Raw genomic sequence first — 125,419 nt, 5'->3', positions numbered from 1 at the left:
TAGGGAGCAAGGAAAGATGGAGAACTGAAGAATGATTACACTTTTGTCAAAAAAATAATCGGAAAGATTAAGAAGAAAAGGGATTTAAGAGGTTTTGCTCCAAGATAATTGAGATGAATGATTTAGGGTTGGATTATTGACAAAAAATTATGCTGGAGTTGTGATTAAAGTTTTGATCCTTGAAATTTCAAGTATAGTGACTGCAAATGAGGGATTTGTGGAGAGATTGGTGTTTTGGAAGCTAGGTCTTTTTTAGATATGTTTTCAGCAAGAGATTTGAGGTTTTATTTGTTAATCCGAAGTCCAAATGAGTAGTTAAGGCATGTAAGTATTGATTTGAAAGGTATTTTGGTTGTGCATATCATTGGATTCAAAGAAAAAAACGGAAAGAGAAGGTATCTGATTGCTAGTTTGATCTTAACGATTTCGGCAATGCAGTATGTGATTTCAAATCCGAGCTTTATTTTTTATAATTATACTATGGTTTGATGGGGTTTGAGATTAGTTTTGATGTCCTGAGATTGCAAAGATGGAATCCCAATTTTGGATGCATGTATGAGTGTAAATCTGAGTTTTTATGTTGTAGGCAAAAATTATCCACCTATGGTAAAACGTATATAGCTTATAGTAGAGAAGGAATTCATGTCTCAAAATTTAGGTGGACAAGTATAACATGTATACTGATAACCATGCCAAATTGAGCTGCAACCGAGCTTATATATTTGATATGTTTGATATTTCCAAACTCGGTTTTGATGTGTTGTCAAGGAAAGAATCTGAATCCGGGAAAGAAGAATATGAAATCTGACCTAGGGTTTAAATTTCAAGCTAAGTTTTCTTGGGTAATTAATGCCATTATTATGTCTTTTGATCCTCGAAAATATGGGCTTAATGTGAGATTGATATGTTAAAAAAAAATAGCAAACTCTGATCTAATCTGACACACGGCAAAATTAATAGTAATGTAAAGATAGGCCTAATAATCCAACCTATTCTGTGTGACGAAACATGAATTTGATATGGATGAAAATTTTTTTAGTTTGGTGTGCATAATTAACCGAATTTGGACACTGAAAATGGGTTTAAGGAATTTTGGGGGTTGTGTGTGGGTCATGTTATTTCTTAATAACTCCATTTAAATAGACTATTTTACCCTTGTGTAGTCTTTTTAATTGGATTAAAGCAACTCAATTAAGGACTTTTGATTTCAGAAGGACTTGAAGGTGAGTGAGATTACTCAACTATTGCCATGTATGTTAAGATTGAAGGTTGGAGTTGGATGAGTTATGTAATAAATTGAATGGAATATTAGGTTGTACTTGAATATTTTTTATACATATATTTACGGGTTGATGTTGTTATGTATCTATGTTTTATGCTACTCCATTTACGCAAGAGTGGGTCGGGGGTTGCAAAGAAAAGGGCACGTGTGGAGGGTGGCTCTCGGTAAAGGGGAAGGCTGGGATGAGAGGTGGTGGCAGTGGAGTGTGGAGGTGATGCTGGAGAGAGGATTCAGAAATGGAGTGCCACAACAGGGGGCTATGGGAGGGGGGACGGAAATAAGGATAATCTAAGGATTTATTTAATGTTCTTATAAGGGTGGAGTAATAATCTCAGTTCATCTCACACCAGTAATTCACTTATGGAGCAATAATCTCAGTCCATTTGTAGAGGTCAAAATTTTCAATAGGTGGAACCCAACAGTCCATTTGTAAAGGTCAATCGATGTACACCATTTGCAGCAATAATCTTATAATAGACAAAATCAAACTGCCATACTATCTTCAGCCTGTGATACCAGATACTTCAAGCTCAAATAATTTCTCTTATGCTGTTGAATGGGGAACTAATCTAGAAGCATCCCAATTGAATGATAATGAGCTAATATTCTTCAAAATCAGAACCATGAGGGCGACGAAAATACTTTATCAGAAATCAAGTTTTTACCTCTATGAATAGAGGAGCAGGCAGCGGGATCTCAAATTAAAAAAAAAAATTTGGTACTTGAATCGGCCATGAAAGAGATTTATTAGGGTTTAAATCTGAAATCGATTAAGAGTTTTGGGTTATTTTGATTTGAAATTTGTTTAAGAAAAGAGATTTTTTTTGTAAATCAATTAGAGTTTGAATCGATTAAGAGTTTTGGGTTGTAGGAAGAAGGAGGAAGAGGGTAAAAGGGTCACTTCACCACCCTTTAAGGGTAGTTTAGGCATTACAAAAAATTTAACCGATTACATCATCACTAAACTAACGGGCAGGACTTACTTGAAAGAAATGGTAAAATGTAGGGGGTGTTCAAGTAATTGTCTCAAACATTGGGGAGATTAAGAAATTAGGCCATAGTACAGGGGGTGTCCAAGTAATTTTTCGTAATTTTTTCTATAAAAAAAAAGGGATAAAAATACAGATGAGGTGCCCAATCTTTGTTAAAAGGACTTTTGAGGTACCCAATCTTTCAAAGAGAACAATTGGGGTGCCTCATTGGTTTAGTCATACTCCAAATTAAATATATCTTCAAATTTACCCCTCTCAGTCCCATTCCCAACCATCATCTGCCTTTCTTTTTCCAATCCTAACCCCAATAATCACCAACGCCACGGGCATCGCTTCATCCCCTGTAACCCCACCCTACCTATTCTTCTTCTTCTTTTTTTGGGGGTAAGAACCCTACCTATTCATCAATTGGGACTACCAGTGTTTGGTCTGTTCCCATTGTCATTACATTTGTAAACAATTACAACGCTGCAGTCACTCCACTCTCCATTGATCCCTTGTTGCGACGGGGCCAATGCAAACAATCCTCTCTCTCTCCCACCAACATATAATGAAGTTAAATTTTCATCAGGAGGTTAGACACTGTTGGTGAGAAATCCAACACCTACACACAGGGGCACAGCGCACGTGGTGGAAATAGTGCGGGCGTGCAAGGGCCCTTGACGCAGGCCCAAACGAAACTGGAAACGGCCTGTCTTAGCTTCCGACTAGGACGAAACGGTCCGTTCTGACTTCAGACTAAGACGAAACGGCCTGTTTTGATTGACGAAATGACCTGTTCTACCTTCAGACCGAGACAAAACGGCCTATCCTGATTGGTGAAACGGCCTGTTCTAAGAGGTCGGAAACGACCCGTTCTGACTTCGAACCAGGACGAGAAGGGGATCATTCCATGCCTGAGTAGCTTTAAGGTCTTTTGGGTGAAAGCAAATCACGATAGACAAAGCAAGGAAGAAGATTGAAGATCAAATTGCTTACTTGCAGTCTGTATCCGTTGGAGTCATTACAACTTATGAAATCCGACATTAATGAGACATACAACTTGACATTTACAGTACAACTACTTTAACGGCTTGCTCTAAGACGAAACGGCCCGTTTATAATAGAACTACTCTACGACCAAATCACATAATCTCAAAGAAACGGATTTGATGAAGCTTCACAACTCTGCCAGCCATGGATTGATGGAGCTTGCAACACCATGTTAATGGTGGTTGTCTTCTGAAACATGAGCCAAAAGACAAGACTGTAGGAGTTGTTCTCCAAGCATCTCCCAAAAACGATCTTGATGAAGCTTCCACAACCCTACCAGCCTCGGACTGATGAAGTTCGCAACTCGATGATGATGGTTGTCTTCTGAAACATGGACCAAAAGACATGGTTATTGGAATTATTCTCCAAGCAAGACCTACATGAATGCCCCTTAAAACACAAGCCAATGAGGCATTGGTGGCTGGAACCCAACTCCAGCAAAAATTACAGAAGGGATGAAAGATTACATCTTGAAAGATAAAAACTGAAAATGATAAAATAAAGATAAAGTGCAGATGGGTTTTGTTGATCCGTTGAGTGATGATCCTTCAATGGAGACTTCTCCCTTTTATAGATGGATCCCATAAATGCTCCTACTTGGTAGTTATCACAACTACTGCACCCATGTACCTACAATCCCTTGTTTCAATGCCACATGTCCTTGACTTTTGCCCATGACCCCTTTGTGAAGTAATTCCCACTATTGCATCTTCTACTTTTCAGATTGCTTCCTAGTGTGGTGGGCCCCTTTCATTCCAAAGTAATAACCTCCTGTGCCATGTGGGGTTTGTAACCTCCCACCATCTATAGTCATGGCGGGTCCCACCTTTCCACTTGGTTATTCAAATTTAAAAGGATAACTCCTTGATGGCAGCATACAATGCACGGCTTTGTGACACGTATAAACAAATCCCAATTTGTGAAATTGGGGTGCAAACAGACACTGGTGCAAATTTCTGGGACAAGTATAAGTTAGCTCATGATCTATGTGCTGCCCCATAACTCAAAGGGCTCAAATACCAAGTTTCAGCCCGAACTTTCATCTCTAGCAGACAGCACAGCAGTTGACTAAGGCTTTCACATTCCCTTGCCTTCTGTGATTTTCTTTAGGAGTACCCTGGTTCTCCAAAGTTGAGTAAAAATCTTACAATTATCAGAACAGGCTCAGATTTCGAATTTGAGACATGAAAACATAACTTTATCGCATCAGTCAGGGCAGCAATTTGATTGAGGGATTCTCATTCACTTTCTTACAACCAATCTTTCCTGTTATTGTTGTTATGTTTGGGAATCTTGTAATTAGCAGAATAGATCCTATTTCAAATTCAAACACAATCATTCTAACAATCACTTCTCTTACCGGAACTGACTGAGATTCAATATTAAAAAATAAACAACAGAAAGTCAAGAAATTTATGAAAACATAAACTCTGTTCGATGGATTAAAGAAACACTCACCCCCGGCTCACCAGAACAGAGAATTTTGAGGGAAAAAAAAACATAAAGGACATAGCATGCAAGCAGTGAAGAGTATACCATACCATTGATGTGGCCGTGAAAAGAGAAAACAGTGGGAGAATTATCCTTATCTTGTTGGTAAAGGGTATTGCACCAAAGGCATATCTTCTGTACGAGTATCGCGGGGTGGAAGGGAGCATGGTATGGTGGGGTGGGGTTGCAGGGGATGAATAATTGAGGTTAAAATTGAAAAAGGAACAGGGAGGTGATGGTTGGGAGCGGGATTGAGAGGGGTAAATTTAAAAAATATATTTAATTTGGAATATGACTAAACCAATAAAGCACCCCAAATGTCATTTTTGAAAGAATGGATTAACCCTCAAAAAAGATACTGCACTGAGTGCTGGGTGTTTATCCATGTGGTGTGAGATCGACTCTGGTGGTTAACATCATTGGAGAGGAACTAAGGAGCTATTCTCGGGTGTTTTGGTCTATTGTTGTTAATTCCATGGGGTAATTTACTGCATCAGATTAAACACAAAATGGAAAAGGATTCTTAAAAATGTTTATCACCGTCAATCATTCAAGCCCACTTTTTTTTGTGGGGATACATTGACTTCAAAAAGGTTTTTTTGACATTGGATCCATAGGTTACCTACTTGCCAAGAAGGAGAAGGAAGAAAATTTTGGCTAGTTTGACTTTGAAGTTCTTGACATAATTCTGAACAAGAAAGTCTACGGACATGACATATGAACCAGACGTTTCCCCGGAAAGAAGAAGTGGTGTTGTTACCTTTGAACTTTGAATGCCATCCTCATGTATATCTCCATGAAGTTATGGTCAACAAAGAAATGTTCAAAAAATAATTCCCTTAATTTTGTGATGCAATCAACCATGTAATACATTCTCACCACCATGAAGTCATAATCACACTTGAGAAGACCATTTGCTATCTAACTACAATTAGAAAAAAATTTGGGACCCTATTAATATAATAGAAACAATTTCTGAGATGAATACATGAGCAGCAGCTGGAGATCATTCATCTGATTGTGCTGATATGTGTAGGAACTCCTCCTCTGCCGATGCCATCATGGAGCTTTGGGTGGTGATGCGTGGGTGAACGATGATGCTGTGGAGGTTGAGGAAGTTGGCCATGGTGATATCCAGTAGAATGATGATCAGGAGGACGATATCTAGTAGTAGTGGTTCTGGATTGATCCCTGCTGGGTTTATTCTCTTTAATGGCTTCTATTTGTTCTAAAGTCTCTAAAACTTGTTGCATTGCTGGACGACTTTTAGGTTCAGCTTCAAGACAATTCAGAGCAAGTTTTGCAGCTAGTAATGCACCTTTCATGGGATATTGCTTTTCCAACCGAGCATCCATTATGGTTTTTAACTTTCTTCTGTCATATAGATATGGCTTTGCCCACTCAGTCAAATTATGTTGCCCACTAGGACGGTTCGTGTCGAGTGCTCGTAGGCCCGTTAGCATCTCAAGCAGCACCACCCCAAATCCATAGACATCACTCTTAACATAAAGATGCCCTGTTCAACAAACAATTATCAGTGTACATTCATATATGGACCGATGAAGCTTGAAATTCCATCATTCAAGCATTCAAAAAGAGTGGACAGCTTTTCTTATTGTCTATCCAAAAAAAGTGGTGTTTCTCTGAAAACTATCTTGATGAGTGTTAGTGTTCCAACACTACTCATAAGTTTCTCCTATCTAGCCATAGACGAAACCAAACAGGCTGAGAAAGAGATGGAACACCTAATTGAAAAGGCAAATAATCTTAGAGCCAGAAAAATTGATATTGTGGCCCAGAAAGATTTTAACCTTTTGGGGCTGGCTTGATCAAGTTCATTCAGTCTGTTTCATTATGAATTTGAATTTCTGGTGGATCTGTTCTGTTCGAAAAATGGGCCATGCTCGTCATCCAATGGGTGGCTGACTAACACCACATTCTATACATGGAGTGATTTATAAAGCATTATATGTGGATGAAAAGAAATTAATAGCTGGGCAGAGGGGGGGAAAAGGATCAATCCAGAGACATAAATCATGGTATTACCTGTGGCAACATACTCAGGTGCAGCATAGCCGTAAGTGCCCATAACTCGTGTTGTAACGTGTGAGTCACCGGCCAAAGGCCCACATTTCGCCAATCCGAAGTCTGATAGTTTAGCATTGTAATTCTACACAGAAACAGAAAAAATATTGAGACTACAGTTTAAGAATACTTTCATTCATGAAAATTTCGCCAACTATCCAATGATTAAAGGTTTTGAATCACAAGGGTTTACCCCATCGAGTAGTATATTCGAGGCCTTGAAGTCCCTGTAAATGACTTGCCTATCCGAAGTGTGCAAGAAAACCAGGCCTCGAGCAGCCCCTATTACTATCTTAAGCCGTATACTCCAAGAAAGAGGCTCAACAGCTGAACTCCCTGCATCAGAATAGTGTAGCATTTAGTTACCCTAATGAGATAGATATGCTCTGTAAAGGAATTCCCATGTGTAAGCCCATATTTTACAGCTTTGGGGATCTTCGATCAAAGAATAGTCCATAATAAGCCTATCTTGATTCTTGAATCCGGATCAACTAAAATAAATTAATGTGGTTCAGAAGAGAAGGGATTAGGAAGGAATTCTTACTTCTGAAAAGATGGTTCTCCAAGCTTCCCTTTTGCATAAACTCATACACAAGTAAAAGTTCTTTATCCTCAATGCAGTAACCCAAGAGCTTTACAAGGTTCGGATGAGAAAGCCTCCCCAAGAAATTCACCTCCGACTGAACAAAATTGATCAGAGTATATCAAATAAACATAGGGAACAAAGATCAGTCTTCAAAACATGATAACAGAGTAAAAATAATAATAAAAAACTATGAAAAATTAATCTTCTCTTTGCTGCCACTGCTATGTGCCAATCAAAACTTATAATGGTAACCATAGTGAAATTAACCACTCAACGACAAATCTTCAAACTGAATCAAAAGCAGTAAGATTGACATTCCCAAGAAAGTATACAACAGGCTTACAAAACTTCAACAGGAATTTAGTCAGCTTTTGCCGTAGGCATGGAACCATCACAAGAAAAACAAGCTAAAGGCCCTTAAGATTGAAATGTATGCCCTCACCCCACTCAAAACCTGTTTTATTTTATTTTTGGGGTAGAAAATAAAACAACTAAGAAGTCAAAAGAGAGAAAGCAATGCACATGAGACCAGACTCCTAACAAAGTCTCAAGGGAAAGAGAAAGCAAAAGGCACAAAAAAATTAATAATATGTTTTGACTACCTAATTGCAACACATTGACAAGAAATGTGAAGTTAAAATGTGGGGAGGGAACCATATGCCTTTCAGAGGCTAGTTTTATCATTTATGCAACTAAAGAATTAGCTTCTAATAACAGAAATGCCTTCATAAATGAATCCTTCACTTGAATTTCCAGGAGTGTCTTTTGATTTCCCCAATTCAGATATGTGAGTTCTATATGTAAGTTATGTCCAGGAGTACCCTGATATGGAGCTGCCCATTGAGTACAGTTTGATTGTAGTACACTCATTCTAATCCAACCGTAATCAGGAACAGTTCTTTCATTTTAAGTCTTGTTCCCCTTACATTATCTAAATCAAAGGGAAACATAAGACTCAATTCTTAAAGTGAAATCCACTGATCTGTATCTAGGAGGTCAAGGTACTCTCATTGATGATGGGTCACCGCCACCATTTAAATGTCGAACTCTATCTAATATTAGGAAGTTTAAGCAATCGAACACACGGCTAACAAGCAATCATACAAAGAATTACTTCTTATGCATTTGGGATGGAATAATCCCCATCTTTGTGACTTTACATTTGGGTAAATATGATTTAATGTGAAAGCTTACAAGGGCCACCAAACCACATCCATTGTATTTTGTAGGCGGCTCTAGTTGCATTCCGAAATAAACTTAGAAAACTTAAAAGAAACAGAAAAGAAAAGGAAAGAATTGATAATGAATGAGCTAAACTTAATTAAACAAAAGATGATAAAAAGGAGGGAGAGATGACCAGTCAAAGACCTTAATCATACGCTATTTAAAAAATAATAATTCCTTTCTATTCATACAGTGATTCTTAGTTGCTTAGTAATGTGGTGGCCCTAAAATTTTTAAAAAAAAAATAAAAAATTTCAAAGTCCTAAGTAAGCTCATCTCATTAACAAGAATGAAGGACCAAATTTTCCTTGACCGAGGGATTCAGATGGTGTGGAGAGGGTTTTGATGAACAGTGGAGGTAGCTGAACCCTACTCCACGGTGGAGGAATATTGAAAATTAGACAAGGAAATGCACGAAATGAAAAAATTCTAAAATGAGGGAAAGGTAAGGCTATAGGAGAGATTGATTACCTGCCATTCTTCCAATCCTTGCATGCTTTCTGGATTCAATTTTTTTACTGCAACAGTCATACCACTACCGATCTTCGAAGACGAGAAAGTCTTCTCATCGAGCCAACCTTTGAAGACTTTCCCGAAACCACCCTCGCCGAGTAACATATCAGGTTTGAAGTTTCTGGTGGCCAATTTGAGCTCCGCGTAATTGAAGATCTTCAAGTTTGGGGTGGGCAGGATGTGACCTGTTGGGAACGCCTCATCAAGGCTTCCACTCGCCGAGAATCGACTGTGGCTAGTTGTAGTTGTAGTTGTGCTGCTTGAAAGCCCACCTTCGTTGCTGCTGTTGTTATATGATGTAACTGTTTGAACAAAAAATAAAAAAGGGATTTTTTGTGTTAAATCAATTGAAAAGGTAGCTAATTTCCAAAGAAAAGATGAATTTCTTGGAATTTGAAATAGGAGAAAGAAAACCCATTTGGTATTATTTATGATTCATCAGAGAAATTCAAGGGAGGAATCAGAAACAGAACAGAATGCAGAGACGAATTATGATTCTCCAAACTTTGCACCAAAAGTTAATCAAACAAAGAAAGCAAATCTGCAAAGCATAAATAAGGAAAGAAAGGAAAGGGGGTGTTTCAAAAGGAAACCAAAACCCATCTTACGAAACAAGGAATTTATCAGTCAAAGTTCTAAATATCTGAAAAAACACAAACACTTTGGTTTTTTCTCCTTACCTGGGGTAGAGTGTCTGGTTGTGCTTGGGCTACGGTTGTTAACTTGAGCTTTAGCATTAGCTTGAGCACCCCAGCAATTCCCCATATCTACAAACCGTTTTTCTCTGACGCTAAGTTGTTTCAGGGATCGACATGGTTTCTCTGATGCTAAGTTGCTTTACGGATCGACACAGTTTTCTTCTCCTCCTCCTTGCTTACAATTCAGAGAATGGGAGAAAGAAGAGAGAGAGAGAGAAGGGAAGCAGGGAAGAAGGGAAGAAGAGAAGAGGAAGAAGGGGAGAAAACAAGTGTAGATTGTCTTCTTATTACTAAAGTCGTCGCTCCATTTTCCGTCTAATGATTTCCCTCATTTATTTATTTAGATATTTTTTACTTCAGTGAAAAAAGATTAAAATGATATTTTATATTTTCTAACTTTAGTCAACGCCGGGAAACAGAGACCAGTCAACTCACCTATGTTTGAAGATGTCAAGATCTTTTTCTCTCTTTCTTTCTCTGACTCGCTCCCTGTCTCCGCCTGTTTGTCGTTCTCATTTCTACGCAGAGAAGAGAACGAATTCTGAAGGGAAGAAGCGACCTTTTTCGAACACTGAAGCGTGACGAACAAGAGTCTCTGATTCCTGAAGAACCAGACCAGAAATAACTACTTGAAAATCATAATCCCAATGTACCCTCTGTAGATTTCCCGCGAGTCTGCAGAATCTGCAGTGTCACTGTTCGGTCAAGTGCCACTCTGCCAGCTACCATCTGCCAACTGCCAACCACATCACCAATAGAGATCCAAATCGCTGTCAATGATAGTTTATCTGCCGCATTGGTTAAAGACTTATGGTTGACTTGGCAAAACCAGATTGTCCTAAAGAGCAGTGATATTATATCAATACTACAACAATAAACTCAGGCTTATTCCAATTAAATGGGGCCAGCTACATGGAATCATATAAAAGAAAGTAATCAAAACTGAGGTCTAAAAACAAAAAAAATGTCAGTCTAGCAAGTCACTCAGGAGAATCTCTGGTAAATGAGGTATGCTACATGGATCTTTGCCTTTCAATAGACTCTATCCGAAGTCATATTTGATACAAGACTTATACTATGTATGTCATACATCACAACCTCTCTTATGGTCATTTTAGGTTGTCCTTGGCTCCTTTAATCGGAATCATATTACTCTTCCTTGCTGGGACATCTCTAGGCCTATGTTGAACATGACCATACCACCTCAAATGATTGCCTCGAAGCTTGTCATTGATCGGTGCAACTCCCAAGTCAACCTTAATACGTTCATTCCTTACATTATCCTTTCTAATTTTTCTGCACATTCATGTCAACATCCTCATCTCTGCTATACATAGTTTCTCAATATGACACTTTTTAACTGTTCAACTTTCTACCTCATACATCATAGTCGGTTGTATAATAGTCTTGTAGAACTTTTCTTTAAGCTTTAAAGGAATATGTCGGTCATACAGCATACCAGATGCACCTCTCTACTTCATCCATCACACTTTAATTCTCTATGAAACATCATCCTCTATGCCACATTCTTTATTTATGGTTAACCCTAAATATCTAAAATAGTCACTTTGCGATATCTTTCTTTTCTCAATTCGCACCATGTCAATACCATCAGAGAATGACTAAAATTACACATCTTATACTTTGTCTTTATTCTACTAATCTTGAAACCTCTTGTTTCCAAAGTTGATCTCCATAGCTCTAACTTAGAGTCAATCCCTACTTTTGTCTCATCCACCAAAATGATATCATCGACAAAGAGGATATACCACAAGACCTTGTCTTGAATGCTCTTGATTAGGTAGTCCATGAGCACAAAAAGATAAGGACTTAAGGTTGATCCCTGATGTAACCCAATCGTAATTGGGAATTCCTTCCCTTGAGCTCCCATAGTTCTCACACTAATCACCACGTCCTCATACATATCTTTAATTACCTTCACACATTTACTCGACACTTCCTCTCTTCACTAGAACATGTCAAATTAAAACTCTAGGGACTCGGTCAAAGGCCAAATCAATAAAGACCATATGAAGATCCTTCTTGCTATCTCTATATGTTTCCATGAGCCTCCTCAATAAGTAGATAGTTTTTGTTGTTGTAGACATTGAATTTTGTCACCCCCGAAAATGACGACAATAGGACATGGATTGACATAGTATTTCTCTCAAGAATGATTCACCCCCACAACCACCTATCCTACCCTACCATAACCCCAATAAGGTTCGGACAAATGACTGTAAAGTATAAAATACTTGATGATAACCAGTGGTGCAAAAGCAACTTTAAAAAGAGTGTCGGAAGTCCCCACGACACTGAAATAGTGTTAACACTTATTCTGCATTTTAAAAAAAATTTTACCAAAACATGTACCATTGTATAATGCCCAGAAAGACGAATTCAACGGTACATTGCACGGAAAAATCCGATGTCCAAGCGTGAACCAACGCCCAAAATAGTGAAATATGGCATTTCTGGCACCAAAAAGAGGATTTGGGATCCATTTATAGATCCAAAGATCCGTGGAACCCTTTTTGGATCCATGTAACAAAAATATCCTAAAATATCTAGTTTTCAACCCTTTAAATACCTCCTATCCTATTGAATTGTACTATGAATTCTTCTAATCTAGATCAAAATTTCTCTGCCATAGAGCTATTTCCTGAGAGTTTTTCACTTGTTTTAGTGTTATCTCGATGACCTAATGTCCCTTTTCCTTGCAAATAATCCCTTGATAAGCCCCTCAATGTCCTGAATTCGTAAGAATGGGAACCTATCCAATTTGGCCTAGAAGTGTGTGTGTGATCCACATCTAAGCCCAACCCTTTTTAGGGGGTATAGTCCTTCATAAGAGAGAGAAATAGTTAATCCCCCTCCACCTGACCCGGGGTTCTGCCCAAATTTCGTCAACAAATGTACCTGATAAGTCGGAGTTTTGTCGGAATTTCATCAGCAAAGTTTGCCCGATAAGTCGGGGTTCTGTCAAAATTCCGTTGATAAACTCGTTTGATAGAGCTGAAATTCTGCCAAAATTTCTATCTGAAAGTTCATCCAGGAAGCAAAGAATCTTCCATTTCCGATCCTCATTGAGGGTCGTACTCGGGTATGTTCACCTCTCATTTTATTTCAAATTTGGCATAATGTAGGTCTTTAAAGTAATCTATTTTAGTGTAAATATTAGTATGTTTGCATATAATTAATGAAGGACTTGTATCATGATTGGATGAATAAATGTTAGCCTTGCAAGTTGGAATATTTTTGAGAGAATCTTTGAACCTTAGCATTTAATAGAAAGACCGGCTCATCCGAGTGGAGTGGGATGCGTGAAATCTTTCCATCTCTGTAACTTGACCTCTTACCCATACTCTGGCTAGACCATATGGAATCAATCGTAGCTCTATCCTTAAACCGGGATTTGGGATACCTATACAAGGTTCTAGGCCCATAAAAACCTAGGTGGTGGCTCCTTTTATTTTTAAATTGTGCATCCCCACACCCCCCCCCATCATGTTTCACATTGAGTCACTAATAGGGACCAATACCAAAAGGAGGCGCTTCCGATACCCGCAAAGTGTATGCATGCCCGTATTGAACCTTACACTAGAGACTCCATTGGGGAAAGTTTATGGTCAAGCTTTCAATATTAGATGTTTCTGTTTTAATGCAAAGATTTTCTCTCTCAAATATTGTTTGTATGATAACATTTTTGACTAACCCTTTGTTTGTATCATGATTGTATTAACCATATCATGCATCATCCTCGAAGTGAAATCAAACGATGAGAGTACGTACTCCTATTGTGTCTCTACCCCTGGGGAGGTGAGGCACATCATACTAAGTACTCTGAGATCGGATGATAGCCACTTTCTACATTACCTTCATGCACACACTCATGGAATCACTTAACCCTGTGGTTTAGTCGTTGGATCCTATGAGTAGTCGTGTCCACGGCTCAATTACCCCCTTGATCTTGTACTTTACAGGTTTAGAATCACTGATGAGGGTGGTTACTATTGTGCTATGGGGTATACTCGATACTCAAAAAAGGCATTAGTTTGAACATTCTGAGATCAATTGATCTACTCCCCTGGTATATCAAAGGAACCACCTTCCCCTGACTTGCTTTGTAAATACGAGCGAAGGTATATCAGTTCTGTCAAGGGTGGCTTGCTCTATCCTATTAACCTACCTATTCATGCATCATGTAGGGAATTAGACCATTAGACTAGGATTCGTAAAAAACTAACTATGTAAATTGTTTGAGGCTTTGATTAGAATTCTTCTTGGAATACCTTATCTAACATAGCGTGCCTACAAAAAGAGAAGGTTGTGTCGTCTCTCGATCAAAAGGCATCCTATGTTAGTATAAGGTTAACCACTGTGTCATTCTTATTTGAGCCAACTTGTTTGTTCTTCATGTTGTGATGCATGTTTAAACCTAAGAACCACCAAACGACAAAGTATTTATGGTATGACTACGTCAGTCATGTCCCAATGATGTGAGATATTGGCCTCCCTAATGAGGGGAGTTTTTTGAATTCAAACGGATCTCGATATCCCCCGATACAAGATGACGGAAGTCATACCAACAATTACCTGAATAGAACTGTTGGATGTAAGTGGGTGTTTGTAGTGAAACAGAAGGTGGATGGCGCCATGGATAGGTATAAAGCACGATTCGTGGCAAAGGGGTTTACCCAGACATACGGCATTGACTATCAGGAGACCTTTGTCCCTGTTGCAAAGCTTAATACTATTCGGGTTTTGTTATCCTATGCAGTCAATCTTAGATGGGAATTGCAACAATTGGATGTGAAGAATGCTTTTCTCAATAGAGAACTGGTTGAGGAGATATATATGGACATTCCACTAGTTTCTGTGGGCTATAAGCAGAGTAATACTAATCACACTCTCTTTATAAAGTGGGTTGGTGGAAAACTCATTGTTCTTATAGTCTACGTTGATGACATAGTGGTCACTGGCAATGATGGTGTTGAGATTAGTCGGTTGAAATCCTTTCTTGGCCAGGAGTTTGAGATTAAAGATCTAGGAAAGCTACGGTACTTTCTTGGGATTGAGGTTGCCAGATCTTCTAGAGGCGTTTTTCTCTCCCAAAGGAAGTATGTCCTAGATTTATTGGCTAAAACTGGTTTGTTAGGATGTCACCCTTCAAATACTCCTATGGATGCTACTGTTCTTCTCAAGGAAAAGGAGGGTGAACTTGTTGATAAAGGCCGGTACTAAAGACTAGTGGGGAAGTTGATTTATATCTCACACAAACGTCCGGATATTGCTGTTGCTGTGAGTACTGTGAGTCAGTTTATGCATGATCCCTACTCTTCTCATATGGAGGCTGTTCTTCGTATCCTTCACTACCTGAAGTCAGCTCCTGGAAAGGGCATTCTCCTGTTTTCTCATGGTCACCTACGGATAAAGGCGTACACTGATGCTGATTGGGCTGGTTCTACAAATTGCAAGTCTATCTCTGGGTATTGTTCTTTTGTAGGTGACAATCTTGTCACTTGGCGAAGCAAGAAGCAGAATGTGGTTGCTCGTTCTATTGTCAAAGCAGAATTTCGTGCTATGGTACAAGGCATTTGTGAGTTACTTTGGCTCAAAGGCTTGCTACAAGACCTTGGGGTTCTTATTCGTCTTCTTATGATGTTATATTGTGACAATAAGGCTGCAATTAGTATTGCACATAACCCGGTACAGCATGATCGCAGTAAGCATGTTGAAGTGGATAGGCATTTCATCAAGGAGAAATTAGAAGAAGGGCTGATTTGTGTTCCCTTTGTGAAGTCTGCTGATCAGCTTGTTGATATGTTCACCAAGGGATTATGGGCATAATTGACATATTTGCTCCAACTTGAGGGGGAGTGTTGAATAATGTACATCAGAATACTGTGGGGGTATTCTGATCCTTTTACTGTAATTTCTTTGTTTTATGTATCCCCTAGTTAAGTCAGCTATGATAGGGGTATTTTAAATTTTATGTTGTAGCTCTTTTTATTATAAATACATAGGCTTGTGTGATCATATTGATTATTCAAGCATTCTCTCATATTCTGTTTTGTTAACAGTATGTCTTACCTCACAACTTCTCTTATGCTCATTTTAGGTTGTCCTTGGCTCCTTTAATCGGAATCATATTACTCCTCCTTACTGGAACGTCTCTAGGCCTCTGTTGAACATGACCATACCACCTCAAAAGACTGCCTCAGAGCTTGTCACTGATTGGGGCAACTCCCAAGTAAACTCTAATACGTTCGTTTCTTACTTTATCCTTCCCAGTGTTTTTGCACATTCATCTTAACATCTTCATCTCTGCTACACATAGTTTCTCAATATGACACTTCTTAACTGCTCAACTTTCTACCCCATACATCATAGTCGGTTGTACAACAGTCTTGTAGAACTTTTTTTTAAGCTTTAAAGGAATATGTCGGTCACACAGCACACCAGACGCACCTCTCTACTTCATCCATCCCGCTTTAATTCTCTGTGAAACATCATCCTCTATGCCACATTCTTTATTTATGGTTGATCCCAGATATCTAAAATAGTCACTTTGCGGTATCTCTCATTCCTCAATTCCCACCATGTCAATACCATCAGAGTGTGACTAAAATTACACATCATATACTTGGTCTTTGTTCTACTAATCTTGAAACCTCTTGTTTCCAAAGTTGATCTCCATAGCTCTAACTTAGAGTTGATCCCTACTTTTGTCTCATCCACCAAAACGATATCATCGGCAAAGAGGATATACCACAAGACCTTGTCTTGAATGCTCTTGGTTAGGTAGTCCATGAGTGCAAAAAGATAAGGACTTAAGGCTGATCCCTGATGTAATCCAATTGTAATTGGGAATTCCTTTCCTTGAGCTCCCACAGATCTCATACTAGTTACCACGCTCTCATACATATCTTTAATTATCATCATACATTTACTCGACACTTCCTCTCTTCACTAGAACATGTCAAATTAAAACTCTAGGGACTCGGTCAAAGGCTTTTTTCAGATCAATAAAGACCATATGAAGATCCTTCTTGCTATCTCTATATGTTTCCATGAGCCTCTTCAATAAGTAGTTAGTTTTTGTCGTTTTAGACATTGCATTTTGTCACCCCCGACGATGATGACAATAAGACATGAATTGACATAGTATTTCTCTCAAGAAGGATTCACTCCCACAACCACCTATCTTCCCTACCGTAACCCCAATAAGGTTTGGACAAACGACTGTAAATTGTAAAATACTTGATGATAGCCAGTGTTGCAAAAGCAACTTTAAAAAGAGTGTCGGAAGTCCCCCCCGACACTGATATAGTGTTAACACTTATTCTGAATTTAAAAATATTTTTTGACCAAAGCATGTACTATTGTATAGTGCTCAGAAAGACGAATTCAATGGTACATTGCACGGAAAAATCCGATGTCCGAGCGTGAATCGGCGCCCAAAACAGTGAAATAGGGCATTTTCATCACCAAAAAGAGGATCTGGGATCCATTTACGGATCTAAGGATCCGTGGAACCCTTTTTGGGTCCATTTAACAAAAATATCCTAAAGTATCTAGTTTTCAACCTTATAAATACCTCCCATCCTATTGAATTGTAATATGAATTCCTCCAATCCAGATCGGAATTTCTTTGCCCCAGAGCCATTTTTTTGAGAGTTCTTCTCCTACTTTAGTGTTATCTCGACGTCCTAATGCCCCTTTCCCTTGCGAATAGTCTCTTGATAAGCCCCTCAATGTCCTGAATCCACAAGAATGAAAACCTACCCAATTTGGCCTAGAAGTGTGTGCATGATCCACTTCTAAACCCAACTCTTTTTAGGAGGTATAGTCCTTCAAAAGAAAGAGAAATAGTTAATCCCCCTCCACCTAACCCGGGATTCTGCCCAAATTTTGTCAACAAATGCACCCGATAAATCGGAGTTCTATCGGAATTTCATCCACAAAGTTTGCCTGATAAGTCGAGGTTTTGTCAAAATTCCATCGATAAACTCGTCCGATAGATCTGAAATTTTGCCAAAATTTCTATCTTAAAGTTCATCCAAGAAGCAAGGAATCTTCCTTTTCCGATCTCGTTGAGAGTCGTACTCAGGTATGTTCACCTCTTATTTTATTTCAAATTTGGCATAATGTAGTTCTTTAAAGTAACCTGTTTTAGAGTAAATATTAGTGTGTTTGCATCTAATTAATGAAGGACTTGTATCATGATCGCATGAATAAATGTTTGCCTTATAAGTTGGAATATTTTTTATAGAATCTTTGAACCTTAGCATCTACTAGAAAGATTGGCTCATCCGAGCGGAGTGGGGTGCGTAAAATCTTTTCATTTCTGTAACTTGACGTCTTACCCATACTTTGGCTAGACCATATGGAATCAATCGTAGCCCTATCCTTAAACCGGGATTTGGGATACCTATACAAGGTTCTAGGCCCATAAGAACCTAGGTGGCAGCTCCTTTTAATTTTAAATTGTGCATCCCCACACCCCCCCATCATGTTTCACATTGAGTCGCTAATAGGGACCAATCCCAAAAGGAGGCGCTTCCGACACCCGCCAATTGTATGCGTGCTCGTATTGAACCTTACACTAGAGACTCCATTGGAGAAAGTTTATGGTCAAGCTTTCAATATTAGATGCTTCTGTTTTAATGCAAAGATTTTCTCTCTCAAATATTTTTTGTATGATAACATGTTTAGCTAACCCTTTGTTTGTATCATGATTGTATTAACTACATCATGCATCATCCTCGAAGTGAAATCAAATGACAAGGGTACGTACTCTTGTTGTGCCTCTACCCCTGAGGAGGTGAGGCACATCATACTAAGTGCTCTGAGATCGGATGGTAGTCACTTTCTGCATCACCTTCATGCACACACTCATGGTATCACTTAACCCCGTGGTTTAGTCGTTGGAACCTATAAGTAGTCACGAGTAATCCACGGTTAAATCACCCCCTTGATCTTGTACTTTACGGGTTTAGAATCACCGACAAGGATGGTCATTAGTGTGCTATGGGGTACAATCGATAATTAAAAAAGGCATTAGTTTGACCATTCTGTGATTGACTGATCTACTCCCCTGATATATCAAAGGAACCACGTTCCCTTGACTCGCTTTGTAAATACGAGCGAAGGTATATTGGTTCTGTCAAGGGTGACTTGTTCTGCCCTATTAGCCTAGCTACCTATTCATGCATCATGTGGGGAATTAGAGCATATATACGAGTAGGATTCGTAAAAAAACTATGTAAATTGTTTGAGGCTCTGATTAGAATTCTTCTTGGAATACCTTATCTAACATTGCGTGCCTACAAAAAGAGAAGCTTGTATCGTCCCTCGAGAAAAAGGCATCTTGTGTTAGTATAAGGTTAACCACTGTGTCGTTCTTATCTGAGCCAACTTGTTTGCTCTTCAGGTTGTGACGCATGTTTAAACCTAAAAACCAACGAACGACAGAGGATTTGTGGTATGACTACGTCAGTCATGTCCCAATGATGTGAGATATTGGCCTCTCTAATGAGGGGAGTTTTCCAAATTCAAACGGATCCCAATATCCCCCGATACAAGACGACGGGAGTCATACCAGTAATTACCTAAATAAGGTAGGGTCAAAGTCAAATGGTGTTTTGTCACATGATCTAACATTGTCCGCACATATTCATGAAAAGATCAAAATGCAAAATGCAAAATCCAAAAAAAAAAGATTAATAATAATAATAAATCAATCCTTTTGTGTTCTAAAATAAAGTCTCTCTTGCTTCTGCGTCAAGAAAATTTCACGCTACCCACATGGACCCGCCTCGGCCAAAAAAGAAAGGCAGCTTAAGTAAGGCCTCGATCCCCAAAAACAGACTAGGAAACAATGGCTTCAGGCTAATCCCCAAAACTGGAACAGATACAAATAGAAGCAAAGTCACTAAAACATGGACATAATCACCTCACCACCCAAAATGGATGGAGGTTTTATTCTTTTTATTAGTTTTAAACAGTTCTAAACAAATTTACAATCAATGGTTTATTAGTTCATTCAAACCCAATATTAAATATTACTTATTTATAATACGTAAAACAAAACTGAATAATAATCGATTTATTACCATTTATGATTTCGACTCTCCTAAATTATATTCAAAATCTTGCTTGTTATTGATCGAGAATCCTAACAAAATTTTGCCTCTAATTCTAAAATATAATAAGAGTAAGGGAGAAAGTTTTCATACACGATCGTATAAACCGTAGCTGGGAGAGAGAGGGAGTTTCAAGGCATTAATTAATGGGTAGAAAACTTTAAACTGTATACGTATGAAAACCTTTCCCATAAGAGTATTTTAAGTTTTAAGTAGATTATGTAATCATGATTATAAAAGTTTTTTTTTTTTAATTTATTATTATTTTTTAAGAGATATTTCTAAGAACACAAAAGAATGCACCAATGAAGTGCATATATGTGGCGATGAAAAAGAGATATTTTAATCCAATTTTGTAATACTATGAGGACCATGAGGCTTCCTTGACTTCCGATGAGGACCACAGAGATTGACGCCGTCTTGGGATCAGCAAGCAACAACTGGTGCTGGGTAGGGGTGTAAATGAATAGCCGAAATCCGTTTCCGTATCCGTTTAGCACTATCCGAATCTGTCCGAAAGCTAAACGGATGCGGATACGGATAAGCTATAGCTATCCTGAAAGCTATATTTACATGTAAATGGATAAAATATCCGATCCATATCCGTGTCCGTATCTGTTTAGCACTATCCGAATCCGTTCAATAGTTAATTGGATGTGGATGCGGATATAGTACTATCTGAGCCGAATCCGATCCGTTTACAGCCCTAGTGCTGGGACGTATTGGCCATAATTTTAGTTATCTTAGTTGAGTTTAGCGCAGAAGGAGCTGGGGGTGGCCATCACTTGCCTATAAGGCATGCTGCACGTACGTCTGTATCCTTCTCTCTCTCTCTCTCCCTTCTTCAGTAAATGTGGAACTGAAGGAAGATAAGCATCACGAAAATCATGGCAAAACCTATGTTACTGATTGGAGAAATGCGTGTTGCAGCCAAGGAGCTTGTGGAGAAAGAGAGAGAGAGAGAGAGAGACGAACGTCACTGGAGGCATGCGGGCTGCAGCTATATATATATACTTCCAGAAAACGAAGAGTTAGAGAGAGATACTGGTAGACGGAGTCACGGAAGTCAATCGGGATCTTCTACGGCGGGGCAGCCAAGCAACCGGCGTGCGGCCTCACACAGGCAGGGCATGGACCCCACCTGGGCAGATGCTCGGGCAGTGGGTGAAGCAGTCATTTCGCCCCTGCCTGTGTGAGGCAGCACGCCGGCCACTCGGCTGCCCGACCGTAGAGGATCCAATTCCCACGGAGGTAATAAAAAATGTTGTATCTGACTCCTCTACTTCCGCCTACCCAGTACTACCGTGCGCCCCTACACACAAGTGCGGGAGAAAGTACCGCCTTACCCTTGCTCGGGCAAGGGTAAGGCAGTACATTCCACCTTGCTTGTGTGTGGGGCGCACACGATAGTAGGGGCAGGCGAAAGTAGAGGAATCGAATTGAAAATTGTTTACCCGAATCATAAATGCATGGTAATAAATCGATGGGGGCATTTGTTTGTAATCGAGAAGATTATAAAGAGATTTTGTAACCATACAATTTTACGCTTTGTAACTTGAGGTAGCAGATACTTTAAAGAGGCTAAAGGTGTAAATTTCTTATCTTCTTCTCTGTGACTACCCCTCTAGTCACACAATCCTACCCAAAGCAACACAGATCCTCTACGGTGCACTGCTCTATCCTGTCTGTGCTGCGCAGACACAGGGCCATGCGCAATGACTGCCTTACCCCCACTTGGGCAAGGCGCTCAGACAGGGGTAAGGCGGTCAATGTGCGCCACCTTGTGTCTGCGCAGCACGGCTGGACGGGCAGCCCTCGCCGTAGAAGATCTCGATCATCCTACCCGAAGACGTCTTCTTTCTGGATCCAGATCTTCTATAGCGCGAGCTTCCCGTCCTGCCGTGCTGTGCAAACACAAGGCGGAGAGCATTGACCGCCTTACACCTGCCCGAGCGCCTTGCCCGAGCGGGGGTAAGGTGGTCATTGCACGTGGCCCTGTGTCTGCGCAGCACAGGCAGGACACGACAGCGCCCCGTAGAAGTGTTCCTTCTTTCCTCTCTCTCTCTCTCTCTTTCTCTCTCAATCCTCCGGTCACCCTCCTCACCGACTTCGGCTCTCCTTCTCCCTCTCATTCTCCAACAGTGAAAAAAATTATTAACACCATGCATCGGAGAAATTCTCAAGACAAAAGTGGACATCCTCCAAAGGAATGTTGATGTCTCTGTTTTATCACCGCCTGCACTTCTTCTTCGTTTTTATACCTATTTTCTTTTACAAGGAAAACAGGAAAAATAAAGAGCAACCAATGAATGTCCAAATAATCACTCGTACTAATCAAGAAACATGAGTATCTACCATGGGCATGGGATGGAGTGCTAGATTTGTATATACCATGAAGTTCAAAATGGAAGTCTTTGAAGTTTCAAAAATCTTTTCAAGGTTTTGAATCTCAGTTTTCTTTTTCCATTCTCTTAATCTCTTTCCCAAAGTAGGAAAATCTCATTCTTCTCCGCAAAACCACAAGATCTTGAAAATTTTCATTGACATAGTTGCAGACGATACTAGGGATGAAATATAAAATTTCCAAAGATGGGAGGAAGAAGAGTTCGAAAATGGTGAAGGGCTCTCGAGGAGGACTGGGTGGGGCAATTTGCACGTGAATTAATAGCGGAAGCTACTAGGGCAATATGTGCCTGAATTAGTAGTGGAAGCTACTAGGGCAGTTATGCCAGAACCTATGCCTTCGAGGAGGAGAGAGAGAGAAAAGGGGAGAGGGAATCGGAGCCAAAGCAAGAGTTGGAGCCAGCAAGGGAGAGGGGGAGCCGGAGACGATAAGGGGAGATGGAGGAGGGAGAATTTACATAAAAGCCTTATCTTAAAAGTCTGTTAAGTAAAATGGGGTGGGCAAAAATGTCCAATTAACCGGGCTGGTTACAAACAGCTTTACTCTAAATCGATTATTTTTCAGTTCTCTTTTTGTTTTACATATTATAAATCAATTCCGCTCTCCTCCAGGCTCCAGCCATGTTGGGAGTTGGAGGATCCAGCCCAGTAAAACAAGGGGTGTTTGGGTCATTTCATAGGTGGCCCCTCTCTATGAAATGACCAAACACCCCCTTTTTTTGTTGGGCTGGATCCTCCAACTCCCACCGGTGCTGGAGGAGAGCCAGGTCCATTATAAATAAGTAATGAGTATGGGTATGATTTGAACTAATAAACCATTGATTGTAAATTTGTTTAGAACTATTTAAGACTAATAAAGCGAATAAAACCTCCATCCAATTTGGGTGGTGAGGTGATTCAGTCCATGTTCTAGTGACTTTGCTTCTATTTATATCTGTTCCAGTTTTGGAGATTAGCCTGAAGCCGATGTTTCCTAGCTAGTCTGTTTTTTGGGATTGAGGCCTTATTTAAGCTGCCTTATATAAGAAAGACAGACTTAATTTCATGACACAAACGGATTGATTTATTATGGAAAAACAACCGTGGCCTACGTGTGTTTACAGTTTACAGCCAAAAAGCCACCATTAATTCTGATCCTCTTATTTGATTTACTTCAGGGGCTTCGACAACAGAGCTTCTCCTCATCCTCCACATCCAAATCCACTAATACCCTCTTTGTCTTACTACTGTTGTTTTTACTGAAAATGGAAGTAGTAGTACAACAATGATCATCTTCTTTTGTGACGGCAATGTTGATGAGCTTGCATGGCTCATCGTGTTATTATTTTAAATGGTTTTTAAAATTAAACATTCAAAATATTATTTTGTTTTATAAATGGTGTGTTAGAGATTTGAGTCCTTTCCTAACGGACACCTCAATAGTCAATAGGTGTGCCTATTGGAATGTTGTTGGTGAAGCCTGATTTGGTCCAGAAAGTGCGATTGAGACTTTTGGAGGGCCGTTTCGTCGAGATCTTCGAAATGAGTACTTTTGAGCCATGTGTTAGGTTTTGGTCCGGCTCAAGTCTTTTGGCAATTTTTTGGGCTAGGGGCATTTGTGTACTTTCTGGGGTTAGGGCTTCCCTAGATAATGTTCTTATCTCTTTGAGATAAGGTTATGAGGGTTTGTAACATTTTCAGAGAAAATAGTGAAACATGTTCTATTGCTCGGCCGTGGATGTAGCTTCCATCTTGGAGGTGAACCACGTAAATCTCTGTGTTGTGCATTGTGTGTGCTCTCTTTATTTTCGTTTTTCTTCTGCAAATCGTCATTCTGGGCGTTGTTTTCTTAACATGGAAGGCTTGTTAGAATGACTAACAAACAAGTTTTGTGAGACAAGACATGTTTTGGGTCATATCTTTTGGAGATATCCCTTAGTAGTGTCTTTTCCTCTCCTATATAAAGAAAGGAGATCTTGCCTATTTCTCTTAAAATTGTTTTGAAAACAGTCTTAAATACTGTTTTCTTCTCTAAAGTAGTCTGTTAGTGTCTATAAGTTAGTGAGTATAGCATTTGGGCTTTCTATGTATTCACATTTGGAACTGCAACCTATGTGATTTGAGAGTTGTTTTATCTTGGAGGTATAGGTGCATGTTCAACCCGGATTGCAGAATTGGGGCATCTAAAAACCTTGAGGAGAACAACATTTGATGCGACTCAACTCTACTATTTACTGTTCGGATATCACAAGAGGACATGTGTTGGTGTACTTCTTTCTACAGGGATATTTCGATGCCATACTAATCAGATAAATCTCATTCTTGTTGCTCGTTATATTATGTTTCTAGCTAGTCTTATACTTTCTGCCCATCTTTTATATTCCAACACATCGTCCTCCAACATCTGAACCACCATTCTCATGGTCGGCCTAAGCGCCAGTACCCTCGCCGTACACAACGTCGCAATCTTCAACACCTTCACAACGTCTTCCTTGAAATCCTCATATATGCTTGGGCCCACCATCCCCATCACGTTGTCTCTGTTTCTTACCCTTCCGTTCACCCAGTAAATTTGGTTGGCTATGAATGAGTTTCCATAATTAGAATCCAAATCAATAAATAAATCCAAAATACAAAACAATAAAATAGACTTAGCCACTTTCTTAATTGGCCATGTGAGGCACATACACAACAGCAACAACAACAAATTCAGCCTTATCCCAACTTAATGGGGTTGACTACATGGATTTAAACAAATAAAGTGGGTAAAATTGAGGTCTTGACAAAAAAGAGGAATGAAGAGATGGAAAAAGAAGGATGATAAATGAGATGAGAAATGAAAAATGGAAAACTAGACAAATAAACAATGAAAAATAAAAGAAAAGTGACAGATAAAAATGGCTTAATTCCTACATTGCCTGATACGTTCGAAGTAATACAGGTGTAATAAATTCTAATCAAGGCTGCTCGTAACGTATCCTTTTCAAGCTCGTCAACGTGCTCAAAGCTTCAAGTATGTTCCCTATTAGCTTACTCGGTTTCTATGACCCAAATCGTGACCAAATTTATTTTGGACTTCTGGATCTAGACTGCGAATTATGGGTGTTGGTCAGACAATTGGCACAATTTTTTTTTTTGTCTATCCTAATCAAGGGCCCAAAGGCCAACTACAACTACAACTATCAAGAGAAAAAAATTAGAGAAGCGAACAAAAACCTACAACTATCAAAGGGGCCCGGTCAAACAATTGGCATAGTTGCAGACTGCCCCATAGCCTACTGCATTTTTTTATTTTTTATTTTTGTTGAAAATTGGAGGTATCCGGCCTTTGGCCGACTAATTCACCCAGGGCTCATGCATGATCCTGCGACAACCCTACTGTGTTTTAGTCCCACAGAAATAAGAAAATTAAGATCTGACCTTCCCAATTCATATAAGTAAAATCGATGGAAGCTGTAGTGTTTTACGTTAAAAATTAGCCAAAATTGAAATGAGAGTTTGAATTGGGTCCACCAAAAGACCCAATTTCAAGGGTCAATTGCTCTAGAGTCTAGACTACTAATACCCGAGGTGAACGAGGTGGAAGCTCTCCTAAGTCTCTTTTTTTTTATTATTATTATTTATTTTTAGAATGGATTTTTAATCAGAATTGATAGACTCTATCGATTTGAATGGGAATCAACTTCTCCCCTATTCGGATTCCACACAATTCTTTAACCCCAAGAATGGAATCAAGTTTTGACTCTTGGGCTGTTTAGAATTAGTGTCCATCCTCATGTCATAAAATTCTCTTTGGGCGCTCTTACTTTTCGGCCTTAATTGCTCATCCATTTACATGAGGATGCCCACCGATGCCTGGACACATTGACAGGGTCAAAAATAAAATTTAATGGCCCAAAGCCACCTGGCTCTCCTCCAGCCGTGGCGGGAGATGGAGGATCCAGTCCAGCAAAAATAGGGATTTTTTAGTAATTTCACAGGGGCGCCTTTGAAATGGCCCAAACACCCTTGTTTTTGTTGGGTTGAATCCTCTAGCTTCCGCCACGGCTGGAGGAGAACTGAATGCAAAGACTTTGGGGTGTTAGCCAAAATGAAAATAAATTTTTTTTAAAAAAAAACTGAGACTTACGGTATGGGTTAAAATGTATACGATCAAAAAAATAGAGAACCGTAAACAAACACGGAAACATGCGATACGGGTTTTAAACAGATAGTTCTCAAGAAGACGGGATAGAAAAAACATAGTATATTCCTATAAATTGAAAGATTATTACTAAAACTAATGCATATACATTTCATAACCCATTATAAGTTTAAAAAATACTACTATTCATAATAATAATAATAAGAGATAAACATGAAATGAAAAGGGTTGTAGTTTTTGCATAGGGAATTGTTTCAGCATAAGCAATATATTGAGTCGATATGATTCTATTTTAATTAGAATACATGTCCGATGAAAGTAGGAGGCTTATGCTCTCTTATCGTTTTATACTCTATACATGTGAACTATTTTAAGAAATTTTTTAACCTCACTTAGGATTCTCAGGAGCTAACGTTGGCGTGGAGTCGGTTATGAATTGAGAACATCACTTCCTAATGAAGCAATTTTTACTGAACCCTTAAGTATGCGATGCATTTAATACGCGTTTAAAACATAGAAGACAAAAATATATGTTTTTTTCGTTTCATTTGAGAAGTATATATGGCAAAGCGTGTTTAAAACGTTAAAAGCAAAAACAGAATTTTAAACGCGTTTTTGCTTACAATGATTTAAACTATGACTACGAGCTGATAAATTTGTATTTGTAGCTTGAATGTTATTAAACCTCTCATTCTCTCTCTCTCCAGTCTCCACCCACTGGACCACCTCAAGAACCAAACAAACTCAGAGATAGTTGAAGCCTTTTCGTCTTGCAACAAAAAGTACCTTTGTTTGATGACAACGAAGTCCGCGTTCTTACAAAACATATATAACGGAAATTACGGAGTAAGTGGGAATTGCTTATTTTCAGTTTTCAAATCTCACCTTCTAGTCTTCAACTTCAACCCCACGTAGGGTTTCCTTCCTGGTTCGTAAACTTGTAAAAAAGGAGAAGGGACACCAAAATTAAGTTGAAATTCCTTGGATGAGAGTGAAACTGGCTTTCTTTTGACTTTGGTACCATTTAACTATCCCATGTAGAAGCACATGCATATTAGTTAGTCAATTTTGAAAAGTGAGATTGAAACTCCGAAAAGGCTCCTGTCCTGCAGTGGTGGGAGCTGGAGCATCCAGCCCAACAAAACCACAGCAAAAATAGGGGTGGGGTGGTCATTTCACAGGTGGACCCCACCTGGGCCCCACATGTGAAATGACCACCCCACCCCCTATTTTTAGGTGGTTTTATTGGGCTGGACGCTCCAGCTCCCGCCACTGCAGGACAGGAGCCAAATCCTTGAAACTTGCTTTCTTTTTCATGTATAGTTCCCTTTTTTTTTGTTTTTACTCTCAAGATAAACTGTAAGCTTATAGACTATGACCATATGATTATCGACAACATATGTTGTAAATAAATTATCACCTGTTAGGGTGTTATCTGAACGGAGATGGAAACACAGCAGAAGAGGATCTCGTACGGGTTTGGTTACTAGCTTCACGAACTCGAACAATCTTCTTCACGATTTTCGAATATCTCGAAAAGTTTTTCCACGAAGAAAGAATCCACATCACAAATCCTTGGGAAGAGATAGAATCCTAAGAACATACAATTACTTGGAGAGTAGGGAGAGAGACAAATCTTGATTGCCAATGTTATGATGGGATTTAGGGTTAGAACATCTATTTATAGTCAAAACCTTAAGTCCCCCCCCCCCCCCGCTTTGCAGTCTTTCACTCAAACAAGGAAAGGGGGAGAGGGAATCGTTCACTTTAGCTCTTTCCCCATGCTCGCGGGTTGGGTCAGGCCGCCTCTCATGGGCGCCATGGATTAGGTCCAAGACCCGGATCCGATTAACATATGCAAATTTATTTGACAAATATCTTGCTAAGTATTTCAGAGATGCTCATGTTATTCCTAATAAGACGGCTTGGTAAGAGATTACTTCTTCCATAGTACGCCCCATTCACTTTGATCATTATAATCCAATTCGTTCTCCAAGTGAAAAAACATTAGACATTCCATCTTCTGAAATCAATACTTCTCATAATTCTCTTTGCTAAGATTCTCATTTGGCCCATTTATGGCATACCTCTTCCAATAAATATTCTATTTCAATTTCTCTCTTTAGACGAATTTAGCTGTACCTTTTTGTATACATAAATGGTTTTATTGGGTAGTATTTTATTTTGAATTTATAAAAGTATTATAGCATTTTGTTCACAATCACACACTCACAAGCACACACAAGTTTAACGTGGTTCAGCCATGGCAGCCTACATCTACGATCGTAAAACCCCTTGTTTCTTATTTTTTTAGGGTGTGTATCTCATTCTTAAATAGAGTAGTGTTACATACGAGATTACACATAAAATCACGGTTACGAGTTACACGGTTTACATAATGCTAATCGATCTCATTTCATAGAGGAGAGAACCCCTTCAGTAATAGGACTCCTTTCTATAACCGAAAAGGCACAACTTGCCCTCTTTATCGAATGACCTGTCATCCGTATCTGATCCTCTTCAGCTTGTGACGTAGTTGGTTCAACACTCCCCCTCCAAGTTGGAGCGAAAATGTCCTCTGAGGTCAACTTGGACAGAATGCTCTTGAACATTCCCTTAGGCAAAGCCTTGGTAAACACATCTGTGAGCTGATCAGTGCTCCTAATGTACGATGTCTCAATAGTCTTATCTTGAACCTTCTCTCTGACAAAATGGCAGTCAACTTCTATGTGTTTATTCCTCTCATGAAAGACAGGATTTGAGGCAATATGAGTAGCAGCTTGATTGTCACAAAAGAGTTTCATAGGAGCTTGGGAAGATTGGAATCCCAATTCTCATAACAACATGCAAAGCCAAACTAACTCGCTAGTAGCAGCAGCCATTTCCTTGTATTCCGCCTCAGCACTTGAACGTGCAACCACACTTTATTTCTTACTTTTCCATGAGACAAGATTTCCTCCCACAAAAGTACAGAGACCTGTTGTTGATCTTTTGTCAATAGGGTTTCTTGCCCAGTCAGCGTCGGTGTACCCTACAATTTCAGTATCTCCATTCCTTCTCATCAATATACCTCTTCCAGGACAAGATTTGAGATAACTCAATATGCGATTAACAAGATTCATATTCCCTTTTGTAGGGGCATGCATGAACTGACTGACATAACTGATGGCATATGTGATATTTGGTCAAGTAATAGTTAAGTACATTAACCTACCACAAGTCTCTGAAATCGACCAACATCAAGTAATGGAGTTGAGTCGTCAAGAAACTTATTGTTGTAGTCCATAGGAGAATCCATAGGTTTAGCTCCCATCTTCCCTATTTCCTTCAACAGGTCCAAAACATACTTTCTCTGAGAGATGAATAGTCCCTTGTTAGAGCTAGCAACTTCTATCCCAAGGAAATAACTCAATTTCCCAAGATCCTTGATGTCAAACTTCTCTTTCAAGTGTTGTTTTAGATTGGTGATTTCATGATGGTTATCACCAGTAATGACAATGTCATCCACATAGACCAATACAACCACAGTTCCTTCAGGTATCCTCTTAACAAACATTGAGGAATTAGATTCACATTTTTTTAATCCAAAATTTAGTAGGGCAGTACTCAACTTACCATACCACGCCCTTGGGGATTGCTTCAGGCCATATATGGCTTTGTAGAGTTTACATGTGACTCTCTTCGTATTTTCAAGAGGGTGTCCTGGCATAATTGTCATAAACACTTCTTCTTCAAGATCTCCTTGCTGGAACGCATTCTTTACGTCTATTTGGTACAAAGGCCATCCATAATTGACAGCAACAGACATAAGTACTCTGACTATACTCATTTTTACTACAGGAGCAAAAGTCTCCTTGTAATCAATGTCGTGGGTCTGGGTGTAACCCTGAGTGACTAGCCTTGCCTTATATCTTTCAATGGAGCCATCACTATTGTATTTGACTTTAGGGTAAATTACGCATCACCCCTGGTTTTCAAACGAAACTCAGATCACCCCCTGGTTTTTTGAAAAAACTCAGATCACCCCCTGTTTGTCAAGAGTGTTGTCATTATTCTTCTTGACAAACAACGTGTAACACTCTATGGCTTTCTTCTGGTCACCCTTGATCTCGCCAATGCCATTATTTTACTACCATGAAGGTAACCATGATCGTGGCTTGCCGAGGGTGGTCTCTGAAGGTGACTGGCAATTCGATTGTTCCTTTAATGGAGGAGGAGGCGCCCAAAAATCCATGTAGATAGGTTGCCTCAGGCTTGAGTTATCATCGCTAAACCCGAGCTATCTGTACACTTCTAGTGAGATTATGTCCACAGATGCTCCAGTGTCAACCAGCATCTTATGTATAGCTCGATTAGCTATCTCCACCTGCCCCACTAGGGCGTCTTCATGTGGTAAGCTTATTTCTTCTAGGTCAGCATCCGAGAAGGAGATTACCGTTTTTGTCTTGGCTAATTTGTTTGGCACCTCCGTCGAACCGAGCATGGGCTTTTGCCTTTCTTGTGGACTCCTGCCCAAATTCTCCTAATATAGTAAGTATTGGGGCTCCTCTGGTGTTGTTAGATCCTGAACCATCCCTTCTTTGTTCTGGGCAGCCTCTAACTCCATCGCGATCTGTTCTCCTCTCTTCCTCGATCCTGGTCTCTACCTCCTCTGCCCCAACAACCGTCTCGGCTTCCCTTCACGTACCCGCTTAGGTTCCCTACCCTTATTAATTGTTCTATTTCTCTCTTCAGTTGGATGCATTCTTCTGTGTCATGCCCCATGTCTTTGTGGAAGAGACATAATTTATTGGGATTTCGCTTCTCGGGTCCCGTGAGCATGGGTTGAGGCCAGTGGAGTAAGTCACGGTCTTGAATTTGCATGAGGATCTGTGACTTGATAGTGTTCAGGGGAGTGTAGTCGGGGCTTCCAGCTCGATCAGTCTTCTCTGGGCAATGCTCAGTTTTTTTCTGATCGACGATCACCTTTCTCCTGTCGACGCTCAATTTTAGGTCATTTACTTGCTCCACGATCATCCTGCGTCGATCTTTTATTTTCTTGGGGCTTTGCTTCGATCTCCTTCTTCCAGGCTTGTAACACTTTGACCATATTAGCGAACTCATTGTACCACTACAATACTTCCTTCATTGTCCTTGTCTCGTGCCGTGCTAGGTCCTTGATGAGGTTTAGGTCCCTGATGCCCCCGGTTAGGGTTGCATGCTGAGTTTGGTCATCCAGGTCTCTGACCTCCCTGAGGGACTCCCCTGGATTCTGTATCACATTCAATAGGTTGACTGTGGTTTTCTTCTGCTTGACGCTGCTTTGGAAGCGGGCGACAAACTGCTCGCAGAGTTCTGCGAAAGTACTTATAGATCGAGGCTTAAGCCTTGAAAACCACGAAGTGGATGCACCCTTGAGGGATGCCGGGAATGCTCGGCATGAGACAACGTCTGATCCCCCATATAGGGTCATCATCCAGTTGAAGTAGTTGATGTGATCATTGGGGTCTGTGGTACCACTGTAAAGTTCGAAGGTAGGTAGCCTGAACTGGGAGGGGAGAGATGCACTCATGATTTCTACCGAGAATGGGTGTTGGCCTGGTATGGAGTGTGTTTCACCCTTTGTCTGCTTCTTCAATCCTTCCAACTTCTCGTCCAATTCTCAAAGTCTTTTATCTAACTCTTCATCACATGACCGTCCATCACTCCTGGTCACGCACTCATTGCGAACCCGTTCTCGACCCTTTCTTGATGTTTCTTCCAGTGGTGAGTTTTGACATGATGGTGAGCGGTTATTACATGATGAGCCTTGATGAGAACGTGAGGGACTCTCTTCCCGACGCGTCCAACTTGACCTTGGGGGACAATTTTCTCCTAATCGGCCCTGGAATACCGATCTTCTGATCGAACCATCCTAATTAGGTTCCACCGATCTATTTGTCTGGGATGCCCCATGTTCCGATCGGATCGGCAGATCCGCAGTTCTCATGGGATGATGTGAAGGATTTCCTTACGGATGGGCCAAATCTGTGCGTCTCGCGGGTCTTTCTAATCTTTCAACTCCAGAAAGTGACCTCCTAGGGTTTTGCTACTGTTGAAGGATTGGTTCTGTCCTTGGCAGTGGCACCACCCTCCTGCAGGAGGTCGCCTGTTGTCTCAGATAATCCTGAAAAAGTTTTGGTCTTGGAGAATCTGTCTCTGCAAGTCATTAATCTGACCCACTGTTGCTGGTGTGTTTGGATCAGCTATTGCTTCCCTGGGTATTTCTTCATCAAGATTTATCTCTCCTACGTCGACATGCACGTTCTCCATCTCTTGAAGTCCTTGATGATCAGTTCTCCGACGAGAGCTCTACAGTGGTGGTGTCTCGTTCCTCTCCCTCGAAGCATTGGTAGAGGGAGCGGCCTTCTTACGTGGTGCCATTGAATACTTGAGGAAGCGAGCTAGTAGAAACGTTGGCTAGTGTCGTTCCCACAAATGGCACCAATCTGTTGCTTTAGAAAATCGTCAATTGGTCCTTCGGGTGCCGCAACCTACAAAAGGACGTCAGTGACAAAGGAGAATTGGTGTGGTTATAGCCTAGGACTTTCCGATGCCTTAGATCTCTCTTAGCAATAGATGAATTACTGGAATTCAAGATGGTTAATGGGGTAGAATACCTAGGTATTTATAGTTGAATGTGACGGTGTGGAGAGTCCTGATGGATGATGAGTGTGCTACTCTGAGTAGATCATCACGTAGTAGAGTTGTATTTGGAAGGGTTCCTTAGATGTAGAATCCTAGTAGGGAAGAGGTTCCCTAAGCGTGTTTTTCACGTACTGAGTGTGGTTGGACTTATACCTCTTTGAGATAATCCTCCCTTTGGTATATATCCATGCTGTGAGCTTCTAGTGATAGGATAACGTAGACCTTGGTGATGACATCATGGTTGAACCTCGTTAGCTTGCATGGAAGACTTGATCTCTAGATGACTTCATGGGTCTATTCCTCTTGGAGTACCGAATGGGTTCTATCGTGGCTAGGCTTGGGCCAGCCTCTCCTTTGGGTCAAGACACGTGGCCTCTCGGGACTGGTCTGTGTATTTTTTGTTTATCACTAGGTATGTTAACGGATCGGATTCGGCTTGAATAGTGCTATATCCGCATCCGCTTTCGAACAGATTCGGATCGGATATTTTATCCGTTTACATGTAAATATAGCTTTCCGGATAGCTATAGCCTATCCGTATCCGTATCTGTTTAGCTTTCGAACGGATTCAGATAGTGCTAAACGGATACAAAAATGGATTTCAGCTATTCATTTACATCCCTATTTACACCCCAAATTTAGATTTGATAAGGATAAACCGTTCCGGTCTTTGGTCGGCTAATTCCACCAAGATTCGTACATGACTCCGCAACACACACGAACCGGTAGATACTGGGGCCCCCATGTTCACCAGGGAGTTTCCTCGCAGGTGGGTGGCCCCAAGGGGGGAACCATTCAAAAGATATTTTACTTTGCACCCAGCTACTTCAACCACTCACAATATGAGACCCTCTAGGACAATGCCAAGCCGTCCATCTCCATATTGTGGCCTACAATGTATCGAAATCTTTCCCTTCATCACCAGCAGCCCAAAATTTTCAAAGAAAATCCAGATCAAAGGATAGTTTTCATAGATTAAATTTTCCTTCACCAAATGGTGAAGTGAAGTGATGCTATTATGATTAAACACCTCCTTGATGTTCATGGTCCAAATTATCCTTCTCCAGTCCCAATAAGAGGATCAAATCGGATGGGTAAAAAGAAACTAGGTCTATTTTTCATACTTAAATGGTTCTTACTTGCTTCTTGTTTTAATCCATTCCCACAAATGTCAAATTTAGAGACCCATCTCAACTATAAGTGTGTGCCATATGATAGTTAATAAGGGTTCCTACAACAACTGGTGTGTAAGACCTTGAGCCTGTAGGCCCTAGACCCAGTACTGGAAACGATCGCGACAAGCCTATCAAAGTCAAAGGGGCTACTGCTCCCTGCTGGGCCTGCAATGGTTCCATGTAGGCCTGTAAACAGATCGGATTTGGCTTGGATACGGATCGGATGTATTCGGATTCGGATATTTCCTAGTCGAATACGGATACCTCTAAACGGATTCGGATGCGGATCGAATTCGGATTTTCGACCATCCGTTTACACCTCTCTGCCTTGTGTAACCCGAACCTTCCTCCCCCTAGTGGATACAATTCACTCTCAATCCATAGTTTTAGATCATGATTCTCTTCTCCTCATATTCTAAAACCTGTTGAATCTTCAAAAACCTTCAAGATCGTTATTTACTTAAATTTTTATAAGTAAGTATTCGGATTCGGATTTTTATCGAAGTATTCGGATTTTTTTCCGGATATCTCTAATCAAATACGGATGCTTCTAAACAGATACGGATGCGGATCGAATTCGGATTTTTGGTTATCCATTTACAGCCCTAGTTCCATGGCTCTTGGCATGTGCCAATGACTTTGAAGTCAATAATTTCACTGTTAGCCACTTTTCAGGCTTTCTGGGTGATAAAGACTCAGCAGGCAAAATTTCAAGCAGAAATTCGTTAATTACTGTTCCAAAGATGATGGATCATAAAATCTCACTTCACCTTATACCCCATACCCACCATGAGTAGAAGCGGCAAACCTCACTCACGGGGGACAAAAACTGAACAATACCTTCAAAGAAGAAATGGGCAAAGACCTTGTCGATCTGCAAGGTCAATGGTCTTAAACAAAGACCAGTCAATTAGTCGTTGTGAACCCTTAGTCAAGCTCAACTTGGCAAAGCAAACAAGGTGGCAGGCATTAATTGATCAGGTTTTCCATACGTAGATGATGAAGTCATACTCAACTTTTATGCTATGTACCTCACAAGGTTACTAAAATTTCATTCTCAGAGGCAGGAAATCAAAGCTTCATGGCCTTGCAGTTGGGCCAATTCTTTCAACTTTTGCCCAGCTCTTTGGAATTTTTTCAGGACTGCAAAACAATTCCACGCCTAGCAGGAATGCAGGATCAATAGCAATAATCTTGCACGCAGACAGCTTCACTACATCTCATTATTTCCTTTTCCAACATTGTAGGAAGACAATCAGAGATATTCATGACTTTTTAAAGCACAGCAATTAGATACATGGTATGTAACTGGATTTAAATCCTCACCAATTCCCCAATGGTACAGTGTGGTGCAGTTCAGGGTGGAGAGGTTTGACACCTGGCAGGCGCGACATCCAATGGTCCGAACTCATTGACCCTTTTTTTTTTCCCACGAGCTCAGCACCATTGGATGTCACACCTGCCAGGTGTTTACCTCTCCACCCTGAACACACTGCACCATTGGGGAATTGGAGAGGATTTTAATATTACCCTGAAAAGAAGGAAGAGGTGGGGGGGGGGGGGGGGGGAAGGAAAAAGAAAGTTTGAGTCTGCTTACAAGCTAACATTTCTCACCCTACCAGTTCATCCCAATTTCAAGTAACCATTTGATATCCCTCCACCCAAATTTTAAAATAATTCTCTTGTTTGCAACAGCAGTCATACATATCATTGCCCAAACAGGAATGCACCAAGGACCTTGGTATAGATTATCTCCTTATTCCATCAAGCTAACCAAGCCATAAGTTACAAACCCATAAATTTACATATATACAAATTCTTACATGTAGATAGCACATAGATATACTGGGAACATGTTTTTCTGCACATTAAACGAGGCTAGCCGCACGTTCAAGTACACATGCAAAAAAGAACAGAAATAAAAACACCATCAGTGAATGCACATATTGAACCGAGAAACACTGTCATGCATGATTTCCATGCATATTGTAGTACCTACAAAGAAGTAAACATGTTGAACCACATATACATGCATGCAGACTTTGATTGATACAACAATAACAAACTCAGCCTTATCCCAACTTAATGAGGTCGGCTAAATGGATCCAAACAAAACAAAGTAGGGAAAACAGAGTTCTAATCATAAAAGGAGAAGAAAAGATGATAAAAGAGGGATGGGGAAAGAGATGAGAAATAAATAGAAGAATGAAAGATAGTAAGAGGAAAGAGGCACAGCCCAGCATGTAGAAGTTAAATGGGGTCAGCGACATGGATCCTTGCCATCCAATAAGCTCTGTCCGAGATCATACTTGGTATAAGACCTCCAATAGGCTCTGTCCGAGATCATACTTTGATGTATTATAACCTTTTAAGCATGTGCACAGAGTAGGGCCAATGTCAACGGTTTGAAAGCTCAATCAAATTCTAAAATTCCAACACTGAATTCCCAATCAATGCTGATTCTGGCATACATATGTAATTAACTTAATTGAACTCTAAGAAAAGACCATGCTTATTGAAGTTCATGTATGTACGAACCTGGCTACAAATTTATAGCATGGTTTTCCCCTATTGAACACCAATGCAGCACAGTGAAGAACATCATACACGACAAGTAACTCATTATAGGAAAATTTATAAGTGTCATAAAAAAAAAAAAAGGGTTTATGGTTGGGTATGCAATGGGCAAGTCACATATATAGAAAAATAGGATTTCCCTTTTTCCCCTCATTGATCAAGTAAAAAATGGTTTTGAAAAGAAATAACAGGACCAAAGTACATCACCCTAGTGACCACCAAGATTAGAACCTCACAAGCAACTTTTCAAGGTGTATTCTCCATTTTATTTTCCTTTCAGTGTTCCTATCTCTTCTCCCTCCTGCAATGATATTTCACATACAATGCATGTGTGCAAGCATGTAGAACAACAGGAACCCTTCTTACCTTATAGTATTCTCCAAACAGCAACAGGGCTACATTCTTTGTTTCTTCTAATTGTTGGGAAACCTTTGCTGTAACCAACTGGAGCTAAAATGCCCATAAAAGTTACTTGGTGCCTCCACTTGATCAGAAGTCTCATTCTTCTTCTGCTCTACAACCTTTAAACAGACATACTAGAATCTAGCTCTTCAGAAATCTTGCTCCTATCTTGTTCTGAAGGTGACGACATTGGTGGACTGCATTTCCAATTGCTGTGTGTTTCTGATTTGTAAGGTTGAGAGGCCAAGTATTCCAAAGCAACAACAACATCCCCCATTAGAGGGCGAAAATTCGGCTGCTCTTGAAGACACATCACAGTTATGGCAATTGCATGGTGCAAACAGCGGACAGGGAAACGGCCTTGCAGCAGGGGATCAACTAACTGAACGAATTTTCTCCGGTCTTTGAAGTAGGGACGAGCCTAAAATGGAGGGATTGAAATAAAAGTCAGCAAATAGATAGCTACTTGATGCTGAATGGAGTGTCAATAAGATTTAGTAACACTAGCAAACTTTTTGTTATTTTTCATCAGATTTTCCTTAGTTTCTTGCCCTCAACAATTATTACTCACTCTGAAGGTTCAAGTATCATAACTGACAAGGTCTTGGGAAAATTGTGGACTAGACTTCTGGTCAAATCTCTAAGGAAGCGGGAACTTTCTCATTGAAAGCTTACTAGCCATGAAGATAAGTATGAAAACTGATCAGCCTTGGGAAAGTCGTGTCTAGACTTCTGGTTGAGTCCTGGTCAAGTTTCAAAATAGGAAGTGGAAACTTGTCTAACTGAAGCTTGTTATACAAAATGAAGTTGCAAACTAAAAGGTTAGAATAGTTCCAAAAGGACAAGTCTGCTTATTCAGAAAAATGAAAAACTTATCCTCCAACACAAATCAATTCCTTAATAGTTATCCAGACTTTCCACAAATATTAAAAATATTGGTATCAAGCATTTGAAAGACATGGATTCATGCAAAAAGAAACAGAGATGTGCAAGATAGAAAGGATGAATTCAATATACTCATTTTGGGATCTCTGAGAATATACAAATGAATGCTCACCTGTAAAGGTGATGCATAAGTGCACGATAAAATATAATAAGGTCCTTAGCACGACAGGGCCATGCTGTATCAAAGTGAGGCATCCAATTTGTGGACCAGGTCTTGGATGGCCTAAACAAAGAAAGCCATACTGACTGCAAAATCTTTTCTTGTCAGGGAGAAAGTGAACCTCACCAATCAGATACATGGTCTTTAGCAGACCAGAAACTACATACTTTATAACCATCGAAGTATAAGCACTGTGAAATCTGAAGGGGAACACTTTACATTTGGATTTATTCCATGGTCACAGTTCTAGATCAACTGCATGTGACAGTCATGCATAAGGTTTAGGATGAAGCCTCCATCATCATGCTTGGGAGTTCAAGCTGCGATAACTTCACTCAAAAAACAACTAGTTCAAGGATCAATAATACTCTAGGAATTATAATTGATTCATGAGAAGTCTCATAGTCAGATATTACAGAAAGGAAAGAAAAATGGAGTAAAAAAAAGTAACTCACCCAAGCAACCAGATTCTGCTCTCCATGTGGCTTAGAAAGGTCAACTGCCTTTCTTCCTGTGATCAATTCCAGCATAACCACACCAAAGCCATATACATCAGACTTGAGCGTCAGCTTACCACTCATTGCATATTCTGGGGCACAGTAGCCATATGTCCCCATCACCCTTGTTGAAACATGAGTGTTGTCACCAACAGGACCCAGTTTAGCAAGTCCAAAATCAGAGAGTTTGGAGTTAAAGTCATTGTCCAATAATATATTTGCAGATTTCAAATCACGGTAGATAACAGGTGGATTTGCCTTGCAATGCAGATACTCAAGGCCCCGAGCAGCACCAACAGCAATCTTCATCCGTGTATTCCATTCCAACGGCTCTATGCCAGGCTCCAGATCTGAAACCAAAGCAGAAATGGGTATTTGATGAAAAGATATGATATAGCTTCAACTTTTACAAGCCACTCAATTACATGTTAGAAGACAGTACTATTTCTTCAATAAAAGACTGAAACTCTAATACAACCCACAATTTGTTTTTTCTACAGATTTTCTATCAGCACATCAAGTTATGTTCTAACCACCATTGTTTACAAAACAAATCAGGAACTTTTGAGCATTATCTTGGGCATTCTTTTCATATTCGTCCAACTTGCCAACTTGGGAATTTTCCCTATCGATGGAACCTATGTTCACAGTTAGTCATCATCCACTAGAACTAAATTACAAAAAAAGTATCCTTGTTTCATGTGATCAGGGTTGAATGCATTGTTATTGGTCTTTCTAGAGGATTCACACACAAATCAAGCATATGTTGGCCTTGAATTAAAACCAATAAAAGTTTGAAAGCCTACAATACATTGGCACAACCACAGGGTAGATCATATATAAAACAAATGATTAAGGGATAAAATAAAATTAATGGCTCATTTTACTGATATAGAAGATCCCTTGGGACAAGAGGAAAGTTATGGGAACAGTAAATCTGAGTCACAACATTAATATCAATCTATAGATCATAGCTTCCCCACCCTAGATAGGTATATTGTTAGCACTCTGGATTCTGGACAACATATAAGTGAATTACCACAAGTGTCAAAGCTTTCAAACCATTGGGACAGGAGGTCTTCACTTAGAAACAGCGACACAAGGTCCAATCAAACCCCAACTATAATCTCTATCACTCTCTTTGTAAGTAAATTATAATTGTAATCAATGGATTGAACCCCAATGCAGCATAGCATGTACAGATATTATAATGCAATATAAAAAATCCAGATTATGGATCTCATATGAAAGCAGACCAAATGATCAAATCTGTAATCAAATCTAGATAAAGGAAGCAACTGTGTTAGGGAAGAAATCAGGTAGATGGAAAGGGAAGAGAAAAGAGATAAGATCGATTTGCTTGGGAGGAAAAAAAGAGAAAATGTGTAGAAGAAGAGAGGAGTAGAGAATAGAAGAGGAGAAAAAAAATCAAGTATGGGATATCAATCTCGTATGCACTGCTCAACAACACCAAAACTCTTAAAAGAAAAAAAAAAGCCTCATTCTTTACTCAAATCCTCTCCAATTGATGAGGGGTGTATTACATATATAAAGACCTAAAGTTTCTAAATTGACTCACAAAACGACTCCTAATCACTCTAACACACTACAACAACAACTCAGCCTTATCCCAACTAAATGAGGTCGGCTACATGGATCCTTGCAAAGACAAAATATTAATAATAATAGTAAAAAAGAAAAGAGCACAACAATACCAACGACGACAAAAGCCTTATCCCAACTAAATGGGGTCGGTTACATGGATCCTAGCCCCCCAATCACTCTATTCGAGATCATACTTGAAACAAGACCTAAGCTATGCATGTCTTTCCTTACCACTTCTCCGAAGGTCATTTTAGGCTTGCTCCTAGCTCTTTTAGTATATACGATCTGAATCAAGTCACTCCTCCAGACTGGAGCATCCCAATGCCTTTGTTGAACATGGCCATGCCACCTCAAACGACTTTCTCGTAGCTTATTTTGAATTGGAGCTACTCCCAAAATCAGCTCTTATATGGTCATTCCTTATTTTACCGTTCCTAGTTTTTGCCACACATTCATCTCAACATCCTCATCTCTGCTACACTTAGCTTACCTATATGACACTTAGTTTTGCCACATATTCATCTAAGCATTCCATACCATACATCATAGCCGGTTGTATGACTGTCCTATAAAATTTTCCTTTAAGCTTTAAAGGAATCTGTCAATCACATAAAACACTCCAGATTCACCTCTCCACTTCAGTCATCCTACTTTAATTCTCTGTGAAACTTCATCCTCTATATCATCTTCTTTACTTATGATTGATCCTAGATATCTAAAATAATCACTTTGTGGAATCTCCTTCTCATTAATTTTTACCCCCTCATTTTCCGTCTTGGAGTTACTAAAGCTACACACCATATACTCCATCTTCGTTCTACTTATCGTAAAATCTTTTGATTTCAAGGTTGATCTCCATAACTCCAGTTTGGCGTTAATTCTTGCTTTTGTCCCTAATTAAATCATTCATGATAAGTGCAAACAAATATGGGCTAAAAGCTGATCCTCGATGTATCCCAATTGTAATAGGAAATTCACTAACTTGAACCCCCCCTCCCCAATGTTTCTTACACTAGTCAACACACCATCATACATATCTTTAATTATGTCCACAAATTTACTTGAAACAACTCTCTTCCCTAGCACATAACAGATTAAATCTCTAGGGACTCTGTCATAACCTTTTTCTAGGTCAATAAAGACCATCTTCTTTACTTATGATTGATCCTAGATATCTAAAATAATCACTTTGTGGAATCTCCTTCTCATTAATTTTTACCCCCTCAGTTTCCTTCTTGGAGTTACTAAAGCTACACACCATATACTCCATCTTCGTTCTACTTATCGTAAAATCTTTTGATTTCAAGGTTGATCTCCATAACTCCAGTTTGGCGTTAATTCTTGCTTTTGTCCCTAATTAAATCATTCATGATAAGTGCAAACAAATATGGGCTAAAAGCTGATCCTCGATGTATCCCAATTGTAATAGGAAATTCACTAACTTGAACCCCCCCTCCCCAATGTTTCTTACACTAGTCAACACACCATCATACATATCTTTAATTATGTCCACAAATTTACTTGAAACAACTCTCTTCCCTAGCACATAACAGATTAAATCTCTAGGGACTCTGTCATAACCTTTTTCTAGGTCAATAAAGACCATATGTATATCATTTTTTCTCTCTAAATCTTTCCATGAGTCTCCTAAGTAAGTGGATGGATAGCTTATATTGTGGATCTTAATGGCATAAAACCAAATTGGTTCTCCGAGATATTGGTTTCTTTTCTCAGGTATGTTTCAATAACCCATCTCCCATAATTTCATAATATGACTCATTAGCTTTATGCCTCTATAGTTATTGCAACTTTGGATATCGCTTTTATTTTTGTAAATCAGGACCACAATGCTTCTCCTTCATTCATCTGGCATTTTCCTAGTGCTCATAATCTTATTAAACAGCTTGGTTAGCCAAGATAAGCCATAGATTCCTAAACTCTTCCACACTTCTATTGGGACCCATCTAGGCCTGGAGCCTTGGCTATTTTCATCTTTCCTAGGGCTTTTTTTTTAACTTCAGAAACCCTAGATTTACGTATATACCTAAGACAGGTGGTGTCTTGATGCGCAATGTCTTCTTCTGATCCACTAACTCAAAATATGTTCATTAAGTAGATTGTAAAAATAACCTTTCGATCTCTCCTTGATGTCCTCATCCCTTATTAGGACTTTACCATCTTCACTTTTAATACATTTTCGAACTCTCTTCTCATCCTTTCCCATATTCTAGCTACCTTATAGATGGCTTTTTCCCCTTCCTTTGTGCTTAGATTGTTATAAAGATCTTCATATTCTTTGCCCTTGCTTTCCCCATAACCTTTCCCCACAATCACTCTAATACACTCAATAAAATAAATAAACTCAAAACAGAACTCTATATAACTAGTAAGTATCCTAATCTAACCCAAATACTTTACTAATCCCGTGCACTAGTTATCAATTGGTCGGTTCGGGTTGAGTCAATTTCGATGTGGGAATGATGAATCCGAAACCAAAACCAATAAGGAAAGTTTGGTTTCAGGTTGTATCGGTTTCTTCTATCAGTTTGTTATCGGGGGTCGGCTTTGGTTTCGGCCCGGTTTGGGTTCGGATTCTCTTTTTTTTTTTGGGTGAATAAAAATTCTATTACCAAAGCCTTAGGGGGAGAGGGGAAAAAGAAGGGGGGGAATATACAGAGAGAGAGAGGGGGGAAAACAATGCAAACCCAAAACCAAACTAAGAGGGGGTATGGGGCCGTAAAATAGAAACATCTAATCCCTAAAAAACAACAATATGCCTATTCCTTGGGGAGTCAAAAATGGGCTTATGAGGGAGAAAGTTGAGCTTCGAGGAGACATCAAAAGAGATGGCTTCCAAAATAGTTTGGGTTCGGTTTGACATACATATTTATGCAAAACTATAGGAAAATTTGCTTCTTTAATGGGTTTCAAGGTTGTTACTGTTTTCTTATTAGGGTAGATCAGTTTGATTTTGGTTTCGGCCCGGGTTTTGAGGCGGTTTCGGTGTCGGTTTCTTACAGTTTCTGGTGTGGTTTGATTTGGTTTTTGGGGTCCTAATACCCCAATCCAAAACTTGTCCAATAAGACATCAGTTCGGTTTGGGCCGATTTAGCCGGTTTGGTCCCCATTTTGACACCCCTACCGTGTACTAATTTTTTCCCCACTTTATGCCTTATAAATTAGGCCTATTACAATGACACTCAAAAAATTAAAAGGCTCAACCTATAATATACCTACCCAAAGGTCAATTTCAGCCATTGGACTACCACCAGCACCTTATGGGCCTCCCAAGCTTATGCATAGGCGTCTATACGGGATTAATGTCTAATGCAACTGCATCAATTCCCACTTGATTCAAAAAAATTGTCCTTGATTTTTGTAGAATGGGAGGATCTCTAACGTATAATCAGTATCCACCCTCCTTGATCTAGTGAAATCGACAATTAGCCCACAATCCAACAATACAAAATCAGCGTAAAGGAATCCATTGTTGAAGTCGCAATTGGGAAGCACAAATTTGACTAGTTTGATCAAAAGATTAGCCAATTTATGCTCCTTCATGGGTGATTCTTTAGTGATAATTGGAGCCACTACGTCTTCCATTGACGGTGATTTGTCATCTTGTTCTTCCACCCAATATTCAATGACTGAGATCAATTTATCAAACAAAGATCCCATACGATCAGATGTGATCAGCAATTGGTTCTTAAATTTTTTACATTATCGCTGAATATCTTCGATATTTGCTTCAACCGTTTGCAAGTTCTCTTGCACGAGTTGAAGTTGATGGCAGATAGCAAAAAAGAGGGTAGGACCCATGGTACTAACGGCCAGGTTTGCTCTAATACCTATTAATGCAATCTGAAAACAGATTATGGATATCATATGCAAGGAGGCCCAATGATCAAATCTGTAATCAGATGTTAGATAAAGAAAGTACCTGTGTCATTAAGGAAAGAAATCAGACCAATGGAAAAGGAAGGAAAAAGAGAAATGATCGATTTGCTTGGGAAGACGAAGAGAGAAGAGAAGAAATCAGTTATGGGATACCATTCCCGTATGCACTGTTCAATAGCACCAAAACATTAAAAAAACCCAATAGTCTTTACTCAAATCATCTACAAATGATGGGGGTGTATTACATATATAAAGACCTTCTAAAATTCCTAAATTGATCAGAAAAGGACTCCTAATCACTTTAACATACTCAATAAAGTAAATAACTCAAAACAGAACTCTATATAACTATTAAGTATCCTAATCTAACCCAAATACTTAACTACTAATCTCGTGTACTAACTTTATCCCTACTTTATGGCCTCATAAATTAAACTCATTACAATGAAACCCAAAAAAATAAAAGGCCCAACTTATAATATGCTTAATTTCAGCCCATTTGACAGTGACTAACCCTTATGGCCCTCCCAAGCTTGCGCATAAGTCTCCATTCGGGATTAATGCTTAATGCAGCTGCATCATATTACAACCATAGCAAATGTAGGGGCAGGAAAAATATGATACAGGCTATTGTTGGGTATAATTTGGTAAAAAAATGACTACAATATTGGCATATATCATTAGGGTGAAAGGGTACAAATCCGACTCTGCCAAACGTCAAAATAAAGGTAAGAAAACTGGTAACAAAAACACAATTTGTTGAACATTCTGGACTACTAAAAATACGAGGGAAAATGCGCAATACAAGGTTGACCATGCAGTTGACTCAGGGCCCCAAATTTCACACCGACTAATAGATGGTGTCCTCTTCCCATTCTAGCCCACCAGGCTGGCAACCATTTAGCCAAAATATTAAACGATCTTATCTATTTTTTAGCATTTATACACTTTATAAAAACGAAAGATACAGCAGAGACATTGAATAAATGGAAAAGGGAAAAGTCTCTTTGAGCAAGCGGTGTAGGCTAAAGCAGCGCTCTCTATCTCTATCTCTCATTCTGGAATCCTCTCTCCTCTCCGCCCCCTATTAACAAACCATGTCCCATACTCCTATTGGCTAGGGCTCCCACCCTGTCTATTCAGAGGACCCATTCCCATCGAAACTTTATGATAAAGTCAAGTACAGTTGAGGCATGAAATACAAGAGTTTCTCTTTATCTCTTGAAAATACACCATTTGATACTACCTCCATAAATTCAATTTTTGCACGAGTAATTTGCAAACAAATCCCGGATTTACTAATAATTGATTGATCATCAGTCAACAGAAGTGAATAAATAAAATAAAAATAAAAAAAAAAAGAAAGACCCATCACCAGAAGCAACACCCTTTCAAAACACTCAATTAGTTGGACCTATCTACAGGTACGTCACAGCTTCAGAAACCTAATTGTAAACAGGATCACAGATAAGCACTAAAGGAGAAAATAGAATGAATAAATTACATCAAGAGGCCAACTAAGCTCCTAATATACAAATAACAGGCGTAGACCCACAATTAACCACAACTTGCAGCAGCTAGTTTGTTGTTCAGCCAATTCCCAGTTAATCAGATAAGAAATTTCAGCAATGACTTGTGTGTGCTGATTTTTCATTTCTTAAAGCACCACATGATGCATCACAACAATTATCAGGAGGGAAAAGTTTATCCAGAAAAAATATTATAATGAAATTAGAAATGCAAAGTCAGAAATAAGGCCCCTATCTGAAGGTTTGATGCCCCATTGAGTTCCAACCAAAACCACTATCATGTAAGTCTTGCACCAATAATCAATGTGTTAACTCCAAGATGTGCCAACTGTATGATCCACCGACTTCAGCAGCAGACCTGAACATTACTGATCTACTGGGCACCATTCTATAGTCCAAATAGTCAACATATGAACATAAGACCTTTTTGTCGAGAAAAGGTACTCGTTCAATACAGTTTGGATACATAAATGTGATGGTATTTATGGGACCCACCTAATAATGGTCCCATTGAGTCTTTGACACACCTGAAGACATGTAGCTACCATGAGATAGGATCCACAGTCCAGCTTCTAGGTACCGTCTGGTAAAGATATGTTCCATATAATGGAGTTTATGTAAAGAAAGAAACAGAAACAGTGTTCAATGAAAAAAGTGCATCAGCTCTTGCTGTGAAAAAAACAGTATAATAGATTAATAGTAGTTTGTCCAGTGAGTTTAAATTCTTCTACTAATAGTGTTCAACCTAGTAGAACTTTTCCAGAATGGGAGCTTCTAATTGTAAGGGAAGGGGCTGAGTGATGGAATGGGTCTAGGTTGTAATGTGAGTGAATGCCCTCTTTTCTTGATTCTCCTATTCTTTCATTCTTCAATATATATATATATTATAGAGGATCTAATTAGTGTGAACTTTGTTCATATTCATCTGGAGCTCTTATATCCCTTCCAAGGGGTCATTCTCGTTTTGGACTGCTTACAGAAACAAACTCTGACTCTGAACCCTCTCTTTGCCCAAAGGCGCATCCCCAAATATGTGTGTTTAATGTACAGACAATCTAGAATCCAGTAACAACCTACTGCTCAATTATCTACTTTGTATGTCGATCTGGTCTCACTTGTTGCCAAGATTTGGAATGTCTTGGGTGATTCATCTGCTTGACATCCATTCTGAATGCATGGCTAATTAGTGGCTTTAAAAGGAGAGAGCGAATCCAATGGAATATTTTCTTCTTTGCCATTTGTTGGACTGTTTTGGGGAGAAGCAGCAGGATTTTCAACAATAAAGTTGAGCCACTTTCCTGACTTCCACACAGCATCTTCAACCTTTTGGTCCTATATTATTCTAGAGGTTAAAGGGGTTCCTAAAAGTCATAATTTGATGACACTTATTTCTGTTAAGGTACCTCAACGGATCTTCTTTTCCTTCTTCGTTATATAAGCAGAGCTCCTTACCTAGCTTATAAGAAATAAATCTAGAGGTCAGGAAATATGTTTCAAGAGAACAGGAATTCGGCCAGTTAAATTCCATTTTTTTCCTCCTCTTTTTCTGTTTTATTTAAAATAAAATCTACATCTAGTTGACCAAGGAGATCTGATGACTCTTCAGTCAGTTTTAGCATTTCAAATGAGCTGCAATGAGATCCCATCTCTAACCACTTTTATTTTTTGGCGGGGGTGGATGGTGAGGGGTTGGGGGTGGAAGGCAAGCTGGAACCCTCACCCTCCGACCCTGAACTGAGCCAATTAAAAACATCAAGAGGAAAATAAATGAAGAAAATCTCAATCTGGACACTTCACAATATTGAATACAACTACAAACTTCAAACAGAATTTCTACACTTGAGAGTTTAATGTGGTACTCTCTAAGCTCATGATCATGTTCATGTATCAGCGCAACAAAGGAAACAAGAACTTCCAATAAATATGAGAGTCAAGACTGCTAGACAAAAATATAGGTTGCATATCCAGGAGCTTTAGAAATAAACTATCAAACATGGAAGTATGTTTCCTCTTACCGTACAGATGATCCTCTAAACTTCCCATTGGCATGTACTCATAAACCAAGAGTCTTTGGTCGCCATCAGTACAGTAACCAATCAAATTGACAAGATTGGTATGATGTAGAAGGCTCAACATGAGAACCTCCACAACAAATTCCTGATTCCCCTGAAGCCCATTTTGATCAAGTTGTTTGACTGCAACAATCTGCTCATCAAATACAAAACTTAAAATAAGATCTTCATATCCTAAAACAGTATCATGGGAACCCGCAGTTTGTTCATATGTCGAAGAACTTGCCTGGCCTGTGTCCAAGCGCCCTTTATAAACCCTTCCAAAACCCCCTTCCCCTATCAAATTAGTAGGCTTGAAGTTTCGTGTTGCAGTTGCAAGGTCATGAAATGTAAAACTACGGGCAGCAGTAGAATTGTAGCTGATAGAATTGTTGCCTTTACCACTTGGGAAGCTTCTTCCCCTCCTATGTTGTTCTTCATTTACAAGCAAAATTTCAATAGGAAAATGTAAGCATTGTAAGTAAAAAAGCTCACAGAAATACCAAAAAACAGATTCTCAAAATTAAATGTAGTAGAGAGAAGAAGAAGAATAACCAAGAGACTGTCGAGAGGTGGATCGAAGGCCGTTACTGTCTTCAATTTTTCTGATATCCTTCCGTCGCCTAGGTTTCACGCAAGAAAAGCAAGTCATCTGTTTTAACAGAGAAATGCAAAGAGGAGAAGAAACGAACAAAGAAAAACTAGAAGCTTATCGCAAATCAAATAATGCAGAAGCAATAGTGTGATAAGCCGACAAGCAGGAGAAGGAGCAGATTGGATCTCCAGTTCTTCACGAGAACCAGAGATCTGAAAAAGCAAAACCCACTAAAACCAATCGTAAAACCAACCAAGATCTTCGAGAACTAGACGTCACCGTAAAATGTAAAACAGAAAAATAATTAATAAGTAAGACAATACAATAATAATGGATTGGTATTATATACTACTATGAACAATTATAAAATGAGACAATGAAGAAAGGAAAAGAAGGGAAGATGACAAAGATTTACTTTTTTAAAATAAATTTTTGATAAAATTTAAGAAAAAACAGAACAAAATTGGCGTTAAAACCGCGTTTTTTGTTTCTCGCGCTTTCAGAATTGGAGGTGGAAAATAGTGAAAATGAGGGTCTCGCATGCATGGTGGTTCTCTGCTACTTTGACGCCACATTCATCGGCAAACTCTCTCTCTCTCTCTCTCTCAATCTTTCTGTTGGGTTTTATTTTCTTTTTTTTCTCTCTCTCTCTCTTAATCTCATCTTTCTATTGTGGGCCTCTTTCTGTAATTAACATTGATGATTGTTGCAGGGTCGCTCTCCATCTGTGCACTGTTTTCCCTCTGTCACCTTCCTTTTTTTCTTTGATAATCACCTTCCGTTTTCTCTCTTTCAGATTTTAAACATTTCGGTTGAACGTTCCAAATTACTTTACTACCCTTTTTTTTTTCGTATTATCGGTGCACTGTTTTCATATTCGAATCGGAATCAAAAACCGAAACCAGACCGAATAAGTAAACCGAACTGAACCGAATAAAATTCGGTTTAGCTTGAATACTATATTGCAAAACCGATTTGGTTTTCGGTTCGGTCCCAGATCTAGCATAGAAATGGATGGAATTCCATAACCAAAATCAAACTAAATTTGTATACCAAGTATATTTAGGATATGGAAGAATATTTTCTGCGTGAGATGCAGGGATCACGCCCACGCACAACAGGGACCAGAATGACCGCCATGCCCCCATGTATTGCGGAAGTTCCACCCCCTTTTCTACCACCGCGTGCACTCTCATTGGCTGGCACACACAACGTGGCCCCTATGTCCCACCTAGAAAACAACGTCCCTTAGTATATTATATATTTTATATTATATCTTGTAATACTAATATATTATAACATATTAATACCTTATACTACTAATATATTATAATATATATTACTAATATTAATATTAGATATTAGGAGAAAAGTTTTCTATGGGGAAGTGTACTATCCACGCCCAGACACAGAAAGAGGCAAAATGACCGCCCCACCCCAATCGAAAGGCGAAAATCCTGCCACCATGATGTCAACAGTCGTTCTCTCGTTGGACTGAGAATGTTGACCATATATATTATAATACTTTTTTTTGGTTGAATATATTATAATACAATTATACTATATTATAATATCATAATATGATAAATTATACTATATATTGTATATTATAGTAAATGGACTAGTAAGGAATCAGAACCGGATCGAACAGGTTCGGTTTGAGTATCAAATTTCAAAATCGATTTGGTTCTGAATCACACCAACACTCTCTAGAACCAAACCAAAAAAATGATTCCAAATCAATTTGCACCCTTAGTATTATGTATGTCCTACTTAACTGACTGATTGATCCAATTCCACTTCACGGTTACCTGAGGAATATTCTACCTCAGTTCCATGAGTTTGTTGCATTTTTTATCTTGAATAAACACTGCTCTTCTACCCCCGTAAAAAAATATATATAAAATATAAAAAATAAAAAAAAAAAACCAAAACTTTTAATTGATGAGATGATTTAAACTCAAATTATTCCAAATCTGAATTTGTGCACTCCGAACACAAAGTGATCAGATCAAAAAACTGCCCAACCACTTATTAGCTTCTTTCTTGGTGGAGGAGCTATTATCCCCTTTTTTTTTTTTTCTTCCACAAATATTTGGGTATATTTTCACAATCTTATATATAAGTGAGGGTTCAAAACCACATCAAAACCATTTATTGAAATGCAACCAAGACGGGGGAACTGTAAAACCATTCAATAAATGGTTTGGTTTTGGTTTAAAAATAAGACAATTTAATTAAATGGTTCGGTTTTGATTTTTTTTTAAAAATGTTTAAATCGATTAAATTTTGATTTATATGTTAAATAAATAATACCCTCTTGAATCTTTGACACATCATGGCCCTATCTTCATATTGATGAAATTGTTTATGTTTTATTGTTCTTAAGTAATCATTCAAATTTTGACAAAAAAAAAAAGACTAGTAAATAATTGTTTACGCGTTTTCAATGAGAAGAAGTTTATATGAAATAATTACTTATGCCTTTTTCAATGCTTGTGCGATATTTTCTATGAAAATCTTTGTGAACCATATAACCGTTAATAAACATTTTCGTTTTGGTTTCATTACATGGAATCGTTTAATAAATAGTTAGAATTTGATTTCGACTTTTGACATCGTGAACCAAACCCAACCATTTAACCGAAATAACACTATTTGGGGGGGGGGGGGTTAGAAAAAACAACACTATTTAACACCCTTATATATGGGTATGTGACAAAGGCCCACATCCAATTCACTTGTTAAGTTTTAACCTAAAACAAGTGGATTTTTTTTTTTAAAAAAAAAAAAAATTTGAATGTTCCATAATAATTATGGAAGCATACTTGATGAAAATGTCAGTGTTTGGAAAAAAAACTTTTATCATAAAAGACTTACTAAAAGTTATTATTTTTTAAAAATTCCTTCAATAGTCCTTACAAATACAAAAAGATAATGTACAGGTAAAAAATTATTTTACTGAGAAAAGTGGTACTATCTTTAGTTTTTTTTTTTTTTTTTTTGCAAGTGGTACTATCTTAGTCTACCAAAAAAATGGTGCTATTAGGAAACATGGATGATACCACCCCACAATATGCTCCCTTGTTAATACAATTAAGGGGGAAAATATATGAAAGAAATTTTATACTTAAAAAAAACATTTTGATGAAATTATTTATCGTTGAAAAGAAAGAATGGTGAGAAAGGATGAAATAAATTGACCAAGAACAAAATGTGTTGGATAGATTTGTAATCTTACATTTTTACCATTTGAATACAATAAATTTTTTTTTTTCCAACAAGAGTAAATATTGTCATTTCACATGTATACTCGAAAAATATACAAAACAATGTCAATTTTGATAATGACATAATAATCAGTCACTTTCAAATTATTTTTGAAAGTTCTTTTATACCCTAAACTTGAAGAACTTTTGAAAATAAGATAATATAAAATTAAGGGAGAAAGAACACCACTGGTTGCGCAACACACGCAACACGCGCTGCCCCTACGCCAAGACATAGGGGCACACGAATTGATCATCGCACCCCCTGGAAAGATGGAAACGATCAAGGTGTGGCAGTCATTTTGCGTGTCCCTGTATCTAGGTGCAGGCGGCATGCGCTGTGCAACCAGGTGCCGTTCTCTATCCCTAAAATTAAGTCAAAATATTAAATTCTAAATACACCTATAGAGGGTTAACCTTTTGGGATTGGTGTGTGGTTTGTGTGATTACACTTTCATCAAAAAAAAAAAAAAATACACCTATAGAGATTAGGGGTGTCAATTAGTCGGGCTCGATTGGCCCTAGCCAGGCCTCACGGTGCTTAAAGCCTGCACCGTGGCCGCCTATTTATATAATCGGGCAGGGCTTGGACAGGCTCGATCAGGATCGGGCTATAATGGGGTCGTAACCGGGCTGTGGACATGTTTAATTCTAAATGGGCCTTAACCGGGCTTAAAACAATGCAACCACATATTCATCAGAATGATTTTATTTTTTTCATGTTGATTTATTTGCTTAACGAAGCAAAGAAACAAAACTGTATTGAGGTCCTTTAATCTAAAATACTTTAAACAATAGCCTATAGAATCAAGCATCATTCCTCTAAACCTTGGATATGCTTATATTAAAGGATCTCCGGTCTTTGACAAAGAAGAAAGAGTCGCAAAACTGAAAAGGAGATGATAAGAACAATGAAAGAACATGAGAAAGAATGTTTGGCATAAGGCTTAATTGAAATGAATTGATATTAACCTCTCTAGCCACCTAATTGAGCAGACAAGGACTACAGAGTGAAGGTAAAATTGTCCTTTCAATCCTGAGAAAGTTTTAAAATACTTCATTTTGTGTACTTCCAATTGTAAGTTTAAAGTTTTAATCTTGATAACAAAAATCAGAATCAAGATGCTTCTGGCGTCTGATCGAACGCCGGACAAACTAAGACCGCACATCGGGATCGCCTGGTTAAGCCCGACATGTTTAGTAAAACGGACCAGGTTGAACTTTACTCAAGCTGACTCGATCAGGTCTATCGATCCGGCCCTGGAATTGAAACCCTTAATAGAGATGTTATTTAGACAAAATGAATACTTTAAGTAATGGCCTGTGCTTGACCAAATGCATCTATCTGCACATGGCAAACATGACTCACATAATGGTGACCTTGGGGGCTTTTTTTGTTTTTTGTTTTTTGGTAAGAGTGATCTTGGAAGTTTCAACCAAGGCATATGCGTGGCCCCATTATTAGATAAATTACTTAGCATGAGCATGTGATCCACATCCAGCTCGATGGTATAATGATAGGTACTTATTAAAATTTGATCATTTTGGAAGTTGTAAGTATGTAATTTTAGTTCAATAAATAGTTTTAGTAAGAACTTCTTTAACCATCACCCAAGTTGCTCTTTTTAATAATATAAAAATGAATACATGAATACCATATAAATACAAAATTTTACTAATACGGGATTGTAAAAAAAAATTTGGTACGGCATGTTTAAAATAACTTTGACTTTAAATGGGATAGTAAAAAATACAGTCAAATATTTCAAGAATGAGAAAGGAAAAAAAAAAAAACAAATGATACTGATTTTAAATATTAATATTTTTTACCAAAAATATTATAGATAAGTTTTATAATAGGGGAAAGTTTTCATATTAATGGGTGGGGATTTATGACTTATCCAACTCATTGTGAGAGACCCTCTCACATACCCAGTTTATACGGATCGTGTATGAAAATTTTCTCTAATTATGGAAAAGTTTTCATACACGACCATGTAAGCATGCACTGTCGTGTCCCCATCTATTAATTAATATCTTGAAATTCTCACCCTCTCATCATACACGACTTACACAACCAGATGTGAAAACTTTTCCCATAAACCTCCACCCTCTCACATACGCGGCTTATAATGTAAACTCATTTTATTTATTGTTAAAATATTATAATGTAAACTCGAGAGTTTGAAATAGAGGTAGTCGAGGAAGAGAGAGTCAAAGTTTGAAATAGAGGTAGTTGAGGAAATGGTCACTCATCATCCACAGTGCTACATGTGGGCCAGGTTTGATTGAATGCCCACATTGGATCCCGCTTTCATAAGCGTAGTCCTTGTTGACCTGGTTTTCAGGTTGGCCTAGACCTAAGTTAGTAATTGGTGTCGGGATCTGGATCCGTATCGGTCTTGATTGATATTAATCTAGATTGGCTTGAATCGGTGTAGATCAGGCATTCTTTTTTTTATTTATTTTTTTATATTTGACATTTTAACTTTTGGATCAATCTATAGATATGGGATTGGTCAGGAATCAATATTGATATTTCGATACGCATCAATTGATCTGGCCGATACATCCAATGAATCATTTCTTTATAATAGTGTTTCTCCATCTAAAATCCAAGTCAAACACTTTGATGTATTTTTCGTCAAATACACTAGAAATTGATGTTTGGACTTTGGGAGTTGTTGGAGGGGGGGGGATCTATTCCATGCTCAATATGTCATATAAGGTTTTAAAAATCAGAATTGGAAACGGAATCGATGAGAGGTTCTATTTCGAATCTGCTTGAATTGGTCTAGAAATTGGGAATTTAAGTTATTATATACGGTGACAATCAAATCGGTTTAAGAATTGAGAATTGACCCATGAATCTGTCTAATTCAAAATAAATTATAAAAAAAATGACTAAGAATTTGATCGATTTGATTCCAATTCAAGAAACAACGATTAGGAGTGATGGAAATCAGGATTGATGTCAACCGATTCCCATCCAAATAGACTGATTTACTGATCCGATTCCCAATTTTTAAAATCAAGTGAAAGGGTTATCAATTCCATCTTCATGCAAGGGTAAATTGGTATGAATAGGGGGTAAATCGGTAAGGTTTCATTTGCCAACCTAACACGGTAGACTTTTGTGCACATCATGGGAACTGTGCCCATTCAGTGAGGGAAATTTTCAATCATGTTATGATATAAAAAATAGGTCAACCGTACCAACTGATAGTTGATCACAGGTGGAAGCAATTCACAGCGGTGCTCCCCTTTCGGATTTCACACGAGCAAACATTTTCTTTTTTCTCCTCTTTTTACACACATAATTTAGGAAAAGCACTCCATTAAGTTAACATGTATAGGTGTTTTGGCATAATAAAGCATCATTTATATGTAGAGAATGGACTTTTGTGCACATCTCTAATGAGGAAAATTTGACAAGATTGAAATTTTATAGATAACATGGACAATACCTCTAATTTAAGCACTAAGGTCGCGTTTGTTTAAAGAGAAAGGTGGGATGGGATTGTTGGAAAGATGGGACTCACATGTTGATGGGATTTTGTTGATTAGAAATGTTGAGGTAAAGTTATTTTTCCTATGAATAAAAACCAAAATTTGATGGGATTTTAGATAGGTTAAGGGTAACATTTTGAAATGTCACATCATCAGATAAAGCATTTAATAATATTCCCTAAGCTTTTATAAATTCATCAACCTAGGATAACCAAACAACGTTGGGGTGGGATTTTGAAAGGCCACATCAGAATTCTCCCGCTCAACTTAAGTCCCCTCTAAACAAACGGGGCCTATTGGGGTTGATGCTCCAACCTTTGGAAGAATGGGGGAGAGTCAAAGTGCATTTAGGAGGGTTAGGGTTTTGATTTACAGAGGTTCATAATAAGGCATTGATGTTAAAGTTAGCTTGGCGTAACCTTACATAACTTTATAGCCTCTGAGTCAAAATTTTGAGAAGAAGATACTTTCCTTGGAATGACTTCCTCCACTCATCTACTCTATTCAAACATGGATCTGTATTCTGGAGTGATGTTGTCAAAATACTTCCTATCTTCCAAAATTGGTCTGCTGCAAATTAAGTAGGTAGAAGTAATAAGGTATCCATATGGCATTACCCTTAGATCCCATCTATCAACGGGTTTAGGGTTTCTTGTACACTTGCAGTTTATCCATCATTTGTTTATGTTAAGGGGCTGATTCGATCATGATACAGAGTGAAATATTAGCTTGTTTGTTCCATGTTTCCAAATGATGTGCCTGATGCGATTATACATATTCCTTTAAGTAACATCAATTTTGAGGATTTTTGGTTTTGCTCGTTTAGTAAAACTAGAACATTTAATACAAAGATTGCGGTTTAGTGGTTACGTTAAAATTGGTGTAGTTACAGAATCAATTTAACATGATTTACAGTCAACCCAAGTGGGAGAAGATCATTCCAGTGGATACATCAAGCATGGATTCAGACGTTCCGGAGCCACATGCCTCGGCAACAACTGAATTAGAAGGAGATGAGGAAGAGGCTTCGCTCCTTGCTCTTGAGACTTGGTCTTCCATTTCACCATCTTTTGCAATAGTGAAATCGTCTATTATATTTAGTTTTGCAAATGAATCCATACTATGGGGGCCCTAAAATAAAATTTCAAAAAAAAAAAAAAAAAAAAACTGGAATTGCATTTGGCATTTAAATTTACTCCCTAAATTTCGAACGTCTCTTTGGGAGTTATTGGTTGGAGTTGGAGTTGTGGTTGGTAAGAGTAAGTTAAAAAATTTTGTAAAGGTTGATCCTTTTTGTTGCTTTTGTAAAAAGGAAGTAGAGACGTGGTTGGTTGGTGGACCCCTAGGTCTAAGAATTCCTCCTTGCTTATTTTTTTTTTTGGTAAAAAATAGAATCAGAATTCCTCCTTGCTTATAATGTCTATGATTTGTGTGAAAGTATTATTATTATGAATCCTAGCTTATTACAAGCTGACAAGCAGTGTTTGTTTTATGTTCTTGCTATCTCATTCTATTTTATTTGGATGTACTAAAATAATGTTGTTTTTCGCTTGTAGCATACTAACCCAACTCTGTTAGTTAGAACCACTAATAAATGGGTTTCCGACTTAAAGCTCAATCTTATGCATCCTATTCACCCTAATTTAACCCAATTTCCCATATTCAGTTTGATGTTGTGTAGAGATACTTACTGTAGGATATCATATGGAGTGTCATCTCTAGTCGTATGTGATGGCAATTCTGTGATGTCGGTTGGAACTGCAAGATGAACTTCAATTTTATTGTTTCAATCTCACTTTATTGCAGCCTATATGAACAATGGCTTTGTAAGAAATTCGCGAGAGTCAGAACAACAATACGTATATTAGGGGTTGTAAAAAGCAAAAGAGCAGGGGTGGACGTATGTCGTAGTTTGGATGGATTGTCAAGAGGTGGTCGATTGGCTAATGCAAGAGAATGTGAGAGGGTGGCCTTGGGAAATGTTTCACTTAATATATAAAGTGTATAGACTTATGAAGTGCTTTAATTCCGTTTGTATTGTTTAGAGGTTTAGGGAAGAGATTTCTATTTCACATAGGGGGGCAGTTAGAGTGAGGGTTGATAAACTCTCGGCTTTTATACACTCTGATATTGAAACTGTTTTATTTTCATAACTAATATAGTTGTTGAACTTAGAAGGTTCCAAATGATTATGTGTTATGGATATGTAAACCTTGTATGATATGTACTTGAGTGTTCTAACATGTTTATTAATGTGTTAAGAGAATGATGAAATCCAAGTACTTGAGGTGCAACTATTGATGGAATAAATTAAAGATATGTTGATTGAAGAAAATCTGTTATCGACGGACTTCCATGAAGCTATAAAGATTGATCCAGCTTTGAAGAACAATTTTAAGAATACTTCAAGATGAAATTGGATCAAATTGAAGACATCTAAAAACATAGGACTTTCTCTTTATTTGTATATTCATGTAATCCTTTTGTTATGTCCGCAAAATGAGAAAGCCTAAGTAAAAGTCAACTGAAGATCTACATGAACAAATCCAAGAAACTAGGTGGTTGGACTTAAAAAACTATATTTTATTGTTCATGGACTTTCGTGGGTAGTGACAACCATCCGTGCTTACAAAAGAATATTAAGTCAAAATTAAAGAACTCTCTGACGGATAGTCATGCCTTATATTGATGTTAAATGAACTCCAACCATTGAAATTGACCTAAATGGTTTTAATACTTCCTATTTTTGATGAAACAAATTCTTGACCCAACAACTAGTTTGTTGCCTATATAAAGGCTTGAATCATTTGAATTTGATGATGATATGTACTTGAACGAAAATATCATCTTGATAAGGCCTATGATCTTGTGAGAATCATTGTGTGCTTAAATTTGTATATTTTCAGACTTGTAAGAAGTCATTATACGTGTGAGCTTGTTTAGCACAATGTGTATTTCATGTAATTGTGCTTGTCGATGTGTTCTGCAATTGGAGAAAAAAAACCTTGATCTACGTGAGTCGGGTAAAAATCCTTGGCTTGTGTGGGTCGGATATGAAATCTTTGATTTGTTGATCCAGGTGCTCAATCCAAAGGGAGATTTGATAGTAGAAACCCTTAGCATGTGTAGCCCAGGTAGTGGATGTAAGATTGGTGAATCCTCAACCAAGGTTTGATTGATACAAAAGATAGACTATCTTATGATAACTTGATAAATGTTGTTAATACATTTTGTGACAATGTTGAGTTGGTTTATTCTAAATACAATCTTTAGAAGAAAAATGTATCTCCATGTCTTTTGAAATTAGTATACTTAAAAGGAAGAATCAATCTTTGGTATGTAATTCTACCAAAAAAAAAAAAAAAACTTTGGTATGTAATGTGAAAGATCTTAAATTTGTTTTATCTAGACAAGATGAATAAGTTTTCAATTTTTGAAAGAGATGAAAATTTTTGCTTTGTGGGAATGAAGAAAATTTGGATGATGCTTGTCATGATAAAATGACGATTTTTGCAATGATAGTGATGAAGAAATAGACAATGCATCATACAATGAATTGTATGAATATTGTAAAAGTCTGATTGAAAAACTGAAAGAGTATGCTTCCAAGAATAGAATTCAACAATATACTTTGAAGGAATTGTAAATAAGTATTTATACCTTCAAGGAATCATATGAATCATTGGAGTTTGGGGTCAAGGATGTGACCTTATCGTTTAGTAAGGAAAATCCAAACTATTGGGTAGACAATATCATACAATGGTCACGTGTCAGATTTGAGTCTATTATTCAAATGTGGGCAAGAAATCGCTGCCTAGTCACGTGGTCCTTATACCAATGTGTGGCCAATGAGACAGTACGCAAGGGCATCAACATGGATAGGGTTTTTGATTTCACGAGAGATAGGGTGGTAATTTGCATGCTCATAGTTCTAGGCACATTAATCACACGATCAGACAATGTTCTTTTTCCCTTCAAATATATAGCCCACATACTGCAGAGTTCCCTTCAACCGCAATCAACTTGCCAAGCTGCGATATGCATGCTTGACCTGCATAGGCAAATCGCAGAATGGGGTTGGCATTCCATATCTACCTCTCCCTTTTCAACTACTCCTTGTGAAATGACACTGATGCTAATTCACCAAAGTTGATTGTCAATGTGAGAAAGTGAGTGTGTCTTTGATTTATATTTGTAGGGTTGAGCCTTCTATAAGGCCTATCCAAAACATAACAAATTCTAGGCTCAATGTATATATGAGAAGGAATTTTTATCACCTCCAATTCGTTGCCCACTCCAATTCCCTCCAATTCCTCACATAGGAGCAGAAATGACCACCTTACCCCATCTTGGGCAGTGTGTTCGGGCAGGGGGTAGGGTGGTCATTTTCACTCCTATGTGAGGAATTGGAGGAAATTGGAGCAGGCAGGAATTGGAGGTGATAACGATTCACATCATCACTGAACCCAAAAAGAAAAAAAGATACCTATGTAGAGGCATTCAAAACAAAACCCAAGCTTTCTCACTTCTCAAAAGGAGAAGAAAATGGTACATCCTCTCCTGGACAACCAAATTTTGACAAGCCCATTGCAAAGCCCATCTCCGGCCCATAAACCACAGATCCCAAAAATATGCTTACAGAAAGATAGTCCCATACTGCCAATCCAATAACCTGTGCTGCACTTGATATCATAACAACTGCTATTCCTTGTTGTCTCTGCGGAGACATCCGATAAAATTGGAACGATACAGAGAAGATTAGCATGGCCCCTGCGCAAGGATGACACGCACAAATCGAGAAATGGTCCAAATTTTTTTTGTGTTTTGCCTCTTCTTTTCCTCATTTTTAGATAAATTTCAGAGCTTTGAATGGATTTTGTTGATTTATGATGTTAAAGAACCTTTAATCTTCGTTATCGTATTTCATATTATTCTTTTGTCATTCCGTTTGTGTTCCGACTCTCACCGGAGTCTTTTTCAAGTTTGTTGATTTTCCCTCCTCTGAATTGAATTGGCATCTCTATAAGCTGTAAGTAAGCACGTAATTCTGACTTCTGAAGCTCGAGATCTGGCCACAGAGTTCAAATTCTGGAAGACGATAAAGTTTGATGTCCTTGCCTTAGTTGAACTAAGAAGTCCGCTGAAATTTGGAGGTTATTTGCATCTGAATTCTGATTTTAATGGTAGAGATCGAACTTTTGCCAGAAATTTTAGATTTGAATTAGCCAGAAAGCTCAGTATATTTTTTTAGGCTAAGATCAGTCGTATAAGAACTTCGATAGAGGTTTCGTCAAGAATATGAACCATGTAATGTGAGACCTGGTAGTTTTACCATCTTCTTGTTATTTTGTGTCTCTTGAGTATTTCTTTCAGAGCCTTGAAACAATCAACAAGAAAAATTCTAGAACCTAAGGAGTTTTCTGGTTTACTTTCTTTGTTTCCTCCAAACTGTGGTGTACTCCTTTGGTTATAGGATAGGTATTATCCTGCAAAAACTAATTTTTTATTCAGAATTGCATTTCAAAAATCACCTTGTGTGGTACTTGGAGGGGGTAATTGAAGAAACTCTTAAATCCATTTGAAATTTTGAAAACATGAACTTCTAGGCCCACACCCCATTTAGGTCTCAATCCTCAACTATCAAATCTACTGTGTCTCTTTGTTGACACCTATAACCCATCAACCTACAGGAAGTCTCATGGATTGGTAGGAAGTCAATAAGCTGACCTCTAGCTACCAGTGTTTTCTCTCTAATGGTTCATTTTGACTGATGCAAAGAGCGATCTGTATTTAATCTTTGTAAATATCTAACCTTTCTGTTCTTTCCAGAAATTGGAATTCCTCCAACATCTTCTTTTGGAGCTCACTGATTATTCTCATGAATGGGCCAAGCAGGTAAAAAGAAAACTTTTTGGTGAGGGGGGGGGGGGGGGGGGTTTGTGGTTTTAGATTATCTTTTTCTGAGAAATGTGCCATTTCGTTTCCTTCTTGGGTGCTTCAATTTCATAATCTCATGGATTTAAATGCATGCTTTTATTACTATCATGAGAACAGCCATGGGATTCCCATCAATTACTTCTTATGCTAATAAATATCTGTTTCTACCTCTATGGTTGCTCCAGTCGTTGTTGGGTTGCTCCCCCTCCCATAGCATGCATGATGCGATGGGAAATCTGAATAGTAGATTACCGATTTGATTTGATTTGAATTGATCAATTCCAAACTCCAATTCCAATTAAATCTGATTCTCAATAATTGAATGGTATTCCACTGATTCTGACCAATTTCTCAGATGCCAAGATGATTCCGAGCCCATTGGAATCGAAACCAATGAATGGTAACGGATCCTATTTCTAATTCTGATGTTTAAAACTTAGAAAAAGAAAATTATGATTTACTTCAATGGAATAATTCTTTGCTTTGTCAAGAGGCATGGGCTACTGATATATATGTATTACAAAAATGATATTAAGCAAGAGAATGTAAAATACCCCCCACCCTACCTGGACGTCTTAGCTTCTCATCTTCCATCCTCCATCCTCCGTCGAGTAGTAGGCTAGAATAGAAACCTATCAATAAAAAATAATAAATTGATGACATTTTGAGGGAAATGAAATTTTCTGTTATCTACTTGGGGAAGAGAGAACAATAATTCTAATATTTTTTTTTAACTCTTTGGATATCTTCTCTTTCTATTCTTTGAAATTCCTCGATGAAATCGTTAGATTCATGAAAATTCTCTTAAAATTTGTTCTTTTCTACTTCCTATAAACATGTCAGCAAGCCCGATTTCATGAAAATTCTCTTCAAATGCTTGTCAACAATCCATGTCAATGGACTTTGAAAATACACAGGAACATAAATATTGTTTTCCAATAAAACGTAAACGACGCTCGCAGTGTCATCAATGCAACTTCTTACATCATTTAAGAGAAGGCACATGGACATCTAGCGACCCAGCAGAACGAAAAAGTTCAGGAAGAAAATGCGATATTCGCCTCCTAAGTTCCTCCTCAAGCTCCGAAAACTTCAATTAAAATAAATTGTGTTAATAAAACTATGAGTAAACCAAATTATAACACAATTAAAACAAAGGAACTCTTACATTCTCTCTTTTGTGGGCTTCAAGATTTCGTAAGATTCATACTATGTCAAGTTGGTTCCTGTAGCTTTTTTCCTTCTGTAGAATTCATATAAATGTTGTACGGATAGGACTCTGGAACAAATTTAACACACGTAAGTGGAGTAACTATTTCTTTTGCCTTGTGCTTTCTAAAGGGTTGATTCATAGCAAAGCGAACTATGCTTCTCTAGTTTTGAGCTGTAGGAGAAAGAAGACCAATAGAAGTATCATACTTATCCATTACTTGTACAAGCATCAACCAGTAGTTACGTCTCATTTCAAAGTCCCAAACCAGTGGGTGTTGTAGAAGCTTATTTTGTCCGAAACTATCAAAGAAAACAAAAAATCATTATTCAACAATTTACAAATTTTATTTGTAAATTAAAACAGTCATTTAAAACACTTACATTTCATCTAAAAAATCAATGAACAAACTACATTTGTACAACTGAGGGATTATCTATCCAAATTCCAAAAAAAAAAACTGTAGAGATAAAATTTGTCCGCTTCCTCAGTTGATCTTCCATTAACTTAAATAATAAAAAAAAAGTTAAATGAGAATATACAAATGGGTGGGGATGGGTATATTAGTAGTATAAAAATTTTAAATTATTAAAATAAACATCATAATTTATCTTTGTCCGGTTCTCAGCTTGATGAATTTGAGTGTTGAAAAACTTCTTGAAATTGAGTATTAGAAGTTATGCATTTATAGGTTTGTCTAATTTTGTAGTTTTGTTTTCTCATACTTTGATTACAATGATAGGAAACAATGGAAGTTAAAATGATTGATTCCCAAGAAAGAAATGTATTTAAAATGATTGATTCCTAGGGGTATGAAAACGTCATTTTTATCGTAGAAAATCTGGAAGCCAAACCTTTATATAGTGGCAATTATGCTAACAGTGGTATCATAGCCTGACCTTCACATGATAGGATCAATTATTTTATTTAAACACTAAATGTGCTTAAACCGTTCAGCTTATGGTTGGGTATTTTTATGCTTCACTGGAAGTAAATAGAAAGTTTACTGAAAGAGATTAAATTATATTGAATCTTCTCCTTTTCAGCAGGAGTTAATTTAGACGTAGGAGCATAAATAGTGTTTTCCAATAAAACATAAACAATGCTCGTAGAGTCGTTAATGCAATTTCTTACATCATTTAAGAGAAAGAACATGGACATCTAGCGACCCAGCAGAATGAAAAAGTTCGGGAATAAGATGGGGCATACGCCTCATAAGTTCCTCCTCAAGCTCTGAAAACTACAATTAAAATAAATTGTGTTAATAAAACAATGAGTAAACCAAATTTTAATATAATTAAAACAAGGAAACTCTTACATTCTCTCTTTTATGAGCTTCAAGATTTCGTAAGATCCGAACTATGCCAAGTTGGTCCCTGTAGTTTTTTTTTCCTTCTGTAGAATTCATATAAATATTGTACGGATAGGACTCTGGAACAAATTTAACTCACGTAAGTGAAGTAACTATTTCTTTTGCCTTGTGCTTTTTAAAGAATTGATTCATAGCAAAACGAACTATGCTTCTCCAATTTTGAACTGTAGGAGAAGGAAAATCAATATAAGTATCAAACGTATCCATTACTTGTACAAGCATCGACCAGTAGTTACGTCTTATTTCAAAGTCCCAAACCAGTGGGTGTTGTAGAAGCTTATTTTGTTCGAAACTATCAAAGAAAACAAAAAATCATTATTCAACAATTTACAAATTTTATTTGTGAATTAAAATAGTCATTTAAAACACTTATATTTTCATACCCCTGGTAATCAATCATTTTAAACACCTTTCTTTCTTAGGAATCAATCATTTTAACCTCCATTGTTTCCTCTCGTTGTAATCAAAGTATGAGAAAATAAAACTACAAAATTAGACAAACCCATAAATGCATAGATTCTAATACAAAAAAAACAAGAAAAAAAAGGAAAAATCCCAAATATAAACTTGAGAGAAGATTCAACAAGATGAAGAAAGATTTCAACCACAGATCAGTGGCACAGAACACAAATCAGTGTCGCTCTATCAAATAGTACAGAAGAAGAATCAACAATAACATACATTGGAGAAAATAAAAAAGAAGACGAGTCTCTTAGAAAAAACAAAACAAAGAAGCCATCGAAAATGGGAGAGGGAGATGCTTATCGGAGGAAGAGAAGAAGGGAAGAAGAAGGAAAATAAAAAACTAAACTTACAGGAGAGGATTAGAAGACCTTTTCTCTCTAACGCAAGTCGCAGAAGGAAAGGAAGACGGTGGTCCTTTTCTCTTTAGGGTTCCTTTTCAGTTTAAGGTGTGCATCTTTTTTCACTTTAGGGTTCTTTTTCTCTTTAGGGTTTGCATCCCTAGTATCTGCACCCACCAATTAGTAGTCTCTGTGCTCTGGTAGAGGATCCTGACATATTCAATGGGATGACTCAAAAATCACAGCTCAAAACAAAGAATCAGGAAAAAGACAAATTAATAATGAACAAACCTGTGACTGAGGTCCATTTAGAATCTCCAGATCGAGAGAAAAAACCATAGGACGGGAAATCGCTGATAGAATCTCTTTTGCCACCAAGGATTCCACCATGCGAGTTTGGAATGCACTCAAGTCCACCATATTAATAAAGAACTCTTATTTTGATTTCCCAAAGTGGGGAGATCAAGATATTTCCCTTGATTTTGACCTTACTTCAACACCATAGGTCCAATGATTTTTTGTTTTAAAGGATTGAGATGTGGAGTGAAGATGACACTTTAAAATACCTAAATAACACTCGCCACAACATATTTAGAAGAAAAAAACAAAAAAAAGCTAATTCAAAATATAAGGCTGACGTACGATACTGTATCGGTCTGATTTTACAGGTGACGTACAATCGATCCGATACCATACACTAAAAAAAAAATATGAGGTCCCATTGTTTCATTGTTTACCCCAAAAAATAAAAAAATAAAAAAAAAAGGTCTCAAGATCCACTAATATTCCCCTAGATGGACGCATCTTCTTCCTCTGTAGTCTGTACACAAAAGTTAATGACCTATCAAAATCAATCTCAAAAGGTGGAGGAGCCAAAAAGAGGGTGAGGAGAAATAAAGAAAGGGAGGAGGGTAAATTAAATTCTCTTTTTCTCTCATTCATTTTGCTGTCTTGGAAATTAATGTCTCCCTCTCTCTTCTATGATTCTACTCGTTTCTCCAGCTCAATGGATCACGGGTGTACTCATTGCAAATGTAAGGTTCAGAGACTCCAGAGTTCTGAGTCCTGACGATTGATTAATGCTCGGCTTTCTTCAGGAGTGTAAAAATGTTCAACCCAATTCTTCAAATAAAAGAAGGGGATAGAAATGTCTTTTCATATAAAAGACAAGGAGGAGATTGATTCATGAGAGGTGGTTTTTTTTCGCTGTTTTGTTTTTAGGGTAAAACAAGCTAAGGTTTTCTGTTTACACTTTATAGGTCCAATCTAATAAAAATATCTGATTGATTGAGATCAAATAACTTTTTCTTTCTTTTTTTTCGGGGGGGGGGGGGTAAACATTGAGATCAAATAACTCTTTAATAAAGATCTAATTGCTTAAAGTGAATGAAATGCAAGACTTGCTAGGGTTCAGAGACTGACGATAGATTAATGATCTGTATCTTCTGTTTACACACAACCCAATACATGTTTGTGTAGTCACTGTAACGTGTTTATGAGTTTATCAGATGAAAGACGACTAGACGAGGCTGAGCCTGTTATCTTAGCTAGAGGTGTAGGGTCCATCAGACGTGGATATGAGTGTGACAAGGGTCTGAAAAGTATTCCCAAACGATTGATGGGTTACATACAACTTACAAAGTCCAAGAGATAACCCTAACGGGTGTCTTATAAAAACCATATCTTTTGAAGAGTTTAGCAGAGGTGTGGGGTCCACCAGACGTAGACCTGAAACAAAACTTTTTATGATTGCTTTAATATACATTCTGGACTCTAGAGGCATGAGGACATTGGGAATGCATGCATTGCGGGTATCATGGTAATTTCACCATATCTTTGAAACCCTAACTTATGTTTAATTCTATAAGTTAGAAATCTTTTAGAATTCTAATAGATCCAGCTGCGAAAATATGTGATCCCATAGATTTTTAAGTCTAAAAAATTGAGCTCCCGCTCTGATACCAAATGTGATATTTACAAGTATGCAATGTGTGTATCTATGTATGTATACACGAATAGGTCATGACTTCTTTTCAAATGATGTTTTTCAATTTTCAAAAGACTTTTCAAGATCTTTTTTGCTTGTGAACCTTCACAGGCCTTCGAGATCCTAATCTTCGAGGCTTTGTCCTGACCATTTTTACTTTGTGATTTGTCTCCTAATTCTTTGACTTATTGATTTCATCATCAAACCTGTTGACATATTGACATATAAGACCTTGTCCAATATGTTTGTTATCATTAAAATAATTATGGAGATAGGGTAGGTTTTCCCAACATTCCTGTCATTGTAATCGAAGTATAAGAAACACCTATCATTGTCATTAACTACATGAAATGAAAAAAAAAAGTACTGGCACAGAACACAAATCAACGAATCGGTAATATAAATATGAAAGTAAAATAAAGTACGATAAATAAAAAAAATTACATTTACAAAATGAAATACAACTCTTAAACAACACAACAAAACATCCGAACAGAAGAGGATTGACCCATGTTTCCTAATATTTTGGAAAACATTAATCTTCTTTCTTTTTCTCTTCCGATTCTTTTTTCAATAAGATGAAAACCCCCAAAAGAAAAAAGAAAAAAAGAGAAAATAATAAATCATATGTTTAAGAAATAACACACTGGTAATTCTTATAAAAAAATTAATAAATAAATAACACATTGGAAGAGGCTCCATCTCTAATGAAAAAATTAATCATTTGTTTAAGGAATGATAGCACACTGGTAACACTATTTATTTCAGATCCAAGATGCAAGTAGTTTCATAATAAATCTACAGATATATCATATAACTACTTATTCTTAAAACACAAGCTCAAAGGCTACCACTATGTGACAAAAGCTTCCAATGGAGGTAAGAGAATATTTAAAAAGCGAAACCATTGAATAAAATCATATAAATAAAACACAAAGCAACAAGTAACATAATTCATAAAAGAGAACAAATATTCAAATATTCAAATACAGTACTACTTGTTTATATAATTTAAGTGACCTGATCAACATGAACATTGAAAGATCCAACTTCTTCGTAAAGTTCTGGTAGAAGGTACGATATTTTATGCATAAGAACTAGCTCACATTTCTTTCGAAACTACAATTAAAATAAAATGTGTTAATCAAAGTTAAAGTAAAATAATATTTCAATATAATTAAAATAAGAATAGAATTCTTACAACTAAACTTTCATGGGTAACCAAATTTCTGAAGAGTCGAACAACACCTATTTTGTTCACGTAGGATTTTCTATATTTACCACTCATACAAGTCTTCATCAAGATTTCGCTCTTCGTCACGCTTCATCGTAGAATGGAACCGATCAAAGAAAATAACAAATTATCAATGTTATTCATCAATTTAAAAATAAGATTAAATAAATAATTTAAAACACTTACAATGTTTCTTAAAAATCCATGAACAACTGATAAGCTGCCAAGCCCGTGATTAAGGTAGAAAACCGTTTAAAATATTCGCGGACAATATTTTGGTACTCTTCATAAATGGATCTACATTGACCTTAAATAATAATAAAAAAAAAGATTATAAGAGAATATAAAAATGGAAGAGGGATGGTTATATCAACAGTAAAAAAAATTATAAATATTAAAATTTACCTCGATCCAGCTTTCTAATCTTCACGAACTTAAAAGATGGATAAGATCTTGTTCCAATTGTTGTAGTTACAATAACAATATTTTTATTAATACTCCTTATATCATGTTTATTGCCGAGGACATACAGACCCTTCACAATGTCCTTTATCATGTCATGCATGATTTTAGAACAATAAACAGTGGGAGGGGCGAAAGATGTAACTGATGAAGCTTGGGGTGAAACAAAAAACTTACTATCATTCTCTTTAATGAAATGTACTAAGTTTTGTAAATCCGGATGTGTAATTATATTTTCCATACTTGCAACAGTTCGAATAAAAACTCCAATAGGTTGAAGTATATAAGCTCCATCTAAATCTTTTAGAATTTTAATAGATTCAGCTGCAGAAAGATGTGATTCCAAAGATTTTTAGTCTAAAAAATTGAGCTCCCGCTCTGATACCAAATGTGGTATTTTCAAGTATGCAATATGTATCTATGTATGTGCACACGAACAAGTCTTGACTTCTTTTGAAATTATGTTCTTCAATCTTCAAAAGACTTTTCAAGATCTTCTTTGCTTGAGAAGCTTCGCATGCCTTCGAGATCCTTATCTTCAAGGTTTTGTCCTGAACATCTTTACTTTGTGCTTTATGTCTCCTAATTCTTTGACTTATTGATTTCATCATCAAACATGTTGACATATTGACATACAAGGCTTTGTCCAATATGTTTGTTATCATCAAAAAAATTATGGAGATATGGTAGATTTTCCCAACATTCCTGTCATTGTAACCGAAGTATGAGAAACACCTATTATTGTCATTAACTACATGAAATAAAAAAATAAGTAGTGACATAGAACACAAATCAACGAATCAATAATATAAATATGAAAATAAAATAAATTAAGACTAATAAAAAAAATACATTGGGGTGGGATTTAACTTATCATATAAGTGAAATAATGGATGAAATCGAAGGGATTAACTTAAGGAAGGGTATTTACTGATGCAAGGCAGCAAGCTGAGGAGAGATGGAGATAGAGGACATAATTTTGTAAAATTGCAGAGACTGATGCGCCTTTGTGAGCAGAGGACTAGAAGATAAGCGAAGAGAGAGAAGTAGGAGAGCCGAGAGGGGAGAAGAGCAGAGGGAAGAGAAGAAAAAGAGATTGAAGAAGGAGATTGATTATATTTTTCTATCCTCTTTTTAACGATCCTTTTACTATATAAAGTCCTACCTAATAAAATTACCCATCTACCCTTATCTACTAATTATCCATCTACCCCTGATCATAACATTGCCAACCCCTTCAGAGAACCTTGTCCTCAAGGTTCAGCTGTATACAACGCGGCAAGTATAGCTTCCCACGATCAAACACGAAATGTACTCTAACTGGCAATTGAGTGATAGCACCCTCAAGGGAGAGATGATTGCCCTTGCCGATGTCAACAGAGATCTTCGTTGCTGCGTCAATATTCAAACCCAATTGATGAGAGGGAATTTGAGAACATGGTGTTTTCCCCCCTTACCTTCTTTACCCAACGACCAGAACCACCATGGACAATTGATAGAAGCACATAATCACCATCATGATTAGGATCAAGCACAGAGATCTGCTCCTTTACTCGCTTCGCCAATTCGAGGTTACCATGACACGCACAAGCTCTAAGCAGAGTCCTCTATAGAATGGAATTTGGCCTAATTGGCATTTTCTCGAGGAACTCATAAGCTTCAGTCAACATACCGGCATGACCAAGTAGATCAACCATACAACCATAGTGCTCGAGCATCGGCTCCATATCATATTCCTTTTTAATTCTTGTAAAAACTTGCCAACCATACTCTACAAGACCCCCATGACTACAAGCCAGTAAAATTCCAATAAAATCTAATGGCCCGCTCATTTTTGGATGATAGGCATAAGAGTCATTTTCCTCGGTTGTGCAAGCAAACGGAAGTTCTGAATGCACCTTCCTGTCTGTCTTCATCTCATAACTTCTTTTTTTTTTTTTTTTAAGATGGATAGCTTTTAGATTCAAAGATTTCAGTGTATGATCCCAGTTCACATTTCTCTGAGGCAATGGGCTGGGAGGTTGAGATAGACTATTTAAACTGCTCACATCAGTAATGAACTTGTGAGGACTATTCAATTCAAAAGGCATTCGATAAGGCATTGTGGACCAAACAGATTGGGATTCCACAATGGAACTTTGTTGCAAAATTGCCTGAGAATGATGATATGCGCCCAAGGATTGAACAGAGGAACTTAAGCAGCTTTGTCCCACCATATCTCCATCCCAACTACAATTTTCAGTACCACAGCTTCTTCTTGAACCAATGACAGGATATGAGACTTGACATGGTATCTTGCCTTTGCGCTCTAGAAATTCTTTAAATCCACTAGAGGCCTGAGCTTGTTCTAGTTGACTTCTACTGAAATTGATGCTACAGTATTCTCCATCAACAGTAGAAAGGCAAACATCTGAGTTTTGTTTGGTGAGTTCCCCACTTGGACCCAAATCAATATCATTTTTTGTATTGCTGTACAGCAGGGACGTTTGCAAGTTAGACATCTCATTCGGTAATCGCAACATCTCATTCCCAAAAGCTTCAGTGCAACCCATTAGTCCATTATCCTTATCTTTCGCAGTTGTCTCTGGCGAGCAGTACCTGTTCTCTGTAGCTGCTTTGGCATAATTAAGATGTCTCTCATATTGATTTTTGGCCATGAGTTCTACAATTTCCATGGGTGTATCATCTAAAGCTTCCCATTCACACATCTTATTGGCCATTTGCTCACACTGATCCCTTGAAAGTTTAGATGGCTCTTTAATATCAGCAGTAATCTCGTAATTGCACGCATTAGAGGAATCCATAGTAACCTCACTAGATGTTATGCTCGTTGTAACTTGCGTTTCTCGAAACGCAGTGAAAGCCTGGCGTCCAAAACCAATGTTCGCAGAACAAATGATTAGTGAAGACCAAGAAACCAAGTCTCTTCTGGGAATCTCATCGAACACCTTCAAGGCAATATTGACTAACTCACAACAACTGAACATATGAATCAAAGCGTTCATCACAAATATATCGAAATAAAAAGAAAGGACAAATGGAGATGGACAAATGGAGATGTTGGAACGGGTTATTGGTGGGATCTGAGATGGTATTAGGATCGGTGGGTAGAAATTGAAGAAGAATAAAAATGGGAATTGAAAAAAAAATGGATGCAATGGATTTGGTTGAGAAAAATGGAGAAAACGGGTTAGAGATGTAACACTAAGAGGGTCAGTGATCTGATGTAGGAAGAAGATAGAGTGAAAGTGGGTTTCGGTTCTGTAAGGTGGGTTTATGGAAAATAGAACTTAAGAAAGAAGAAATGAGAAGAAAGAATCCATGGCGTCTATATAGTTCGAACCTTCGCTAGTCCAACAGCTGAGACGCCGACAGCCGGATACGCGCAGAGGTGGTGGCGACTCCGGTGGCGGCCGAGGGTTCCAGTCCTCTCCTCCCCAAGTCGAGAGCATATGGTGGTGGTTTAGCGCCTAGACTGCATCCACTACGATCACAGGGGAAGAAGTTGGGGGAAAAAACAGATCGAAAGTCATCAAAGGGAACAGGGGAGAGGCGACCCCTATTCATTTTGAAGCCTGCAACGATTGATGCGATTGGATTCTGGTCCAAGAAGGCAGGGACTATCTCAGTGTTAGAATCCTGCAACGAATCTGAGATCTCTGAAGCAACAAACTCTGCAACAAGGGGAACAGCATGATCGACGACAACATGGTTTCCGGATTCCTGTTGACCTAGAATATCGTCCACACCGGCAGGGATTGAAGAAGGAAGCGGCTCGGATTTAGGGGCCGAAATCTCAACAGAGCTCGTGATTGGCGGATCTTCATGGTCCTTGGGTTCTTCCTCTTCAAACGCCTGCTTCTCCTCCGTCAATGTCGCTGAAACCTCGGCTCTCTCAGACAACCCAGAGACGGTTACGAAGCCAACCGGATAGGGTGGAGGGGCTAAGGCAGCGTAAGCAGGGAAGAGACCGCAAAGCTTAGCATCGATGGAGTCAAGGAGCAAGTGGAGCTTGGCCAGGGACTGCTGCACCGTCGCTATCTCCTCATTCTTACTGTAGCGAGTTCCCTCCATGGCTGTAAAGGAAGATCTCTCAATGAAAGCACCAATGTTAAGAACCTGGATCTGGGAAGGAAAATGATCCGGCAGGTCAGACCAAATGATGCGCCTTTGTGAGCAGAGGACTAGAAGATAAGCAAAGAGAGAGAAGTAGGAGAGCCGAGAGGGGAGAAGAGCAGAGGGAAGAGAAGAAAAAGAGATTGAAGAAGGAGATTGATTATATTTTTCTATCCTCTTTTTAACGATCCTTTTACTATATAAAGTCCTACCTAATGAAATTACCCATCTACCCTTATCTACTAATTACCCATCTACCCCTGATCATAACAGAGACCTAGTAGAAGAAAAAAGGAAACATTAGGGGAGAAAACCTCAGCATCTTTTTCTCCATCTTCAAATTCCTTGAGATTGACAGACCGGAGGACAGAAGAAGAAGAAAAATCGTGGTGCTCTATTTTAATAAATAAAACGATTAAGGGAGAAGGAGGGAAGCAGAGAGAGAGAGTGAAAGAGAATGGTGGTGGTGGATTTACAAAATGAAATACAACTCTTAAACAACACAACAAAGCATCCGAACAGAAAAGGATTGATCCATGTTTCCCAATATTTTGGGAAACATTGATCTTCTTTCTTTTCCTCCTCCGATTTTTTTTTCAATAAGATGAAAACCACCAAAAGATAAGAAAAAAAGAGAAAAAAATAAATTATATGTTTAAGAAATAACATATTTTATAAAAAAAAAAAAACACATTAGAAGAGGCCCCAGCTCTAATGGGAAAATAAATCATTTTTTAAGAAATGATAGCTCACTGATAATACTATCTATTCCAGATCCAAGATCCAAGTAGTTTCATAATAAATCTACAGAGATATCATATAACTACTTATTCTTAAAACACAAGCTCAAAGGTTACCACTATGTGACAAAAGCTTCCAATGGAGGTAAGAGAATATCTAAAAAGCGAAACCATTGAATAATATCATACAAATAAAACACAAAGCAACAAGTGACATAATTCATAAAGGAGAACAGATATTCAAATATTCAAATATAGCACTACTTGCTTATATAATTTAAGTGACCTGATCAACATGAACATTGAGAGATCCAACTTCTTCGTAAAGTACTAAAAGAAGGTACGCCATTTTATGCATAAGAACTAGTTCACATTCCTCCCGAAACTACAATTAAAATAAAGTGTGTTAATCAAAGTTAGAGTAAACTAACATTTTAATATAATTAAAATAAAAATAGAATTCTTACAGCTGATCTTTCATGGGTAACTAAATTTCTGAAGAGTCGAACAACATATATTTTTTTCATGTGGGGTTTCTCATCTTTACCATTCATACAAGTCTTCATCAAGCTTTCGCTCTTCGTCACGCTTCATCGTAGAATGGAACCGATCAAAGAAAATAATAAATTATCAATATTATTCATCAATTTAAAAATAAGATTAAATAAATAATTTAAAACACTTACAATGTTTCTTAAAAATCAATGAACAACTGACAAGCTGCCAAGTCCGTGATTAAGGTAGAAATCCGTTTAACTACATTGTCATTAACTTCATGAAACATCTATCATTGTCATTAATTACATGAAATGAAAAAATTAAATAGTGGCACAGAACACAAATCAACGAATCAGTAATATAAATATGAAAGTAAAATAAAATACGACAAATAAAAAAAAAATACATTGGGGTGGAATTTAACTTATGATATAAGTGATATAATGGATGAAATCGAAGGGATTAACTGAGGGAAGGGTATTTACTGATGCAAGGCGGCAAGCTGAGGAAAGATGGAGAGGGAGGACATAGTTTCGCGAAATTGCAGAGACCTAATAGAAGAAAAAAAGAAACATTAGGGGAGAAAACCTCAACATCTTTTTCTCCATCTTCGAATTCCCTGGGATTTACAGACCAGGGGACGGAAGAAGAAGAAAAATCGTGATGCTCTATTTTAATAAATAAAACGATTAAGGGAGAAGGAGGGAAGCAGAGAGAGAGAGAGTGAAAAAGGACAATGGTGGTAGATTTATAAAATGAAATACATCTCTTAAACAACACAACAAAGCATCCAAACAGAAGAGGATTGACCCATGTTTCCCAATATTTTGGGAAACATTGATCTTCTTTCTTTTCCTCCTCCGATTATTTTTACAATAAGACGAAAACCCCCAAAAGAAAAAAAGAAAAAAAAAAACAATAAACTCTAAGGAATGTAGAACCATACCTGGAAAGGAGAGACGAGGAGAGGAATAAAAGCAGGTCGGTCCTCCAAAGAATAAGAGAGATATTTAGGTTACAGGGATGCAGAGTTTTCTACCAATAGTAACACAGAAGCGGGGCTTCCCACCAATAGTAAGCGTCTTTTGCTGCTCAAAGAATCAAGCTAACCGAACAACATCACTTCCTTATCCATTCCCATTGCAAAACGAAGCACGAATAGAAAAATATAAAGCTTTACATAAAAAAAAAAATCAGAAAAAACAAACCTATGACTGAGGTCAATTTAGAACCTCTTGAGAGAGAATTAACGAGAGATTGATAGATCACAAGAACTTGTATTCAAAAAAATCAAAACCTTTACCCAGCAAACAAAAAATTCAGAGAAAAAAAAAATCAAACTTTTACCTCCATAATCCAGATTGGAAGAAAAACCCATGAACAGAAAATTGACGTTGGGTTTTGGGCCTAATTATTCTGACTTGATTTATTGGACCCATATTAATCACTTAAAGGAAATTTAATCCAGATCGTCCATTGTGGGGATGGATTAGATCTAGGTTTATTTATAGCCACCCTGGGTCCCTGTCGTCACCCAATTCAATCTTGTGACTTTACTCATAGAGTTGTTGAGGGATAATATTATTTGTGAAAGACGAGAGTAACTAGGGCGGGTCAGAGCGTGTGGTTGTTAACCACAATGAGTAGATCTTTGGAGATCTTGTTGTGAAACCTAGGATCTTCTGTAAACGAAAGGAATAGGTATGAGCATTGTTCCACCTTCTATTTCTATCATTGATATTGTATTCTAGCCATGTGAAGATTAAAGTGATCCTGTTAATGGGTTGATAAGTGAATCTAACAGTGGTATCAGAGCCTGACCTTCACATTCTAGGATCAACTATTATATTTAAACTCTATATGTGCTTAAACCGTTCTGCTTATGGTTGGGTATTTTTATGCTTCACTGGAAGTAAGTAGAAAGTTTAGTGAAAGAGATTAAATTATATTGAATCTTTTTCTTTTCAGTAGGAGTTAATTAAGAGTTTTCTTTAGGAGCTTTTACCTTCTACAACTTTAGTGAAGGAGTATGATCCATGTTCAATTACATGTCACACCTCAAGGTTGTGAGCACAAGTAAAGTTCCTGAATCTAATATTATAATATGAAAAATTATCTCCATTGAATGGAGGAGGTCTAAAGTCATTTAGTCCCTCAAGAGGATTAGTATGACAAGATCCCATTGATTTTTAAGTCTAAAAAATTGAGCTCCCTGTCACAGCCTTAGACCTTACTAAGCAACCGTGTCGGCACTTAGCACTCTTGCTAGCACTGTCAGTCTTTCACCACTCCTTGAGGGACTTGGGAAGAGAACTTAGAGAACACAAGAGAGTTTGAAAGAATGAAACTTGTATTGTACTAGTAAGCTTTGAATACAATGCTCGAATGCTCACTTGCTTGGTTGGTTGGGTGGTTGGATCGTGCCTTGGCCAAATGAGACCATCTCTATTTATAGGCAACCAAAATCCCAAAGAATGCATAAGATCTTTACAAGTGTCATCTATCCAATGGTTAGGAAACTTTTAATCTAAGGGACTAGAATATTCCCACATCTTTTGTGGAGAATTCTAATTACTTGGAGATCTCTAGAAGTCTCCTCCTTTATCTATTTACAAGGCTTCTTTAGAAGCTTCTCTAGAACTTTCCTTAACCATCTTTGTTTCTAGAGGTTCTAGAACATATCTAAATTCCCTTCAAGTATAGAGAGTTCTAGGCCATGGACTTGGTCTTAGTCCAATGTCTAAGTCCATGGGCTTGCAATTAGGCCCGTGGGTCTTTCTTGGGCGGTTCCCCCGCCTAAGTTGGCGACGCCCTCGTCGTAACCTTCTTGGATAACTTCTGTATATGGCCTGGATGAACGCCTGTATAGCCTCCTCTTGTGTGAAGTAGCAACGTCCATTAAGCTACAACTTGAGTCTCCCATGTCTCTTCTTTATGACCTCATATGGGTCAGTGTATCGGCGAGTCTTCTCCTTGGACACCTCCTTTAGGGACTTGTCGAGCACTAAGTGTCCATCTTTGAAGCTTGTCGGTCGCCTTCTTTTGCCAGCCCTTCTCTTTCCCTTCTTCTTGGTCCTGTCTTTGCAAGACCGGGCCACATCCACCTTCCCCGTAGGTGGTGATTGTTTGTGCATCCCTGATGGCCTGATGTCCTTACATCCATCAAGGGCCTTCTTAGTAGGCCTTGCTTCCGCATCTACAAGGCCGTCTTCCTTAGCTTCAGACAATACGCCGAGAGTGGAGTCTTTGAGCTTCTTTCCTTCTTCCTCGAGTCGCATCACTGTCAAGAGCTTAGCATTCTCCTTGGTCCCTGACACTGTTGAGACCATACATGGAGCACCTTCCTCCATGTTGCAAACCGTGTTGATGAATGGCATGGGTATAGCCTTAACCCTTCTAAGGAAATTCATGCCAAGCACCACTTGATAGTCATCCATGGACACTACTGATAGATCCACGGTGCCTATCCACGTCCCCATTCGCATCTCAACCCTTCGAGCCATGCCTTGTATGGGACGAGCTTGGGAGTTGACAGCCTTGAGCCAACCTCCCTCCTTGGACACCTTTAGTCCTGGCTTCTTCGGCGCCTCCGTCGAGACAAAGTTGTGTGTAGCGCCTGTGTCAATCATAGCACACGAGGGCTTCCCGTTAATGTGTACCTCCACATACATAAGCCCCTTTTGAGAGGTAGTGGCCTTGACCTCTGTCGCCTTAGCCTTGATGGCACCCAGTTACTGTAGGGACCCTGTGTGTGCTTTATCTTCTCCCTTCTCAAGTAGGGCATTGAGAGCTTTCCTCTTAGGGCAATCCCTAGCCCAGTGTGGCCCGTCACACAAGAAGCACTTGTCTTTTGGAGTGAACTTGTCCTTCTTGTCATACTTGGCCTTACCCTTCTTGCTTGCAGTGGTTTTACTTATTCCTTCCTTGGGAAGGTATCTCTTGGGACTCTTCTCTCCCCCACCATTTCCACCATTGCTCTTCTTGGCCTTGATATTATCTTCCCTTCTAAACTCTACCAATGACTTCGCCGTCGCTATGGCCGAAGCAAGATCTTGCACGCCTCGGCATTATAGTTCTTAGGCGGCCCAGCCTTGGAGGTCATCCATGAAGTTGAAGAGAAATCTTCATCGGTCATACTAGGGATTTGAAGCATGAGTGTTGAGAATTTCTTGACATAGTCCCTAGTAGACATTGTGTGCTTGAGCCTTTTGAGGTTCTTTCTAGCCAAGAAAGCAACATTTTCTGGATAGAATTGTTTATTTAATTTCTTCTTAAACTCGTCCCAAGTGTCTATGGTGCACGTACCTCTTTCAATATCAGCATGCCTCCTATGCCACCATAGAGTCGCAGTGTCGGTGAGGTAGAGTGTCGCTGTTAGCATCTTTGTTGTCTCGTCCTCGAGTGTCAGCACCTCGAAGTACCTCTACATGTGCCACAAGAAGTTATCGACTTCCCGCGCATCTCTCTTCCCATCAAACGCCTTGGGCCTTGGTGCCTCCACCCTAGGCACATCACGTGCGGTAGTGGCTCCCCTAACCGCTGCCCTCGTACACATGGCCCAATCTGCTTGAACTTCATCGATGCGAGCATCCATCTTGGCCAATGCTTCCCACACTTGAGTCTTGAAGGTGGCAAACTCCTCCTGTTGGGCGTGCACTACGGTGTTGAGAGTGCTTAGTAGGGACTCCTTGAGCTCCCCCATTTGGCCCACAAGCTCCTCCTTGAGCTCCATCACGTGGCCTTCGAGCTCCTCCCCGCTTTGCTCCACAACATCAATGCACTCCTTCACCTCGGCCATTGCGAACTCCACCCGAACTATGCGTGGCTTAATAGCACCAACATCAACGGACTTACTTTTGCTTCTTCGCTTCTCCTTGTTAGGAATGACCTCCCTTCCACGGGCTTGCTCATCCATCACCATGTCTAGCACTTCAGAGTTGTTAGGCATGATATCGATTCCACCAGTATGCTCCCTCACAATTGAAGCTCTGATACCACAACTGTCACGGCCTTAGACTTTACTAAGCAACCGCGCTGGCACTTAGCACTCTTGCTAGTACTAAGTCAGCTTTTTAGCACTCCTTGAGGGACTTGGGAAGAGAACTTAGAGAGCACAAGAGAGTTTGAAAGAATGAAACTTGTATTGTACTAGTAAGCTTTGAGTACAATGCTTGAATGCTCACTTGCTTGGTTGGTTGGGTGGTTGGATCGTGCCTTGGCCAAATGAGGTCACCTCTATTTATAAGCAACCAAAAACCCAAAGAATGCATAAGATTTTTACAAGTGTCATCTATCCAATGGTTAGGAAACTTCTAGTCTAAGAGACTAGAACATTCCCACCTCCTTTGTGGAGAATTCTAGTTACTTGGAGATCTCTAGAAGTCTCCTCCTTTATCTACTTACAAGGCTTCTCTAGAAGCTTTTCTAGAACTTTTCTTAACCATCATTGCTTCTAGAGGTTCTAGAACATATCTAAACTCCCTTCAAGTGTAGAGAGTTCTAGGCTATGGACTTGGTCTTAGCCCAATGTCCAAGTCCATGGGCTTGCAGTTAGGCCCGTAGGCCTTTCTTGGGCGGGCCGTGACATCCCGCTTTGATACCAACTGTGGTATTTACAAGTATGCAATGTGTGTATCTATGTATGTGCACACGAACAGGTCTTGACTTCTCTTCAAATGATGTTCTTCAATCTTTAAAAGATTTTTCAAGATCTTTTTTACTTGAGATCCTGATCTTCAAGGCTTTGTCTTGAACATCTTTACTTTGTGCTTTATGTCTCCTAATTCTTTGACTTATTGATTTCATCATCAAACTTGTTGACGTATTGACATACAAGACTTTGTCCAATATGTTTGTTATCATCAAAATAATTATGGAGATAGGATAGGTTTTTCCAACATTCCTATCATTGTAATTAAAGTATGAGAAACACTTATCATTGTCATCAACTACATGAAATGAAAAAAATAAGTAGTGGCATAAAATACAAATCAACGAATCAGTAATATAAATATGAAAGTAAAATAAAGTACGACAAAGGTGGTTTGAACTCATGACCTCTTAATAGGAGCACTTTAATAGGGGGGGATAGGGGATGGTGATAGGCCTCAAGGTGGTTTGAACTCATGACCTCTTATTTGAGGAGTTGGTCTTTTACCAACTGAGCTGACCCCTTGGGGTGTCTAACAAGAAGTTTAAGTAGGGACGACCAGAGGATGGATGGAGGGAAGAGCCCAAAGGGCCTTTCATTTTTCTTTTTCCTGTGTAACTATCATGCTATTAAGAAATTCACTTCTTGATTCAAAATGGCAGTATCCATTACACAAGTACACAACTAAATACTTTGCATTCCTTCCAAGGAGTTCTTTCATGAAAAAAAAAAAAAAAAAACTATTTTGTTTCCTGGACTCATAGCTGAGTCTGGGTAAAAAAGGGTCCAACCTATATTATTATTTATGGAGATTTGTTTCCTTTCATGGGAAAAAAAAACTATGTACTATAGTTACATGACTAGGCCAGCATCTCATTGGTACAATTTCAACTTAAAATGAGTATAGGAAGTGACTAAATTTACAAAAGATGCAACTTTGTAGTATACATTCATCTCCATTTGATGGCATGTTGATAATTTTACATAAACTTGGAATCAGAGTTTGAGCAACATTCCTTGCTTACATTGGATTAGAATTTGGCCATTGAGATGTATGTGGGGTCCTCTATCACATGGACTAGCTCATGTACTGTCAAGTGACAAATATTGGAGCGTTATACTTTACCAGACATTGAGATGTATGTGGGGTCCTCTATCACATGGACTAACTCATGTACTACCAAGTGGCAAATAATGAAACATTATACTTTACTAGGCATTGTAACGCTTAGAAGGATCCAAAATAAAAAATCTGTTTCCTTGGGTGATCATTGACTACAACAGCTAAAGGAGACAAAAAAAAAAAAAGAAAAAAAAGGAAAAGAAAAAGATAAAATTAAAATGAATTAGTGAGACAAATAAGGTAATCATGCCTGATTAATACACATTGAACAACTGAAAACATCTGTGTTAGGAACTGTGAACAGAAAAATAAAAAATATTCTGGCGGTGACTGAACACTATACAACATTAGATTAGACCAACCACCACAGTTTCTAGAGCAAGTGATATTAAATGCATAATTTTTTTTGGTCCTCCGAGTATTGCATTTCTCAATGTCTTCTCTACTCAGAGCATAACTGAATCTCCTCTCCACATCCTTCTCTAATCCATTCTTTTGGGGCCGATAAATTTAGACGCAGAGAAGAGCTATTTTTTCTACTCCAATCCTTTCTTTTTTCTATGGACTCCAAACGCCCCAAACCTTCTCCCCAATAAAACTCACGAACCGTCTCACCGGTACCTATCAAACTGATAACCCTTTTTCTTTTGCTCTTATAGGTCTGTCAGTCTCTGTCACTTTGTTTCTTTCTTCTGGTTTGGATTGAGAGATTTGGGAGGTTTGAAGTGAAGTTTGAAGGGTCACCGAGGGTTTTACTTCATCTCTCCCACACATATCATCGATTTTGTTTGATTTTTTCAAGTTTTATCAGTTTATTCGATGCCGTCTGCGTTGAATTATTTGGTGTCTCAGTGGGTTCTTCAGTACTGCCTCATCTTCAACCCCGCCCCACCCCTCTTTCCTCCTTCTCCAACACCCTCTGCAACTTGCAAGATGGTGGCGTGGTAGCGGCGACGGTGGGGAGATGAAGAAGACGAGAGGAAGCACAATTATGTTTTGTTTTGAAACCCAAGCCATCCGACCGGTTTTGATCTATTGTGACTGGTCGGCTTGGGTTTGATAAGCAAACAAACCAGATTCTCTCACTTTTGAATTAATTTAAAAATGGTCCATTGGATTGGGATAAGGCAACGTGTCATGCTCACCTAGCAGGGCAGGATGATGGCTGCACCGTAGAAGATCTAAATCTACTTCAGGATGGCGTGTATCCAGATCTTCTACTGCCGAGCTGCCCGGTAGGACCGTGCTGCCCAGACATGGTGCTACATATAATGACCACCTTACCTCCATTCGGGTAAGACATTTGGGTAGGGATAAGACGGACATTGCATGCAGCACCATGTCTGGACAACACGGTCCTACCCGGTAGCTTGGCAATAGAGGATCCAAATTGAAGATCCGATCTGGCTCTCTTCCAGCGGGGTGACGGGTGGGCCCTTCTGTGAAATGACCGTTACCCGTTATTTTTGCTGAGTGACCCTCCAGCTCCCGCCACGACTGGAGGATGGCCACATTGGTGTAGGCGTGCATTCCACTATTCCCTTAATATGATATAATAAAGTGGTCAATCCTATTTTTGCCGCGGCTTTCTTCAGCTTCCACAGTTCCACCTCCGCTCTCGCCTGGCGTGGTCGGACTTCTGAGGCAAGACCAGACCCTTTACCGGTGAAGGACGTAAGGCTCCGTTCCATTGGTCTGTACGTTCTGATCTGAAGATGAATGATGCAGACGTTTCCAAGCAGATCCAGCAGATGGTGAGATTCATCCGCCAAGAGGCGGAAGAGAAAGCCAACGAGATCACCGTCTCCGCTGAAGAAGTATGCCAATTTCCTCCGTGATAGGAAATCACTTCTGGTTTAATTCCTATAAACTGGCAATTTGAACTGATTCCTCTGAATTTTGTATACTTGTTCTCTTCATTACGTATCTGAAGATTCACATATACTGGTCTAGTGTCAGTGTTGGAAGTTTAATGATATCAACTGTTCCCCTCTCGATTACTTGGGACTGCTTCTGCAGATGCCATAAATATGGATATCGGTGGTGACAATTGTTCTTTGTTGCAGGAGTTCAACATCGAGAAGTTGCAATTGGTTGAAGCTGAAAAAAAGGAAGATCAGACAGGAATATGAGCGCAAACAGAAGCAAGTAGAAGTTCGGAAGAAAATGTAAGTCTCGAGCTCACTCTGCCACTTCCTCTCTTTGTGTCTCTCGATTTGGCGTTATCCTTATCCTTATTGCCAACTTTGTTACTCAGTCCTCATTTCAAACAATTAATTCAACTGGAAATGTAAATCCCTAGCATCGTATTTTAGATTAATTTAGTTTTGTTACTTCTAGATTATGATCATAGATTTTGAGTAGATGCTAGACTGATTTGTTACCTCTGTAAATGTGTAATTTTCAGACATGGTCAATCTAAGTAGTCACGCCTTGTACAAGCCATTTGTATGGGATGATGGTTCGAAACATATATGACCTATGCTCAGTATTGGTTGTTTCTTTAATTAATGTTAAAACTTCTTACTCATACCTGCTATACTTTGTGAAGCAGCTTATACGATGGACCAAATTTGCTTTCTTTTTGTATTTCTGTCTTAATTCGTATCGAGTGTGCTCTTGCTTATAGCCATTATTCATGCATATCATATACTTGATCTGTTTCAATCCAAGAGCAACCCTGGTTCATTTCTTTAAATATAAAGTAATGTAAACAATTTTCTTAGCTGATATATAATAGAGAATGGGATTATGCGGAAAAGTTACGCCTCTGTCTTTCCACGTATATATTGTCATGCGTTGCCGTTGGTTTCATTTCTTTTTCATATTACAAATTTAACCTCTTCAAATTTGTTTCACGCAGAGAATACTCAATGCAGCTAGCTCAATGCTTCTCGTATCAAAGTTCTTCAAGCACAAGATGATGTGGTTAACTCCATGAAGGAGGCAGCATCGAAGGACCTTCTGACCTTCCACAACCACCCTGCTTACAAAAATCTTCTGAAAGACCTTATTGTTCAGGTCAGTACCTTTGAGATTTGATGTTCTATTTATGTGTAGGTTATTTTGTTAGGAAATTATAGAAACATATTTCCAAAAATTCATCCAAATTGCATCATTCCTCCATCTTCTTGCCCATAAAATCACATAGACATAACAAATTTATTTATTTATTTATTTTTGGAGGGGGGGGGGGGGTGAGGGGCAGTAAAGATGCATAGAAATAAGAAAAAGGGAATTAGAATTTGTGATGATGTTATTTGAAGAATCTAAACATGTTCAAGAATCTCACTTATTTGTTTTCAAGAAGACATCTCCAAGGATTTAAGAATTTATCTTTTCTGATCTCAACCTTTAAGAGAGGAAAAAGGGGGGAGAAAAGAGAACCCTGATCTTTATATAAATCATAGATATCCCGCCTTGGAGTACATTTGCAAGAATGAAACTCAAAGGAATTGACAGGGGCCCGCACAAGCGGTGGATCATGTGGTTTAATTCGATGCAAAGCAAAGAACCTTACCAGGGCTTGACATGCCGCGAATCCTCTTGAAAGAGAGAGGTGCCTTCGGGAATGCGGACACAGATGTTGCATGACTGTCGTCAGCTCGTGCCATTTGATTCATGTAACAAGAGCAAGATTTCCCATTCCTTAGCCGGAAAGATATGTGGTCATGAAAGAGGGATTAAGTGGACCAGAATTGACGGGGTAGTAGAGTCGTGGAAACAATTGTTTCTTCCATATTTTGGACCTTAGTCCCATGGAACAATATGCTACTGCTGAAACATGGAAGAATTGAAATCTTAGATCAAAACACTATGTATGGATGGTATAAACTGCCTAAACAAGATTTCTTGTTTGGCAAACAACTAGAGCCTATTACTCACTACATCCAAAAATTTCCATTAATGAAACATGTAAATCCGTTGGAAAATAAAAAATACGCATGTCCGATGAAATGGTTGTTGCTATCTGCTCCAATAAATTGAAACATTTCCAAAAGTCATCCAAATTCCTTTATTCCTCCATCTTCTTGCCTCTAACAATCACAAGCACATATGCATAGACATAACACATTTTTTTTTGGGGGGAGGGGGGATGGGGAGCAGAAAAGATACATAGAAATAAGAAAATAGGAATCAAAATTTGTGATGAGGTAATTTGAATAATATAAACATGTTCAGGAATCTCGCTTATTTGTTGCCAAGAGGATATCTCCAAGGATTTAAGAATTTCTGTTTTCTGATCTCAACCTTTATGAGAGGAAAAAGGGAAAAAAAAAAAGAGAATCCTGATGTTTATATAAACCATAGATGTATTCAGTATAGTAAATTAAAAATTAATACTAAAATGCAAAATAGTAAAATTTCATAAAAAAATATATATTTTCTTATTTTACTTACAACAACAACAACAAACTCAGCCTTGTCCCAACTTAATGGGGTCAGCTACATGGATCCAAACAAAACAAAATAGGGAAAACTGAGGTCTAAACAAAAAAGGGGAATGAAGAGATGGGAAAAGAGGTGTGGGTAATGAGGTGAGAAATGAACAAAGGTAAAAGACCAATGCAAGATGGAAAATAAAAAGAAAAATGGAAGATGAAAGTAAGAGGAGAGAGGCACAGCCCAACAAGTCAAGAGAATCTCAGCTAAATGGGGTTTGCTACATGGATCTTTGCCCTCCAATAGGCTCTATTCGAGGTCATACTTTGTACAAGACCTAGTCTGTGCATGTCCTTTCTTACAACTTGTCCTATGGTCATTTTAGGCCTGCCCCTAGCTCTTTTAGCTCTTTCAATCGGGATCATATCACTCCTCCTTACTGGGGTGCCTCTAGGCCTCCGTTGAACATGACCATACCATCTCAAATGACTCTCTCGGAGCTTGTCATTTATTGGGGCAACTCCCTTGTCATTTTTTCTTATTTAACTTACAACTACCAAATCTTGATGCTCTGATTTTTCAGACCAAACATCAACCTGATTCTGAATTTTGAGTATAGATTGAAATTACATTATAAAATTTTCTTCATTGTAAAAAATGAGAAAAGGGAAGAATATTAATGTAGGACTAAGAACCTGAAAAGGTCTAACCCCTGGCAGGATCACAAATATGGGCTCAAATTGCAGTGAAGTAAGAGAAATAATAATAACTTACAAACCATCAGCAATGAGCAACTGCTATTGTAGTCGAGTAGGGCCCTGGATGAGGGAAAGAAACCCAAAACCTGATGCAACTCTGATCAGCCAAATAACAAAATCAATCTTGTCTGTCAGTGTTCTGGAACTCTATTTTGGTGAAAGCGATATGGCTGAATAATCTTCTGAATTCCAGCAACTGGTGTAGATCTTCAATAGCAGCAGTAGTAGATGATTAAGGGAGAAGAATAACCAGCAGTAATGCAGCAACTTGTTGTCGACTCAATTCACATAATAAAGGATGGAAGGGGGATTGATTAAATTGATGGAAGGGGAAATAAGAAAGTGGGTCTCTCACCCTAGCTCTCACAACCAATCCTTTCACAGGACAATCACTTGCCAAAGCAAAGCAACTTGAATTTTATTAACTCAAATCTCCCCTGCTCCTAAGAGCTGATCACATACATATAGCCCAAGGACTGAGACAAAATAAACAAATTAGAAACTAGGCTCTAACTAGGATTCCCAATTAGGATTACAAACTCAAACATAACTACGAAACTAAATAAAAGTCTAATAATAAAAATAAAACCTAACATTAACTCCTCTAAGTCAGCTGTCCAGGTGGGGGCCCATATCACTGTTCATGTGAACAGTGCCACGTGAATAGTACTTGGGTGCTGTTCACGTGAACAGTAATTTCATGAACAGTGTTACCATTTTCTTCATTATTTGATCTACATCAACTCTCCCCCACTTAAAAGAAACTCGTCCTCGAGTTTTATAGAATTTAGGGGCAAGATTGGTGTGGTGCACATTCAGTTTCAGCCCAAAACAGTACTCTAGCAGCTCGTGGATGTTAGGAATGTAGTCTTCAAGGCACGAACTTTCTCTTCAAAGGACTTTGGTGGCATGATGAACTCGTATGTGCTTGGCTTCGAAATCAACAGTCATGTCCATGGGGTCTTCTACAGGTGTGTCTTTGACCTTGTCTGCTTCAAACTCTAGCTTTTTATGTTCTTTTTTGTAGCTAACAGTCTCTTCAATGGTTTCTTCAACCACCTCCTCAACTATAGTATCAAGGTCCACATCGTCCATTGCCTCAACTTTACTTGCTTCAAAATTCTTCAATGTAAGCCTCGCCATTCAAAACATCAAGGACTGACTCTTCCTTGACGACAGAAATTTCTGGAACGTCTTCAGCATTAACCTCAACTTCATGTTCTGGTTCTTTGCTTGGAGGTTCTTTCTCTTGTTTCTTTTCCATATTCAAAACTTCAACGACTTCCAAGGTAGCATCAGTTGCAGGTGGAGGGCGGTGGGGACCGTGGCTTTACAAGTTTGCTCAAAAGAGATCATTTGGTCTTTTAGTTGCTTCATGCTTTCTTCAAGTGTAAATACCTTCTGGTGGTAATCTTGTTGAAGTGAAAGCTTTCTGCATATATGTTCCGATAGGTACTTGTTCTTCAATTCATACTACATCTCTTCTCTTCCCAAGTCCTAGGTTCACATCTTCTAACTCTAAGTCTCTCTTCATGAGATTTCCACCATTTAGCATAACTAGTTAATCGAAAGTAAACAAACCTAAGCTTACGCGCCTTTGTTGGGTTGTGCCAGTCAAAATATTCCTCTAGAGAATCCAACCAATCAAGGAAGAAGAATAGATCCCTCTGCCCAGCAAAGGAAGTAACTTCTGACTTCACCTTCCTTGTATTAACATCAACCCTAGGAGGTGATACACTCTGATACCAAATAATGTAGGACTAAGAACCTGAAAAGGTCTAATCCATAGTTGTCATGGCGTCGCCATGGCGTCCTGGCGCTGGAGAAGGTTGCATGGTGACCTACGCCATGGCGTCCCTCTTTGATTTCTTCTTTCCCTCTTCGATTTCTTCTTTTTGTCTTCTTTCCCTCTTCGATTTCTTCTTTCCCTCTTCGATTTCTTCTTCGATTTCTGAATTTTCTTCTTAAAACTTGAGAAACAATAGAGAAAAAATAAAACATGGCTTGAGTATACATCTATTAAAACATTAAAAATAGAGAAAATAAAAAATAAAACATGGTCGACATGCGTTGCCATGGCGGGCGACATGTCGATATATCGACGTGACACCCCTCCACCGACTTGGATCGCCGTGACGCCGTGACAACTATGGTCTAATCCCAGGCAGGATCGCAAATATAGGCCCAAACAACAATGAGGTAAGAGAAGTAATAATAACTCACAAACCAGCAGCAATGTGGAACTGCTATTGTAATTGAGTAGGGCCCTGGATGAGGGAAAGAAACCCAAAACCTGATGCAACCCTGATCAGCCAAATAACAGAATCGATCTTGTCTGTCAATGTTCTGAAACCCTATTTTGGTGACGTCGATATGGCTGAATAATCTTCTGAATTCCAGCAGTAGTAGATGATTAATGGAAAATAATAACCAGCAGTAATGCGACAACTTCTTGTTGACTCAATTCACATAATAAAGGATGGAAGGGGGATCGATTAGATTGATGGAAGGGGAAATAAGGAAGTGAGTCTCTCACCCTAGGCTTCTCGCCCTAGCTCTCACAACCAATCCTTTCACAGGACAATCACTTGCCAAAGCAAAACAACTTGAGCCCCTGCTCCTAAGATCTGATCACATATATATAGCCCAATGACTGAGACAAAATAAACAAATTAGAAACTAGACTCTAACTAGGATTCCCAACAAAATAGAAACTAGAATCTAACTAGGATTCCCAACAAAATAGAAACTAGACTCTAACTAGGATTCCCAATTAGGAGTACAACTTAAACATAAATAGGAAACTAAATAAAAGTCTTATAATAAAAATAAAACCTAACATCAACTCCTCTAAGCCAGCTGTCCAGGTGGGGCCCGTATCACTGTTCATGTGAACAGTGTTTTACCCTTTTCTTCATGCTTTGATCTACATCAAATATATAAGAGTTTCAGAAGCTTCCTGCCTCGTCTAGTCTACAAACATCATATGACATATTCTCAGAAGAATTGCAATGTTATTAATGTAGGGGTAGGGTACTGATGTCCCAACCTACAGTAAGGATCAAAGGTACTGACAGCCGGCAGAACAGTAAGTGATAAAAAAAAACTAAATAGCAACTGCCTAGATTTAGTTACTACCGACTTGGATGGATATGTTGGTCCAGTCGTAGGTAGGGTACCAGGGCCAGGGGTAGGTTACCTCTTCAAAGTTACGGCCAAGTTAATGCCCAAATTAGAAGAATTAGAGATTCAAACTTAGAAGGTGAAGGTTCAGAATTAGAAATTCAGTACTTGTGAAGACTCTAACCATTGGATGACCAAGAGATTTCAATCAAAGGAAAATCAGGGCTGTGGGAGAAACATACTAAAAGTTGTGCCTAAATTACTGGTTGAATGACAGAATTCACCACTGAATATTGCTGTCCAGAAACACAGAATAGAAGGTGCTGCAGGTCTGGTCATGTTCAGTTTTAGAAAGGAAGGAGAAGGAGAAGAAAAGAGGAGAAGAGAAGAGCAAACGCGGTTTGTGCTTAATCTGTTATGTCTCAAACTAGAGACTAACTTGCTTATATTGAAAAGAATGATAAATTACACAGGGGCCCCTAGCCTTATACAAATAACAGAAGAAACATAAAATACATGGGGTTATGTGCAAGAATACCCCTTACACTCCTATTCTTAACACTCCCCCTCAAGCTGGGTGGTATATGTCATACATGCCCAGCTTGTTCAATAAACAGTCAAAGTGATGAGTGCTAAGTCCTTTGGTGAAGATGTCGGCCACTTGTTCATTTGTCTTCACAAAAGGGGTGCAGATGGTCTTTGACTCAATCTTTTCCTTGATAAAATGTCTATCAACCTCAACATGCTTAGTCCTGTCATGTTGCACTGGGTTGTGAGCAATACTTATGGCTGCCTTGTTGTCACAATATAAACTCATAGGTTTAACAGTTTCAAATCCCAACTCTTGAACAAGTCTCTTCAGCCACAAGATTTCACACACTCCGTGAGCCATGGCTCTAAATTCTGCCTCAGCGCTCAACCTAGCCACCACAGGTTGCTTCTTACTTCTCCAAGTAACCAAATTTCCACCAACAAAAGTACAGTATCCTGAAGTGGATCTTCGATTAGAAATAGATCCAGCCCAGTCAGCATCAGTGTATGCTTCAATCCTCAAGTGACCATTTCTAGAGAAGAGAAGACCTTTTCCAGGGCATGACTTTAAATATCTGAGGATCCTATAAACTGCATCAAGATGTCCCATTTTGGGTGCATGCATAAACTGACTTACCACGCCGACAACATAGGCTATGTCAGGTCGGGTAAGGGAAAGATAGATTAGCTTGCCTACTAATCTCTGATATTTTTCAGCATCTACAAGAGGTTCACCACAATTTTCTCCTAGTTTGTGATTCTGATCAATAGGGGAGGAGGCTGGTTTACATCCTAAGTACCCTGTCTCTGTAAGTAGATCAAGGACAATTTTCCTCTGACAAACGTTGATCCCTTGCTTGGATCTTGAAACTTCAATCCCCAGAAAATACTTTAATGGACCAAGATCTTTGATCTCAAACTGCCGAGCCAAGTAAAGTTTAAGCTTTGAGATTTCAGCCTCGCTATTTCCCGTGACCACAATGTGATCAACATATACAATAAAAGCTGTAGTAGTGCTGCCCTTCCTTTATATAAACAAAGTGTGATCGGCTTGACTTTGGGTGTATCCATTCTGTAGGATAGCTTGTCTAAACCTCTCAAACCAAGCCTTAGGAGATTGTTTAAGGCCATAAAGAGCCTTCCTAAGACGACACACTTTTCCATTGCCCCTAGGATGCTTGAGCCCAGGAGGAGAGTGCATATAGACTTCTTCTTCTAAGTCACCATGTAAGAAAGCATTCTTTACATCAAGCTGGTATAATGGCCAATCAAGATTTGCAGCTATTGAGAGGAGTACCCGAATGGAGTTATGCTTGGCCACTGGAGCAAAGGTTTCCTGATAATCAATGCCATACACTTGGGTATAGCCCTTAGCAACCAGTCTTGCTTTATATCTCTCTACAGTACCATCAGACTTGAACTTGACTGTAAATACCCATTTGCATCCAACAGGAACTCTCCCCTTTGGGAGTTCAACAAGATCCCAAGTGTGATTCTTCTCAAGGGCAACCATCTCTGTATTCATTGCTTCTCTCCATTTTGGATCAGCCATGGCCTCTGCTACATTCTTAGGAATAGAGATGGAGGAGATAGCCACTGTGAAGGCAACACCTGTAGGGGAGATAGAATCATAGGAGACAAACTTGGCAATGGGATTAGTACAAGCTCGAGTTCCTTTACGGTGAGCAATAGGAAGATCTAAGTCTGAGGATGTAGGAGTAGAGGAGGGTATACCTGTCTCAATGGATGGAGGCTCAGGATGAGGAGACGAAGAAGGATTTTAGCAGGTCTTCTTTATAGGAAGCCATGAAGGAGGGTTTTTCTTGTCCTTTGTATACACCAGTAGCGTCCCCTGTTCTTTGTTCACCTGTGCACTCGGAGACTCCCCCTCAACAACAGTATCCTCATAACTTTTCTTTCCCTTGTCAATCTGGAATGGGGAAATAGGGACAAGAGAGGAGGAAGGAAAGGATACAAACTCAGGAGCCTCTTCAACCTCACCACCACGAGATGAACACTCCCCCTGAAGAGGTGACTGAAAATGTGGGATGGTTTCAAAGAAATAGACATCTTTGGAGATAAGCCACCGACGGGTAGGAGGCTGATAACATGTGTATCCTTTGGAGGTAGAGGAATACCCAAGAAAGAGGCACTTCAAGGACTTAGGATCCAATTTAGTACGGGCAGATTTGCTAATGTGGACATAGCAGATGCAACCAACGACCCTTGGGGGAAGGGAGAAAGAAGAAGAAAGTGAGGGTAAGACCTCAAGAGGTACTCTGAAGTTCAAGACACTGGAGGGCATATGACTGATAACAAAGACCGCAGTGAGCAAGGCATCAGACCAAAAGGTTTTTGGAATATGCATGGTAAACCAAAGAGACCGGGCTACTTCCAGCAGGTGGCGGTTTTTTCTTTCAGCAACCCCATTTTGTTGAGGGGTATCAACACAAGCTACCTGGTGGATAATGCCATGGTCAGAAAAAAAGGACTCCAAACCACCATACATATACTCTGCACCTTTATCAGAACGGACAATTTGAATACGAGTTTGAAACTGAGTATACACCAACTCATAAAGATTTTTAAACGCAGCATAGACATCACTCTTTTGTTTCAAGAGATAAATCCAAGTAACTCGGGAGAAGTCATCAATAAAGGAGACAAAGTAGCGGAAGCCACGTAAAGAAGTAACAGGGGAAGGACCCCAAACATCAGTATGAACAATGTGAAAATGTGAAATAGATCTATTACCAGAAGATGGATAAACTGTCTTACAACTTTTTGCAAAAAGACAAAGTTTGCAATGAAAAATATGATTGACAGGAAAAGAGGTAAATAAATGTGGCAACATTTTCCTCATAACAGAAAAAGAGGATGTCCCAAACGCTGATGCCAAAGCAAAATATCCTCCTGTGTACGTCCGCCATGTTTCCCACACACATAAGATTGAGCTTTCGCCACAGGGGAAGCACAAGTGTCAAGAACATATAATCCATCAGCCTCACGACCACTGCCAATCACCCTCTTCGTCACCAAATTCTGAAAGAGACAATGGGTAGGAAAAAAGGTGACAAAGCAGTTCAAAGATTTAGTCAATTGGCTAACGGAAAGGAGATTAGTAGTAAAGTTGGGAACATGAAAGACAGACTTCAAAGGGATAAATGGAGTAACTTGGACATCTTCCTTGCCCGAAATGGAAGAAAGGGAACCATCAGCAATTTTTACCTTATCTTTCCCAGAACAAACAAAGTAGGAATTAAAAAGCTGAGACCTACCAGTCATGTGATCTGTGGCCCCTGAGTCAATGACCCAGGGGGTGGTGCCAGAAGAGGTAGAGACCTGTAGAGCAGTGGAAGTAGTGGTAGCAGTAGAGGAGGAACCATCCAAGTGGGCTACAATCCGACGAAAAACAGCTATGTCTTCTTTGGAGAGGGAGGATGGATCAGACTTATGAACCCTAACATGGGCTTTAGGCCCATTCTTCTTCTGTCCTTTCTGTCCTCCAGATGCAGCAGAGGATGGTTTCCCATGAAGATCCCAACAAAACTCCTTCTTATGCCCAGACTTACCACAATAGTCACAGGAGAATCGACCTTTACCAGTCCCCTTAGTGAAGGGAGGACGGTCTTGTGGAGTGGATGGAACAAGAGCAGAACACTCAACAGTAGGGGTAGTCTCCATAGCACCTCTACGGGTCTCCTCACTCTGTAAATAACCACACACCTCCTCCAGGGAAGGAAGACTTGGTCGGTCAAGTATCTGTACCCTTAAGGGTTCAAACTCAGAGTTAAGATCTTCAAGAAGGAACAAGACCCTCTCCTTCTCAAACAACTGATGCACTTTAGGTTCATCAACAGGACACAGCTGGAGGTCTCTGTAGTGATCATACTCCTTCCAAAGTCCCACAACAAGGCTGTAGTACTCAGAGATACTTTTGTCACCCTGGCGCAGGCTAACAATCTGTTGGAGAAGTTGATAAACCTTTGTAGAGTCCCCCACTCTATCGAAAATTCGAGCAACACTATCCCAAATATCTTTGGCAGTCTCCTTGCTCATAAACCTTCTTCCAATCTCCGGCTTCATCAAAAAAATAAGCCAAGTCATCACAAGGGAGTTCTCGGTTTCCCATTTGGAGTAGCCTGGATCAGTAGAGGAAGGGGCCTTAAAGCTCTCAGATATATATCCCAACTTCCCCCTACTCCAAAGAATGAGCTTCATTGACCGTGACCAATCCAAGTAATTATTACTGTCAAGCTTGACAATGGGAAGCTGAACATTTGGATTCTCATACGAGGAGGTGATGGGCAAGGCTGTTGCAACAGTTGGGATTTCAAATGTCTCAACATTTTTTTCACCCATTGTGGCTTCAAAGCAAACACTTGGGAGGAGCCACCAACAGTACCTCAAGTAAAAACAGTTGGTTCCCACGAAACAGCTGAAAAAACAGAGACAAACTAGACCAAAAAACTTGAAATAACTTGTAGAACTTCACACAAGCATCAAACAGCAGCGGAGTAAAAAGGAATAGCCTTCCTTACCAAGAAACGATAGTAGGTGGCCCAAAAAAGCTCCCAAAAAAGCTCTATTGAAGAGCTATTGCCAATCCCACACTCTGGCTGGCGGAAAAACTGACAGGATAGTCTTGGCCGAGATGCACTCCTGTCCCTTGGCTGCTTCCAAATGGCTTGAGATGACACAATGGGAAGAAATGTGACCTCCAAACGAAACTAGAGCACCTGGTTGCTCTCCATTTGGATTAGAAACAAGAGAGAAACAGATCTGTGAAGAACCGTAGGTTTTTCATCAAACTCCAACAACAACCAAGAGGAGAGACCAACTCTTAGCCTACTAAACAACCTTCTCACACCTTCAAACTCCAGGAATAGTATGCTCTGATACCATGTTCAGTTTTAGAAAGGAAGGAGAAGGAGAAGAAAAGAGAAGAGAAGAGCAAACACGGTTTGTGCTTAATCTGTTATGTCTCAAACTAGAGACTAACTTGCTTATATTGAAAAGAATAATAAATTACACAGGGGCCCCTGGCCTTATACAAATAACAGAAGAAACATAAAATACATAGGGTTATGTACAAGAATACCCCTTAAACTCCTATTCTTAACAGAAATCCTCTAATATTCAGAATATTGAATGGGAATGATGTCACCAGTAAAAGGTTAACACCACTGCTTGAACTTCCTTAGATGGTCTTGATACTACCCAATGAAACTCAGTAACAGTGAAACAAAATAAAAGCAGAAAAGAAGATGGTAAAGAAGAAGAAGGGAAGAAGGATATGTAGGTATCTCACCTACTGTAGAGAAGGTATCCCACCTATCTCTACAAGGGCCTCTCACCATACTCTCTCACAGAAACATGGTTGTAAAACAACTCTATTTTTTCTTTTCTCAAATCGTTGCCTTTGTCCAGTCATTTTCTTTATTAAATAACAAAGCAACCATTACAAATATTGGAAACGTCGAAAATAGAAACTACTGCTATTCTAAGGTCTCTCTTCTAGAAACATTCCAAATTAGAAACTAAGACTCCAATATTGTTATTACATAAAATGGAAAGTCTACTTTCTAAACCTGAAAATAGAAACTCAAAATAGAGAAACCTAATATTCTTAACGACTAAAAAACAAAAAATAGAAACTAACTTTTAGTCCCGTATAGGATCTAAATCCCTAATATTTGGGCTTATAGAATTGGCCCATTACAATAGTAAACTAAAAAATATAAAGCCCATGGCCAATACAACCCATTGGACGCTCAAAATTACATATATTAGTCCATTCTTGGTTCAGTTTGATGGCCTGGTTGGTGCTGCCCGTCTTGTTCTCTTGAACTTCATCAGTCGTGATAAGAAAATGGCTAAATTGAACTTAGGTTAATATATTTTGAATTTTACGTTGTTATAAAACTTACAACGCAACGTTCTCTCAAGTTTTAATCTCATACTCACCTAGCGAGAGAAAAAACCCAGCGACGCCTCTGAGAAGCAGCCCGGCCTCACGGTCAGGCTGCTCCTCCCCACTCTTCCTCCCTTCTCCTTCTCTCTTTCTCCCCACCTCTCGCCCTACCTTCCTTCATCCTCCTTTTCTTTTTTCCTCCTCTTCTGGTTTGGAGTCTGGCAGTGAGGTCGGGCTCCTCCTTCCCCCCCGTCTCCTTCTGTTTCTCTCCATTCCTTTCTTCCTCCTCTTCTTTCTCCTCTTCTTCAGGATTTGGAGCTTGGTCTCCTCGTTTGGACCTGTGTAGAGCTTGCAGTCATCATACCTGTCTGCAGTCATGCTTGCCGACAACCCTCTTGGTTTGTCGTTTTCGTGGACGTCTGTCTTGCTTTGCTTGCTGCCTTGTAAGTCGCCTTCCCGCTAGGCCTGTTTCTAGGCTCGTTGGGGTCTCTCCTGCCTGGTCGCAATGCTTCGTTGGCTTTCATCTCCAACAACTGCTCAGTTTGCTGGGTCGCCTCCCTCGCTTGGCTTGCTGACCCGTCTCTTCGCCTCCAGCCCCGCTCGCCTTCTGTCTCGCCAGATGTCTTTCATTGCCAGTGCCCTCAGCTGTCGCTTGGTCGTCAGCCTATTTGGACTGCAGTTGCTTGGCCGCAAGCCTTCTCGATCAGTCTTCTGTCTGATCCACCTGGCTCGCTCAGCTAACGCCATGTTACTGGCAGCTGCATAGTCTGCCTTCTGCAAGCTATGCTCGGCCGGCAGCCGCTTCACCGTTACCCTCTGCAAGTCCGGTGTCTCTCCGACGTGGCTGTGGTCCTCCGCAAGGCCAGCTCCCCTCTGCCGCGGCTGTTCGTTTTCCGGCGATGCTCCATTTTTTCATCTTGGCGTCTGGTCCAAGTTGTGCTGAGATAGTTGGTTTAGGGTTTTTGCTTCCCTACCTGGAAATTATCTGGCTGCCCTTCTCCTTTTGTTGTGCTTCATAGCTCTTTTGGGCTTTTATAATTCTTGGGCTTTCTTCTTTGGTTTTATGCCCACGTGGGCTTTGGATTTTACAGGCTTTACCTCCTCCTAGGTGGGCCTTGTAATTTGTTTGTGGCTTTGTGCCCTTGTACGCTCTCTCTCCTCCCCCCCTTTCGTTTCTTTGGTAATGAATTAAATTATTTATTCACTAAAAAAAAAAACTTACAACGCTTTTGCTCATTTTGAATTTATATATATATATATATATATATATGTTTTTTTAAAACTTTTGATACTGTATTCATTAATATAATGGAAAAATATCCCTGCAATTGGCTAATATATTTTTCAAACATGGGAAAATTGGACTTCTGGTGATTATTTCATGAGTTTTCCCTATGGGTGTGTGAATAGTATGGTTTGCTTCTCTTGCAGAGTTTGATCCGACTGAAAGAGCCTGCTGTCCTGTTGCGTTGTCGGGAAGATGATCTATATTTGGTTCAATCTGTTTTAGAGTTAGTAGAGCTGGAGTATGCAAAGAAAGCAAATGTTCACAAACCTGAAATTATCATTGACAAGCAAGTCTGTTTGCCTCCTGCTCCTACCCAGCATCAGGCCCATGGACCTTTCTGGTAAAGTTTTCCATCTATCTGGAGCTGTGAACAGATCCTTTGGGGAATTTTACTAACAGTTTTGTTTTCTTTCTAAATCAGTAATTTACATCTTTTATAATCTTGACCTGCTGCATTTTTCATTTGAATATGGGGCCATTATCACCAATATTACACCAGGAAACATATGGGATCCACATTATAGAGGACCACACACCTATCTAATTAGTCGAATTTCGTCCCAAAACAAGCATGATATTTGAGTCAAAATTTTGGGACAAAGTTGTGAAAAATTACATAAATGCTATTACCCCCTATCTCTCTATATGTTGAAAGTTACAGCATGCTTATTATTTTAAACCATGTTTTGCCCCCCATTACATATTCATATTTGGCTGAAACTGCATTAGTGACTAGTGAGATGGATGTGACTTGTGAGATCGTTTGTCACATGAAGATCCACCTATATCCATTGAAATGTGCCACATGGTAAGTGTCTCCTCATGAAATTGATGACAATTCATTAACGTTCATGACATAAATTTCCCCTTTTAATATGTGTCACCCCTTTCTGTTGTAATTCCATATCCTTGGATATGAAGCTGGTTAAAATTCAAAATGCTGCTTTTGTTTTCTGTGCTGGCGTCAGCATTGGTATGGTCTTAATCAGACTTTAGACCATGCCTAAACCTATCCTTTGTAAGCCCCATGCAATTTGCACCAAGCACAGGTTTATAGCATGTCTGGCAAGTTATACATGTAAGTCTAAAATGAATATATGAGGTTAATCAGTAGGTTCAATGTTCTGATCTAGAGGTTCTAAACTCATTGATTCATTAAAAATTATTGGGTTTGTATTTCTACCATTGTCTTTTCAGTAAATAAATTGTTCCTTACGAGTAAAGGAATTATAAATTCATTTTAGTCGTGACTTTTTATGGAATCATGAACAAACAGGGTTTGTGATGTCTTTTTGTATTTTGTACACTTGAAATGAGGAATCCTTTATGTTAGAATATATGTACTCTAGAATATCGTGGGGGTATTCTGGTCCTTTTAGGGGTATTTTTATGTTATTAAGTGTTATTAGCTTATGTCGGCTTTGTGGGTTTTAGTCCCACATCGCCTAGCTTCTATTATTTGTAACGTGGGCCTTTCTATCATTAATACAAGTCATTCCATTATTTTATTCCCTCTCTGACCCACGGTTCAACCAACATGGTATCAGAGCTGGTCTGATCTAGGTTAGAGAGAAAAAAAAACCTTATTTCTCCCTTCTTCTCCTCCAATCGATCTCTCCCTTCTTCTCCCTTTTCTCGGTTTTTCTCCTGCTCCTATTCTTCTTCTTTTCAACCCAAAAATAGGGGCAGCACTAATGAGGTAAGCATAATATCGATGACTTAGTTGCTGCCCCCCCCCATTTTCTTCTATCGTTTTTTATTAAAAAAACCTGCTGGAGCCTCATCTGCGATTTGGAGTTTCCCTTCTTTGAGATCAAATCTCTATGAACCTGATCCTCTAATTTAGGAACACCCTATGCAGCCTTTTGCCAGCCATATACTACCCTATTCCTAAACCTAACTTCCCTTTTTCTTTATCTCCATCTTTTATTATTTGTTTTTCCAGCCTAAATCCCCAAATGGATTTCACCTTGTCAGGGTTTTTCAAAACCCTGGCTCCAATCGATTTTGGGGTTTCCCTGGTTAGATGCAGCCAATATTTCAGGGATAAGTCCCAACTAATCCAAGCCCTAATCAACCTCAGTTTGAACACAATCTGATGGTTGGATCTATCCCTACAGCAAAATCTTTACATCCTACCTTTTATGGTTCCCTGTTAAAACCCTAACTCAAATCGATATTAGGGTTACAAGTTTGAATTCTTGCTGCATTTTTTTGAGGGATGATTACTCCACCTACAGAGACCACTCGACCTCAGTATTTGCCTTTTTCCAAGTGTTTAAAGACCCCTAACCCCAATCGATCCTTCTTTTCAGGGTTTTTTTCAAAACCCTGACCCATATCGATTTTAGGGTTAGGGTTGTTTGCTGCTATTGGAGTTTTTTGTTGGTGTTTCTACCATCAAGAAGGACATTCTATTTCAACTATTTATGGCTTGAAGAAGGTCTACTGCACAAGATAGCTGCTGCCCTCCTTTTCTGCGATTTTTTGGTATTTCTCCCATATGAAGATCAAGTCTCAATTACCAAGGAGATTGGTCATTCGAACTGGAGATCGTTTCAGCAGTTGTGGTCAGCATCTATTACCATAAGCAATCACCTTGGCCAAGTCATCCTCACTTTTGTTGAAGCCCCCTTCCCTACAATCGATATTCACTTTCAGGGTTTTTATCAAAACCCTGGCTATTATCGATCTATGGGTTAGGGCAGTCCACTCTTGCTGATTTTTTGAGGAGAGTTTTATAACCATCAAAGGAGTATTCAGCCCATATTTCAGCATCATTCATCAGGTTTTTTGCAAAAATTACAGTTCATTCTGTTGGCTTGGTTTCTCCAATTATCAACCTGTTTTTTCTTGTTCCTATATGGCTGGCTGCTTCAACTACCTATGGATTTGTCTGGTTATTTATCTTATATTTGCTGGTTATTTTGAGCTTCACTACCTACCTGGCTGGTGTTCTTGATTGGCTTCTGTAAGCATGACTGGTTGATGTGTTACTGCTGCCTTCATGTGGAATACTGCTGCCCTATGATTATGACTGAGTTTCCTATTATTGGAGATCGAATTTCTTTCATTATGGAAGACTCGAATCTGCTACCCTAGAGATCAGCTTATTTGGGATTACTACAGTGTGTTCCACGATTATTGGTTGCACCTACGAACCTATTCAGTTATGTGGAGTTTTTCTGGTTCATATCCGGTACACTTTGGAGCTTATCCAAGCATTGTTCCCTAATTCAGATCCGATCCAATTTTTTGTTGAAGCTTCTTCAATCCATTGCTGTCCAGATGTCTTCATTAGTACTGTTTAGCATGTGGGAGTTTATACCTTGGAGTTTTTTGCACAATTGTTCCTCCTTGTTTGAAGATTGATCAAGCCTTGCAAAATGGAGCCTTTCCTTTCATCACATCAGATCTGTATCCTTATCCGATCTGAATATTGGGGTTAGGAGTTTCTCCCTTGCAGGAGTTTCCATCAAAAGTGTTTATTTGATCGATGGAAGATGGTTGGAACTTTATATGTTGCATTATTTACTCCTACTTCATTATCCCACTGCTGTTTTTCCTTCACCACCTCCCAAATCATACCTTTGGCATTCCCCATAACCACCTTGGAAGTTAATGGCATTCTCTTCTTTACCATTTCTTCTTTTTACCATTACACTTGGCATCCATTGAAAAATTCTGGAATGTTATGTTTTGCCCTATCTCTAAAATCATCTCTCTTATGTCCACGTGCACTACACGTGAGGGGGGGATTATATACAGTATACCTGCAGCTATTGCAGAGAGCAGAACATGCAGGGACACTTGGTGCAAAACATAGAAGGTTAGAGGTTTCGCCATTGCCAATGGGTATCTACTTTGTTATTGGGTTAAAGTTTGTCATAAGGGGGAGGTTGGCCTTAAAGTTTTGAAGATGTTTGGTTATTGCCTGCCCATATGAGATCCTACTGTTTGGTTGTTTTTTCCGCTGCTTGATCTTTACTGCTGCTTGACTCATTTGCCGGCTACTCTAGTTACTTATCTTCAAGATTATAATTCAGAGATTCATTATTGGACAAAGATTGGTGAGAGATGCCTTTTTGCTGATCAAGTCTGTCCAAGTTTGAAGGTCTATTTTTTCAAGTTCTTGAAGGTCTATTTGGGAGCTGCATTCATTTTGGAGCTGGATTCTACAACTTATTTTTCCCATTTTATTCAAGTTGGGCATTAGTACCTTGTATGCGCCAACTTGAGGGGGAGTGTTAGCATTGTTATGGAGAGATTTTTTTTTCTTTAGTAGAGAGTTTTTTTTTTTTTAGTCCACGCTGGATCTTCCTTCTTTCATATTTGTATAATCCAGCATGAGGGGGAGTGTTGGAATATATGTACTCCAGAATACCGCCACGGTATTCTGGTCCTTTTGGGGGTATTTTTATGTTATTCAGTGTTATTAGCTTATGTCGGCTATGTGGGTTTTAGTCCCACATCGCCTAGCTTCTATTATTTGTAACTTCCCCTCTATTATAAATAGAGGGGCCTTTCTATCATTAATACAAGTCATTCCATTATTTTATTCCCTCTCTCTGACCCACGGTTCAACCAACACTTTATATCCTTCAGGCTTGCTAATGTCTCTCTCTTGTTTTATCGAATTGGATGTTGTAGCTAGTTGGTATACTTGAGTATATATCCTAGTACTTTTTTTTACCTTTGAAAGAAAAAAAAAAAAGAGAAGAAAATAAATCCTTGCCTAGGCTGTTATCACGTAGATTCCATTCGGCTAGGATGCCTGGTTATCTAGGCATTGCCTCTTCCTCATTCGAGGCTGGTTTCATCAATAACAATCCTGAGCCTATTAAATATTGCCAAAGCCGAACCTATCTCATCCCATAAGGCATGAATGGGACTAATTTTAATTGCAGTCTAACTTTTTGTTTTGTGGGGAGGGGGGATTGTGATTAGTTACCAAAACCCAACCCTAACCCATAAAGTGTCATACCAAAATTAACCACTGGGAGTGAAAGTTTAATGCATGGAATTTAATATTTGATTAAAAGTTTTGAAAACCAAGAATGTAAATTGGAAAAGCTTAGATAGTTGATTCCAGATATCTGGGTTCCACCAAAGATGTGCCTGCCCAAAAATAATATCAAACCCGAGTCAGCTAAGCCTTTTTTCAAAATTTCCAATTGCTTGGGACCCCAAAATAAGTATAGGCAAAAGATACATCTTGCTTCATTTATGAAGGTGCTAGCTGGCTCAGCTTGTAAAGTCTTTGGCATGTTGTAATGAAGACCTAGGTTCAAGTCTTGCCTCCACCTTACTACTTTTCAAAAAGAAAAGAGCACAGAGATGTGATATTTTCTAGTGACTAAACCATGCGTCTGCACTCTGTGCTGTGTAGATCATAGATTTTTTACTTACCTTCTTAATTTTGAGTGAATTCTGCGTCTTCAAATTACTTTGGGGTGGATCATTGTTAACATTTTGAAAATTGTTAAAGAAACCAAAAGAAAGGGAGGGTGGGGAGAAGATAGGTCTCAGATTCTTAGTGTTAAGTTTAAGGGTATTTTTGTCTTTCTAGTATTTTCGGCTCTACTTCCCAGCCTTACTGTAGAGTCGTGGGGTTCAGGGGGTTATACTTGTCTTTTGCACTTATTTTATTTCGTTCATTATTATAAATATAATTGAGCTGTTGTGCGGCTGTTTATTCTGTCCAAGCCGCAAGCTGTCCTCTTCTCTTGGATAGTTTGCTTCTCCTCTCTCTTTCTCTCTCTAATCTGATTGCAACGCCTTGATATTGTAACATGGTATCAGAGCACTTGTAATCAGATCTGAGATTTTTTTTCATCATTCTCTGCTGGTTTTGTTTTTCGATTCTCACCTTGTGGTGTGCAGCCACCTAATGCTGCAATTATTATGAAGTAATCACTCCTCTTATTTATTGAGTGCACTGTACCTGTTTCTGCTGGAGTATCCTGCTGCTGGTTGAAGTCTACATCGAATTCTGATCTACTGTTGATGTATCGATCTCAGGCAAAATCCTGTAAATTCGATCTCTCTTGTGCTGCTGGTTTTGGTGTTTTTTTATTTTTTATGGAGCTTATGGGTTTGTGGCTCCTGTTTCCTGCTGTTGGTGATGCTACTTTGTCTTTCATGGTTCTCCACTATTTTTAATATCGATTTTGACTTCTTCATCAAAACCCTGGTACATCGGTTTCTTCCTGGTTTGTTTTCTGGCATTGCTCTATAGTGGTGAAGCCTTCCCTATTGCTGGTTGTGTATTCCAGCATCTCCTTTTTGGTGATTTGGGCTGCTCCTGTTCTTTTTCAATCCAAATCGATTTTTGGGTTGTCATAACCCTGCTTCATATTGTTTTTTTTTTTTTGGATATATTATTTTTCTTGTGACATGGCCGAGTCCGAGAATATTACGGACAATGTTAATGTCCAGATTACTTCCATCAAGCTCAAAGGGAGCTCCAATTACCTGCTTTGGGCTCAAGCTGTTCGAGTTTACATCATGGCTAAGGATAAGGTCCGTTATATTACTTTTTAGTCTTCCTATATCTGATTCTAAGGATTATAATGAATGGGTCAAGGACCATGCGATTATTCTTATTCGGTTATGGAACAACATGGAGCCCGATATTGCTGCCAATGTCATGTACCATACAGCCAAAGGAGTGTGGGATGATTTGAAGGAGACATATTCCCAAGAAAAGAGTATGGCTTGCATCTATGACCTGTATGAGAAGCTGTTCCAACTTCAACAGTCTGACAAGTCTCTATAGGAATACTACATTACGTTCAAAGGAATGGATGAAGAGCTGAATGTGTTTCAGCCACTTACTAAAGACATTGAGAAACTAAAAGCCCAACGGAATGAATTTTTTGTCTCTAAATTTCTTGCTGATGTGAACCCTAATCTAAAGGTTGTAAAGGGCCATTTGCTTGTTGGTGAGTCAATTCCTACTCTCAATGACACCTATTCCCGATTTCAACGGATTGCTTCTCCTTCCAAGCATGATTCCAACACTAAAGAAAATTCTGCATTCACTGCTGGTCGAGGCCGTGGTTCTGTGGGAGGTTGTGGTTCTGGTGGCTGTAATTTTGGTGGGCAGTATACTGATTGTGCTAATGGACGGTGTTCTTTTTGTGGAAAACCGAATCTTATAGTTGAGACTTGCTGGGTTAAGCATGGAAAATCAGAATGGGCTGATGATGGTTCTAATGTTGTACCCTCCGATGACACTAAATCTGGTCCACCTTCAGGAGATTCTTCTTCCATCTTTCGTGATGAGATTCGTCAATTGATGTGACGAATACAAAGTCTTGAGACATCTGCTTCTACATCTTCTAGGGCTTCCACTTCCGCTGCTACTTTAGGTCATGCAGATACACCTGCTTTCCTTACCATCACTTCTACACCGTGGATTATTTAATTACTTATAGATAAGATCATATTTTCTAAGAACAGTATAAACCAAATGTGAGGCTAGGAATGTCAGGACATTGACCAATTCCAAGAACAATATATACCAAATGTATGTTTTGATTGTTTCAAACTCCCAATAGCATGCTTCTTCAGTTCTGTTGTCTTCTAGTTCTATGTTGATTTTTTATGATTTGATGTGGCTTAATGTTGATTTTTGATGACTTGATGTGACTTAATGTTGATTTTTTATGATATAAGGTATATATTGTAGTATACTAAATAATGTTAGAAAAAGGGTAAATAAAAAATAACACTTGGCGCCTTGGTTGCCTAGGCAACGCCTAAGTGGGTGCCTTCTGCGCTTAGGCACCCCTGCAATCCCTTGGGTCGCCTTGCCGCCTTGAGAACTATGATTGAGAGTGTTGACTCATTATTACTCACCATGTCTGTAGGAATTTGGTCTGGTACAAATTTGGTGCAATCCTGGTTTGAGAACCCAATTCGAATTGCTTATAGGCCCACCCAAATTTAATGAAATAAACTAATGATTACATCTAATGTCAACTACCAGCCCCCTTTAGACCAGAAAACCGGATTCGACTGGGTTCGTTTCGGCTTAGGTCTCCAAAGAGGGTCATTACGGTCCAGTCAAGCCAAGGCAACTGCATCACTTTTCCCTCTCTTTCCCTTTTTCTCCTCTGCAGTCTTCACATAATCTATATTTACCATAAACTTGCTTGACTTCAAAATTTAGCTTCCATTTTGGAAGTTGGAACCTTTCTTGCTCCAGAGCATGCATACATTGTTTTTTTTTTTGGGTGGGGGGGAGTGGGTAGTTGGTAAGTTCCTTGAGTGTTGTGCAATATATCATATTGCTCCCCAAGGTAGAAGATTTCTTTCCCCTTTTTGATTTCCTCAACTGGGTTCTGTCTGAAAGGTCACCCATGAATTAAATTTGTTAACCATGTGTGCAAATATTGGATAGGATCCATTGAATATGGTGTATCTGAGGCCGACAACCATCATATGACTTCTTGAGATCAAATGGATAGCAATTTTATTATTTGTTGGGTTGTTTCTAAGGTAAAGCTTTTTCGCTCTTAAATTGGCTTTGGAACTAATGTCACCAGATATTTTATAAACCGAATTATAAACAATACATGGTTTTCATTCTTTTCTTGGATGATATGAAAAAAGATAAATCTTTATGATTTGTTTTTTCTTGAGCTTGACAATTCTGAGACTCATGAATCATTTGTAGTTTTTATGATTTTGAAATCATGATTTTGATATAAAATAATTTGTCTGATGATAACCATTGCTTATGCAGCTCTGGAGGTGTTGTGTTAGCTTCTAGTGATGGCAAGATTGTTTGCGAGAACACCCTTGATGCGAGATTGGATGTGGTATTCCGAAAGAAACTGCCAGAGGTATCATCCCACATGCCAGTTAAGCTTTTATATTGTTTTCATCTTGTTACTAACATATTTATGTTGTTGGGGTTGCTTGCATTGCTCTATTTGGGAATGATTTTGTGCCCTAGCTGTGAGAACCTTATTCATTCTTGTGCTAACGTGATAGAATTTGCAAAAATAAAATGGAAAGGAAAGAAAAAGCTTCTAATGCTTTGTAATGCAAACATTCTGTTTAAAACAAAGATCAGCTGTTGTGTTTTCACCAGTTTCATATTTTCTACTTTTTGGAAAGATGTAGAGAGATCAGATTAAGGGATGAACAGTTTTTTTTTAAAGTTGCAGTTTATCGCAACATCTTTCCAACATCGCAGTCGAAACTGGTCGAAACCTGTCTAGTTAAGGGATTTTTTAATGTTACAATTTATCTCGTCTCGGTTTCTTGCGAAACCGAAATATCTCGATTTCTTGCGAAACCGAAATATCTCGATTGAAACTACAAGTTTTGACTGAGAGATAGAATTGATGGAATTTTGGGGCATTGAACTTATGCCGATGTGACACAAGCCTTCTTTATTTATGATATATCATATGAAGTACAAGTTACAATTATACCCTTAAGGCAACACAAGCTAAACCCCTACTGGACAAATATACCTTTGTACCCATATTACAACACTCCCCGTCAAGGTGGTGCATAGATATCAATCATGCCTAACTTGCGAACAATAGAAACAAAACTCTTAGTGCTCAAACCTTTAGTGAATACATCAACTAACATTGCGATCCATCTCTACATGTTTGGTTCTATCATGCTGGACCGGGTTGTGGGCAATGCTGATTTCTGATTTGCTGTCAGAGTACAGACGCATGGGCACCTCAAGAGGTAATCCAAGATCTTGAAGCAACCCCCAAAGCTAGAATAGCTCACAAATGCCATGGGCCATGGCCCAAAACTCTGCTTCTGCACTTGATCGAGCTACAACTGCTTGCTTCTTGCTTCGCCAGGTAACTAGGTTATCACCAACATAGGTACAGTAACTAGATGTAGATCTCTGATCATCTGGGCAGCCAGCCCAATCAGAATCTGTGAAGGACTCAATGCAAAGGTGGTTATGAGATGAAATGAGGACACCCTTACCAAGTGCAGCCTTTAGATATCTCAAGATTCGATACACAACATCCAGATTCAATGAATAGGGGTCATGCATGTATTGAGTCTAGCAAAGGCGATATCTGGTCGAGTATGAGATAAATAAACGAGTCTTCCAACTGGCCTCTAGTAGCTACCCTTGTCAACGGCCTCTGGGAATTAGGCTCAATAGGAGTGTCAGCTGGTTTACACCCTAGCATGCCTGTATTTGATAAGAGATCAATGGTGTATTTCCACTGTAAGAGGGAAATCCCTTGAGCTGAATAGGCTACCTCTATGCCCAGAAAATATCTCAATTTTCCCAGGTCTTTAATCTCAAACTTTGTTCCCAGGAACTTCTTCAAGGAAGAGATCCCTTCAATGCTATTCCCAGTTATGACAATGCCATCTACATAAACAATCAAGAGAGTAATATGGTCAGCTTCCTTTTTATGAACAAAGCATGATCTGCATTACTTTGTTCATAATCGATGGAGACCATAGCTTTATGAAACTGACCAAACTAGGCCCTAGGAGACTGTTTCAGTCCATACAAAGCTCGGTTAAGCTTACAAACTTCCCATGAGTTTCCTGGGATGTAAATGATGTAGATTTTGGTCAGAAGAAGAAACAAAAGAACCAAGGTGGTTCGATTCAGCCTCATGTGGACCAGCTTGGACCAATTCAAACCAGCCAGGAAGACTAGCTCAAGCCAGCCAGCTGACCTTCTAGAAGAGGCCTTTGTTGGCCACGATTTTGATAGGAGATCATCTCCAGCTACCTAGTTTCTAATTTATTTAGGGGAAGCAGTTTTCTGTCCAGGAATATGGCCTACGTCAGCACTCCCATGTGTCTATCTCTCTCCTCCTTAAAACAAGGGGGCAGAGCTGTCTTTTCATATGGGGAGGAGAGAGATAGACTCATGGGAGTCCAGGCGTAGGCCACACTCCCGGACAGAGTTCTTTTTCCCTTTATTTAGTTTCTATTTTAGTGTTCTTATTTGTTTTAGAAGGCTGAGCTATAAAGCCTAGTAGTTTCTAATTCTAATTTCCTTCTATTTTAGTTAGGTTTTAGTTTTTCTATTTCCCTACTTGCTGTTTTAGAAAGTTTCTATTTTTATTGTAAGCTTGCCTATGCTATTAATAGCCCCTTATTGTAAGGACAAGTACAGAATGATTGTATGAGAGCTGACTTGGGAGTTGCCCCAATCAATGACAAGCTCCGAGAGAGTCGTTTCAAATGCACTTAATGCACGAGTGATGTATTGAATCAGGCAGAGATTCAATGTAGCAGCGGCATACCCTTTCTTCATGTGCCGAGCCAATAAGCTTGCTCGCAGGGGAATCTTTCCCGCGGTGTAGCACGTACATTAGGCGCTCTTCAATCTCAGCCTCCATAATGGAATCAGACGACGTGCCCGAAAAGGTGTCTAGGGCATAACTTACTCATTTCTCAACATTATTGAGCGTGGTTTGCGACAACGCACTCTTGGCGAGGAGAACCATTACTCTACGTATCAAAAGTCAATCAAATGATCCAGAATTGCAAAAATCTCTCTCATTTAGCTTCTTTTCAGTACGACCATACGGAAAGTGCAATACCTCCTGTGTCCGACATCAAAACGACGCACTGCCAGTTGCGTTGGAAAGGCGACTCGATAAACTACAATTTTATGTAGATTGCTCCATCCAGTTCTTCCATTTGCCTTCACCTGCTGCCCCTGTGCAGTGCCCAATGCTGTAAAACAATAAGGTTTAGGGAGCTTCACCTTAATGCCTGAAATTGATAAAATGACCAAAATCCCCTTATCAAATGCCTGAATGCTCTAATTGACTATCTGTTTTCCCAAACACTTCCAGGACATATGTAAGGACTAATATACACTGTAGTAGGCCATTTTGGACTGCCACCCGCTGCCGGACATGCCCACAAGCCTCTGAAACATTGCCCAATTGCCAAGTGTCCATGTTGCACTCCCAAGTCATACACTTGCCATTCTAGCTTTGCCAACTGACCAATAGCCACTTATATACTGTCCATCTCAGCCTGGGAACACTACCATGTTACTGCCATGTCATATTGCACACTGTACATGCACTGTCATGCACTCATGCCTGCAAATGACAGAGTTATACTTGGAAGACTCCCAATCACTGTGGGACCTCAGAGTACACTATCAAACCCCAGTAATACTATTACTGCAATTGTAAACATTGTAAGAACTATTGTGGATGCGGGAATATTGTCTAGTCATTACCTGCACTGCCATAAGTCTGCCAACTCAACCAAAAGGTTGCCTGTGCTGTATTGTCCACTGTCACTGCCCTGGACTGCCATTGAATACTCCATATATCACTGTGATCCTTGTGACATCACTGTAGCCATCCTGCTAAACCAGTACACTGCTGTACATGCTTGTAGTCACTCATAGCCATCTATATTGCCGCTTTGCTTACTGAACTGCACCAAGATGCACTGTGTTGACAACAATGACAACCAACACACAGTCACTACCATCTACACTGTTTGTTCAACAAACTTCAATCCTTTTACATTCGTAAAGGACATTTGTGTTTCTGCTGATCATTGATTCTATTAGAAGATCATTTTGAATTTCAATGTCAAATTCTATCCCATGGTGTGTACATCTGGTCCAAAAGCAGCATAAGTGTACCTATGGCATGGACATATAGCAAACATTTAGTCAGGGGCAATCATTTCTCTTATCTATCCAAAAAATGTTAGGTCAAAGTACGGGTAGCCCCTATGGTCAGAAACTTGTCTCCCCCCTCCCCCCCCCCCCTAACAAAATAAATAAAATAAAATAATGATTGTTTAGAAAGAGGTCCGTCAATCAGATGGTTATTATTGCTTGTCTGTGTTGGTGTTAATACCTATTGGCTATTGCATAACGTAGTAGAGACCAGTAGAATGCAAGTCAATCCCCCATATATTAGCTTACAGTGTGCACTATTTTTTCCATTTCTGTGCTGTAGTTGATGCATATAGATTTCAGCATTTCTGTAATTATTTATTCATCTGTATGGCAATACCTCAAGCATATTCATCTTTTGTTCATGCAGATCCGTAAGTTGCTTTTTGGACAGGTTGCAGCATGATTGGTTGGATGTTTTTGTGTCATCACTTGTGTGTTTGAGGCTATAATTTTAGGAATCTGTCCATCAATGATCAAAATTTTGTTCTATTTGTTGTTTAATTCTTTTCCATTTGTCATTTTCTGGGAGGTCATTATTTATTTTATTGACAAGATTGTTTTTCGCTCCAGTTTCCGTTGTGTTACTTGGGACGTACAGAACTCTCAGTTTTTCACAGTTGTGAAATAAAATAACAATCAATTTAGTTCAAATAATAACTTTGGATTTGTATCTTCGAATTCATCTGGAATGGATACGAAAAGCCTGGGTATTTTGTACCAGATTATTCTGTGAGGATCATAATGTCTGTTAACAGAGGATCTGTGTTTTGGACTTTTGATTTTTATTTGTCGATGGTCCATAATTCCAAGGATCATGTGCATTGTTGCATTCTCTTGAATTGTTCAATCATCAAGAACAAACCAATGTTTGAAATTTTGAGGAAAACTTGTCAAAATTAGTGAAATACTTTTCTTCCTCTAGTGTTAAAATCTGGTAAAATTGGTGAAATTGTCAGAAGTTTGAGCAAAATATGGTAAAATTGACAAAATATTTCTGTTCTCCGAGGGTTTGAAATCACCTCCACCAGTCAGAAATTTAAAAAAACTGGGCACAATTCAGTGCCACCTCACCCCCCCCCCCCCCCTCCAAAAAAAAAAACTTATAAGCATCTTGTCTTCCTATTGTAAGAGAGAAAATTTTGGCCTTTATTCAAATACAAGGTTTACAGCCATTGCAACTATCTGATTTTACCAGAAACACGAAGCATAGTAAATCTATTATTAATCGACTTCCTACTTCAATAACCATTACAACCATCTGATTTATACAAAGATTGCGGTTTAGTGGTTACTTCAAAATTGGAGTAGTTACAGAATCAATTTAACATGATTTATAGTCAACCCAAGTGGGAGAAGATCATTCCAGTGGATATATCAAGCAAGGATTCAGACGTCCCGGAGCCACATGCCCCGGCAACAACTGAATTAGAAGGAGATGAGGAAGAGGCTTCGCTCCTTGCTCCTTGAGACTTAGTCTTCCATTTCACCATCTTTCGCAATAGTGGAATCTCCTATTATATTTAGCTTTGCGGTGAATCCATACTATGGGGGCCCTAAAATAAAATTAAAAAAAAAAAAAAAAGGAATTGCATTTGGCATTTAAATTTACTCCATAAATTTCTAACGTTTCTTTGGAAGTTATTGGTTGGAGTTGTGGTAGTTAAGAGTAAGTTAAAAAATTTTGTAAAGGTTGATCCTTTTTGTTGCTTTTGTAAAAAGGAAGTAGAGACGGGGTTTTTTTTTTTTGGGGGGGGGGGGGGGGAATGTTTTCCTTTCCTATGATTTCTCTAAAAGAATTTTGGTTGGTGGGGGCCCCTAGGTCTAAGATCAGAATTCCTCCTTGCTTTGTTTTTTTTTTTTGGTAAAAAATAGAATTAGAATTCCTCCTTGGTTATAATGTCTATGATTTGTGTGAAAGTATTATTATTATGAATCCTAGCTTATTACAAGCTGACAAGTGGTGTTTGCTTTATGTTCTTGCTATCTCATTCTATTTTCTTTGGATGTGCCAAAATAATGTTGTTTTTCATTGGTAGCGTACTAACCCACCTCTGTTAGTTAGAACCAATACTAAATGAGTTTCCGACTTAAAGCTCATTCTTATGCATCCTATTCACCCTAATTTAACCCAATTTCCCATATTCAGTTTGATGTTGTGTAGAAATATTTACTGTAGGATATCATATGGAGTGTCATCTCTAGTCATATGTGATGGCAGTTCTGTGATTTCGGTTGGAACTGCAAGATGAATTTCATTTTATTGTTTCAATCTCACTTTATTACAGCCTATATGAACAATGGCTTTGTAAGAAATTCACAAGAGTCAGAACAACAATACGTATATTAGGGGCTGTAAAAAAGCAAAAGAGCAGGGGTGGACACATGTTGTAGTTTGGATGGATTGTCAGGAGGTAGTAGATTGGCTAATGCGAGAGAATGTGAGAGGGTGGCCTTGGGAAATGTTTCACTTAATATATATAGTGTATAGACTTATGAAGTGTTTTAACTCCATTTGTATTGTTAAGAGGTTTAGGGAAGAGATTTCTATTTCACATAGGGGGCAGTTAAGGTGAGGGTTGATAAACTCTCGGCTTTTATGCAGTCTGATATTGAAAGTGTTTTATTTTCATAACTAATATAGTTGTTGAACTTAGAAGGTTCCAAATGATTATGTGTTATGGATATGTAAATCTTGTACGATATGTACTTGAGTGTTCTAACATGTTTATTAATGTGCTAAGAGAATGATGAAATCCAAGTACTTGAGGTGCAACTATTGATGGAATAAAAGATATGTTGATTGAAGAAAATCTGTTATCGACGGACTTCCGTGAAGCTAAAGATTGATCCAGCTTTGAAGAACAATTTTAAGAATACTTCAAGATGAAATTGGATCAAATTGAAGACATCTAAAAACATAGGACTTTCTCTTTATTTGTATATTCATGTAATCCTTTTGTTATGTCCGCAAGATGAGAAAGCCCAAGTAAAAGTCAACTAAAGACCTACATGAACAAATCCAAGAAACTAAGTGGTTTGACTAAAAAAACTATATTTGATTGTTCATGGACTTCCGTGGGTAGTGACAGCCATCTGTACTTACAAAGGAATATAAAGTCAAAATTAAAGAACTCTCTGACGGATAGCCATGCCTTATATTGATTGTTTGCGGATAGTCTTGACGGAGTTATGTGACTTGCTTCCGTCCCGATAGAGACTATGCATGATTTTTGAGTCTTGTTTCCACAAACTTCCATCCTATGAACATTTAATGTTTCACGGTAGTCACGTTTGATTGGATATGAATGTATTAAATACATCACTTGGACTGTAACCAACTGGGTGGAATTCTAAACATCTTCATTGATGTTAAATGAATTCAACCATTGAAATTGATTTCTTGACCTAAATGGTTTTAATACTTTCTATTTTTGATGGAACAAATTCTTGAATCTAACAACTAGTTTGTTGCCTATATAAAGGCTTGAATCATTTGAATTTGATAATGATCTGCACTTGAACGAAAATATTATCTTGATAAAGTCTATGATCTTGTGAAAATCATTGTGTACTTAAATTTGTATAATTTCAGACTTGTAAGAAGTCATTTTACGTGTGAGCTTGTTTAGCACAATGTGTATTTCATGTAATTTTGCTTCTAGATGTGTTCTGCAACAGGAGAAAAAAACCTTGATCTACGTGATTCGGGTAAAAATCCTTGGCTTGCGTGGGTCGGATAAGAAATCTTTGATTTGTGTGATCCGGGTGCTCAATTCGAAGGACTGTAATTGAGAGGTGTAAAACTTTGATTCATGCCATTTAAAAAGGGATATTTGATAGTAGAAACCCTTAGAATGTGTAGTCCAAGTAGTGGATGTAGGATTGGTGAATCCGCAACCAAGGTTTGATTGATACAAAAGATAGACTATCTTATGATAACTTGATAAATGTTGTTAATACATTTTGTGAAAATGTTGAGTTGGTTTATTCTAAATACAATCTTTAGAAGAAAAATGTATCTCCATGTCTTTTGAAATTAGTATACTTAAAAGGAAGAATCAATCTTTGGTATGTAATGTGAAAGATCTTAAATTTGTTTTATCTAGACAAGATGAATATGTTTTCAATTTTTGAAAGAGATGAAAATTTTTGCTTCATGAGAATGAAGAAAATTTGGATGATGCTTGTCATGATAAAATGACGATTTTTGCAATGATAGTGATGAAGAAATAGACAATGCATCATATGATGAATTGTATGAATATTGTAAAAGTCTGATTGAAAAACTGAAAGAGTATGCTTCCAAGAATAGAATTCAACTATATACTTTGAAAGAATTGTAAATAAATATTTATACCTTCAAGGAATCATATGAATCATTGGAGTTTGGGGTCAAGGATGTGACCTTATCGTTTAGTAAGGAAAATCCAAACTATTGGGTAGACAATATCATATTATTGTCACGTGTCAAATTTGAGTCTATATTATTCAAATATGGGCAAGAAATCGCTGCCTAGTCGCGTGGTCCTTGTACCAATGCGTGGACAATGAGTAAGTACGCAAGGGCATCAACATGGATAGAGTTTTTGATTTCATGAGAGGTTGGGTAGTAATTTGTATGCTCGTATTTCTAGGCACAATAGTCACACGATCAGACAACGTTCTTTTTCCCTTCAAATATATAGCCCACATACTACAGAGTTCCCTTCTGCCGCAATCAACCTACCACACTGCGATATGCATGCCTGACCTGCATAGGCAAATCGCGGAGTGGGGAAGGCTACTCCTTGTGAAATGACATTGATGCTAATTCACCAAAGTTGATTGTCAATGTGAGAAAATGAGTGTCTTTGATTTATATTTGTAGGGTTGAGCCTTCTATAAGGCCTATCCAAAACATAACAAATTCTAGGCTCAATGTATATATGATCTTCACATCATCACTTAGCCCAAAAGCAAAAAAAAGATAACTATGTAGAGGCATTCAAAACAAAACCCAAGCTTTCTCAAAAGGAGAAGAAAATGGTACATCCTCTCCTGGAGTCCCAAATATTTGACAAGCCCATTGCAAAGCCCATCTCCGGCCCATAAACCACAGATCCCAAAAATGGATTTGGCTTCTCTAGCCAGACGATTCTTACAGAAAAATAGTCCCATACTGCCAATCTAATAAGCTTTTCTACAGTTGACAACATAACAGTTACTTATTATGTATGTCTCTTCGGAGACATCCGATAAAATTGGAACGATACAGAGAAGATTAGCATGGCCCCTGCGCAAGGATGACACGCACAAATCGAGAAATGGTCCAAATTTTTTTTTGTATTTTGCCGTTTCCTTTCATCATTTTCAGGTAAATTTCAGAGCTTTGAATGGATTTTGTTGATTTCTGATGTTAGAGAACCTATAATCTTCGTTTTCGTATTTCATATTATTCTTTTGTCATGCCGTTTGTGTTCGACTCTCACCGGAGTCTTATTCAAGTTTGTTGATTTTCCCTCCCCTGAATTGAATTAGCTTCTCTATAAGCTGTAAGCACGTAATTCTGACTTCTGAAGCTCGAGATCTGGCCACAGAGTTCAAATTCTGGAAGACGATAAGTTTGATGTCCTTGTCTTAGTTGAACAAAGAAGTTAACTGAAATTTGGAGGTTATTTGCGTCTGAATTCTGATTCTATTGAGTTAAGATGGTAGGGAACTTTTGCTTATTGTTTTCCATGTCCAGTTTGTGTGTATTATTACTCTCACTAGGTTTCTTTTTCAAGTCTTTTGATTTTTCTCACTTTGAATTGCCATATCTTTTAAGTACCTAGTTCTGGAGCTTGAGTTGTGGCTATAGAATCCAAATTATGGAAGAAGATTAATTTAATGGACCATGTCCGTATGAAATTTTGGATTTCACCAAAATTTGGAGGTTATGTTTGATTACCCTAGAGTTCCTGTAAAATTTTAGATTTGGATTAGCCGGAAAGCTCAGTATATTTTAGGCTAGGATCAATCGTATTAGAACTTGGATAGAGGTTTCATCAATAAGAAAATGAACCATGTAATGTAAGGCCTGGTAGTTTTTACCATCTTCTCTTTATTTTTTGTCTCTGAGTATTTCTGATCAGAGCCTTTAAACAATCAACAAGAAAAATTCTAGAAACTTGGAGTTTTATGGGGTACTCTCTTTTTTTCTTCCAATCTGTACTGTATTTCTTTGGTTATAGGATAGTTTTATCCTGCAAGAACTAATTTGTTACTCAGAATTGCATTTCAAAATCGCCTTGTGTGGTACTTGGAGGGGGAATTGAAGAAACTCTTAAATCCATTTGAAATTTGGAAAACATGAAATTCTAGGCCCCCACTCCATTTAGGTCTCAATCCTCAACTATCAAATCTACTGTCTCTCTTTGTTGACTCTTCTAACCCATCAACCTACAGGAAGTCTCATTGTTCTGATAGGACTGGTAGGAAGTCGATAGGCTAACCTCTAGCTACCAGTGTTCTCTCTCCAATGGTGCCTTTTGACTGATGCAAAGAGTGATCTGTATTTAATCTTTGTAAATATCTAGCCTTTCTGTTCTTTCCAGAAATTGGAATCTCTCAAACATCTTCCTTTTGAGCTCACTGATAATTCTGATCAATGGGCCAAGCAGGTAAAAAGAAAAAACTTTTTGGGGAGGGGGGTTTTGTGGTTTTAGATTATCGTTTCTGAGATATGTGCCATTTCGTTTCCTTCTTGGGTGCTTCAATTTTGTAATCTCATGGATTTAAATGCAGACTTTTGGACTCCTCCCCACCCTTTCCTCCCTTATTTTTTGAAGTATTGTGATGAGCTTTTATTTCGGATTGTAACATCTATGTGTTTCTCTTTTGAGATGTCATGAATAATACTAATATAAGAAAAGGTAGATTGGATTACATGGATGAGAAATCCAATTGGTTAGAAAGAGATTTACTCTAGCTACTATTCTGAGCTCCTTGAAGATTCAACTTGCAAGTTCATGGATGATTCTCATCAATGGGTTGAATGAGTGAGAGAAGCCTTTTTTTTTTATAGTGCAGGGGAATTCCTATCATAGGCTCAGGTACAAAAACCTGTCTCACCTAGTAAGTAGTAACAATAGTTAACAGTATTGGACACCTCCCCTTGGTTGTTGATAATGAGTTGATTGCTATTCTGAATTTGGTACCTAGCTACTAACAAACAAACAATTATTGCTTTATCTATTGGCCGGACAAGAAGTGTTCAAATGTTCATAAGATCATTCATTTTCGATGGTGGCAGTGTTTAATCCTAATACAATTTTCTATCCGGCAAAAAAACCCACTATTTAAGTCTTATTTAGCTATAAATTTCAAGACTATTCAACACTTAATTGCAAAATGAAATCTTAATATTAAGTAAACCATAACACTAATGTTGACAATTCTACATGTGGCTAAGCCCTGCATGATCTCGACAAACTAAATGTTACCCATTAGCTTCCATGTTGCAATACACCCCTTCAGTTAAAACCTTAAAGCCTGTGATACTCTTAGAAAACTCACTACTGAATTTCTTTTCTTTATTTAAAACAAAAAGGGTTAGGAATTGTCTGCTGAAAATGAGTTTTAGTGAGTTAATTTCTGAAGTATGTCTTTGATTCCAATGATTATGAAGCACATGACGGAATTTTCCTCCTTCTAGGATTGAAAATTTTACATCATAAGAGAAAAATTTACATCTGGAGGAGTATGCAATGTTGAGAATCTTTTATCAACATATTAAAAAAAAAAAAAAAAATTCAGTAGGATACATGTCACACAAATCTTTGTAACAGAATAGTAGAAATGGACTCCCATCATCCACCTGTTGTGTATTGTTTTAAGATTAGTATTCTGTCCATGTTTTATTACTTGTGGCACCCTTATGCTGTCATTCCTACTTCTAAGAATTTTTGGAGCGTAATTGTGATGGAAGCTCCTTTGTCAATCTAGGTGTGGCAGGTATATATAGCTAGGGGAAGCTTTTAAAGATCATCCATCAACATATTTTGCTATTCTACCCTGGAGACATAGACTTCTCAAATTCAATAATGGTAAAACTTGAATCCAAACACTCTGACAGTTCTTGCAGAGTTTTCTGATTTTGATTTCCTGTTGGCCGAACAAGAAGGCTCCGTTATAAACTTGTAATTCGTTTTATATCTGATTAAGCCTCTGAAGTGAATATCTGTTCATAACTTATAAACTACCAAGATATGAGTTAGGACAACCTGAACAAAGACATGAAAAGCAGATCCTCCTGAATAAAATTTGCATATAACCAAAAGTATAGAGAGACAAAAGCGATTAAAACAGAAGGGGAAAAAAACTGAAGAGAATTAAGAAAATCAATGAGGTAGGTGTTGAGAAGAGACGCATCAATATTGGAACTTGCATCGGCTACAGTAACCTTCGATTTCTTGAGCTTCTTCTGCTTAGGCTTCTTAGCATCAGCAGTCCCATTATGGTCTCCATCATCATCAAAAAATTGTGTTCGATCTAGGAACTACTGCAACAGCAGCAGCCACAGCAGCCTTTTGAGGGGATTTGCAGGGGAGGGAGGTTAGAGTGAGAGCAGGAGAGGGAGGGGGATGGTTCGCAGAGGGGGTAGGGGGGTTTGCAGGGTGGGTGAGGGGAAGAAGAAGAAGAACCGGTTATGAGGTTAATAGGAGGGGTAATTTGGCCATTTCAAAACAGCAGGGGAGAAGAAGAGGTAAGAGTTCACTTTGGGGGGGGGGGGGAATCAGAGGTGAAACTTCTGACGGGCGTTTGAGTAAATAGAGAGTAAATTCAAGAGAGTGATAGAATTTTTCCCTATAAACTAAAAGGCTCAAGCTCATGCTGTGTTTCTTTTTCCTTGTGATAATATGGTACAAATTTTGAGCTACTTTTTCTTGTATATGTGGGGAAAAAATTCTTCTTTAGTCAAACTCATTTTGTGTTTTTGGGTTGCTAAACTCATGGAAGATAATTGAGACCCAATATTTGAGTGAATAATAAACATGTAGGGTTTACATAGTGACGATGCAACTTGAAACTAATAAAACTGAAAAAACCTTGTCTAATATCAATAACAAATCCAAATTAAAATTGTTTTGTTCTATTTCCAATTCTATTTATTCCCTTGGATGAAGAAAGATGCTTTTATATATGGGTGGCAAAGAGCTGTGAATAGCAACAGCAAGATAACTAACTTTATTTTCTCGCTCATCAAGATCATCTGTGACCACTTTTGATTCAAAGTTGTTACTTCTGAAAGAATTAACCAAAAGGGCCGTCATCAGGCAACAAAGCCAACTTTACAGGACCTGCTGCACCTTCTTCAGAAGTAAAGTTCCCATATTGCAATTAATGTCAGTTTTGACATGACCAGGGCAGACACAATTTATACAGAATTTGGGGAACTTCCTCGCCAGAATCCCTGCGTAGGCATTCAAAGCTGCTTTGGAAAGTATATAGGCAGGCCAGCCTTGGCTCTCCTTGAAATTCTCTAGATTCAATGCCTTATCCACTCTCTTCACTGAGGCCATGTACATCAGTACATCACTTAGCCCATGCATCAGGGACAAATTGCGACAGAATAAATTTTCTTCAAAATACAACAAAAACTAATTTTGTATGCGTAACCATTCTTAACTTTGTTAATTTTGCTTATACAGAGAGTTAGTACTCATATTTTAACCATAAGAAAATCATCATGGTTTCAACAACTGGGATCAGATTTGTCGTGGCTAAAGGTGATTGTTTGAACAACTATTGGCCTTTTCATGGCCTGGTATGACCATGTGGATTTTGAGTTAAAACCAATCAGATACCAATTCTGATCAAATAATTGAAACCATAAAAATGGTTGCAAACCCAGCTTTGTGGCATGAACAATTTAATCAGCCAATCAAGCTGCTATCTTCAAGTCCCTACCCTTTTTCAACTATTTATCCATAGAAGTTACGTCGTCTAGGAGACCTAGGCGGTGGATGGGAAAAAATAAAGGCAACACCAACAAGGTGCCTAGGTGCCACCTAGCCGACCAAGGCACCCTTCTAGCAAAGGACGCTTGGATGCCTAGGCGATGCCTTCACAACTATGCATTCATCTATTTGGGGAAAAAATATCTTGCTATACAGTAGAATGAATTTCCATCCACCCTTTTGACAAAATGTTGACATGTGTGTCCTAGAAACTGTTGTAACCAGTTTGAGCACTGTGATATACTCCAAAAGTTTTAATTAAACACATTTCTTGTGCATGTGTTGTTTAGAGGCAGAGTAATAATGATAATTCATTCTCCTATTGCTCATGTTAAAAAAGCTCTCTATCTGCATCTTTTCTAACCAAGTAAGATGGTCTAGAAAAATTATTATACTTGAGAAGAACATGGAAAAGAAAGCAAAATTTGACCAATGAAAGGTAGGTAAGGAATAGTTTGCTCTACTCATGGAAACAACGAGGGTTACTAAATTCAGTTTATTAATTCCATAACCCAAATTAAATGAGCTCTTCGGATTATATAGAAATTTCTTTGCAATGTTGGATTTGTACTCTACCTGTAGCTGCCCGGTAGAGGATGAAACGTCAACAATTCTTGGTGAATCAGATGGCTAAAGAAGGGGAAGAAGTGCTTGAGTCACTCTTTTGACACCATAGGAGTTTGCTTGCATACTTTCTTTGGCCAATTCATATTTGGTTGATGGAAGCCCAGGCTGAAGAAATCCAGGTCTAAATTGGGTAATTGAGTCTAGCAATGGTAGAATGGTCATTAGGAGGTAATTTGGGGTTTAATTTTGTAAATCGGTATCAAATTGGTTTAATATTGTAAAACAGTATCAAATTGGTCTATAGTGGTTGTTGAGGGGGCTGATTGGGAGTTTTAGTTTCAGTCACTAATTGTCTTTGAGTCAGATAAGGAGTCTATAAAGGCTGGCAGTAGGTCAGTAGTAGTTCTACTTTGAGTTGAATTATTTTATTTGGTTTCAGATTTTGATTGGAAGACTATGAGTCAAGTTTGAAATTTTTAGAAGCTATACATATGTAATCACTTTTTGAGTTTTTTAACCCCCAAAGCTTTGTGCTGAGCATGCTTGAGTTTCCTGAAGGCTTTTCTGCTGGCAAATTCTGAGCTCTTCTTCTAGTTTTGATCATCTCTGTTCTCAGGTCTTCTTAGTCTTCCTGAATATCTTCTGCTATCTACTGTTTTGTTCTTAATCTCTCTTTCTGAGCATATTGATCTGATAAACTTTGTAGTGCTTTCTGATGCTCATTTTAATCTTAAAATCTGATCATCTTTATTCCATTAACATCATTATAAATCAGTTTGTCAGTGCTGATTACCAGTGTCTGTAGCATTTTCTTAGTTCTTGCTTTTAGCTTGAAAATCAAGCAAGTTGGGTTCAATATTATTAATTTATGATTTCCAAGACTTTACCTCAATTGATAGACCTGTTTTTCTGACCAGTATTTCGTGAGTTATTTAATTTCTCCTATTTTCTGTCAATTCTGTCAACATATTGATGTTATCAAATTTACATGGATCCTGACCCTTGAGTGTGGAATATTGTGCTTCTAGAAGCAACTCTTATATTCTGAATCACATCATTGGTTGCTCTGACTTTTGGCTGCTTCAGTAAAAGGTCAGTCTTTTCTTTCAGTTTTTCCCCCTTCCCTTCTTAACAGGTGAATTTCAGCCCTGTTGTCTAATACAGTACCATGGCATAGAATCCAAGAAGGGATTGTTTTTGGTCCAGTTCTTCAAATGATTTGGGTCAATATGGAAACTGAACTACTCAATCAAGAGCATCATGATTACAATGCCAAAGTTCTAATTCTAGTGCAAAGACTTACAGACCCCTCCACTGCCTTCAGTGCTTTTTAAGCGTCATTAGCGTCATCTAATTTGACTCCAAGAAAATTAGAATTGTTCAGGCAATTCAATCAGTAATCTGGATGAAGCAGATATACAGATTAGAATCTGGACGAAATCAAAATATCAATATTTCTGAGCTGTGTTTTGATGAAATCAGCCAGGGAAACAATGCTGGCAGGGTTCATCACATTCAACTGATGAAATATCACATCAGATAGTCCATACTATTTGAGCTCTTCACCTGCCTCAACACCCTTCTCATCTCTGTGTTCTGTAACAACTGCCAATCTGCTATAAAACAATTGATGCTTAGAGTAACTGGTGGAATCCTTTAGTGCGTCTGGTTGTAAATCTATCAAAGGAGTTGAATCAATTAACTATTTGATTCTGATTTTGTTTTGACATCTGCAATATTCAATGATGACAGGTGATGGAGATGAGAAAAGCAAGTTAATGTTCTATTTGTTCACTGCACAAGTGTACCTAGGCCAAGGAGCCTTTGTAAGGAAATGAGAAGAAATTCCTTCAGATCTTGAGAAATCTGAAAACCAGACATTCCAATCAGAGTGAGACAGGAACACTGGACCAGAAAAAAAATATACAGGAAAACTGGATCCCTGTTGCTCCTGTCGTCTCGATGTATTTGCCTAAAGCTTCTATAATGTTTTAAAAACTTTTGCCAAAACTGTATTCAGATTCGGACTAAAGGTGTCGGCTTCTTCATATTAGTCTAATCCTTTTTTGTTCTTTTAATTTTTATGGACCTCATAAATCTAATATGGGAAGGAACTAAAAGCGCTAGGGGCAAATCTAAAATAACCTTAGGAGAAGTGATGAGGAAAGATATGCATAGTTTTTTCTTTATTTTTTATTTTTTTTTGTTGGTAAGAAAGGATTTTACTGAATAAAGGAGCCATATGAATAGCCAGTAGCTTCAGACAAACAAAGGTCATGAATCATGATGCCATGGAATGGAACACGGTCAATCTGTCATACACATGATAGACAAGGCTTTTCGAGCCAGGGCATCTGCTACAACATTCAAAGCCCGTGGAATACACTGAAAGGAAATTGAAACAAAAGAAATAGAGAGATGTTTCACATCATCAATAATAGCTGTTACATTTAGCGGTGGGATCCATGTATCAAATATGACCTCGAATAGAGCTGATTAGAGGGTAATGATCCATGTACCCGATCGACCCCATTCAGTTGGGATAAGGTTGAGTTGTATAAATCTAATCTAGAAATCTACAAATGTACAAGATTTTGGATCTTAATACTGGTTGGGTCTCAGTTTGACAGTTATAGAAAGTTAAACCTATGGCTCAATATATATATTAAGGGACTATCTAAATGAATCCTCTATCGATGTATTTATAGAGATATATTTAGAATTTAGACACTTTCTTTTGATTGCCCTTTGTCTTATTTCCCAAAGGTTTTTCAAGTCAAGGGTAGAGATTTTCAAAAATAATTTGAAAGAGACTTCATCATTATTTCAGTATCAAAAGATGTCATTGTTTTTTATACATGCATACAAGAGCGTGGCTATCTGCATAGGGAGTCCGGGGCGTACCCCCCCCCCCCCCGGTAGTTGTTATTCTATGTAACTATTTTATGTAGTTTTTGTAAGTCCATGTATAAGATGTTATGCTTATTTATGTAGTGATGGGGAAGTTAATGGTAGTGAATAGGAGGAGTTATAGGAGAGATTATGGGAAAAGTAGTGGGGGAAGTAGTGGAGGTTGTGTGGTAAGTTATGTAACTGGACGAAAGAATTATTATATATATTGGAATAATAAATAATGAAAAAAATTTGGAATCTCTAATTTATCTCAAGTGGTTATCTCGAGAAGAGGTCGGCTACCTCCCATCAAGCCAAGATGTCCGGCTTCGTTTGTAAAGCTAAAACATTCTCTATTGTAACTCCCTCTCTTCTTTCTTATTCTATTTTCTCTCCTTCAACAACTCATCCCTTATCATCTGAACTCGAATCAAGATACGACTGTTGCACATACCAGTCCGTATCAATTTTGCATATTATTTTATTACACATAAAATGACAAAAATTACCGTCATTGGAAAAATGTGTTATACTAAAGGGCAAAAAAAATAAGATAACAATTTATTTGACACCTTAACGGATGTCAATAAGGAAATTCCAAAACTTACTCAACTTTCAGACAAGAGGTGCAAGATTATTCTTCTTTTAAATAAGAGAGTGTCTGAATCAAGGTTCTAAAACTAGGGTTTCGACCAACCAGAAATCGAGTTCGTCTCGGTTTCGACCATATCTCGGTTGAAACCTCGGACTTTCTCTAAGGTAACTTGAACCTTGGTTTTGAGGCCCAGAAGTTGTTTTTTTGTCCTGAGTCTTATTTTGCTACTTATTTTTTTACATTTTAAACCCAATTCATGCATTAGTTTCACATAGAGAACACTAAAAATAATACTTGTGGTTTTGATCCAAGTTTGATACTGTATATTGTTATTGGACATGGTATCGAATAAGGTTTGATTAGAACATACCTCCTTCCATATAAATCTGATTTAAGCAATCTTGGATTTGTTTGGAAGTTTTCAAACAAATCCAAGATTGCTTAAATCTGATTTATATTGAAGGAGTTATGTATCGGTCAAAGTTAATTTGGTGTGCGCTGTCAAAATCGCTCTAAATGAAAATATTTTTTTGGATATCAAAACAAATGAATATTTTATCGCACTTTTGGTTTTTAGCAATGTTTTACCATATTAAGATTTATGGAATTTTTAAATTTGAGAAAAACCCTGGCATTAGAAAGTTAAAAATTGCACCTAACATCGAAAATCCAGTTTTTGTTCTTGAATCGGGGGGTTGACTTTTTTTTTCTTTTGGAATTTGATTTTTTAACTATTTTTATTGGTTTCAAATAGGGGGTATGTGCTTATTTATGAATAATATCTCAAGTAGATGAAATACAAATACAAAAACATTTACTTAAATGATATCAGGCATAAATAAGTGTTTATCCTGGTTTTTGGAATAAATACTTATCTGTCCTAGTTTCAAGCCAAATTTTCCCAAGTTTTGATGAACATAAGTGTCGAAACTATCGAAATATGGTCGAAACCATGGATTTTATAAATTCCCCCTGCAACTCGTTTCGAAAACCTGCAAAATCGAGTTAACTCGGTGGTTTCGATAGGTTTCGATCGAGTTCTTCTTCCATGGTCTGAATGACACCTCTATAGCACACCTTCTTTTAATTGTCCCTTGTCTTATTTTTCCCAAATGAAAAATATTCTTCAAGTTAAGGGTATAAAAGAGTTTTCAAAAAAAAAAAAAAAAATTGAAAGTGATGTATCATTATGTCAAAAGATATTATTATCATGCACATTTTTCGAGTATAAATATGAAATGATAATATTTACTTTCCTTGAAAAAATGCATTTTATATTAGAAGAGCAAAAAAGTAAGGTTACAAATTATTTGACACCCTAAGAGTGTCAATAAGAAAATCCCTTTAAATAATTGCTAGTTGTCAAAAATAGGGTTTGATTCAAAGTAATAGAGTAGTCAAAAAATTAGTAGAGGCAAGAACCAATTGGCAATCTTATCAATTCCATAATTTTAAGCGGCAGTGGAGGTGGTGGTGGTGGGTGGTGGCATTGGTGGTTGGGCGGTGGCAGTGGTAGTGGTGGTTAAAGTTGCATTGGAGGGGATGTTTTATTTTGAACATGCAATTATTGTTTTGCATAGCAAATTAAGCATGTGCTCATTAAAAAGCAACTCGCCCCCCCCCCCCCCTCCCCTTGTGAACCTTTTTGTTTTTGGAACGGAGAAGTTCCAAATTAAAGCTTCTTTTTTCATGTTTCTCAACAACTTCTAATGTCTGGTTCAATCCCAGAAACAAATGAATCAATATGGGATGGTAACAAATGGATTTCTATTCTTTTTTTGTTCCCATGAACAAAAAAAAGGCAGAAGTATTATCATGTAGGGCCTATGTCCCTAAGATACCAAGTTTCAAGAATTTGAGAGAAATATGAATACAGACGAGGAAGAAAAGGGAGCATTAACATGCCAAGTTGAAGATGTTCGTGAGCTATGTTCTACTTTTGTATCTGTTTCTTTTCTTTTGTTTCAAGGACTATGAATGTAATTGCAGATGCTCGAGCAACGAAGGCCATGTCTATCATGTGTATGACAGATTGGTCGATTACCACTCCGTGGCTTGATGATCTTTGTTTATCTGAAGCCACTGGCTATACACATGATTCTCATCAATAAATCTTCAT

At 38.4% G+C, this 125,419-nt stretch overlaps 2 protein-coding genes, 2 long non-coding RNA genes, 2 other non-coding genes and 1 pseudogene across 6 annotated transcripts; 5 read left to right on the top strand and 2 right to left on the bottom strand.

Annotated features, from left to right (window-relative positions):
* Positions 1-5,617: 5,617 nt before the first annotated feature.
* LOC122661287 (probable serine/threonine-protein kinase PIX13) lies at positions 5,618-10,096 on the bottom strand. The gene is made up of 6 exons (XM_043856643.1): positions 9,886-10,096; positions 9,164-9,507; positions 7,427-7,562; positions 7,076-7,218; positions 6,844-6,967; positions 5,618-6,313 (listed from the first exon to the last, which is right to left on the bottom strand). Exons 1-6 carry the CDS (start codon positions 9,968-9,970, stop codon positions 5,808-5,810), a joined length of 1,338 nt encoding a protein of 445 aa, XP_043712578.1. The 5' UTR covers positions 9,971-10,096; the 3' UTR covers positions 5,618-5,807.
* A 13,451-nt stretch (positions 10,097-23,547) lies between these two features.
* LOC122661291 lies at positions 23,548-46,734 on the top strand. The gene is made up of 3 exons (XR_006332859.1): positions 23,548-23,710; positions 42,658-42,662; positions 46,723-46,734. It is a non-coding gene; the product is annotated as an uncharacterized LOC122661291 (long non-coding RNA).
* LOC122661288 (probable serine/threonine-protein kinase PBL21) lies at positions 37,338-48,805 on the bottom strand. The gene is made up of 5 exons (XM_043856644.1): positions 48,637-48,805; positions 48,329-48,513; positions 48,046-48,235; positions 38,958-39,349; positions 37,338-37,818 (listed from the first exon to the last, which is right to left on the bottom strand). The coding sequence occupies exons 1-5, from the start codon at positions 48,731-48,733 to the stop codon at positions 37,519-37,521; spliced, it is 1,164 nt and encodes a 387-aa protein (XP_043712579.1). The 5' UTR covers positions 48,734-48,805; the 3' UTR covers positions 37,338-37,518.
* LOC122661290 lies at positions 48,323-60,640 on the top strand. Its single transcript, XR_006332858.1, has 3 exons — positions 48,323-48,457; positions 54,156-54,158; positions 60,560-60,640. It is a non-coding gene; the product is annotated as an uncharacterized LOC122661290 (long non-coding RNA).
* Positions 60,169-60,271, top strand: LOC122663493. The gene has a single exon (XR_006333160.1). It is a non-coding gene; the product is annotated as a U6 spliceosomal RNA (small nuclear RNA).
* A 21,538-nt stretch (positions 60,641-82,178) lies between the features above and the next one.
* LOC122661289 lies at positions 82,179-109,755 on the top strand (annotated as a pseudogene).
* Positions 109,756-114,481: 4,726 nt separating this feature from the next.
* LOC122663492 lies at positions 114,482-114,584 on the top strand. Its single transcript, XR_006333159.1, has one exon. It is a non-coding gene; the product is annotated as a U6 spliceosomal RNA (small nuclear RNA).
* The last annotated feature ends 10,835 nt before the right edge of the window (positions 114,585-125,419 follow it).

The sequence above is a fragment of the Telopea speciosissima genome, chromosome 5 (genome assembly GCF_018873765.1).
Source record: "Telopea speciosissima isolate NSW1024214 ecotype Mountain lineage chromosome 5, Tspe_v1, whole genome shotgun sequence".
NCBI lineage: Eukaryota > Viridiplantae > Streptophyta > Magnoliopsida > Proteales > Proteaceae > Telopea > Telopea speciosissima.
The sequence above is the reverse complement of the archived record's forward strand: the minus strand, read 5'-3'. Positions and strand labels throughout refer to the sequence as shown.

Coding starts and splice junctions, on each gene's coding strand:
- LOC122661287 (XM_043856643.1), bottom strand. CDS start 9,970: ATGGGGAATTGCTGGGGTGCTCAAGCTAATGCTAAAGCTCAAGTTAAC. Junction 7,563..9,163: donor AAGGATTGGAAGAATGGCAG/GTAATCAATCTC, acceptor AATTTTGTTCAG/TCGGAGGTGAATTTCTTGGG. Junction 6,314..6,843: donor ACCTGAGTATGTTGCCACAG/GTAATACCATGA, acceptor TTTGTTGAACAG/GGCATCTTTATGTTAAGAGT.
- LOC122661288 (XM_043856644.1), bottom strand. CDS start 48,733: ATGACTTGCTTTTCTTGCGTGAAACCTAGGCGACGGAAGGATATCAGA. Junction 48,514..48,636: donor CACCTCTCGACAGTCTCTTG/GTTATTCTTCTT, acceptor TAAATGAAGAAC/AACATAGGAGGGGAAGAAGC. Junction 37,819..38,957: donor AGCAGAATCTGGTTGCTTGG/GTGAGTTACTTT, acceptor CCTCCATTTTAG/GCTCGTCCCTACTTCAAAGA.